At 39.4% G+C, this 139,760-nt stretch overlaps 1 protein-coding gene across 1 annotated transcript; it reads left to right on the top strand.

The window, feature by feature from the left end:
* The first annotated feature begins 49,815 nt into the window (after nt 1-49,815).
* On the top strand, nt 49,816-122,437 carry LPAR1 (lysophosphatidic acid receptor 1). The gene is made up of 4 exons (XM_032212511.1): nt 49,816-50,190; nt 81,543-81,717; nt 89,210-89,957; nt 119,805-122,437. The coding sequence occupies exons 2-4, from the start codon at nt 81,658-81,660 to the stop codon at nt 120,104-120,106; spliced, it is 1,110 nt and encodes a 369-aa protein (XP_032068402.1). The 5' UTR covers nt 49,816-50,190; nt 81,543-81,657; the 3' UTR covers nt 120,107-122,437.
* Nucleotides 122,438-139,760: the final 17,323 nt, after the last annotated feature.

The raw sequence follows: 139,760 nt of genomic DNA, 5'->3' as shown, positions 1-139,760 counted from the left end.
CAGCTGAGGCAAAAGGCGTTTGGTTGTGCTCCAAGACACTATGGACGTTGCGGAACCGGTGTCGAGCTCCATCTCGCAGGGCTTCCCTTCTAACGTAACCGTCAGTGGATCTTCTTTTGAAGATGGTGGCAAGAGAGACCGTGGTTAGAGTTGCGGAGAATGGCATGGCAGTCCATTTGGCTTTCTTGGGGCCCTCTGTCCGGGTTCGATATTGCCGAGACCGCTTGGCTTGGGACTCGGAAGAGGATATGGGCTGCGCTGCTCGGCACACCTGAGCGATGTGGCCCTTCCTGCCACACCGCTGGCAGAGGGCTTGCCTGAATCTGCACTCAGCTCTTTCGTGGTTGCCTCCGCACCCACTACATGCAGATTTAGGTTTGCCCTTCTGCCGTTGCCAGCTCTTTCTGTTCGCCTCCTCAAGGCGGTTAATGTCCTCATCAAGGGTTTCAGCATCGGAATCTTCACTTTCCGAGTCTGGCGGACCGGTCACTGTGTTAAAGGCATTGGAAGCCTGCGAGGTATTGGCGGACCGGGCCTTCGGCGATGGTGGGATGCAGCAGCCATCTCGGAAGCCCGAACTTCGTCAAATGCGGTTTGGAACGACAGATCTGTTTTTGTTAGTAGCCACTTCTGTAGCTTGAGATCTCGGAGGCCACACACAAGGCGGTCGAGGAGAGCTTCATCCAAATCCCGGAACTCGCAGTGGAGGGCGGCCGATCGTAGGGCAGCAACGTATGTGCTAACGGACTCCCCCTCAGCTTGGCTGCGCTGCTGGAATGCGTGCCGGCGGGCTATTTTGGACGGGGACGGAGCATAATGGCTCGTCAGCTTTGCCATCAGCACGGGCCACGGAACGGCCTTGAGGGGCTCAGGAGCTGTGAGAGCCCTGGTCTGTGTGGAAAAACGTCTGTGCCACAAACGGACAAGAAAAACGCGCATTTCCGCTCGTCCGTCAGCTCGGTGAGGTCGTGTGCGACCAAAAAACATTCAAACCGAGCCGTTGTAAGACTCCCATGTCTCAGAGCCATAGTTGAATGGCGCGAAATTTAACGTGGCCATTCCTGTCAGAGCCAGCGACGTCTCAGCGCGGTAGAATTAAGCGCGGTTCTAGTGACTCAGCGAGTGACTTCAGCAGTAAGTGACTTCAGCTTCTCGCACCTCAGTTTGGCGATCCCACCCTCGTCGCCAGTGGTGTGTACCAAGGACCTGTGGGTAGCCAGAAGAACTGAGGCGGAGACAGGAATAAAAGGCTAACAAGTTTATTCCCTTAAAGTACAAGCTAACAGTTCAGAACCGGCTTAGATAGGAACGCGCGCTGCTCGTTTGGACAGCTCCCTATTTATACAGGAGCTGTCAAACGATCAGCCAATCAGCTGTCGAGTGCTTCCCGCTTAAACTCTTAGTCAGCGCATGCTCAGAATACAACAACCTCAGTGCTTCCATATTGTAGAAATATCTTCCAAGGAGCAAATTGCCCTAGAACAATTCTCAACCTCAGCAACTTAAAGATCTATGAACTTCAGCCTCCCTATATCTTCCTGTTAGCATGTGAGTTCAGTCCTATCTTGTGCACTCACAGCACTAAAATCAAAGAATAAATACTCTTGCTTTCTCGAGAAACAAACAAGCAAACAAAGGAAAATAAAATGAAACACTTACAATTTGTCCATCCATACCCCTACTTCCTATTGTCTATATTGGGGAGGGGGGACAAGAGGGAGGGAGGAGAATGAGAGTAATTTCTATCAATGAAAATTCACCCTTGTCACTGAAAGTCACAATAGGCAACTGGAGTTGAGAAGCTGAGGAGACAAGAGACAAGGGTGAGGCAAGAATTCCTGTAATTGAGGGAGCTGACCTGCTTACAAGTTTTAAAACAGTTTATTTTTCCCAAGAACTCACATGTTCTGCAGTAGAGAGATGCCTCAGATTTGAACACTGATGCCATCATGGAATGGTGAGGTCAAGCATTGGTTTTGAACTGGGACTGAGGTCTTATGTGGAAGTACCCAAAGATTGCAACCATATGCACTTTTAGAGCAAGACTTCCTGGAATTTACTTTATTCCAAAGTTCATAAATTAATAGACCTCACTGCTTTGGAGAAATGTGAACTGGGAGCCTGAAAGCGCCATCTGTTCTTGGGAAGTCTTGAATTCATAATGTGGCTTTAATAGTAACGCCTCTTTGATCTTCAGGCCCTCTTTCCACAATATACAAATAATATTGCTATATGTTCAAGTGCTTTTCTCTGGCTTTCTGTAATAAAGAAAGCTCCTTGGACCTGCTAAATACTATATGTGTACAGACTGTATTGACTAATTCCATGCCTTTTTAAAAATGCCGAGTAGCTAAACCTGGCTGATACCAGTTCAGTGATATCACTATTAATTATGGTGATGTCAGCACCGGGGGGGGGGGGTAGGAAATAAGTTTAGCAAAAACTGCAGAAAATAATTTTACAGAAATCTATCTCTAAACCTTAGATCCATCTATGGAATGTTTTCTCCGGTGTCCTCTGTCCTTTTCAAAGATTATTTAATTGAAAAACAATACATTGGGAAGCTGTCATGCTGCCAACGAAAGAATGAGCATCCGTCACCATTTGCATTTCCAAGAATCTGCATGCTGCCTCACAGTAAAAGTACTTTTTCTCTAAACAATGGAGTTGGGGGTTTCCTTTCTTGGATTTTGAAGGAGGCACGTCTGACCCTGGTCATTCTGAAGCATGCTTAAACAATACGTGCTTGTGTTACAATCCAATATTTTCTTTAGAAATGTGGCTGCAAATGTGAATTGGAGACCATCTTTTCCAGTTTGTCTTCACCAAACTCTTTTGTGACTAAGTAAGCCTCTCCAGTAGATATTGGAAAAGAATGCTCTCAAATATGTACTCCAATGTTTCCAGCCAATTCCAAAAGATTGTGGAGAAACAAAACAATCTGTACCAGGATGAGATAGATGATAGCTAGATAGCTAGATAGCTAGATAGATAGATAGATAGCTAGATAGCTAGATAGCTAGATAGCTAGATAGCTAGCTAGCTAGATAGCTAGCTAGCTAGATAGCTAGATAGCTAGATAGCTAGATAGCTAGATAGATAGATAGATAGATAGATAGATAGATAGATAGATAGATAGATAGATGATAGATAGATAGATCTAAATTAGATTAGAAATCAATTCTTCGTTGAGAGCATATAAGTGACTGACTGTTTCTCTACTTTATAGTTCCTTCCCCCCTGCCCAAGGGTAGTCCTTGTCTTACAACCCCAATTGAGCCCAAAATTTCTTTTACCCATTTTACAACTTTTCTTGCGACAGTTGCTATGTGAATCAGTGCAGTTGTTAAGCTGGTAACACAGCTGTTAAGGGGATCTGGCTTCTCCATTGACTTTACGTGTCAGAAGGTCACAAAAGATGTTCACATGACCCCGGGACACTGCAATCTTCATACATGCATGCCTGTTGCCAAAGGTCCAAATTTGGATCACGTGACCATGGGGATGCTCTAACGGTCGTGTCACTTTTTTCCATGCCATTGTAACTTTGAAAGGTGACTAAACAAATTGGTCTAAGTCAGGGACTACCTGCACATGGTGGTACCAGGAGAGTTCAGCTTTATTGCTTTCAGAATAATCCCTCCATTGTGAAAATATTTTGACCTGCAGTAGCCAAATTTCAGAGCCTATGATACGTTGTTGTTCTTGTTTTGGCATTTTGCTGATAGAAGGTTTTGTCTTGCTAGGTCAGAGATTCCCTGCCAATGCCAATTAAAAAAGGAAATTAATGCAAGAGCTCTGTCAGTTGGTTCAGATGTGCTCATCAACCACAGAGATGACAGCACATTTTTCTATTTAAAGAAATGCAGGTCAGCTCTGTTAAGATCTGCTGAAGGGAGGAATGAGGAGGCTGCCTATCAAAACTGTTCAAAATGTCTATCTTTGATGCTTTAAAGCTGAAAACCTCCTACATTTTCTATAAAGAAGTCTTCCTTCAGGAAGATGCCCTCTGAAGGACCATCTGCCGATTACCTCCCTCCGACCGATAAGATCGCACAGACTGGGCCTCCTCCGAATTCCATCCGCCAATCAATATCGACTGGCAACTACACGGAGGAGAGCCTTTTCTGTTGCGCTCCGACCCTGTGGAACGATCTCCCCGTCGAGATACGCACCCTCACCACCGTCCAGGCCTTCCGCGCAGCCCTCAAGACCTGGCTCTCCCACAGGCCTGGGGATAAGTCTCTAATTTGCCCCACCCGAGTGTTGAATGTTGAATGCAAGTTGTGTTTTTATTACTTATTTTGTTTGTATATTGTTTATTTTGATTTGCACCCCCTCCCTGGTGATTGTAAGCCGCCCTGAGTCCCCTCAGGGAAAAGGGCGGCCTATAAACCCTAATAAAATGAAAATGAAATGAAATGAAATGAAATCTATTGAGGATCATTTTTAATAAGAAATACATACTGTATTTTCGGAGTATAAGATGCACCTTTTTCTCCCCTAAAAGAGGGTGAAAATTTGGGTGCATCTAATATACCAAATGTAGCCCTGCCCACCCACCATTTGGCCTCTGCCTCACACCAGTTACCTCCTTGCAGCAAACAGAGAAAATGGGGCTTGCGGAGGCAGCAATAGACTATGGCCATGATGGCGAATCTATGGCATGCGTGCCACAGGTGGCACATGGAGTCATTTGTCAGGGCACACGAGGGTTGCTCTGTCAGCTGTCCAGCGCGCATGTGCACGCTGGTCAGCTGACTTCATCCTTCTTTTGAGGCCATTTTTTGCCCTCCGGAGGCTTCAGGAGCTTCCCTGAAGTCTCCGGAGCACAAAAAAACTGGCTCTATGGGCAAACTGGAAGTTCGGGAATAGACTTCTGAGTTGCTCGTAGGGCTGATTTTAGCCCTCCGGAGCATTCAGGAGCTCTCAGGAGGCTTCCCTGAAGGCTCCAGAGGGCAAAAAATGACACTACGAGCACACCAGAAGTCATTTTTCACGCTCCGGAGGCTTCAAGGAAGCTCCTGAAGCCTCTGGAGGGCCTCCGGGGGGGCTATTTTTGCCCTCCCCAGGCTCCTATAAAGCTTCTGGAGCCTGGGGAGGGTGAAAAAAGCACTCCAAAAATGGGGGGAGAGCTGGTTGTGCACACATGCACGCATAGCATTATGGGTGTGGCGTGCCAAAAGCGGGGGGACGCTTTTGGCACGCGAAACAAAAAGGTTCGCCATCACTGGGCTATGGCAAACCCTGGCAGCCTGAAACAGCTGATGATTGAAGCCCCCCTCCCCCCCCCCCGGGTAAACTGAAATTGAAGTGAAACTTGCTGTTTGCTGTAAGGAGGCAAATGCTGGGAGGCAGATTTTTTTCTTCTTCTAATCAGGCTAAACTGAAACAGGCTGTTTGCTGCAAGGGGGTAAGTCAATATTATAAATGTCTATAGAATGTTGAAATTATTACACTTATTTTTTAAAGACTGCTTTATTATTGTTCTAGACTACTTAACAAAATGAAGATGATTTTTTTTAAAAAATGCTTGATCTGAAGAGGCCCAATGCTATTGTATCTCTTTTAAATAGCAGAGAATAATATATACTTCAGAAAGCCACATCAATTTTAACAGCATCTGTACAAGTATAGTCTGAAATGTAACACACAAACAGTGTCTATCTTCTGTACTGTTTGCTGTTTGGGGCAAGGAGGCAAATTGCTGGGAGGCAGAGACAGATTTTTTTTCTCTTGTTTTCCTCCCCAAAATCTAGGTGCGTCTTATACTTTAGAGCATCTTATACTCTGAAAAATATGGTACATCATAGAGCGGTGGCTCTGCAGTTAAGACACTGGGCTTGTTGGCTGGAAGGCCAGCAGATCAAGTTCAAGACCCGAGAGCCACTTGAAGGGTTGAACTCCCCATCCTCGCCCACCAGCTCCTGCCCAACCTAGCAGTCCGAAAGCATGCAAATGCAAGTAGATTAATAAATACTACTTCGGTGGAAAGGTAACAGCACTCTGTGACATCATGCTGGCCACATGACCATGGAAATGTCTTCTGACAGCACTGTCTCAGTGGCCTTAAAATGGAAATAAGCACTGCCCCCTATAGTCAGCAATGGCCAGCGGAGTAAAATCCACAGGACTCCTTTACCTTTTGTTATATATCATAGAATCCCTAATAAACTCTGTAGTTAGTATAGTTACATATTGTTCTGATCCAGCTCTCTAAACACAACAAACACTCTGAAGTGAACTCATAAGATCCTTTAGTAGGAATGCCGGCAGCCCCGGCAAAACGTTTCTCTTGCAGGCTAACAAGTCTATCCAGCCGGAAGATGAATAGTTGTCTGCTACACCTATTCATCTCCACCCCCTGCCTTTTAAACCCAGAGTTAGGGTGGGCTTCCCCAGGATGGCCCATGGCTTTTCCACTGCTCTTCTCTGCCTTCTGCGTATCTGCTCGTCTGGCACTGGATCCAGCTGTTGTTTCTCTTCTTCATCAATATCCTCCAGACCTGGGGGCTGACTCTCCATCTGAGGGGCGATGGATGACCCAGGCTCTGCCTCGCTCTGCCTCTCTCTCTCTCCTCTCTCTCTCTCTCTCTCTCCCTCCCTCCCTTCCCTCCCTCCCTCCCTCTCTCTCTCACAACACATATTATGAAAACTTACACTGCAGGGATACCTGGACCAAACTCTTGGGGTTATGCCACTGGGGGACAAAGTAGTTACAATGGATACCTCAGGGCACTTCCAGAAACTGGATTTTCCTTCTTCGGTCTTGTTTTAACTATTTTCAAATCTTGATATTGGGATGCTTTAAGGGCAGAAATTTTTAGATGGTTGGATATCCTACAGAGAACTGCTAGCCCAACCAGTGTCCTCTTGCCAGTCAGTGCCCTATCCCAGTGTTATGTAAAAAGTGCTGAAACTTACTTGCGCCTCTCGCCTGCTGCTTCTCGCGATCTAACACCCAGGGCTGAGTATTAATTTCATCTAGCCACAAAATAAAAGATAATAAATTACCAACTTTTCCTATCGTTTCTGTCCTGGCTATGGTGGCAAAGCTCCATTGCCTTCAGTGGCAGTTTTGGATGGCAGAGTGAGCTAAGAATCCTTTAACAAGAGCACCAAAACACCCCTTTCAGCATAAGACAATGTTTTATTTTATTCCGAGTGGCAATTCGCTGTCTTGGAAACATTTCACCATGCAAAAGATACAACACTGCTGGCCTACAGATATGTAAACCTTGTTCACAACGCAATGACATCACACAATCAATGAGGACTCATCTTAGGATACTGTCTTATTGTCCAGGCTCCTTGTTCCTGCCTCCATTCTTTATTACTTTCTTTTACAATTACCGAATTATCTTTGCTTTTGGTTTTTACTCCCTGAAGACCTTCTGAAGAAATAAATCTATATCCTAAATGAATTGATAATTTAGATATTTTTCAGATTTCCCAGTATTGGTTCAGAAATGCAACAGTGCTCTATAACCCTCACTCAGGCTATTCTGAATTCAGGTCTAATGCTCTTTTGAATGAATGCTAAACCCATGTTCAGTAATAGCCTGATTATCGCAGCTATGTGAAGAGAACTTGATGAAGCAGGAGAAAAGCTCCAATTCTTCTCACAATCCTTCCACCATGCTGGGACCTTGGACCTTTGTTTATGCAGGAGCTTTACATACATGGGAATAGCGCTGCCAGAAGAACCCACTCTTTTCATTTTTAAACTACCCATCTGAGGATCTGCTAAACCTGTATTTAAGCGATCAATTCAGCACTTTTTCTAAAGGACTTGTCAGATATTAGGTGAAGAGATAAACCTAAGGGAAAGGATACTATGTGTTTGGTCTCTCCTGCAGCTCAGGACAAAATGACTATGGAGCAGCATACGTCCTTGTCTCTTTCGATGCCTCTGCGAGCCTCCGCGATGCTCCAGTTGCTCGGTGGAGTGTCGCGCAGGCGCCGTGCACTCCATGCACGGAAGCATCAAAGAGCTCAAATACAGGTGAGCTCAGGTAGGCGGGTGGGCCCTCCGGAGCACCATACCGGACTGGTACCGGGGCGTACCGCCTGCAACCCACCACTGGTGCTTCATCACTGGGTGTGTTTAAGAAGAGACTCGACTGTCACCTATCTGAAATGCTATAGGGCCATGATGGCAAACCTATGGCACGCGTGCCACAGATGGCATGCAGAGCCCTCTCTGCGGGCATGCGAGCCATCGCCCCAGCTCATCTCCATCATGCATGCGTGTGTGCCTCCCACTGGCCAGCTGGTTTTTAGCTCTCTGCCACGCATGAAAGGGGGTGGGGCACATGTGGGAGATGTGTGTTCATGCATGGGGGCGTAGGGAGCATGGAGGGTCCTAGGCCCAAAACAGGGTGCAAGAGGGTGCACACACACATGTGCGGGGAGGTAGGGACACAGCAGAGGTGTCATGTATGTATTGCATTATGGGTGGAGGCCACACACACACCACAAGTGTGCATGCATGCACCTGTTTTCGGCACGTGGTAACAAAAGGTTAGCCATCACTAGTATATAGGTTTTCTTGCTGAGCCAGAGGGTTGGACCTAAAAGACCCTCCAAGCTCCCTTCCAGCTCTATTCTGATTAATTAAGGAGCTCTAGATTGCTTGGGTGCAACTCAGAGCTATAGTGGCTGGTTTACATAGGGTGGCACTAACTACTCTAGCTATCAGCTAGGACTCTTTGGAAACAGAGGCTAAAATTCTCTTTGGCCATCAGTATGCATGGCATGATCCTCTCAGATCATTCGCTCTCCTTCTCTCTACTTGGCAGTGCTTGGCCCTTCTCAGCGTTTCTCACTGCTGTTGAGGTCCTGTTGAAGTAACGTTGACATAAGAGTAGATAATCACTGTGACACCAGCCTTTGAGGTCGCCAGAGGACAAAGCTGCCATTTGTTGGGTTTCACACATTGTGTGTCTTTATTCCTCAGCTCAGTGGTGGCTTGTAAAACCCACACATAATTGCACAGCCGGAGCCTGAACAACAAGCAAATGAAAGCATTTTTTTTGTTTTCTTGTGTTGGTAAACTGATAATATGGGTAGCAATTTGTGGCTTAGAGACCAAAATGATCTAAATTAGCTTATAAAATCAATGCAGCTTTGATGGCTCTGAAGCAAAAGAAAACAAGAGTTTCTGGGTGTAGTGCTAATAAATCAGGCAGGAGACATATATTTCACCATGTAGTAGAGTTACAACTCCTGGTACATGGCATATAATTAGATGATAAATATTATTTTTATTATACTAGAAAATCATTCTATAATACAAATGATAAATGATAGACAGATAGATAATAGACAGACAGACAGACATGAGAGGAGAGAGAGCCAGAGAGAGAACATGTTTTGTTTGCATTATAATTATCTACCCTGGTGGCACCAGTGGTTAGAATGCAGTATTGCAGGCAACCTCTGCCCACAATCTGGAATTACTTCATCTGTATATATAAGGCAGTGAAATATTATAGGAAGTACAAAATTTATCCTTGGGATTGGGCGGCTATAAATTTTATAAATAATAAATAGATAGATAAATAGATAAATAAATACATAAATATCTATTGGGGTCAAGAGAGTCATATATCAGAAAGATCCACTTCAGCTATACTAAAATAATGACTAACAATATATATTCTTCCCCTGAATTAATATTTCTTCTTCCATTTACTGAGTTATTGTTGTCAACACAGTGTTTCTCAATCCTGGTGTCTTTAAGATACATGGACTTCAACTCCCAGAGTTCCCCTAATCCATATGGCTGGCTGGGAAATTCTGGGGGTTGAAATCTACATATCTTAAAGTTGCCAGGACTTGAGAAAACTAGCTAACACAGGACTCTTATTCAGATCTTATCACATCCAACTGTGATTAGGAAGCAAAATCTGAGATAATAGTATTCATTCATTCATTCATTCATTCATCTCCATATTCATCTTTTTATTTTTTTAATGCAGCTTTCCAACTGACTCTGGAAAAAAACAAAATAATAATACTATTAAACTTATCCTATTTTCTCTGTGAGAAAACTAATAATGTAGTTCTAATTACTACATTCTAAGAAAAGTTACTCAGAATCTAAAGCACCATACAGCAGTATATAAGTCTAAGTACAATTGCTGCTGCTATGATATCCATTCATCCATCCACCCACCCACCAACCACTCCATCCATCCATCTTTCATGTTATTTTAGCTATCTTCAACTTGGGTCCTAAACCTCATGCATGAACTATTTCCAATTTCCAACAAGCCCTATAGTGACTACTTGATAGAGAAATAATGCAAACTAATGCAAGTAAAGAGGGCAAGAGGATGGCACAAGATTTACTGACAAGGGGGTGGCTCATTTTTTTCAAAATTGTACTCAAATTATCTAATATTTTCCTAAGTGGAACAAGATGTTGATAGACTGGATGGATGGATGGATGGATGGATGGATGGATGGATTTAAAGCAATATAAATTAACGATTCATCAGTCCAGACTGAGAACTTTGAAACCTGACTTTCAGCCAGAAACATCTGAGCTTGAATTTTGATGTAAGTTTGTGCCAGGTTTGTGTTGTGAACTGGAAGCTGTCATGTCTTCTTTCAGACAGGCAGTTCATATTTAATTTCTTTCAAGATATTAGACAAGAAACATACAGTCTTCTCTGTGTTAGAAATAACTGCTGAAGATAGATGGTGCCGATGAAGTCTAGTAACGTCCCTTCTGAATCTAATCATTATAAATAGGCATTTAAATATCTAACACTAGATTTTTTTGTTTATTTACTTTTGTTTCTCTGACATAGTAGAACTTGGAGCATCAGAACTTAGGACAATTTAATAAATAAATATTTTTAGAAGGGTTCTCATGGCTATCACAGTTTAGATTGTTCTGGGTAATCCACTTACTACTGTTTGGTCACTGGGAAATGGGCATTTTGATTGGCTGGCTGGCTGGACCTAAAGGGATTTCAATTTGTTTCCAGATACAGTTCAAAGTGCTGGTAGCAGTCTTTAAAAACTGTTTAGACCTGGATCACTTTTGAAGGATCACATTGTACCATCCCATCTACCTGTTGAAATTGTCCTTGAAGGCCTCTTTGTATTTTAATAGTCTCTGTGGTACTATTTTCAATAGCTGGCCCTTGCTTTAAAATTCAGAGTTACTTCAGAGTAACTAACACCTAACTTCCTCACTAGGTACCTTCTAGAAATTATGAGGAACATTATTGTTATAAAGGATTTTTTGTTGTAGTTCTTGTTAAATTGCAGTTTCAATATTTTTTGATATTTTTATTCCTGCTGTGTTTGTCTGTTGCAGTTTTTTTATTTTTTCCATCTTTTTTCTGAGTCTCCCAGAAATCTGTGAGTGAAATCTTAAATGTTTAAATAGAATAATAAATGAATTCAATAAAAATCACATTATAGCTGCATATATAGATATATCTATTGTTATATATGTTCAACATATAATATACTCACTGACTGTAAAGTTGACCCAGTAATACTTTGATTTTTCATTTGGATCTTTGTAGACCTCAAACCAGAAAGAAAACATATCATTTTAATCGCATAATGCTGTCTCTTAAGCATTGTTATTGAATGTCTACAGGTAGTTCTCAATTTGCAACCATAATTAAGCCCAAAGTTTATGTTGCTAAGTGAGACAGTTGTTAAGGTTTGACCCATTTTATGGCCCTTCTTGCCACAGTTGTAAAGTGAAACCACTGCTGTATTAAGTAGTAGCATGGTTGTAAATGTATCAGACTTCCTGTGTTTGTCGAAGGTCACAAAAGGTGATCACATGACCCTTGGGCACTGCAACTCTCATAAATATGAGTCAGTTGCCAAATGCCTGAATTTTGATCAAGTAACCATGGGGATGCTGCAAGGTGTTAGTGGGGGGAATGGTCATAAGTCACTGTATTCGGTTGCCATTGTAACTATGAACAGTCACTAAATGAACAGTTGTAAGTTGAAGACTTCTTGTACAGGATATCTATGGGTACTCAAAAATCAGTTACCAGAGTTAATTACATAATCTTGCATTAAAACCAGTGGTGGGTTCCGGATCCCATTGCAACTGGTACAATGCAACGGGGCCAGGCACCCCACCACGTGCACGCACGTAGCATGCGTGCAGCACACGCATGCATACCCACTGCCCGCTCCAGCTGCTCAGCAGAGCATTGCACAGGCGCCATACGCTCCATGCATGTGCACAAATGCCCTGATCGGCTCAAATAGCGGTAAGGAGAGCGGGCGGACAGATGGGCCCTCTGGAGCACCGTACTGAAACGGTACCTGGTGCTCCCAGCAGGCACCGGTATGACCATATTGGGGCGTACCAGTCATATCCCACCACTGATTAAACACATCTTACATTGGTTTTATCTCCTAAGAGTACCTAGCTGTTCTCTTGAACAAATGTATCCTGCTATAAAGCTACTAGAAAGATCAACTAACTGGTCAAATTTTAGGTTTGTTTGTTTATTAATTTTTAATACATTTTCATGGCTGTAATATTTGACAATACAAAGTGCAGACATCCTTTAGCACTTTCACTGCCTAGCCTTTGTAGCTCACATGAATAATTGCATTAGAAAAAAGAGGCATATAATCAAAGTGTGAGTCTAATGTCACACCTGGCATTATCCCGATAGCAATCAATTAGTCTGGAAGCTCTTATCACAGAAAGCTTGACCATCGATGGCTATTAGTGTTACATATTGAAATGAGTAGCTGAAGTTAGTGCCTGAAGTTCTCACTCAGGTCCACTGTTGAAGAGGGAAAATACTTAGTTCTGATTGGTTGAATGGCTGACAACTTCCTATAAAAGGAGCGCTGTCAGCCAGGTTATTGTTGTTGTTCATATGAGCTGAAATAAAGAGTTTTGCTGTCATTTCCATCAAAATATGGAAATGTTTATGCCAGAAATGTCGCACTATGTCCATTGTTTTTAATGTTTATTTAATTAAAAAACTTTTTAAATAAAAAAAAGAGTTTTTGCTGAAGATCACTCTGGTTTTGATTCCATTCTCACCCCAATTTAACAATTAGTAATGATGGCTATGTGTTATCACCTCTGTCAGATGTTCTTTCCTTTCAGTTTTGCGGTAATGCAAGTCATTCGGTGCTGTTGCCTTTGGTCTCCTTTCAAAGTTGTTGTTACTGCCCTTTGTTCTCACCTCTCAAGTGTCAAGCAGAGTTCTCTGGCACTGCGTGTGAGGGAACATATGCATCATTTGTAGATGGTTGCATAGCTGCTGCATTCAGAATATTTGTGAATTTTCTGGCTAGGGGCACTCAAACAGCAAAGCACAGAGCAGCAAGTCAGATCAACCAATCAGCAATGCAGGATGTGCATCTCCACTCAATGCACAGTCGGAATTTGGGAGGTGTTTCCATCAACCTATACTTGCACATCAACCCCTTTGCAACTTAGGTATGCAGTGATGGCTACGGGTGGTTGTGGGCAACTCTATATGTGCCTTTTTGTCTTCCCTAGAATATCCAATTAGCCACACCTGGAGTGGAGTGGTAATTTAGATAGGCCTGAAGGCTGATTCAGCCTGGCTCCTGCGCTCTTATTGTATGTGAGCATTAATAGAAATGAAGACCTTATTTAGGCTATTAGCATATGACTCTATGTACACATCCAGACATCAATCACCTGAATGCCTGGCGTTTGCTCATTCTAATCCCTTTGAACCTGTCCTTCAGGGAACCGGGATCCTGATTTCTTTATTTTCATTTATATCAAGTATGTAAACTGAAGAGATGTCACTTGATATATAAATGCAAAATATTTCTTCTTGACATTTGTATTTTGTAGATAACATTTGTTCTAGAAGCTCAAGCATACAGGCTAGATCTAAATAAGCCTCGGTGCCAAATGACAGGTTTAAGAAGTTCAGAATGAATTTATTTATAATAAAGTTGTCCCTTGGCAAGCCCAGATCATATAAGATCCTGTTTGCTTGAACATATTCATTTTCAAAATACTCAACATTTTTTTAAAAGTACATCCTGTCTTTTACAATCATTTTTCCCTCCTGGCTCATAAAACTCTTGGCAGATTACAATACGATTAAAAATAAAGAAATCAATCCATAAAGCCAAAGTCAATGATATGTGGCAACCTACCCATTTGGTACCTCCTGAGTTTCTCTTTCTACTTCTCTTTCAACAGTACTGCTGTTTGTTACTACATATGAAAGCGGGAGCATTAATGGTTTTTTAAATAAATGAAATATTAGGGTTGTGCAAAATGTTTCGGCTTGCAACATTCTAAGTATGAAATGGTGCTTTGAGTGTTTTAAGCTCCAAAGAAACATCAACTAGGATTAAGCAGCTTTTCGTAATCCTAAGAAGCTAATTTATTAGGATAAGCAAAAGCCAGTTCTGTTCTCAATGTCTTAACCTCATAAAGCAGGTGTGGGGAAGTAGGGCCCTTTTATGACTTGTGGACTTATCTCTAAGAATACCTGAGCCAGCATGGATTCTGGGAGTTGAAGTCCACAAGTCATAAAAGGCCCCTAGTTCTCCACTTCTAGCATAAAGCAATGCAAGTTAAAATCTAGTAATTACAAAATGATTTTTTTTCTTCAAAGTTTATTTCCACCTGAGATTTCATACCAATATATTTTGAAGGATTAATTTATTAAGCAGTGAATTATGAATATTATCTTCTATGCCAGACTATATATTTCTGCTCTACATGGTAAGTTTTGAAGATATTTGACATGGGCAGACATACATTGAGAAAGGAAGAGGGAAACAGGCAAAAGTCTGGGGCAATGACCGCCTTCTATTTCACTGACCTTGTATCGGGTCTTAAGAGAAAACTGGGAGCTTCTGTCCATGATCAAAATGCAAAGATTGTAATGATAAGCTAAATGTGTCTTTTTCATGCAAGTCCCACGAGGGTCAAAAGGTGATAGTTCAATTTTGCCAAACAGAACTCCAAAGCAGTAAGACTGAATTGATGGAGGACAGGACACTCCAAAGGAATTTTAGCTGCTAAGATATTTGGAAAAAGCTAAGAAGAGGAAGTTTCTTCCTGCTTTGTGCCCATGTCTAAATTCCATCAAATATTCTGGTTTATCTGGAACATGTAATTTCAAGGGCAAAAATAAAAATACACTTCTAATTGAACTTTTTCGTGTGCTCATAATCAGAACTGTCTCTGTATTGTGTATAGCCCAGTCTCCACTACTAGATGTTAACTTTCAAAATCACACATAAGCATTGGACAATGTTGCTTCGAAACAAACAGCCCACAATAGCTAGCATTTTATGTCCACTTGCCTGCAAAGGTTTTGAAATCTCACATGTTGGGCACGAAAGTGATGTATTCCCCTCAATGTAATATTCAGAGATTCACTGCCTTGATATGTTTAGCTATCATGTCTAAAATCCATTGACAATAAATTTCACTAAACAGTAAATTTCTTTAAACTTTTCAAAAAGTTTAAACTTTTGCTTCAGAACAGGAATTTTAATCATTGATTGACAGAGCAAGAGGAAAGGAATATAGAAGTAGTTTTTGGGGGGAGTTAAGAATTATACAAATATAATCATATTATAGTACATATAATATGTAGACCAAGCACAGCTGTTTGTTGTAAGTTGAATGTGCCGAGGTGAAAAAACTCTAATTTGAGGGGCTGTTTTGATAATTCTATTACAAATTAACAGAATTGAAAGGGACCTTGTAGGTCATCTAGTCCAACCCCCCCCGCCCAAGCAGGAGATCCTACACCATTTCTTTTTTTTAATAATTTTTTTAAATTTTCAGACAAACAGAGACACACAACACATATAACATAAAAGTCTCTTCAATTACACACAGTGTGTTGATTGGTTACAAAGTTTTTCTGAAACCCTACACTATTTCTGACAAATGGGAGTCCAATCCCTTCTTGAAAGTTTCAAGTGATGAAGCTCCCACAACTTCCGAAGGCAAGCTGTTCCATTGGTTGATTGTTCTCACTGTCAGGAAGTTCCTCCTTATTTCTAGGTTGAATCTCTCCTTGGTCAGTTTCCATCCATTATTCCTTGCCTGGCCTTCAGGTGCTTAGAAAATAGCTTGACCCCTTCCTCTCTGTGGCAGTCCCTCAAATATTGAACACTGCTATCATGTCTCCCCTGGCCCTTCTCTTCACTAGACTAGTCATGCCTAGTTCTTGTGTAAGTATAAGTATAATCTTTATTGTCATTGTACTTAAATACAACGAAATTGGTTTTAACCTCACTGGTGCAAATTATAACAGAAACGAAAAAAGAAAAAAAAAGAAAAAAACTAACGTGTGCTAATCATTGAAGTCATTCAAGCTTTTTATGGCTGCTTTCTTCGGAACTGGGATAATTGTGGCTGCTTCCAAGTATGATGGGACTTACATCAAGCATGATGTAACCATTCTTCATATGTTTTAGTCTCCGTCTAATCATCCTGGTTGCACTTTTTCTAGAGTCTCAACATCTTTTTTACAGTGTGATGACCAAAACTGGGTGCAGTACTCTAGGTGTGGTCTTACTGAGGCTTTATAGAATTATATAAAGTTATATAAAGTTATATTGTTAGAGCTCCTAATGTTCCAATAACTATAGAGAAAACTTTTGCAGGTTTATTCAATAATCTCTGTATTTCAGTTAAATTCTTATATTTTCCAGTCTTTTCCAATTTCTTTTCAGCTAGTCTTCTGTTATATTGCCATATCTAGTAGTAAAACTTAATTTTACTAAGAAAACAAAAGGAAGATTGGTCTAGCGGTTAAGATACTAGAAGCCATGAGATATGAGTTCTAGTCCTGCCTTAGCCCTGAAAGCCAGCTAGTTATCAAGTTACTCTCTCTCAGCCAACTTACCTCATAGGTTTGTTGTTGTGGGGAAACTAGGAAGAGGTTTGAAGGCAGAATTAAAATAAATAAATATTTTTTTCAAGTACATAAATTACAGTGCTATTGCATTCTACATGTTGGTTGATAGTTATAACTGTCTATCACTTGTCACACAATGGATAGAATGCAATATTGCAGGAAAACTCTGCCCACGGCCTGAAGTTCAATCCTGACAGGGCCTCAAGATTGACTCAGCCTTCCGTCCTTCCGAGGTCAGTAAAATGAGGATCCATATTCTTGGAGACAATATGCTGAATTTGTAAACCGCTTAGAGAGGGCTGTAAGCATTATGAGGCAATATATGTCTAAGTCCTATGGCTACTTTTACGTAACTGCCTTAGCAACAAAATCTTGCAATTCTGAATGTGCTTTCCCCTACCTCAATTTATATTAATGTCTAAACAGTGGCCAAAGGGCATTGTCCATTATCATGAAAGTGGCCAGCAACTAGAAGCATGATAGTGGTGTTGGCCACAACCTGCCAAAAACCACATTGTGGTCTGAGATTTCTTTGACTCTATGTAGTATTCCTGCTTCCTTCACCCTTTACAAGCAACTTATTCTTCCAGAGCAGACCTTTCCTGATACAGACCAGAAATTTGTTTTCAAACATTGTGTAACATTCCAGAGCAGGGCTTTGCTAGTAAGGAAGAGGATTTGTTTTCCAGAATTGTATACACTCCAGAGAAAAGCTTTTCTGAACACAGCAAAGTCAGTATTATTAAAACCTCATTGGTGCTCTCTTGCTAAATAACATCCCAGCCAAATATTATGAGACTGTGTTGAGTTCTCCATATTCTGCCGACTGCAGGGGGTTTAATAAAGCCTTGCAGAAAAATAAATGTGTGTGATTTTGACGAAACCTACTATGTGCCTATAACTTTTCAATGAGAAGAGATCATGGTCTAAAGCGACATAAAGAACAGGGTAGTGCAAATGTTTAACCATTACCTCTCCCCAAGTGGACCAATTCACACAAAGTAGTAATAGGAAAACCAAATGTAGAAATAGATTTTCAGTTTTTAGTGCAGCACAATCTGTCCTTCATAATGAATGAAAGTTTTATTACGAATGGCAGTATACATTAACTCATGCTTATTATTTTAGATGTATTTCTTGGTTTGGCCTTAGGGGAGTTCTGCTGCCACCATAGCTAACACTGCTTAGTCACAGTAATGCTTCACTCAGTTGGATTTTTCCCTTTAGGACTTGAGACACAATATGTATGCTAGAGGGGAAGGGGGGGGGATAAATAATAATTAAATAGTCCATGCCAAGCACTAGTCTAAATCACTCTGATTTATATATGATATGTTCTTATTTTGTCATGATGACAAGTATGGAAATGGCCAAAGAGTAGACAGCAACATTGGATCAAACTTCTTCACTTTTTTTGTAATCTTCTTCAATGAGAATTTTCCTCTCTTTTTCTTTTGATCACAAATGAGCATGGGGCCTAGAATGACAAACTAGTTCTGAAATTTGAGAAGGCATGCCAACCTGAAAGCAAAGGTGTCATTGCCATAGGAAAGCATACCAATTCTCTAGAGCTTTGGGACAAAAATGGAACAGTTTTTCCAATGCAGAATGGGACAAGGAAAGAGACAATGTCAAAGTTGCATTAATTCTCAGCCTGGTCCATCCAAGTGTTGCATAAAAGTTGACACGTTTATGTATTGGTTTCCTATAGAGTTTGCTTGATATTGGGGTGAATGCCCAGAGCCTTGCAGTTTAGCACCCTATAGCAAACTGTCAAATTATCTAAAATTAATCTCAAAGATCACCAGAACAAACTCTGGCAATAAGCAAAGTACTATGCCATGTTTTATTATGGTATAGTACTTTGGTACTAATAGATAAAGTAGATAATCCATTCTTTAGAAATTGTTGGAAAGATAGTAGACAGGTTAGATCGTTTTTTCTCCATGGCAATGCTTTAAAGCCAACAATCCTGAAAAACTATTTATAACATAATTAAACAATTTGATGACATTTTTCTATTAAATATTATCAATCTCATATTCCATAAAGTATAACAAACTGGCTTTGAATATTGTAACAACTGCTAGGATTGTGTTTCTTATTATAATATATACTTCTGTCTGTAGAAGAAGGGCAAATTAATTTGTTGGAATATACATCAATGTCAAAAATATTGTAATTGAAAACAAATCAGGTACAAAATTCAGTTCAACATGGAAACCATTCTTGGATGACAATTCTACATATGTTCTGTAGTATATCTGAAGCTTAGATTTTCTTCTAGTGTATTGTGTTAAATTTCGTTGATTTGCTAAAAAGAATTTACATTAAGCAAAAATAATTATAGTCTCTCACACTGATTTATATTTATACCACACTGCCTATTGCTATTAATTATTGCATGTTGTCTTGATCTCAGTAACCATCTGAAAATTTAAATCAAATTAAATACTTTAATATTTAGAATTAGATTAATGTCATTTCACATTTTATTTTATTCTGTAATCTTTGTAAATCTCACATATTTATTTTTTGTTTTTCCTGTTTTTCTTCTTAATTTTCAGGTTTTTTTTTCTTTTTGGGCTACAAATAATTAATAAAATGTTCTCATTTGTTATTTTCTGTGATTTAGAATTCAATACATCTCGATTATTCTGTTTTGATTATAAGTTCTATATTGTATCAAAATTTTTAGTGATGAAGCCACTGACATCAATCAGTGCAGCTGGTGTTATAGAATGAAATATAAATTTTAAATTGTCATTTAAAGCTGTCACAATGTTTGCAATCCAGCTTTGAGACAGAAAATAAAGAAATAAGTTTGGCTGACACTGAATGCTGCTGCAGTGGAGAACTTTTGTGAGACATGCTGAAATGTGAACAGGTCCAGCAAAATAACAAGAGCAGACAGAGGAAAGTAATATTAAGCACCCATACACTTCACTCTCATCTACTTATGACATCCAGCCTCTGATAGATTATTCCTCTGCCAGAGACAAGTATCTTTTAAAAGAAAAAGAAAAAAAACTCCACCCCTTTTTAAAGTTTGAAGTAGAGTTATACTACTAAAATAATCACATTATCTGTCTCTTTCTGGTATTTTAAAACTACCGTCTTTTAAAGAATACTAAGGTGATGCCGGTTAATAAAGTAGGGTGTAGGGGTGACAATGTGAGATCTCTGGAGGAGTTTTTGTTCCTCCAGAAGCTACTGCATGTAATGTTTAATGTGACCACAGGAAGAACAGCTATAGGCCCCTTTTATTATTTTACATTAGCAGAATTTGGCCACAGGAATGAAGGAAGAAATTCCTGAAGCCAAGAAATAGGATCAATGGAGGCCTTGAAACTCCTGAGGTAAAATGTTTTCCGTGTCCCTTCCTCAGCCCTATGGCCTATGAGGAAAGCCACGTAGATTACATTATTTATTGATATAATTTTAAATATAAATTAAATTAAACCCAATATAATTCCATTTGTTTGTCCTGATCCTGCCTTTATGTACTTGTGTGTGGTGAAGTATAACTCTCAAGCTGTCACTTCAAAGTTTAAGACAGGAATGTCTACAGAGTCTGCCGAGATTTTCAGTCATCCACGTCATGATTGTCCCAAAGTGGGTTTTTCAGGAGTGAACTCAGTGGTGGGATTCAAACAGTTCGCACCTAATTTGGGAGAACCGGTTCTTAACTTTCTAAGAGTTTCAGAGAACCGGTTGTTGGAAGAAAATCTTCTTTTGTTTTTTTTTCCGCTTTACAGGGCTAATCCTGTAAGGAAGGCAGGAAGGAAACATTCTGGGGTTGTTCTAGCTTAATCTTTATTGCCCTACTTACAGAAACTGCCCTCTCCGGTTAACACTTATTACATTGTAACAGCTAAGGCAAAGTGCCCATCGACCTGAGTAATGTTGAGTTGGGCCACGCCCACATGGTCACATGGCCACTAAGCCCCGCCTACCCACCTGATCATTAGGACAGAGAACCGGTTGTTAAATTATTTGAATCCCACCACTGAGGCAACTGGACTTTCTTGTTTTTCCTTTGAAGACATTTTGCTTCTCATCCAAGAAGCTTCTTCAGCTCTGAAAGGATTCCATCCCCACCATCTGTCAGTGCTGAAGAAGCTTCTTGGATGAGAAGCAAAACATCTTCAAAGAAAAACAAGAAAGTCCAGTTGCCTCCTGAAAAAGCACCTTTGAATGATACAGAATGTGGTCAAAAGGTCAAGAGGGCAGCTACAAAAGTGGAATCAAGGTTCTGCCCTTTTTAATATGTATTGAACACACAACATGCATAAAAAACAGGTGGAGTTTTGATTACTACTGTCATGTCACCATCTTGAGGTTTTTTTAATCACACTCTGCAGATGGTCCTAGACATAGAGACACCTTTCTTCCATCAAGCTTCCAAGATCAACTTGAGATGCTTCCCAGAGTTCAGGATGACAATCCAGCCATCCAGACAAATTATCATAGAAGAAGGTCATTGTACCCATGATACAACAGGAGTTGACAAAGCTTGATCAATTTCAAAAGAGACGTGGATGAAGGGGAGAGAGCAAAGACGATGCTGCTTCATTGAAAGAGAAGCAATTTGAAGAGCCTGCAACACAAAGTGAAAACCAACTGAGGTTATAGTAAGTGTGCTGACCTCATGGAAGAGAATAACATCTCTCCAGTGAAGATAAGACTGGGAGGGCTGAACTGAACATCACAGAGAAACAAGGCATTCTTAAGAACTCTAAAGAATAGATGTTACTTGAAGAATATTGCTTTGGAGGAAAAAGCTGAGGTAAGACGCAACATAGCAAAGCCTTAAAAAGTCAGAAAGGACAGTTTCAATGAGCTCTGCCTACAGATTGAAAGGCCAAGAGGTAGAACATTGCACATTCAATTCCTATAAAAGCTGATGTCTGTACCTACCAAATACTTCTGCACAAACACAAAAAGTAAAAAACACTCCGTCCCCTCCAAAAAAAAAACCCACAACAATGATGTGAGCTGTTCTGGGGAGGAAATAGTTGAAGGACAGCAGAACAATTAAACCAAATAAAGGAAAAGATAAAAGCCCCAGTTTCCTTGACTGGAGCAAATGTATGTCAGGGCAGAAATTATCAGAAAACATCTGTTCTAATGATAGCTTATTCATCCTGGATGCTGCCCTTATGAAAGGTATTATGGGTTGTTACTGAGGACAGGGTTTTTGTTGTTGTTTTATTTGTATTTTTTTCTTTGGTTTGTTACAGAATTTCTACCCCTGCCTTTTGGTTCAATTCTAAGGGAATTTTCATTCCAAGAGAATTTACAGTACTAAATAGAAAATATCATAAAATTAATACAATGAAAATCATAATTAAAAACTGTGGTAAAAATGCTGTACAGCAACTTGGATTATATAATATTTTAATGTTGTGGTATTAACCAAAATGATAACATTGGATCTCAGGGACACTGCTTAAGATGCCACCCCCTAAATGGTGCTTTCCATTACACCCATCATTCCAGGCCATTGGGGATGATAGGCGTTGTAGTCTGATATTTCTAAATGATAAAGCTGCTTAAGAGTCAAAAATCTGCTTTGTTTATTGATTGTTATCAGGAAATAAACCATAAGAGAAAAAAATCAGAAAAAAAACCAGTAAAACAAATCAGGATTACACTATCATGCCATTACTAAACAGATGGGATCACTAGGAATTTCATCCCATAAAGGAGAATATTTGTAGCTCAGGGTTGAAATGGGGGATCCTTGTTTTCTGAGCTTGCTTGTTTTCTTGCAGATGTTTCATTACCCAAACTAGGTAACATCATCAGTGCTGGGTAATGAAATGTCTGCAAGAAAACAAGCAAGCTTGGGGAATATCAATGACCCCTCATTTGTATCTCCATATATTTTCAGGGATGAGTGGCTGCTTGGTGCCCACGGTGACTATTATCCTATAAGTATGCAAAAGTGAATATAATTTAGTTTCTGAGTGCCTTATCTCCAGGCTTTACTTGCAAGTTTTCCTGCAGGATGATTGATTAGATCCCAGTTTCCCAAGTAGTCAACTCCCAAAGATGGATGGCATTATTCAAGAGGTCAATATTGTTAAATTATTTGTAGTACCTGTTAGTTAAAGTAGCATATATTAAATCATGTTCATAATAATTGTTTGGAGGTTGATGAACAATCTGAAACTTTATGAAGGAATCAATAAACCAAGGAGTTTGGGATCTTTAATCCTACATGGAACTTTTGATGTGATTTTATCTTAGAAACATGAGTTTATAAAATGACAAATCTAGGGTTTTGCCTATATACCTTAATGCTCCAATTATCCAATGAATGGACATTTATTTATTATTTATTTACTCATTCATTCATTCATTCATTCATTTACTTTCTGCAGCTGCCCATCTCATCAATGTTTTGGATGGCTTATTTCTTTATTACTACAATCAACTATTTTGATACAGGCTGCCTAATTATTGTGAAGTTCTACCCACAACTGTAACACATGACAATCATGTATTGTTATGCAACATAAGAATTATATAATACATAATACATGATTTTCTAGAATACACTTCTTCAAGAATTATCTCTCCATAGTCCCCTGCTTGAAAAGTGGGAGAGAAATATTGGCATGCAGTGCTCACTGTTAGTACAGCTGAGTTAAAGCAGCTGTGAGCTGCATGAGAATTAAACCAGCCCACAGCCTAGAGCTGGCAAAGCGCAATACAGAGCAGAATAAACAGCAGGGCTGAGATACGTAAATAGCTCCTGATGTTCAATCCAGCCCAGCCCCAAAGGCCATTAAACAAGCCTTTGGCTTGTTCATTTTATTTGTTTTTAGAGGAATAATGAATTTTCCATCTGTATTCGGTGCATTGTTTTCTAGCAACTCCAGAACTAACAGTTTTGATCTGGTCACCTTTCAAAGTTGGTTAAAGGGTTAACCTGGGGAGGGGAACAGTAGGAAGAGGAATCCTTCTTCAGGGAATCAAAAGAAAATCTACATTTCCAGTCAAAATTTAACATAAAGGAGACCTTTCTCAAGCCTGGTAGAGCCATTCGCTCTTCTTACACTGCCTCTAAAGATTTCAGCAAAGCCAAAAGAGATTTAGAAAGGAGATCAGTAGCGAAAGCAATACTAATTACTATTTTAATTTGAGTTTTAACCTCTGGCCAGAGTTACCAGATGGTTTATTATAAAACAAAACGTAAAAAAAATAATGAACCACATGGTACAGAATTCTCTGTGTTTGAGAACCAGGAGAGGTGACCTAACAGGTATGGGGTTACTTTAATATTTGCCTGTTCTTTTAAATTATAATTATTCTCAAGATGAGACAACTGTTCCTTAATGCTGAAATTTTGGCAATCTGAATCTCCACTTTCAAAACAGCCATTTTATTTCAATTCTGTTGAGTCACAGGAGGGTAACCTGACCTGGACCAGACCAATAATTAAATTACTTAATTATCCCACTATTTTTCAAACCATGAAAGGTCACATGAGGGCTTCTAGAACTTCAGCAATCTTATCCACACTTCCTAATCTACAATGGCACCCAACGAATCATGGAACGCTGTGTATCTGATTAGTACTGTACCTAGATAGGAAATTGTGGGAAATCCAGTCTACAGTCTATAGTGGAAAGGGAAATGAAAAGAGATTCAGAAAAGAACAATGGCAAGGCATTTTGAGGTGCTGCTAAGAAAAGTCACTAGGTAACAAGTACTCTCACTCTATGAAAATGTGCATCCCTACACAAAAAGTTCTTTGGAATCAATAGGTTTTCTGTGACCTCCAGATGCAATTACTGTACTGAATCACCAGGTTCTAGAGGGTATAGGGAATGGCCTTTTGAAGGATGGAAGGCACAGCCACTTCCAAGGCAATCATCAGATAAGTGGGATTTGAGCCTGAGCCAAGAAAACAACTTGAAAAAAGTCTCACACAAAGATAAAGGGAGGGAGGAGGAAAGCACATTCAGACTTGCAAGATTCTGTTACTAATAGACATGGCAATAAAAGTAGTCCCAACCTATATAAAACTCCCTTTTATGACCCTGTAATCCCTTAATTTGGAGTAGGGTCAGGGAGACTGAATGGAGCTGAGTGCTTACCGGCCGGATGCCATTCCTGACACCACATAGAGTTCAGAGCAGATACTTTTTCTTTGCTAGGAGAGATACATCTGCCACTACCTAGGATTGAACCCTCAACCTTCCGAGTGGGAGACGAGCATCTTCACCACTAGCCCACCCCACTGCTCTTAGTCCTGACCTACAATATATGGCATAGGTTTATTAGTCTGGCCTACCTTATAGGACTGACACATGGGGGGAAAAGAGATTGGTTGAAAAATTCAAATAATTCAAACATTGCATTATAGTAAGTAATGTAAAAAGTGACTGAGAACATTCAATATTTAGGTAAAATATTAAGGCTTCTAGTGATCTCCTCCATACATATTAGTAACCCATATGCCTGTGAATATAGCAGCATTTGATGCATTAGCTACTTATAGCATTGTGACCTAGTAGAATTATTCAAACTCTGGAGATAAATTAATCGTCTGCCTGTCTGCTTGAGGTCTAATCTAAAGGTATGTGCATAAAAATTCAGGATTAAGCTGGCACTATTGTTATTGCTACAAATTTTAGGCGCTTTTGAATGCCTGTGAGATATATCTTGTTTTAAATAGCATGCTGTACCTATCAGAAATTTAAAAACACCCAGCTACAACCTTTTACTGCCTACATATCTTGATCATTCCTCAAATCAAGAAACACTTTGTTCTTTTGTTACAGGCCCGATCTGGTTTTCTTGGAGTTGTGGATTACTTCATTCCTGAAAATCACCAAGGGATCTTCTTTTAAAATTGCTCTAGAAAAATATTTTCCAGGTAACAGAAACAATTCTAGGGGACAAAAACAACACAAGAACCCACTGTTCTTCCAAATTATTCAAGCAGGGTTGTTGGTTTTTTTGAACTTCATTTTAACTTCTTATTTTTATTCTCTACGTAATAGCATGGTGGATTCTTTAAAGGGACATGTCTTTGTAAGCATGTTGATTAGCCTACAAGAGAAGTTTTTCAATCAGCAAAAACCAAGTGACAAAGCAGTTCCAGGCTTGCTCTTGGAACATCTTAACTCTCCAGGCAGCAAACTTATGTTTTAGAGGTAGAATTTGGCATCATTCTTGCAAATCCCCAATATGAAATAAAGTTAATACACTCTAATTTCTTATTTACCCTAATCTGTTGTGCTGCAAGTAAGTGTGTAGTATAGAATTAGAAGCCTGTATGTTAGAAGCAGCAATCATGTGCTCCCTCCCCAGGGGTGGGTTCCAGCAGTCACTACTGCCAGTTTGCTTGTGGGTGTGCTGCGGGTGTGTTTGATCTATGTGCGCATGCACAGTGCAATAAAAATTGTTCTGCACTTGTGCAGAAGGAAAAAACAAGATAGTGGCGCCTATGGTGCTGCTCAGAAAACTGGTTTGGGGGCCTGGCAGGCAGCGACCCAGGCCGCCAAACCACTACCAGCCGAATCGTTCCGAACCAGTAGGAATCCACCACAGATTCCCCCACCCCCACCCAATAAACGCAGTTGTAATGTAATTGTAATGGCATTGCAGAAATTGAACTGTCCTTGGTGCTCTCTGGGCTTGGTTGTTTTCTTGCTATTATCATTACTAGTACTGATGATGTTACCTAGTTTGGGTAATGAAACATCTGCAAGAAAACACCAAGCTCAGAGAACTGAGTAGTACAGGTGACTTTGAGGACACAGATAAACCTCCAAATGGCCTCAACTACTCTCTAAAACAATGCAAATGACCAGCTGTCTACAAGGAATATAAATTCTTCCATTCTCCACCATCCAGTCAGAGCTGGAGAATAGTACATATCTGAAATTGACTGTTTCCATTTCCAGTCCTTGCTCTGTATTGGTTGTCCCTGTTCCCAGTCAGTGCTATTACTTGGTTTCTCTCCAAGGTTATGATAGACTAATATAATTTGCCTGCCTAGAGGCTGTCCTTGGGATGTTTTCAAAATAACAAGAAAAGCATTACTTGAAAAGTAATGGTATAGCTAAAGATGACTTAGAACTGCCTCATTCATGGACTGGGAATGAGATGAAGGCAAAATTTTGGTGACCTGCCAGAAAAAAAGATATTGGCATGGCAAGCTGATGCTGGGGTTAGCTGCATATGGAAAAAAAAGTTGAAAGAGAGAGATAGGGAGAGGGAGGAGAAAGAAGGGAGGGGAGAAGAGAGATTTTCTGTTTTCAAGTTCATTTATAACTGCATATTATAAGTAAATATAATTTCCTAATCCAACATTTCCCAGATAATTCTATTGGAGGATAATACTGTGAATCCCTCCATTATAGCTGTTGGGAACTGCATTTTCAGAGATCAAGCATGAGGTCGGTTCCACCACAAAACCGCGGACAACAAAATCGCGGTCGACGAAAGCGCGCATTTGACGTCATCACAGCGCGACGAAAACATCGCGCTGTGATCGAAAAATGTAAAAATAAAGCGAAAACCTTACCCTAACCCCCCAAACCTAACCCTAAACCTAACCCTAAACCTAACCCTTAACCTAACCCTAAATCTAACCCTAAACCTAACCCTTAACCTAACGCTAAACCTAACGCTAACCCTTAACCTAACACTAAACGTAACCCTAACGCTCAAACCTAACCCTAACCCTTAACCTAACCCTAACCCTAAACCTAACCCTTACCTTTATGTGAATCGGCTTGCTTTAATTTTATTTTTATTTCAATTTTTAATTTTTTTCGTCGCACTGTGATGACGTCAAATGTGCGCTTTCGTCGATCGCGCTTTTGTGGACCGCGGTTTTGGCGGGTCACGGATGGGTTGATTATAGTACATATCTGAAAATTGACTGTCTCCATATACAGTCCTTGCTCTGTCTTGGTTGCCCCTGTTCCCTGTCATAGGGGAGGAATGAAACTAAATGCTATTCACTAGAGAGGGAAATGGCAACTAATTCCTATATTTTTAAGAATACCCAATGGACATTCAAACCAAGATCTGTATTAATATGACATTGAAAAGACACTTTTCTACTGATTCATTTAATTCTTACTAATTTTACCTGTTTTGATATGTATCCTGGAAGCTTTCAGATTCGGGTTTTCCCAGATGTGCCAACATGACATCGCTAATAAAGTGGAACTTTGAGGAAACACAAATGTCGGAGTTTTCTTTTGTTGTGGGTGTTTTTTTGGAACCTTGATAGCCCTTATAAGTAAAAAATTCAGCAACAGAAAGATTTGAGTTTTCTATTCCCCATACTCTCCCTTCTTTCAAAATTATTCTCCTTATATATTGGAACCATTCTAAAATATTCAGATGTAATGGCAACTTCAACCATGAAGGTAGGTTTTATAGAATAATGAGGGAACAGAAACACAATTCACTGACAGATTTGGATTTTGTATCACAACTGCATTATTTTGTCCTAAAAGTTGCCATGTAGTTAATATATTGTGCATTAGTAGAAATATTATTTGGAACATCAGTCTTAAAGGAGAAGAATAGAAAACTTAATACACTCGACTAGAGAGAAGTTCCCTGAGGATGGGCTCCAGCACGATTCCGAAAGCTCGAAAGATTAAACCTCTGATCTTAGTGACTGACCCAGATTGGATCCTACAAAACTTAACAATGCTGTGATATTTGCTGATTCAGAAGAGAGCTACAGAAGGGCATTTACAATAATCACATGCCAACCACAGGTGGCTATTAGGCCAAGCATGGAAAAATGAGTTCATGGAAATGGTTTTGGGGATCATTTAGGATCATCCAAAGCAAGTTAGGATGCCACTAGAGATTGCAAGAATTTTAATCCAAAGGTAAAAAGCAGTTTCAGATAAGACTCAAGAAGTTTACATGCTGTCCTGATTTCAAGTACAGTCTGGCCAATGCTTCTCCAAGCATACTGTAGGAGGCCACACTAACAGTATCTTCTAGCACTTTGAAAGATCAGGAAGACAAATGTTTAGAGATAAATCAATGTAAATGCATTCTATATTATTTGCTTTGCTTTGTATCCAAACTGCATGTACCTTGAGTTTAAACTAAATCTGATCTCACAAATCTCTCTCTGCCTCTAAACCTATAAAGAAATAATAATGCAAATACCTCTTACTGCAGATGCACATTTCAAATCCAGTGTGGACATTTCACTAGGGCAAAGTATAAACAGGGCGATGCTCTTTAGTTAAACAACTACGATGGAATTATGAAAGTGTGTGAGACAAATTGACTGACATTTATATCTTCCTAATGTTATTGCTGGCTCTTCCCCTGAGTCTGAGTTCCTATAAAGAGCAGTCATCCTTCCTTTAGGACAGGAAGTGTTTGTAGGGGATTTACATATCCCTTTGGTAAGGGGACTGTTCACCCAGATGGCATACTGTTTATTTCCTTTAAACAACAATTGAGGAAGCAAAGTGAATTGGCTGGACAAGATGGGAAATGATTATATTCTGCCCTTAACCTAATGGATAAGCACTGTTTTGCTGAGATAAGTATCCCTTACTAAGAAAATTTTAAGAAAATTTAGTTTTTATGCGGAAACTTTCTTTAAAAAGGAAAGTTTATAAGTATATAAATAGGTTTTAAACATTTATTAAAAAAAACACATTCTAGTGAGAGAGAAGTTCCCTGAGGATGGACTCCAGCACGAATGCCAACACTCAGAAGACTAAATCTCTGGTCTCAGTGACCGACCCAGATTGGATCCTTTCCAATGATATTAAACAATACAATTCATGCTGCTGATCCATGTTTCTAGGCTCAATTATGAAAATGTGTTTTATAATTAATGAAAGATATGCTTTGAATGATAAATCTGACCATGTATATTATTGGTCTAAAACAGGAGTTCCCAATCACTGAACTAAAGACTGCAACTGAAATCTTGATAGTATGTTATCGACATTATCATAAAATGATTGCATCACTGGGAGCAGCCATTCTTAAAATCTTCATATACCAGAGGATAAACAGACACCGGGGGGGGGGGGTTGGAATGCAGAAGAGCATATGTTTTTTCTATTAAATATTTCAAAAAAGTATCTGGAAATTGTTCAATCTATACATTAGTACTGATTTTGCAATCACACATATACATCAAATAAATTGAAAAAATGAAAACTGTAGTAAGTTGTAAACATTTGTACTCCAAAATCCAGGGACAGAATAGAGAAACTCCAAGTCATTATTGAACACATCAGCAAGACACAATACCCTTTCTTAATTAACAGGAAAGCAAATACTTCTTTACAAAGCAACATTCAGCCTTTCTGGAAATACCCTAAGTCTTCAAGAGGTCCTTGCAACTTACAGTAATTGCTCTCTTTAGAATATTTTGTTTGCTTTGTACAGATGCCCGAAAGAGAGAGAGAAACATGAATTCAAAAATGCAAGTGTTCTCTATCTTTAGGGTTCAGAATGTATACAAATTCACAATGTTAAGAAGCTACATGCTAGTTTTATTTGGCTTTTTGTACATCAACAACTATCACCTAAAATGATAAGTTTTAAATTTTAAAATGTTTTGTTTATCTGGCTATCTAATATCTTTAAAGCAAAAAGGGTGGCATTCATGATGGAATATGCCAGCATATGGCTTATTCAAATAATCCTTGCATTAGAGCAATATATTGAGTCATATGTTCCCAGGCCTGGACTAAGAAATAAATAGCACCATCAAATATATGAAGCCCATTTACTAAATAAATAAGAATGACTTCTTTGTTTGAAAATGAAACAAAAAGGGCACTTAGTCCTGTTTCATTACAGTACTCTTATCTTAGCAAAACATGTTAATAGCTAGCAGGGGAAATGGCATACTCATTTGTTCACTTGCTAGTCAGTTTGTTACCTGCTAAGAAGCACTTTTCTTCATCACAATGATCTCTAATATATAATTTTTATTTCAGTTATATGTAAAAGTTTGTCAATCTGGATTGAAAACAGAAAATAATATGCTTTCCTGTTAAGTAGGAGATCAGTTGGCAATCATTTTTAGAATAGAATAGAATAGAATAGAACAGAATAGAACAGAACAGAACAGAACAGAACAAATAGAATAGAATTCTTTGTTGGCCAAGTGTGATGGACACACAAAATTTTTCTTTGGTGCATATGCTCTCAGTGTACATAAAAAGAATAAAAATGCATTCATCGAGAATTATAAGATACAACACTTAGTGATAGTCATAGATTACTAATAAGCAATCAAATCATGCTAGGAAACAAATAAAATAATATAAATTGTAAAGATACAAGAAACATGGTTATAGTCATAAGTGGGAAGAGATAGATACTAGGAAGGATAAGAAGAATAATAGTAATACAGTCCTGAGCCTGTTTGTTGTTAATGGCCAGATTTTAGTACATCGGAGGTTTTAAAATAGCAAACTTAATATTTGGGCAGGAAAACCAATAAGAATATGCTATAATTTTTGCAGGATAAACCATATACCTACTTCTTCATGTATAGGATTGCACTTTTAATCCACAGCAATTAGCCAATTTAACAGCAGTCTTTCCTTATGTCTGTGTAATATTTTGAACTGAATTTCTCTCGTCCAATCTCCATTTAATTCCTCCATGATGCTGTCTCAAATAAATATACATTTTTATTTATAAGAAAAAACAACTATTGCTATTTTTTTCCTGAAAACTCACAGTAACTTCGTCAGACTGCAATTGTATTATTTCAAGCAGACCTCTGAAAAGCAACAAATAAGTAGAATTCTTCATCCTTTAAATTTTTCAGTATTAAAATTTCACAATCAATCCATTTTTCTCATGGTTTGCTTTTGTGTAATAGAAATGTTTAACATGCTTCATAAGGTTGAACATGCATTTGAATGTGGATTGAAGTGAGTCATATAAGCATAGCCATTCAGACTTTGAGTGAGTTTAGACTAAAATTATATATTGAATAATTCGATAAAACAGTCAATCCTTGCCCAGTCACAACTAGGAAGTTTGCTTATTCATTCTGTTAAACTGTTTAATTTAGGATGAGAATTAAATCCAACTCTTTTAATTGTTTACTAACAGTTTCCAGTGCCTTCATTTATTTCGTATAAATTGATATCATTTTCTAAACTTTGGAAGAAGAAGTGCAACATTTTAAAGAAAATCAAGGTAGAATTTTGAGCAAGTTTACTAACTTTTTTTTTTTGCATTAGAGGAAGATTTCGTGTAATAATTTGTCTTCTCAATATAAAAAGTTTGAAAACAAGATGTCCACAATATGCCCTTGCAGTCTGAAATCCAGTCCTTTTAATTGTTTACTAACAGTTTGCAGTACCTCCATTTATTTTCATATAAATTGATACCACTTTCTAAGGTCAAAATATGCTTATTGTCACTGTTCTTGTTTTTACAAATAATAGCAGCCTGAATCAGTGTCAGGCTCTACAAAAAGCCAGCTGAGAAACAAAATCCCTTGTTGCATCATAGCTTTTCTGTATGAATTGCAGCCAAGTGCGGGGAAAACAATTGGACCCTGCAACTAAGTGAGACAAATGCTAGCAACAACTATGATATACTATAACAAATACAATTCTATTTCTAGAAAAAGGAATGGAAAATTCTCCAGTAAATGTAGGCTTAGTCTACAATATTCTTCATTTCTTTTTCCAAAAATTAAAAACTACTTACTACAAAATTCAACTCATCATCTATCTCATGGCCCCCAGCCGAATTTTAAGTTCCCTGCAAGCAATCAGATCGGACCACCAGAATGAACGAAATTGTATATGTGATTTCTATATTTCTATATAATCACCGAGATCTTTATATTATTGTTACAACATATAAATACAATGAGCTAATAATTAATAACTCCCTGTTCCGGGTGAAGGAAAATATATGAGAAGCTTAAAATAGCTCTAATTCACCCATTGTTAGCTTGGGTCTCATTCACTGCTGTCATGCAACATTTGACAAATCATTACTTGGGCAATGCAACCCTTGAAAGCAAATTGTTGCCCATCTCTGCCTTTATGTCATTGTCCTGCTTATTTGTCAAGCAATTATTTTGGTTAACTTATACATTTCAAATATTTAAAAAATGATAGTTCTGTGATCTATTTTCATCTTTTATTTTTATCTCAAGATGGCCAAACATTTGGATCCACTAATTTTGAGAACTGCCAGCAGAAACTAAACTTTGGAAGAAGAAGTTTAAAAAAGTGCAACATTTTAAAGACAAAGTAGAATTTTGAGCTAGGTTTATTAAAAAAAAAATTGCATTAGAGGAAGATTTCATGTAATAATTTGTCTTCTCAATATAAAATGTTTGAAAACAAGATGTCCACAAATATGCCCTTGCAGTCTGAATTCCTTTAATTTTAAAATATTTAGTCATTTTCAGTGTCAGGTTCAACATGCTCATGTCCACTTCTTTCATAATAGATTTGTGGCTGAGTACCACAAAATTGCCATTTATACAGTATGTATTACCCATGACATGTGAGACCATGTACAACAAAGAGACAAGGGCTGCTACCTTTCATTAAAAATAAATAGTGGAAAATAAATAATATCAGCATTATTATTATGGATTGTAATAAGAAATTGTGGAAAGAGGGGTAGCTAATTTTTTATTATAAATAAATAATCATAATCTGAATTTTTTTCCTGCATCCTCTTGAAAATTTTGAGGAAATTGAAGAAATTGAGAAAATTTTGAGGAAATTGAGAGTATTCTAATGAGGAACAAGTACTATTTCTTGTCCATTAATAAGAAAACTCTTGAAGTTCATCAGATTTGATCTAATATTTTACATGTGCCAATGGCAGTCCCATGGTGGGTCTGAAATAGATATGGACTGGTCTGATTCCCAAACTGATTTTTAAAAAAACAGTCATTAATGAAGTCAGAACTTTAACCTGGCCTTTTATAGCCATGGAATATTCCTCAAAATTAATTAATGGTCTAACAATACCCTTCATGACCACTAAATATGTAATCAGTGAGTGGATCTGACATTTCTACAATCAATGAGAAGTTTAATTTCACAGTTTAGATTCCAATGTTGTATAGGTTGTGATTTCCTGAGATCCTTAATCCAAAATGAAACACCTTCTCTATTTTAATTTTAACTTTACTTTAAATACTGATATTTAATAATTAAAACAGAACACTCAAGCTTAAAATGGGCTGTTTGTTTCCTATATTTGCATGGTTAGATGAAAAATAATGACTTTGGTGTTATAAGTCACTAAGTGCACAAGCAATCAGAACAACTCATAAGTAGCTAAAGAACCATATTTTTTGGAGTATAAGACTCACCGGAGTATAAGACAAACCAAGGTTTTGAAGAGGCAAATAAAAAAAAGTATTTTCACTCTGCAGACTCCCAAAAATGGTCAGTTTTTGGGAAAACGGGGCAGGTTTTTTTTTAAAAAGGGCATGAATAGCCTTCAGGAGGCTTGTGAAGTGCTCCTGGGGGGGGGTGGGTCAAAAATGAGAAAATATGGCCTGTTTTCACGAAAACGGGCCCATTTTTTGTCAAAAAAAAGGGGGCATGCATGCATAGCCTTTAGGAGGCTTATAGAGTGTTCTGGGACTGGGGGGAGAAAAATTGAGCAAAAATGGCCTGTTTTCCTCATTTCTGCCCTCCCCAGCCCCCAGGATCACTCTGCAAGGCTCCTAAAGGCTATGCACGGCCATTTTGGTGGAGAGGCAGGGTTTCAGGAGGCAAAAAATGCTATAGCAATAGCAGTAGCAATAGCAATAGCAGTAGACTTATATACCGCTTCATAGGCCTTTCAGGCCTCTCTAAGCGGTTTACAGAGAGTCAGCATATTGCCCCCAACAATCTGGGTCCTCATTTTACCCACCTCGGAAGGATGGAAGGCTGAGTCAACCCTGAGCCGGTGAGATTTGAACCGCTGACCTGCTGATCTAGCAGTAGCCTGCAGTGCTGCATTTAACCACTGCGCCACCTTGGCTCTATATTCAGTGTATAAGATGCACCCAGATTTTCAGCCTCTTTTTTGAGGGAAAAAGGTGCATCTTATAATCCAAAAAATACGGTAATTAACTTGCTTGCCACCCAAATTACAAGAATGTCTTCAGACAGTCACCTTCCCCTGTGAACAACCAGATAAGTATTCATAGATCTTGGAGGCAGTAGAGTGTAAGCACAAGGACTCCAACCTAAGTCCATACTTGACCCCTCCTTCCTAGCCTGGTTGGCAGTTTCCCCATACTAAGGGGTAAGGTTAGGGTTTCTAATGTGCTAAAAACCCTTATGAATTTTTAGCATCTGCTTTTTTAAAATTTGATTTACTATGAGAAAAGATTGTGTTGCTATGTTCATGAAATGAAAATTTGTCATGAATATTTGTCAATGCACTCCAAGCAACATGTCTTGATTTAATTTCCGACTGCTGGACAAGTCCCCCCAACTGAAATTCACCATCTACTGAAAGTTTTCATGCCAATGACCCAATGTAGAGCTGAGTAATGTGCATCACTGCTGAAATAATGTAAAGACAGTGAAGCTAGAGCTGGCTTATCTGGACAAGAACGCAGTGGAAGGCTTGTGACAACAACTGAGGAGATTCACATGAGAAAAGTTGATGAAATTATTAAGGACATTTGGCAGAACACTCAAAGGGAAATTGCTGTCAAGTTTGGAATTTCACAGGAACATGTGGATTGCTTTATTGATGTTCATCAATATTGGAATGTTTGTGCTGACAACAAAGCTGAAAGTTTCAAGAGCTTCAATTGGCCAGTAGTAGGCTTTGAGAATGAAAGTGAGGAATGTCTTCACAGCTTTGTGACAGCCAAAGAAACCTGGGTCACCAGAAGTGAAAATCAATTCATGGAATATGATCATAAACTTCATCTGATGAAGTTAGCGGGAAGTTTGAATCCGTCTTGCACTGCATCCAAAAAAGAGATTGTTGGTGGGGGGGGGGGGGGAGATAAAACAATTGGAATCCGTATAAAGGTATACCTTTAAAAGAAAAACTAGCAATATGGAAAACATTTTTTTCCACTTCTTTCGTTGGGAATATAATATCAAATAATTGCATTGATATTAAATGGGGTTTGCTGAAAGTTGGAAATACATCATGTAAAATAGAGAATGGAAGGAAGATAAAGAGAGGGAAACGGGAGGAAAAGGAGACAGGAGAAAGGGAAGTAGGAAGGGAAAGAGTAGAAGGGAGGGAAGGTAGGGCGGAGGGAAAGGTGTGGAAGGAAGGAGAGGAAGAGGAGGGGGAGAGAAGCAAGGGAAAGTAGAGAAGAGAGAGAGGGTGAGGGTAGAGGGAAGAAGAAGATAGGAGGAGAAGAGAAGGAGGGGAGGAGAGCTGAAGACAAAATAGACTATAATATGGTGTATGGAAAGCAGAAGAGCAAATAAAAATTGAAGAGGCTTAATGGCAAAAAGAATTGATATACTGTTGAATACTCAAAAATGTTAAGATGTATAGGTATGCTTTGGATTATATTATAGTATGTTAATAAAAAATTAAAATGCACAAAACTTTGAAACAATGTATACATGGGAGTTGAAGATACAGGGATATTTTTCTGTATGTCCTCCTTTTTTTCTTCTGCCCATGAGGCATAGTCTTAAAATCAAATATTGTCTGGCTTTTTTGAGGGTTGTGTCTCACAACCCTTATTTTTCTGAGCTCTTTTTTCTATGGCACAGCCCTTCCTTAATGAGTGCTAACTACATGTTAACAATCTCTGCCTTTGACCTTAATTGCTGTATGCTAATTCTGTGGTTCACAGATCCCGGGAAGACCATGATCTCATCACAGGGGGTCCACGGAGGCTTTTATGAAATGTGATGATTAAACCTTGAGTTAAGTCTTGGGATCCATGGCCATGTTCATTGGCCACAAGAGGTATTTAAAGAGGATCCGTGATGAAGAAAAAGTTGAGAACCATTGTTCTCTGCTCTATCCAGATCATTGTTTTGTTTTTTCAAATGACCAGATTGTTCATCTATTTCCACCAGACTTTCTATTTTCTCCACACCTTTTGAAATTCATCCAAGATTGGTTCACACTATTTTAACCTATTTGCAGCTCATGAAGGTGGTCTGAGTATGATCATACCATATGTTGGCAAACCTATTGCTTCCAGAGATGATAATGATGTTATCCATTCAGCCATGTCCAATTCTTGGTGATTATGGGCCAGGTCTCGTAGGAACCCACCTCTGATTTCCCCCTCTTGACATGATCATGAGCTGCTTTTGTGATTTGTCCTTCTAGTAACATGTCTGGTGTTCCAGCACTTGCTTATTGGTTGCCGGCTTGTTCCTCCCAGAGAATTCTCAGCCAATTGAGATAGTTGATCTTTTCCATTGCTTGTCCTTTCAAACTGGCTAATAGCCATATTGTCCCATTCCCCCACATTCCTTCAGGACTGTGACTAAACAACAACCTTTCTCCCCTTCAAAAAGAAAAACATCCCAGTCTTTTTCTGATTTGTTTTGGTTTGTAATGTCTGAAAATAAATGTACATCTAACTTCATTCTCAGAAAACATAGCAAAATGTCTGAATTTTATGTTCTGAATATCAAAAGTTACTTTAATATTTAGCAACAGCTGTAAGCATATTTTAGATATACTTTTTCACAGCTATTCATATTTTTCTGGGAAACAACTTATAATGAGTTTTTTGGGATATCTGAAGGCACCTAACTTAAGTTGATATTTTTACTGATCTAGATTTTGGTTTTCTAACCATAAGTAAAACAGATTGTATCTAAATAAAATCTGAGAGCTTTTTTTCATGAATTTTTTGTGCCTAAAGATATTAAGTTGAAATATAACTAAAAGCACAATTAAAAAGCACTTTGTAATATTACAGACATCAGCTGAGTGGGCAGAAAACATACTTTAATTTAATGTTGAATTTTCTGTTTTTTTAACATAGATTAAACACTTACATAGAATCAGGTAACTAATCTTTATGGGAAAGGTATGGATTTTCTGAGTTTAAAAGAATACCATGTTTTGTTTTAAATGTGCTTATTTGTTTAAAATAAGCTTTTGATTTCAAACCTTCCATAAAGTTTTGCCTTTTCTGAGTTTAAGATGCCAATAATGTCTTCCATAATTAAATGACATCTGTGCACAATTATACATATAATCTTTCATTTCTTTGAGTTCCATAGTTTAACAGCTGTTAAATTCTTTCGTAGTCTTAAAATTTGATTAGTTCCTTTTTTCTCTCTGTTGTTTTCACTGGACCAATCACCAGACTACATATGACAGACTTTAGTATTCGTTATAGAAGCCTGAAGTTTATTTATTTAATTAGTTTATTGAAATATAAAATACAAAGAAAATGGAAATAATGGAATAGTAGGAAAGAAAAAAGAGAAGAGGAAAAAGTATAGGGTACAATAGCAAAAAAAACCCAAAAAGATTGAGTTCCAATTCTTTTTAGTGCAATACAATACAACCTCAATGTTTTACTTTTACATAGTAATATGTATGAGCCATTCTATAACAACAAACCTATCTAATCAGCAAACCTAAAATTAAAGTTTCATTTTTTTTCCACCTCAAGCACAAAGTCCAGAAGTGGTTTCCAAGTAGAAAAAAATTAATTGTATTCTTTTTTTATCAAAGCAGTCAATTTAGCTGTCTCTGCTAACTCCATTGGCTTTTGCAACCAGCCATCCATTGTGGGAATTAAAGTATCTTTCCAATTTTTTTGCATAGAACTTTTTTGCTGCTGTTAGCATATATAACATCAAAGTTCCAGGTTTTTTCAAGTTCTTTGTCCATTAGGCCTGAAAGAAAAGTCTTTGGTTTTATCTTTATATTCCCTTTAAAAATCTAGAGACCAGAAGTTAATAGATCAGTTAAAACAAGGCAAAGCTCTTCATAACAAGCTTATTCCAGCAGGATGAATAAAAGGCGAAAGTATGGATGGATCCTCTTTTGGCATCTTTGTTCTCCTTATACAGTAGTAACATGCAGTCATGCTGGATAGCTGTCCAATTCCATTTCAGTGGTCAAGAGAATCTAGTAAGGATGCATTTGGGCTCATTCCCCCCCCCTCAAGTAATTGTTTTATTTCATTATAAGATCTGAATACTCCATTATGAAATACAGACATTAGCTGGATACAATGCTGTTTATACAATATGAACTAGAAATTGTTCACACTATACTAGTTTAGAGAAGTTGAACTTTTAAAGGTAAGAAGAAAAAATGTATATAATGTTGAATACAATTTCTAAAATGGTAAGACAATGTAAACTGAATATATGCCAATTTATTGACAAATGCATTGAATTGTTTTATAATAAAAAAAAATCTGTCTTGAGCTTAATGCTTAATACTAAGATCCCCAAAATTATTATTTGTTATTGTACATAAATATTAAGAGAAAGAGAGAAGGGAGGGAAGGATTGAAAAAGTAGATATCTGATTTCTAACTTCCCCTTTCTTTATATTCCAACTGAATGGAAGAACTTGTAATATTTAGAACCTTTTAAAAACCATACTGTGATTGTAATTGCCTTGCTTTGTGATGTATTGTATTTATGGAAAGCATTCTTGTTAAACTTTTGTAATGGATATATGCTATTAATTTTTCTGTAACTCTGTATTCTCCAAGTTCAATTTTCCAGTCTGATATTGTCACTGTTGCTTGGCAAAGCTTATTCTCATGTGAACATATAACTCAGTAAATTGTGATGTTTCTTGTTAATATATTCTGGAACTATATCTATTTTAAAAAATTATTTCACTTTAAATTTCATTTTTTAATTATCTGGATAAATACTCTGTATTTTGCCTTTAATATTTTAGCATGTGAAAAAATGTTCCTTCTGTGTCCTAGTATCCTAGTATTTTCAATATTTGTTAATGTAGGATTTGTTTATTTTTGAAATTATTGACAAAATTGTGTACCAACAGTAAAACAATTTATATCAATGCTCTTTTAGGTTAAAGGGTGTCAAACTCAAGGCCTGAAGGCTGGATCCAGCCCATGAGGTGATTAGATCTGGCCCGCGGGGGTCACCCTGGAAACAGCGGACCAGCCCGCGGTGCCTCTACCAGTAAAACAGAGCATGGGAGAGCCACACGGAGCTCCATTTTCTATGGCAGAGGGCTGCGGGAGGCTGTCGTGGCAGAAAACAGGACACAGGGGACACACACTGCCAGCTCTGTTTTCGTGGGCAAAGGCTACAGGAGGCGGTGTGGCTGAAAATGGAGAACAGGAGCCCATTTTCAGTGGTAGAGTACTTGGGCCATGACAGGTGGCCCTGACATGAGTAATGTCAAGCTGGCCTGCCCACCCTGGCCACACCCACTCCACCACCCCCCAGATCAAACACAACCCTGATGTGGCCCTCAATGAAATTGAGTTTAATTGTCTTAGGTTATAATTTGGACTTAATTCTATGAATTTGGTCCAGAGTTCTTCCCATTGTTCTATTGTAATTGTTTCTTTATAGTTTTTCATCCGTTTTATCCTGCACTAACTTTGTTCTGTTTCTGTATTATATCTGAGTAGATGATTAAATATATGTCTTAACATCGGTATTGATTTTGTATAAGTGTTTAAAATTCTGTCATACATTCCTTTATGAAATACCTGTAGGGCAAACTTCTTCCTCCTTCACTTTATGATGATGATGCTCATTTGGTTGCATAGTCTTTAAGAGAATCAGGATTTTTTTCAATGTTACCAAGATAAATAATTAGTTATTAATTTTTTAAACAAAAGTCACTCAGCTAGAAAGATGGTATATGGATAATTATGACATTAAAAAATTCAAATACTTTACATCATTTAGAGTGCTTTTTTCTCAAGCTTCCTGAAAGAAAATTCCTCAAGTTTACCACAGCTTCTTAATGGCTGAAAAAAATGTATCCAAGCAATAATAAATGTCCAAGTAAATCAAAGTGTAACTACTAAACTCTATGCTGACAAATCATGTAATTATATGGGACATAATTAGAATCAGGTTTTAATTATGTTCCATATAACAATTACATGATTTGTATTTAACCTGCTTTTAAAAAGTTCATTCAAGTTTCTTAAATTTTCTTTTTCAACTTCACAGATGTTCTTCCAATGTAGTTGGAATGATCGCCTACCTAGTACAATGGTAAGGTAATTAGAAGCTGTGTTGCCCAAAATTGAAGCCAAAATAGTTACCCTGCCAATCTAGCTAAGACTCATCCTGAAATCAAAACTGTGGTCATTAGTACCATCTGACATTTTTAGATATACCGCACATAAAGCATGAGACAAATATATTCCTACTGTCCAAGCATTTATTATCTTTAAGACTACATAAGATGAAGAGCTTTTAAAACAGTAGATTTAGGATACAGAATTACAGGGTTGACATATATCAACCCCACAGAGATTTCCCAATTAGGCAGCTTTTCTGCATATCCAACCCAAATACTCTAGAGCTAAATTTAATATTCTGCCTTTGATTCTTTTCAAAAGCAGGTTTCATAAACCCTCATTTTCTCAGAAGTTTTATCCATGTGAATTTGGTAAATTGAGACAAATACACTGCTACTACTATTACTTACTACTACTACTATTACCACTACTACTACTGTACCATTACCACCACCATTAATATTAATTCAACTTTTATTTTCATAAAATCCAAGACATTCAGATGAATTTTATGTTCAATTACTTAGCCGATAGCAATTCTGAGGTCATACTTAAGAGTTGGCAAATTTTACTCCTTAGCAACAAAAACACACAAAAGACTCCAAGTGCTGACTCAAAGACATTTGGAGGAAAGGCAATAACATTTATATTAATTCTATAATTACTATTACTATACTATATATATATATACACTATATTATACTGAATATTTTTAATTTGGCAACCAGTACTTTGACTATATTCTTGTTTAAAACCAAATCATAAGGTTTTCTCTTTTTTTTCTTCACTTCCTTACTTCCACATTTTGACATAGTTAATCTAAACAACATAGTTCATATGAAAGTCGTGGTAAATTTGGCTTCTTAAGGTCACGTTCTATTTTTTCCAGGGAGATGTCCTTCCTTTTACACAAATTAGAATAGTATTGATGAAAAGTTTTTGGCATAGTGAAATTTTCTCCTGTTTTTAAAAATTGTACAATTTGTATATATTCTAAATTGCTCTTAATAACCAATTTCTGTCCCAAACTATTCTTGTCGATGTCTTCATTTAAATCTTTCTAAAAAAACTTATTACAATCTTTGACTATCCAATCTTCCTGTAAGATTTTCTATTTTTTCCATTTGCAAAGGATTGTTATTTTGTACAAAATCAGAAACTGTTCTCTTTCTTTCATCTGAAGGCTTCAAAAATATTCAGCTAATCTGTGCCAAGGTACTATGCTGCATACCTGAAACAATTACTTGGTTCAATAAAACATATGTTGCTTATAAATCCTGGAGTTAAAATTCCAAGATCTCTTATTATTTCTAGCTTTCATCTGCCCACCTGTAAACTGTAAATTAACTAATGTTTCTATGACATCAAACAGCTGAAGTCAATGGTATCCAGAACAGTACTGCCTGTAAAATCCAACTGTGTAACAAACCTTGAGAAATAAATTGCAACTATATGTTAGAAGACTCCAAAGAAGAAATAATGTCAGATAATTAGAAATTCATTAATCCAGGCAAAAACTTAAATGAGAACATATTCAAAATTGTTTTTAATTTTATCAATTTGAGTGCTACTGTGAGGCATTAACAACCAGACCCACGTGCAAAGAGTTCAAATTAGCTACTTTATATCCCAATTCTATTTCATAGCAATCTTCCCAGATTAGCAGTTTGCACCTGGGCCAGACTAGATAAAATTCAACAGAATTCAAGGGGGTGGAAGTTGGATATTGACCTCGTGTCTATTAATGATTCCAGACTAATTCCCTACTTGACTCTTTACCTGGCTCAGCCAATCTCTCTCTCTGACAGTTGCCATTACTTTTCAAATTTGTATTCCACTTTTAAAGGCTACAACACATATTTTGATATTATTAATTTTAAAACAAATAATAATCTCAGAATTTAAATTGAAACAGTACGTCTTGTTGTCTTTTCAAAAGTGAAGAGATTAGGATTAATCACAGTTCCTGAGTTTTAAAGTTACACAAGGAAAGAACTTACTGCCTGCCTTAGTAGAGGAGCTTTTATAATAGGTCCTCTCCTATAGATCTCACATGTTAACAGGTTTTTTTAATTTCTTTATTTCTGAATGTCTTTGGGGAAGCCTGAAAAACATACCAGAAGTCTGCAACCTTAATATTCTTGTTCCCATGAAGTTCAGTTATACTTTCTGTGCATACTCAAGGCTACAAATATATACATGATAAAAACTAAATAAATTGTGGGGGAATCTATTGGCCTTATTTCTGAAATAAATTACACTACACAATGTTGGTAAGCATTTCATTGGTTTGGAATTATAAAAATAAGTTTAGTGAAATCTTGTTTTGCACATTTCTCTTCCAATGAAATCAGCCATAATTATGTTTATGTGTTGGATGCAGTGACGTGCGGTGAGGTTTATGGCTGGTGAGGCACTGACACAGTGGTGGGTTTCAAATGTTTTTAGACTTGTGGACTTCAACTCCCAGAATTCCTCAGCCAGGCATGCTCAGTTCCGATTTAAAGCGACAGCATGTTTTTTCTCTTTGCGAAAAAGTTTCCTTCATTCTTTTTCTTCTCTCTCCCGCTCCTTCCTCCCCTCTCTCTCCCTCCCTCCCTCCCCCCTCTCTCAAATAGACACACGCACAGAGAAGTTGGATCGGACTATCTCTCCTACCCACTTCCCTCTCTCACTCACTCTTTCTCAAACAAACACCAACACAGAAGTTGGATTGGATATATTTTCCAATGGCTTGAAAGCAGCCCCTCTGCCATACCCCACCATTCCCCTGCTGCCTTCCCCAAACACCTCCACCATTGCAAATGCAGCCTGCTGTCTGGGTGGGAAATGCCTGAAATGCAATAAAGCCCACCCACCCCCTCACCTCCTGCTTGCAGGCTGGGGTGAGAGAAGAGGCAGAGAAGCCGGAGGGAGCTGATCCGAGCCTTTGATTGCAGGTGGAGCCACGTTGCCTTTTCAAACTTGTAAGCAGTGAAGCTGGGCTTATATAGTTTTATCCAGGTGTGTGTGGTGTGTGTGTGTTTGAAAGGGCAATGTGGCTCTGCCTGCAATCAAACTACAGTTGGGGAGGGATCTACACTTGAGGATAAAGTTGAATTCCTCCCCTCCCTCTGACCCACACGTATCTTTTCTAGCTGTTTCAGAAAGGATTTCACTCTGCTCTTGCCTGTCATCATGAAAATAAAAAAAAGGAAAAAGGAAAAAGGCAAGACTGAGGTCAGGCTGAGCTAGTTGCTGCCAAAGTCACCGTGGATGACTCTGCTTAACTGTTTAAAAAGCCTCTAAAAAGTGCCCTCTACAGGAGGAGGCAGGAGAACGACGTGCCTCACCTATGTCAGGAATTTTTAGGCTCTTAACCCTTGCTTAACTCTGCTCGAGTGATCATAACGCCTAAAGTCAGACTAGATGAGCACGTCGTTCTCCTGCCTTCTCCTGCCAGTTAAGCAAAGTCATCCACGGTGACTCTGGTAGCAAGTTGCTCAGCCTGACCTCAGCTCTTGCCTTTTTCCTTTTACATTTTTTTCTTTTCATGATGACAGTAGTGAGGCTCTGCCTCCCCTGACTGCACGTCCCTGGTTGGATGTTATACTAAACTGAAATGAAAAGTGATTTTTTAACAATTCTATCACCAGAAAAAGGGAATATAGGAGAGTCCAAAAATCCACTGTGCTTGAAAACACCTCTATAGATCTTAGCATAAGTTGCGTTTTACAGAAGACAAACAACAGGAAAGACAAAAAAGTTAATTACCAGGAATTATTAGAGGATCGCCATGAGGAATGTAAAATGAGATAAAGAGAACAGTTAATGGCGTCTGTATTTGTCAATGGTTTTCCTATTTGGGATTGAATATGATTTGTTTTTGGTTTTCTGATTTCAATACCCAGTTTTTCTATAACCACCATTGTTGTATTGTAGGCAAGTTGTTTAATCTGTTCCATAGAAGTTATTTAATCCTTGCAAGTGCCTTATTCACACCCTTCATTAAGATGCCAGGGGATTCTTGAACACTGCTTTCAATTCCAACAGTCTTTGTATTATAATACTGCTTAAGCTAGAATTTTCTCTTTTAATTCTTCTTGTCGGGGAATCAGTTCATGGATTGTTTCAACACTGTCCTGTACTGATTTTCTTGTTGTTACTTCTTCTAAGCTCTCATTTCTGTAGTTCAATTCGCTGTTCTATTTACATTTGCAATTGTCGTTATCGGAGTTTCTTCTACTATTCTACTATTAGTTTTGGGCCTCCCATTTTTGCAATTTCTCTTAATCTATTCCAGTCCTGCATTTCTAAATATTTTATTTCTGGTACTGAATATCCTTTGATCTGATAATCTTGATTAATTGAATTCTTTTCCTATACTCAAATATTCTCTTTATATCCCGACTTTATTGTATCATTAAATAATAGCCGGCCACAGTAGTGCAATTTCAACACGGTAATTTTGTCTTGTCTGTGATTGTTGTACTTCCAGTAACCCTATAGGGCAGTGATGACAAACTCGGCACTTGGTGCCGAAAAGGTCGTGGGGAAATATCATGGCAGCACTCACTGGGGCCATGCTCCGGAAAAGCTGAACTTCCGGATTCTAGTTCGCATGCATGCCTGACGATCAGCTGGCCCGCATGCATGCACAGGCCGGTTTTCAGCACTCGTGCGCATGAAGGATCATGCTCTAGAAAAGCCGAACTTTCAGGTTCTAGCATGTATGCATGCCTGATAATCAGCTGGCTGGCGTACATGCACACACAGTTTCAGCACTGCCACATGTGCAAAGGACAGCTGATCGTCGGGCAGCATGGCGCCAGAAACCCAGAAGACAAACAGGCAAGGCTGTGCGTGCCAGCCGACATGGCTTCGTGTGCCATTTTGGGCATGTATGCCATAGGTTTGCCATCACAGGTATAGGGACAGGCCTTGGTTGTCCAGCCATAGCTCCTGAGTCCTGTTGCCCACTTGTCAAAATGCTCATTTGACATGGTCCTTGTTGACCTTGGTGGTGACCAATACAATATGGGTTTCTTTTTCTATTTTCTCACCATATTAAATGAGTTGATGGATACTTTGTATGGTTCTTCCACTAAGATTTGCCTGGCACAGGTGACCCTTCTGGTAGAATACACTACTACCAGAGAAGCTCTCAACCTCACCAGTAACATAAGCCCCTTCCTTATTATTAATACCATTTGCTGTAGAAAACAGGATGTTGTGCTAAAGTTATGAAGCAAATGTTTGTGTATTTGCATTTGTCCAAGATGTGCATTCCTATATATATAATATATTATATATATATATATATATTATATAATATATATATATATTTTATATATATATATATATATGTTATATATATATATAATATATATATATTATATTATATATATATATTATATATATATATTATATATAATATATATATATATTATATATATGTTATATTTGTGCTGATAAATAATGGAAGTGTGATCTTCCTGCCATATTTGGGCATACCAGGGGTTGTGACTTTAAATATATATGTATGTGTGAATATATATGTGTGTGTGTGTGTGTGTGTCACAACCCCTGGTATGCCCCAATTATGGGAGGAAGCTAACTGCTTCCATTCTCTGTCCATCGGCTCGTCACAAGAGACCATCCAGACAGAAAGCCCAATATTTTACTGTTGCCTGTAACATATATACATATACATATACATATACATATACATACATACATACATACATACATACATATGTTTTTTATTTGTGCTGATAAATAAATAAAGGGAGACTAGCATAGATCTATTTCAAGCTATTCGAACCTGTGCTGTATTGCATCTTAGGCAAACGTCTTATGAAAGAATTTTCATAAGCAGTTAGCTTCCTCCCATAATTGGGGCATACCAAATAAATATATATATATAGTGTCACAACCCCCGGTAAGCCCCAATTATGGGAGGAAGCTAACTGCTTCCATCATCTGTCAATCGGCTCGTCACAAGAGTCCATCACGACAGGAACCCAATATTTTACTGTTGCCTTTGTTTTATTCGTGTTTTTTTTTATTTGTGCTGATAAATAAATAAAGGGAGACTAGTATAGATCTATTTCAAGCTATTTAGCTCTCATCAGCTAGCCATACCCTTACTGGGATTCAAACCTGTGCTGTATTGCATCTTAGGCAAACATCTTATATATATATAGTAACTGATAGCCTTACCAGCTCATTTTATTCTTGTTTCCTACTGACGTGAAACTGTGCCAATGTCAATAGACACATTGGCCAAATTATCCTTCAAAAAGATGTCTCAGGTATGCTTCAGTTTTCTTACAAAAAGACATATTTGGCTTTAAACAGTGTTAATCCTGGGAATACAACAAGAAATACTGAAATAACTAAATAGGAACTGTTACAAGTAACCTGGTTCACCTATAAGCCAAATCTAGGAGTTACAAACCAGAGTAGTTCAACTCATATACTGTAACAAGAACATTAACTTGCCACAATGTCCGAGTCCAGCTAAAGGATTCCCCCCACCTCTGAGTTAAAAGTGCTATTCACCCATTCTTGAGTCAATTAAAAACCATATTGTCCCCACTCTCAATTCCTAGCAGGCATTTGTTTCAAGTCACTGATAGTGTTGTGCTGATTTGCAACCGTGCCACTTGTTTTAGCCAGGGCATTCAAGCTTTCTCTTTGGGCTTTGCTGCCATCCCTTTTCAGAATGTTTGCTTGTGTGTGTGTGTGTGTGTGTTGGGTGTGTGTGTGGTGAGAGAGAGAGAGAGAGAGAGGGGGGGGGGGCGGAGAGAGACTTTGCAACTCAATTGGGCTTCTCTTAGCTTCTTGATTTGCTTTTCCTTCCACATTACAAGTAGGCATTTCCATATTTTTTTAAGTGAAATAATGAAAAAAATCAGGAAAGACATCAGGGCAGAAATAGCTCCAGAAAAGAGTGAATGCCATGACTGTACAATTGATTTTATAGCTAGATAAATTAAAATTAAGTAACTTTTAAGCATCCAAGAACTTTCTGATGAGCAGTTTTGGGTATGGAAGGGGAAAAGTTTGGGAAACAGATATAAAAATTTACTGATTTACCCATCTCAAAGCTGTGGCGAAATAATTCCAGTTTAAGTTTTAAAAAGTAGATTTTTATGACTTTAAAATCACTATACCAAATGATTACAATGAAAGCCAGTCTGGTCTAGCAGTTCAAATTCCAAACTAGGAGTGGGGAAAACTGAGTTCTATTTTAGGCATAAAAGCCAACTAAATTGACCTTGGGCCAGGCACTCCCTCCACCCTAGGAAGAATCAAAATAGAACTGAAAGGGACCTTGGAGGTCTTCTAGTCCAGTCCCCTGCTCAAGCAGGAGATCCTGACCTATACGATATCGACAAGTGACTGTCCAGTCTCTTCTTTAAAAAACATCCAGTGATAAAACACACAATGTCTGAAGGCAAGCTGATCCATTGGTTAATTGTCCTCACTGTTAGGAAGTTTCTCCTCAATTCTAGGTTGCTTCTCTCCTTGATTAGTTTCCATCCATTGTTTCTTGCCCTGCCCTCTGGTGTTTTGGAAAATAAATTTCTAATAATGGTGGCTAGCAAAATGCATGGACTTGTAATCAAGTCTCTGTGACATGCCAAGAAACACACAAATCAAAAGGTTTCAACGTGAAGTTGTGCCATGGGGCCAAATGGGTGCAGTGGGACTGTATGACTGTACTATGTTACAGTGCAAGTGAGGTCAAGGCCATCTGGACAAAAACCATGTGGAAAAGTGGCTCTTGAGAAATATCACAACTGAATCGATGAAGACACTTCTTAAAAATGTTCTTCAGAAGACAAGAGAGGAGTCTGTCATGCTCCTCCCACATATTTCCTGCTAATGTGTAGCTTATAGGGAAGTGTTATAGTTTATACTTCCCCAACCCTCCAGGCATCCTCATTCTCCAAAATGATGGGAAGAGCGGTGGCAGAATGAACCAACCTTTATGCTTATCCTGTGAGGTTATTCATTTTCTTATATGTCTACTCTAACCCTAAGCATTTAGATTGGTTCAACCAAACTGGCTGAATCACAATTAGTGAGAAATTCAAAAAACAAATAAATAAACACATGGTAATAATCCAAAGATATCCGCCGGACACCTGGTTGAGGAAGGCGAGCTACACCGTTTGGCTTTTAACTACCATCGGTCGCCGGAGTTTAAAGTTCAACTCCGGCACGTCTTGAATCTTTGCTTACCAAGCAATGAAAGCTGCCCGGGCCAACTTTCACCCCTCCCGAACTAGTTTTTCTGGTTTCGTAACCACCTCTCTTGGTTCAGTTGGGGTGGCCCAAGGAACCGGGTCAAGAGGAGAAAAGAATCAACTGGACTTGCTCGGAGGAGAAGGGAACGTGGAAGGAAAGAGAGAGAAACACCGTGGCGAAGGGGTCGCAACTGAGAGACCCCCTTGGCGCTAAGCGGAAAGACTTGCGCGCCAGCGCCCAGCAAGGCGGAGCCCTACCTCGAGGCAGGTGAGAAAAGGCGGGAAAAGAAAAAAGAAAAGAAAAGAAGAAGCCGGCTCGCAGAATTGCTTCTAGCCGGGCCAGGAGCCAAGCGGAGGGACGCAAGGCAAACCACCCCACCCACCGGACTGCACACAGACACACCGCCCCGTGGCGGCTGCAGGCGCGGGCGGCGCCTCGCAACTTTTCCCCTTCGCCCTTTTCTCCCCCCCCCCCCCGTGTCGGATGAGCAGGGTTGCCGCGCCAGAGGCTACCCCAGCCTCCCCTTCGCTGCTTCTTTTCTCTCGGCCGAGCAGCGAGCGCTCCCTTCTCGCTTTCGCCCCCTGCCAGAAGCGGCGCCGGGGCAAAGGATGGTGTTCCATACGCCGCCGCTGCTGCCACTGCCGCCGCCTCCCCGCTGCAGCCACCCCGCAGCCAAGTGAACGCGAAGACTCCGCCGACTTGGAAAGAGGCACGCTAAGCAGGCGGCTGGCTGGAAGAGGCGGCGAGGGCGGGAAGACCCCCCTCTGGCTCGGTCTGGAAGCTCGGTGGGACGAGAAAGTCTGCGGGTAAAAAAGAAACGGCAGCCCCCGGGGTGGGGGGAAGAGACTTCGCCTGGCCCAGGTAATCGTCTTGGGAGTTTAAGGGGGAGTTTCTGGAAAGGCAACGGGTGTCCTTCCTTTCTCTCTCTCTCTCTCTCTCTCTCTCTCTCTTTGCTCGGGTAGGGCTGCTTTTGGTGTCTCCGCCACCATTCTTGGCCGGTTGATTCGGTAAGAAAGCAGCCCAGGTTTGCTTCCCCCCCCCTCTCTGCCCCCCAGGAAAAAAGTCGTCGCGAAAACCTCAACTTTCTTCTCTCACCTTTCCTTCTTGCCTCGGGCGACTTTTTGAGTTTTCCTCCGCTTCTTTTTCTATACTTAAAACTTACACTGCTCCTGTGCTGTGTGTGTGTGTCCCTTCTGCCCCGCTGCTTGTGCATTTGAGAAAGATAATTGGAGAGTTTAGGAATGATACTTTCTTGTTTGGAAGTCTTCCTCCCCCCTTTTTTTTCCAGGGCTCTCCCCCCCCCCTTGCTGACACGTCTCCGGCTTTTTCAATTAGTGGAACTGAATCTTTTTTTCTCCCGCTGCCTTCTTCTAGGGATGTTAATGGAAACAAGAAGCAGTCTATTCTGCATAGGCTGCCTTCGTCTTCAAGTGTACTTTAGCTTTTGTTTTAGGAAAACTCTCCATATAATAAACAGGGATTCCTTCAGCATCTGTGGTTGGGGAATTATAGTTCTACTCAAGGGGGGGGGGACTGCCTTTTTAAGTTCTTATCTTCCAAATGGATTAAATGTGAATTTATGCCTCTCATTTGAAGCCATGTGGTATTTTAATGTTTAAAGAGAGAAGACACCCCTAGAGTTATTGCTTCCATCCTGGGTTGAAGTGCTGGGATACTTGAAAGGCTCTATTAGAGCATTAACTCCTTTAGCTTTCTTCTCCCCAACGCAGAATATTTATTTAGAGAGTGCCTGTAATGTCATTTAATGGGGATTATGTATTCCATCCCACTGATGTATTCATATTCACACTGGCAACGTTGCAAAATGGTTGATGGACTGTTATGCAATCTATGCCGGTGATTGGATTCTCTTCTGTGTTCTGTATAGCATAGCAATAATACTGTACTAACATGGATTACAAAAACATTTTGGTTTTAAATCGGTTTTGCATCACCATCCAAATCTTGTTTAGGAACATTGAAATGGGTCAATCGGGATTCAACTTAATTAATTAAATATTTGCATTTCACTTTTTGTAGAGTTGGTCTTCCACATTTGGTTGAATGTAAGGCTAGATGTACTGCATAGATGCTAGGTATTTGTTACTTTCTTCAATGGACAATACTGACATTTCCAAAATAATAAGATTCCCACGAATTTTGTGGTGTGGAATTGTCACAAATTCTAGACTGACTTAAGGCCTTTCAGAGGTCCTTTATTCATCTACTTCATCATATCCACAGGTTCCCTCAGCAAAGAGAAAAGAAAGTGTATTGGTATAATTTTGTGAAACTATCAATTAAGGGATCAAGGTAGAGAAGCTTTAATACCAATGTACAGAACTTTGAATATTCTATCCAATGAAATGTACAAAAGATTTGAGTAAGCTAAGCAAGCCTAACCAAACAAAGTATGAAAAACAAACAAAAAGAAAATAAATGAATGCTAAAATCAAATGGACCATGGACTATTTTCATTGCTTGTTCTTTGACTCAAAAAACAAAGTGAAATGGAAATTCTTTTCATAAGACTATTATTACATATATTATCTTGCCTTGCTGGCTTCCGCTCCATGTTGCATGAGTCTGTCCTTTTTTGGAATTTGCCCAAGTCCATTTCTGATTCTGAAGAAATTGCTACCTAGTGTTACAATGGATCAGAAAACCCAAACATATTGGCACCCCCTTCTCAGTGGAAGATGCCATATTAATTTTATAGATATTCATATTTGTCACTGAACTTTAAAAGCAGTCAAAATGGTAACATGTTATCACTATAAGAAGCACCCAAATATTAGAAGTATTTTGTCATTAGTAGACAGGTTATATAAAACTATGACTCTTGCATCCATTGCCCAAGCAGTAGATGTTCTGAATGGGTTTTAATTATATGATGATGGAGGGCAAACAAAGCAAAACCATTATCCTGAAAAAATAGAGAAGCTGTTTAGCTAAAAGCTAAACTAGCCAATTAGAAAACTATAGGTTGTACATAATTTGCATGTCATAAAGAATCAGTGTTCTAACTGGGGATTAAATGGTTGGAACAAATTAAATTAATTTGGAACTAATTAAACTGTCTTGCTCCCAGGAACAATATTGGCATTGGCCTTCAAACCCTTAAACAGTTTGGGGCCAAACAATTAAGAATGCTTATAAGCCTTTGTTTTAACAGTGGTAACTAAGACTATCTGCCTTTGATAGGAAAAATTAGGTTGGTATGCATGAGGAATAAGACCTTGCTGGACATGCATTATGGAATTACATCTTTGAAATAAATATATATGATTTATAGAGATGGACAAGAACTATCATTCCAGGAATCAAATGTTTTATTGGATCCTAAATCAGTCAAGTTGTCTTCCAAACCATATTAGTTTGGGTGCTTTTCTAGAAGTTAATCTTTTGAGCCAGAATCTATTTCTCATTGGACCCAAGAAACCAGACTATAGGAACCAGTCTAGAAGTCATGTTTGAAGCCATTATAGACTTCCAGTTGGGAATATAAAACTGCCCAACCATTCCTGGTTGTGTGATCCAGTGTGATCCAAAGAACCAAATGGAACATCCAAGAGTTCTCCAGAATATTTGATTCCTGTGGTAGGTTGTATATATACACAGTAACTTTCTACCTTGAGGAAATGTTAAATGTTTCAATACTATAATTATACACTACTATGCATGATTAATTGTACTAGATTTGAAGGCAATATTATATGTCATTAGTTAATTTTTATTCTGATTGTTTTTATCATTTTATCATTTACCTCCCGAAGAAGTTAGAATTGTAAAACTAGATACAATTAATAAAAATATTTAGGAATTATAACAAGGAAAATAGATCATAGTCAATTAGAAGAAACACAAATCAACTCAACAGGACAGAGATCTGGCAGAACAAAAAGACTTTTATTGATCAAAGGAATACTATTCAGAATAGGGTAGGATAGACTTTTCTAAGAACAACATTCCAGACACCAACTTGAAGTGGGGGGGTGTGTGAAAGACACAATTATACATTAAACAAATCTGGCTTGCTAGTAGTACATGTGAAAAGGATGTTCCAGAAGATCATAAGCTAAAAATGCCTAAACAATGTGATGGCAACTGTTAAGTAACCCAGAGCCACAGATATAGGACTTTACATTTCTCCCTGTTAAATTTCAGCTTATTAATTTCAGCCCACAGGTCATATATATATGCATTTAAAAAAATCTCTTTCCATTCTAAAAGGTTGACCACTTCTTATAGTTTTATATATCTGCAGATCTGGTAATCCCTCATCCAAATCATTCATAACAATGTTACATAGCATGAAAACCAAGACAAAAATCCAAAATCCATACTGCTCATCAAGCTGATAGGAACTGTTTATGAGTTCTGTCTGGGATGGTCATTCAGTTAATTGTGAATCTGTCTATCAGATGTATGATCTAAGCTCATATAGTTTTAACATTTTCTTAATGAGGAAAAAAAAGTTTCACCTAATGCTTTTCTGAGATCACAGCACACTGCCCATAACATTCCCCTTATCTAATGTTAGTAACTCTGTCTAAAGGAAGATAAGGTTAGTTTATAACCTCTTGGGACAAACTCATGCTGGCTTGTGATTTTTTGCCACTCCTATTGAAGTGTTCACAAGTATGCTCTCAAACACCTTGCCCACTACAGGTATGAAGCTATACAGACAGATCTGTAAATTCATAAGTTTTCCTTTCTTCTATTTAGCTTTCCTCTGATCTTCTAACACTTTACTAGTTTTCATCAAAGAATACACCTTCAGTACCCTAGAGCAAGATTACTTCACAGAATTCATTGAAATTGGATTTTTTAAAGATTGTCTCACCTGCCCAGTGTTACTGGACATGATAGCAAATGCTTCATTTCCACAAAAAGCTTAATAAATTTGTTAGTCAGAAAGACCTCTCTTCTCTTACAACATTGTATTTTTAGAAACAGTCATTCACTGATACCGGATACAGGCAGTCCTCAACTTACAACAGTTCCTTTAGTTACAACAGCACTGAAAAAAGTGATTTATGACTTTTTCATACTCACAATCAGCCTGGTGGTCATTGTGATCAAAATTCAGGATGTTGGCCAAAACTGGTTCATATTTATGATGATTGCAGTGTCCCGTGGTCATGTGATCACCTCTTGCAATCTTCTGATGAGCAAAATCAATGGGGAAGCCAGATTCAGTTAACAACTGTGTTACTAACTTAACAACTGCAATGATTCTGTTAACACCCTGGCCAGAAAGATCGTAAAATGTGGCAAAACTCCACCTTAACAACTTATTTATCAACAGAAATTTGGGGTTCAATTGGAGTTGTAAGCCATACTACATTATGTTTTTTTCTCCTCGAGTATCTTTTTCCCTAAGTTTGGGAAACATTTAATTTCTGTTCATATGTAAAAATTGCTAGTTCTTCAATCTGCCTTGCACTGTCATAGAGCAAAATTCTCATACTTACTATAAGGCAGGAAACACACACAGCAGTTTTTAGCATTTCAAACTTTAGGTTGTGGAAATTTGTGTCATAGCGATTGTTACACAGTTAATTTTTGGCTCACCAGGTTTCTGCTCTGTCATTTGTAAAAGCAGTGTGTTTATATGGAAAAAAAAAAACCTTAACATTTACTGAGAAGAAGGTCCTGTTATATCTACAGAATCTAATCACAGGAAAGTCTGCATAGAAGCCTTAAACCCTATCTTTCCTTGCAAAATCTGAACTGTGTTGCAATTGAACTTCAATTTTATAATAGTAATTTGTTGTGTTCAATATAAAAATGATAAACAATTTATCATTAAATTTGTTAATTAAAATATCTGTACTAATAAGTATTGTGAATAAACTGCCTGTTTTTTGTTCCAAATGTTTTATAGTATGAAAAGATTACTGTTAAGTTTATTGTTAAATGCAATAAAATATAATTCTGTGTATCTGGGCTATCAAAATGCTTTAAATAATCTAATCTTTATGACTTTGAGGATTCAGAATCTCTGTTCAAATTCTAGCAGGATCAAAGCCTAGGCTTAAGTTCCCTTCAGTTTAATAAAAACAATAATGCTATAGTATATAGCCAATAAACTCTAATCATTGCTAGAGGGCTCTGATCTTTTACAGAGAGCATTGCAAAGCTTTTCACATGGGAGACTAAAATCAAATGCAATAGACGTTAAATATTAAAGGAATAATATTTATTTTGATAATGCTTGCATTACAGTATCTTTAGAGTAAGATCCTAAGAGCAATAGTCATTCAAAGATGTGTGGCTTTATCTCATTCCATGGGTTCAAGTGAAGATAGGCTGATATGTCTGGGATGCTTTAATCGGGATTCCACTATGGAGCTGTAGGATTGAGTCTAATGCCTAACAGCCCCTTTCAGCTCTATGTGGAAATAATTTCTATCAGGAGTATTTGGCTAACGAACATTGGAGATATGTATTCATCTTGAACATCCACTGTCTTGCTATGGGTTACTTATAATTTTTAGTAGTTGTTTTTTTTTTTTTTTACTTTGTGCCATCCTCTAAACCACATACTTAGTGCTGAGATGCTAAAATGGTTAGGAGAAAGTTCCATCCAAATGTCCCAGAATAAAGGTTCATAACCTCAGCCAATGGGACCTCTTATCACAGTTTATAGAAATTGTAGTGCAGAGTATCTAAAGAGGCTTCTTATAGTCTAGTCTTGGTTAAGAATCTTCCCTAAATAAGGGTTTAAAACTTGTTTCAGGAATTATGACTCAGTGAACCATTTTCTGCATCTTGAAGAAACTTTATCAAGAACAAATTGACTGTAGTTGTGAAGAAAACAGTATTGGTGGGGGGAACCCTGCTCTTTCTGTTTATATTGCTCAGGATTTTGATTTGTTTTTCTGGTTTATATCTATGGTATAACTATGTTTAAAAATGGAAGACCTGCCAGTTCATTCAATAGTTTCAGCATTATGTAAAGAAACATGTGAAAATAGGTCATAGCTTTTGACTACCAAAAAGTACACAAAGTATGTAAAATAGATGTTCTGGTGTTTTAGTCTCATTATAATTGGATGGATGGATGGATGGATGGATGGATGGATGGATGGAGTTTAACGATAGATAGATAGATAGATAGATAGATAGATAGATAGATAGATAGATAGATAGATAGATAGATAGATAGATGATAGATGGATGGATAGATTTGACATTTGTTGGATTAAAACTTGCACTAAATTATCATAGATTTATATTGATTTTCTTTCAAGCTGAGAATGAAATGAAAAGTTGTATGTTAATTAACACCTAATACAAAAGGAAAATAGAACAGCTCTAGAAATATTAAGTTATGGACCATTCAATATAAATTTCCTCCTTGGATAGAGAGTGAGCCAGAAAATCAATTTATGTTTGCCTCTTTTACTAACCAGATGGATAGTAACCATTTGGCTAGGTTTACAGAATTGTGTACATCGAAACTAACATACTTCATGCTTAGGCAACATTTGATTACTCTGTAATGTGTAATCTATGGTTCATGTGTAATGTACTTTGTGAATTCATCAGCTGTGACATACTTAACAAACCCTGCCTTAATTAGATGCCAGAATCAAGTTACTAATATTTGTTGTGCTTTGTAATACTGGGAAAGTATTGTATAATACCTATAGGCAATAGCACTTAGACTTATATATCACTTCACAATGCTTTCCAGCCATCTCTAAGTGGTTTACAGAGTCAGCATATTGCTCCCAACAATCGGGTCCTCAGTTTACCGACCTCGGAAGAATGGGAGGCTGACGTCAACCTTGAGCCAGAGGACTCGAAATGCTGAATTGCTGGCAGTTGGCAGTCAGCAGAAGTAGCCTGCAGTACTGCATTCTAACCACTGTGTTACCACAGCTCTATATTTCCATTTATGTCCATTATGTGCATCTCAGTGGGCTTTCCAAGAAGGATATTGGAAATATGATTATGATTAAAGTTTTACTATGATGGGATACCATAGAATATATGTCTTGCTTCTAATCACCCAAGTTTGGTTAATCAATATTAAGTTTGTATTTGCCCACCATATATAAAGGTAACGGTTTCTCCTATCCAGTCATGTCTGAATCTAGGGAGTGGCGCTCATGCCCATTTCTTAGCTTAGGGAGCCAGCGTTGTCCAGAGACATTTCAGCGGTCATGTGCTATGTGCCAAAGTGCATGGAAGGCTATACCTTTGCACTGAAGTAGTATACATTTATTTATTTGCATTTGCATGCTTTTCCAATTGTTAGATGGGCAGGAGCTGTGGCAAGTAACGAGAGCTCACCCCATTGCATGGTGCTCGGGTCTCGAACCCAGGCTGTCAGTTTTCCAACTGACACTTAGCATCTTTAACCACTAGCCATCGCACCCCCTCCCACGGTATATAGAACCTCATATTTTTATGCTATATACATTGCTATGCAGAAGACCATCTTGCTGTTGATAACTCTTGCAGATAATGGAGAAAGTTAGAGGTTTATATTCTTTCCTGGATTTTTTGCTGCCTGTGAAAGCACAGGGTATCTTGACAATGAATCAGGAATACCTTTACCAAGTTGGATTTCTATATCTGCTCAATCCTTCTCAGGAAAATATATATAGTACCTGCCTTCTTTAAACGCATGCTCTATGTGAGGGCTTCCCACTAAAAGCAAGTCAGAAATTTTAAGATGGTTTTTTTTAATTTTTCACTGGCTTTTTGATTATCTGTTAACAGTTTTATGAAGGATTAGAAAATAATTATTTTATTTTCTCATTAAAATGGGAAAACGAATAAGTAATATGGGCTGAATTGTCTCTTGATGTCTAGAAAGGAGAAAGTCAGGTTAAGAAAGCCATTTCTTAAATTCTAAAATGAGAAAGGAAGGAAAAGAAATGAAACAAGTAAGCAGTATGACGAACAGAAGACTCATCCCCGTGGCTGTTTTGAGGTTACAATGCATTATTATCCCAAATTCCAAAACAATTTCCATGTCAGTCTATGTCTTGCAAGTGCCGCGGGGCAGGTGTATTTTTAGTGATTGAATGGTTTGGGAGACTGTTTGACACTTGTGTGTTCTGTTGTGAGGGTAAAATGCTTTGAAAGAAAGAATGTTTCTTTGATGTGGTAATGAAGCATTAATGCAGGATGCAAATACCAGTTTGACTCCTTTACCTGAGGTAATGTTTTACTGCATTAACCTTTGTAGCTGAGTGACTCCTGCTTTATTCCATAGCATTCCATTTAATTTTCAAACAGTTAGGTTGAAAAGCTGGGAAGAAATTATGGGGAAAATATTTCTTTAGACTGAAAAACAAAACATTATGTCAATATCGCAATTCCACTGAAAGTCATTTAAGACACACTGGGGACTTCAGATTAGCCTTCCAGAATTCTAGTTATATCACTGCTTTTGTACATCTTCCATATAATATAATGAATACCAGGGTCAATTGTATTGTATTGTATTGTATTGTAAATTGACAATCATGCGGTATACTTGAGAAGTATTACTAGGTTGGATTTAGATTAAATTTATTGAATTTAATTCCTTTGAAATGAATGGGAGAAATTATATCTGAGCAAAGGGGGAGACTGATTAATCCAGGGTTTTCCAATCTTGGCAACCTTAAGACAGGTGGACTTTAACTCCCAGAATTCTCCAGTCTGGCTGTGGAATTCTGGGAGTAGAAGTCCACTGCCTTAAAGTTGTCAAGGATGGGGCAACCTGGTTTAATAACTGTGAATCTGGAATTTCTTTGCTTTCACTGTGATTCAGAATTTCATAAAAGAAATATAAATCTTATTAATAATATTTGAATGTCCTTAGTTGGAGTCATTACACTAAAATGAATAAGATACATTTTAAGGCCAGAAACAGAAATCTGATATTCTCTCATCTTAGAAGATGATTTGAAATAGGGAAGTAATTTGGTTTGGAGTTCACCTTTTCTTGCCTTAATCAACAGTAACTAACAGTCCATCACTGGAATAGAAAACCACTTGTGGATGGCAGAAATAGATAATATCAGAGGTGGTGTTCAGCCGGTTCAACCTGGTTCTGGTTGCAGAAATCGGCTCTATGCCGTCCTATTTAGGCACGTTTTTGAGTCTAGGCGCATGTGCGGAAGGTGGACATGTGAGCAAAGACCATGCACGGAAGGCTGGGCACATGTGTGGAAGGTGCGCATGCATGGCGAACCAGTGGCAACGAAATGTGAAACCCACTGCTGGACAATAATGCTTTTTATTGATCGCCTATTCACTGTCAAGACAATTTCTGGGCACACTTTTTGTTGCTGTCCACTTCTAAAGAACGTTGTTCTGTGTTATTTCTTGAGTTCTGTTGTGCACTTCAGTTTATTTCAAACTAATGCCAGCAATTCAATATCTACAATGCAGAGACAGGAATGCCCATGCAATTGAGTTACTGTAATTGTTATCATGGTCCCTAATGTTATTCTGAGCATTTTTTTTGTCAAGAATGCTGCATTTTTTTGTCAAGAATACAGTGGTTACAACATTTGCATTGCAAATAGAAATTTGCTAGTTTGAAATCCTGCCCAAACCCTTTTCAATTACTTTTTTATGTTTCCTGGGCAACCTATTTTTCCTACATTTTTAAAAAGTCCAGCGTTGTATCTTTTCATCAAATTTAAGTCATCTAAGGTTTAAAAAATGTCATCTCCAACTCCAGCAAGTCCACATTACACTGATGACAATAAAATATATTAACCTAATAATGGGTTTATTTCTAATGAAGCTATTCCAGTTGAATAAATGATTTTTAGACTTTTTTAAAAAAAAACTGAAGTGCACTTAAAGGGGAAGGAAGCAATGTATTTTGCAGACATTACTATATATTTTGTTAGAATTATTGTGGATGTTGCATAAAGATACTTGAATAGTTTATTCGTGTCCAACATTCTGTCAAATGTTCATTAGTAATTTATTTAAGAAAATTGCTATTAAGATAAAGATGGCTACAAGGACAGTTTTATGGGGTCACAATTTATGAAATTGCATTGAACCCCAGAAAAGAGATGAGGGTTTAAACAAGATGGACGCTACAAGAGTGCATCTAAGGGCATAGCAGGCTCAATTTATTTTCTATTCTATTTATTATCCTATGGGAATTCAAATCAGCAAATCCACCCATAGACTAATGCATCTCCCTCTTACCCAATGGGTACATTGGGCTGATGTCATTTTCTAATTAACCTTTCTACGCTATTAATTGGTTAATGGAACAGGGTGATCCTAAGCAAATTATTCTGTTTCCGGACCGTTTTATCAATGCCAAGGCAATTTCCTCTAGAGCAAATTGCCTCCTCCTTCTCTCCCTCTCTTTCATTTTGCAAGAATCCATCTTCATGTTAATTTAGGGCTGTATCTAAAGGGGCCCTCACATCTTTTCTTATTCACATCTATGGTCCCATGATCACAATATATTATCTTTTTGCTGATTTCTGTGTGCATGTTCAGTTAAAATATGCATTTTTTTTTACAAAAATATGATCTGGAGAGCTAAATCATAACATTTCATAAAAGATAATTGTATTTCGGTTTTCATTTTCTTCAAAGGCTCAAATATTAAGTAAATATTGGCATTGCCAAATGCCAATTTATTGGCATTGCCAACAGGTATATATGAGAATTACAGTGTTATGCAACTAGAAGGGATACTACAGTATATTTGCTTACTTCTGAAAGAAAATATTTGTAAGTGAATAAGTTAATTTTTGTTGAATTTATTACTTGTGACTTAAACATTTCACAGACATTGAATGCTGATTTATATTCTCTTTCCCAATAATTCTAGGGAAAAGAATGGTCAAGGGGTTAAGCATAAGAGTTTTTTGCCCCAGTTAAGAATCTGCTCCAAATTTCAGTGTTATCCACTTTTTCCTGGTTTTATATCAGCTTATCTGACACTAAAGCAAAGCTGTGTTTTCTTCCAAGAGTTAATGGCTCTTGACTCATACTGGCTCTAAACATCAGCATTCTGTTCCTCATGTCTGTCTATATGCAATGTAGCAACATGCAACCACCATTGAAACTATTGATAAGGGCATCATTGCAGAAAATCATGCACTTTTGCTCCATATCTATCTTTTCATCTTCACAGATTACAAAATATCTTTTTTTAAAACAGAGGGGGGGGGACTTTGAAGCTGGAAAGTTTTTTTTTCCATATAGCATTTATTCAGATCTGTAGTAATACCCACAACATGAACTAAAACTGTGAAATGAGAAAGGCTACTAGAAGTGTGAGAAAGATTTTTTGTGTGCATTCTGTAGCAGTTTATAATTCTGGATTGCTCTGCAAGCTGCATTCAAGCAAACTGAGATATAGGTCTCCTTCTGATGGGAAAGGGAAGGGGCAGGTAGGATCTAAGTTTCTGTTCTTTCCATGCATTTTTACAACAATGCATGGGAGCTTAGTAGAAGCTGCAAAGGAATAAACTCTAGTGTCCAGCTACTCAGCTATGCCTTAGAGCCGTGATGGCAAACCTATGGCATGCGTGGGCACGCCAGCCATCACCAGCTGCTCTCTTCCAGGTTCTGATGTGCACATGCATGCCAGCCAGCTGATTTTCACACGAAGACCAGCTGGCTGGTGTACATGCACACAACGGAACCTGGAAGAGAGCAGCTGGCCAGTGCGCCTGCACGCAATGGAGCCTGGAAGAGGAGCTGGCCGCCACGCTCATGCACATCGGCCAGCTGCTCTCTTTAGGGTTCTGGTGTGCGCTCACACTCCAGCTTCAGCACTCGGTGCTGAAAAAGTTAACCATCATGGCTTGAGATGTCCATATATTTTCTTTTCATGTTCCAGTTGCATGTTGTTTTCCTTCCTCAATTGTTGCATATTTTTATATTCTATAAACTCTGGTTTATTTACATGCTTCTTTTTGTGATACAGGTAATGGAACTAATCTCTGAACATTAGACTGCCAATCTAGAGATCATAAAATATAGGCCTTATGCTTCAATTATCACTTAAGAGCACATTAAATAAAAATATGAAATGCTATAATAAGTATTTCAATCAGTATTTTGTGAAAGTCTTTTGCTTAACTGCATTCCAGTGAACAATGCCCTTTTTCTGATTGAGCAATAAAGCATCTATTTAGGAGTCATTGAAGCTATATTTAGAGCTAAGGTTGCTCTATGAATGCAAATCATAGTAAAGTTGTAAAAAGTGCTTAATAAATTTAAAGAAATACAAGAGTGCTTGTTGACTTTAAAAATGAGTTATTTGAAACTTTTCGGCATGCTATTATATTTGAATGGAAGGGTGTAATGGTGTAATCTTGGTGCCTGACCAGAGAAATGTCATTACAGGTAGCCTTTCACTGACAACCACAATAGGAACCAAAATTTTGGTCATAAATCATTGTAGTCGTAAGTCAAGTCAGCCCCAATTTTAAGACAATTTTTATGGTGCTTGTTAAGTGTTGTTAGGATCATGAAGCAAATCCAGATTCCCCAATGGGCACTTTTTACCTTAATTCAGCAAATCATGATCAGGTAAACTACAAGGTGTCAAATGTGGACAGGCACCAATTATTCAGAAAATGAGAACTATCAGAATCTAAACAATCCGATAACAAACCATCTTACACGATTGATGTTTAGAAAGCTGGTCTAAGGCCTTCTTTGAACAGAAGTGAATGGTTTAACATGAACCTGGATTTTTTTAATGGCCAAATGCCAGCACAGAACAATAGAATATATTAAAAGAATATAATATGATGAAAAGGGGCAGACATCTGGGTAGGGGATGGTTTTATATTTCCCACCAAGAAAATACCAGAATAAAAGATTTTTATGCCCTGAATAGACTAATTTGTGTAGTGTTTGAAGAAGTACTTTATATGTTGGTCCACTGGCAATTTGAGACTCTGCCTGTATCACTTTGCACTGCGCATCCCTCATGTACTGTTTAATGAGTAATATTGCATGATCATGGCCCCAGCTTGTCATGAAGCTGTTTCCCCAGTTTCAAGTGGTCATTCTATCAAATCCTCAACCACAGCAAAATCAAGCAGTGGCCCTGTGTTTCTAGAAGAAGGACAAACCCAACAATTCGATATTAAATGCCAAAAAGGGCAGAGATCTTAATCCTAATAGTATGGAAAAGATAAAACTGGCCTCCTTTCAAGTTCTCACTCTTTTCTTGTCACACGAGTTGTTTATACTGAGCTTTTTGCCTGAAGAGCTCCTGGGCCTAAAAGATTCTGGACTGGATCAATAAATCATACAGTGAACAGTAACATTATTTGTGTGTGTCCTGCAAATGAATTGCTGAAAGGTATTCAGAAAACTTCATGATCAGGTGGGGTTACTCCAGTCTCCTTTTTTATTCTAATGAATGTGTTTTAGGATTTTATTTAATCAAAATATGTGCACTGATGACAAAACTTTAAGAATAATTCCCTGGGGTATTTCATTGATTAATCAAAATCAATTCCAGATGCCATCAAAATGGTCCTGATTTCTAGCAACCACAGAGATTTCTTTATATTTCATATTTCTAAACCACCCATCTCCCTTAAAGATGGGCTCCATTATGTTTCTAATCTGGTCTTTTAGTTCTTCCAATGGTGGACTCATTGTTACCCTGAGTCCATTCATCTTGCTGCTGATTATCCTCTTCTTTTCTTTCCTTCCCTTCCATCTTTCCCAACATTAGAGGCTACTATAGAGAACTAGATCTTATAATGTATCTGAATTATAGCTAATTTGAGCTTGATGATTTCTGAGGCTGTCGGCCTGATCATTTGTTATCTCCAATGAAAATTCGACATTGATTTGTTTCATGAGCCATTTGCTTGTTTTCTTGGCTGTCTTTTAGAAGTCTTTTCCAACATATTGAAAGTTTCAGTATGTTTCCTATCATGCCTCATGAAAATCCAATCTGGTGCATTACTTACTATATATTTTATAAATTGAAGATAATTCATTAACAGAATATTTTATATGGCTGTTAAGCAATGTTCCCTCTAAGCTGCACGACTGCACGGCGGCGCACATGACAAGAAAACACCGTGCAGCAGTTTCCAACTGCCGCGCAGTGATTTTTAATGTCACAACGTGCTAAGATCGTGCGTGTGGCACCACCTCACTCAGGGCAGGGGGCCACCGTGGGTCCGTCCTTCCTTCCTTCTTTCCTCCCTTCCTTCTTTCCTCCCTCCCTTCCTTCTTTCCTCTCTCCCTTCCTTCCTTCTTTCCTCTCTCCCTTCCTTCCTTCTTTCCTTCCTTCCTTCCTTCAGGATGGGAGTGGCTTTCCGAGTTTCACCCCCTCCCCTCTCCTCCTGATCACCGCCCACCATCCCTTGGTGAAAGCCTCATCTTCACTCAGCGGAGCTGGCTGGCCAGCCCGAGTGCGCAAGGCAGGCACCCACAGACACGCCCAGCCTGGACAGTTACCCCCCCCCCATTCCTTGAGTGGGTGTGGAAAGTGCAGCCCCCTCCCCAGCGAAAGCCATGCAATATTTAGCATGTTGAGATCTCTCCAAGCCACCGGGGGTCTTTCTCTCCCCTTCCCCTCTACCCAGCGAAAAAATGCAGGTGTTCAGGCATGAAAATGTGCCGCTCAAACACTATACTTTTCCACGCACACTGAAAAAAAAATTAGAGGGAACATTGCTGTTACCTGGATTTTAAATGCGATTTGGAGGACATACAAATGTGTGTGTAGCTCCTTTCAGGAATATTTTAAACCAAAAAGATTTTTCCAGAATAACTGCGTTAATATAATCCTAGTAGATTTTGTATGTGCACCTGTTCAAAATCCAAATCACATTTTGCCTTTCAAATCAAGATCACTGCATAGTGCAGTGCATAGCCTTCAATTTTATAGTTAAATTCAATTCTTAGAATTTATCAGTTGACTTACTCCCAGATAGCTAAGAATAAGAATGGCAAACTACTTTCAAAATCTTCCCCAGAAAACTGCATGGACTAGTCCAGGAAATTGCCATGAGTCAACAACGACTCAAAGGTACAGACACAAAAATAAATAGAGTGTTAGTTGGCATAGTTATTATCTTAATTTAAGGTATTAGTTTAGCCCAGTACTTTTTTATTTGCCATAGCTTTCTGCAACTCAGAGCCTTCTAGATTTAATGAAGCTAAACATCTAAGAATTCTCACCTGTGCCATGAGATGTGTTTACTTTAATAACAAAGAAATAGTGTGCAAATTTTTGGGAGGAAACATATCTAACTAGGCAACGGAGCTATTCCTCTTGAAATATGATATCCTGGAATAAAGTATATTGAAAGTTATACTGTAGATTTTTTCCCCTTACATTATTTTAAGATACAGGTAGTCCTTAACTTATGACCACAATGAGTCCAAAATTTCTGTTGCTAAGTGAGACAGTTGTTAAGTGAATTTTGCCCCATTTGAAAACCTTTCTTGACACAGCTGTTAAGTGAATCACTGCAGTTGTTAAGTTAGTAACATGACTGTTAAGTGAATCTGACTTCCCCATTGACCTTGCTTGTCAGAAGGTTGCAAAAAATAATCACATGACCCTGAGACGCTGCAACTGTCATAAATATTGCCGAGTGTTGAATGTCTGAATTTTGATCATGTGACCATGGGAATACTGTAACAGTAAGTGTAAAAAATAGTCATTAGTCACTTTTTTCAGTGCTGTTGTAACTTTGAACGGTGACTAAATGAACTACTGTAAGCCGAGGACGACCTGTACAAAGGGTGGATTCCTATGTAAAAGTTAACTCCACCTGAGTTGGTCCCAGATCTGTGTATATATGTGACTGGAGTCTCACTTTTGCAATTGGAAGACTTTTGAATTTGGGCATTTGAATACTGAAATTGAAGATGTGAGAAATTGTCTCAAAAATGTTAATTATGATGATCATTCATCATTTTTTCAACTTCTTAGTAAAAAGTTACAAGTTCCAATTTAATATACATAGTAGTCATCATTTGAAAGATTAATAAAAGTAAGCAAAACACTTCAAATTATTATAAATGGTGAAAGCAAAATGTTAAAGGATTTTAAATATTTAAATCTGACTAAACCATAAAAGTATTTTGAAGTAAATTATTGAAATACCAACATACTGAGCAAAATACTGAGTATACATTTGTGTTTGTGTATGTATGTATGTGTGTGTGTATGTATGTATGTATGTATGTATGTATTATGTATGTACATATGTATATACGTACATACATACATTGGTTCGATTCCCAGTAAGGGTATGGCTAGCTGATGAGAGCTAAATAGCTTGAAATAGATCTATACTAGTCTCCCTTTATTTATTTTATTTATTTATCAGCACAAATACAACATATATATATATAAGCACAAATACAACAAAATGTAACAAAAAGGCAACAGTAAAAATATTGGGTTTCTGCCTGGATGGTCTCTTGTGACGAGCCGAAGGACAGAGAATGGAAGTAGTGATCTTCCTCCCATATTTGGGCATACCGGGGGTTGTAAAAATCTATTAAATATATATATATATATAGATAGTTAGAGAGTTAGAGAGATAGAGATAGAGATAGAGATAGAGATAGATAGATATAGATAGATATAGATATATAGATAGATATATATGTATGTCAGCCTCTGTTTTGGTTATTTGCTTACGGCTGCTTTGCTACGCTTGCTTACTATCGGCTGCCATAGGAACGGGGAGGCATGGTATTGGGGAAGGGGATAATATTGTACTGGAGGAGTCTTGTTCTCACCATCTTCTGTGCATGCTGGTGGCTGATGTTTGGAATTGGTCAAGGACAACCATCTCACATACCAACTGGATGAGGCTGTTTGAAGATGCACCTCACATGACATCTTAGGGAGTTGCAGACTGGACAATGGGTTGGGGAATTGGGGGGAGGTGCTAGGTAAATGTTTGATCTGAGCCTTTCTGGCTCAGATCTTGCTTTCCTTTTAGCTGCTTTCACTTCATATCTAGTAAAAGTACTTTATCTCTATTAACATGGAGTTGAGGTTTTTCTTTCTTGTATATTGAAGGAGGCATGCCTGACAATATAGATGTTATGATGACCACCAAGAGACCTAACAGGAAACATAAAACCATGTAGAAAGCATAGAAGGTTTTGTATATCTGTGCAGGGGAGTTAAATTAGAGTATTTCCCTGGGTAGAATAATAGCAACTAGGAAAAATTAATTGCAACCCTCTAGGAAATTTTAGAGTTCCGCCTGGCAATAAAAAAAGCAAATGTGATTGTCTTCAGAACAGGTGGAGCTTCTATTAGCAAATAGAATTATGAGACTATGAGGCACAAGATGCTGTATAAAGGAGTTTCATATTCTTCCAGAACTCAGAGATATGATCACTCTACAAAAAGGATGTTGTTTATACCCTGCATCCAGTTTGACTGAAGGCAAGAATTAAAGCTAGCTAAAGAGAAGTCCATAAAATGCATTGGGCAGGTAATATTGATTTTTTTTTAAATTACAAGTGTAAAGGATTTCCTGTTCGTGTTTTGCCAGTACTCATTTACCAAATTAGTTTATATCCAAACTAGAAAAAGTTTTTTTTAATTTCTTATTTTATCTCAAGAGCTATATTTGGTTTGCAATCACTGTAGCATTATTTTCATTTTCAATCTTTATTGATAACTTTAAAAAAAGGAAACCTCAAAATGCCAAGATAAGGGGAAATTTTGGTTTGGTCTTAAAATATTGTAACTTATTCCGAAAAAGTTACTAAACCAAAAACCTCTTCAGTGTTTTGGTCTGCTTTGTTTTCTGACACTTACAGAGTCTGAAAAGATCTCTTGGCTTTTTTTCTTTCTTTCAAATAAAATAGAAAGAGGTAAGATGATACTGAAGAAGTTACTGTAAAGAACTCTAAACATTTCTGGAAATTGCAGTAGTAATAGCTGTCAATCAGTTAATTGTTTTTTGAAAATCATTTACGGTCCAGGTCTGATTATTAAATGTCAAGTTTGTATAAAAGCTCCCCCCCCCCCCCAGGGGTTAGCATAATGTCTTTTTGTAGCGAACAACACTCAAAGCAGACTCTCCCACTCATTTCCCAGCATTATTTTCCAGAATTTAACTGAAGATTAAGGTTAAATGCTCTTCTAGTCATAGGGAGCGGGGAAAAAGAAATATCAACAAGAATCATTCTTAAATGTTAACAGGTGCTATGCCAAAATAATTATACTTAATTGAAGCTTTTTTAAAGTGGTATAATCATACTTCCTATAGTATTTGATTTATGGTACCTATCATAAATTATATTCAGGATTTCATCTGACATCCTCAATTCCAAGTTTCCAATAATGTATAATTTGTGTTTTTAGTTTAAGCATATACTCCAGATTAAACTACAAAAACTCACACACACACCTTTTTTTAAGAAAATTGCATACCAATTGTCCATGTTTTACATCATTTTTAAATTTTATTTTATTAGAGCTGTTTTTTCATCCGTGGGCCAAGGCCACATAAATTGATATCATTCCCACTTGAAGAAAACCTGACCTCAATTTGCACCTCTGTATACAAAAATCTAGTGTTGTATGAATGAAACAGATTCATTTTTGATCCGTAATGTGAGAGACAAATTATTTTATTCTTTCAAACAATTGCACTTACCTCCTGCTAGTGTTTGGTTCTCTGCTTGTGGCATACTGTATCACATTGTGGATTTCATAAAATAAAACCTATGAAATAAATATGACCTATATATTACAATTATTACACAAGAAGTGCTTAGGCTTTGCTTTTGATTTCATTATTCTGTATTGACATGGATTTTCATAAAATGTGTGAATTCGGAACAGCCATTTTTAATAGGGAAGAAACCCCTAAATTTCACCATAAGAAAGATTTCAACCATATGTGAACTACTACTGGATAATATGGGCAACCTTAATGTTGCTCTCCTTTATATGAACCTGCCTTTAAGCTGGATGGTTTTGCAGGGGAAAAATATTGTGCCATAAAAAGATTCAAGACCAGCCCTCCCCAAATAATGTTACATGCTTGATATGCATTCAAAAATGTTACATATGTGCATGCACAGCATATGCCCTCATATGTTGGTATGGATACATTAAAAACAGTTGCATTAGTACAAATTAAAAACAGCTGCATTAGTACAAATACTAAAGTGGATTCCAGTACGTTTGTGTATGTAAATAAAAACAGCAGTGATATGCACTATTTTTTATTTTTTTATTAATCAAATTTATATGGTTGCGCTTCTGATGGAAAGTGATTCTGTGCTCTCTGTTCTGGGTTTCTTAATTTCAAAAATATAATTTCATTGTTTCAAATGATTTAATGGACTTATTCCCAAGTAAAGATATGCTTTAATCCTTTATATGAGGTTATCTAGTGAGAACATTCATTGCAAGGACTTTATATGCAGTTATTTAGTGAGAACATTCATTGCAGGGAGCTGCTTACATAGAATGCAGTTTTTCTTGTCTTCTTCCTTCCTTCCTTCCTTCCTTCCTTCCTTCCTTCCTTCCTTTCTGTGTTTTTTTTAAAGGTACTTCCTTATCCAACTCTCTTTTGCTGCCTGGGTAGAATTATAAAGTACAGTAAATCAATAAACATCAGTAAAGGATTGGCAGAAAACCATAGCCACTTCAAAGTTCTTTATAACTATGTACATAAATGTTGACAGTTGGATCTCAGTGAACTCTGCGGAGAAATATTTTTATCAATGTAAAAGCATAGTGGGCATATCTTTGAATGTCAAGGTATCTGGCATGACAGTATTTAAGAAATAGAAATATTAATGATATAAATATCAATACTATTGGGCTTAGATCACTTGTGGCTACGTAGGGATTCTAGGCTGATCTCACTTTTAACTTTTAACTAGGAGAAGGAGTGGCAGGACCTGGCGGCAGAGTTAAAAGAGGGATCAGTCTAAAATCTCTTACACTGCCACAACCAGACAAAGCCCAACCCCCTCTTGAATTCTATTGACCCTTATCTAACTCCAAGCAGGTGCTAACTGTTAGTTGAGAAGATTCCTGTGCATAGGCTATGTAGCAATAAATAAATTTTATTTAATTGGACTTTCACATGTGGATCTGATCTTTTGTGCCTAGCGTGCCCTTTTGTGTCATTTCAAAACTCCTCCATGCATAAGAAAGCAATCTTCCGTTTAGGTCGAATATGGCCCATCAGTTCTTGCCATTTGCTTCACTGAGAACAATCCTCAGGTCTATAGCCATCTTAAAAGTACAGAGGTAGTTATAGAATAGCCTTTATTGTCATTGTGCATCATATATACAACAAAATTGGTTGGTTATCTTTTAAAAATAATTTGTAAAAGCTACTCTACATTGTAAAAAAAAAAGTCTGGGCTAGCGTGGGGAATCTTAGGGGAACGGGCCACTTTGCTTTCCAGTTCCAGTCCTGGCCCTCTCACTCTGTCTGTCTGTCTATCCTATCTACCTAGCTATCTTTCTTTTCCTCTTTGAAATTGTCCATCTCCTTCATAGATTGACTCTGGGCCGTATGCTAGTAAACAATATTTGAAATTTATAATTTAAAAAGGCAAGGATGGATTAAAATTAATATTATAGGTGTTTTTAACACCTTTCCGAAAGGCCAGAAGACTGGAGTCCATATTTATCTATCTTGTACCTTGTAATAATAAAATAATTCAGCCTCAAAATGTATTGTTAAAAATTTTTAAATTGCAAGCTGTCATAGGCAGGTCACTTCTTTTTGCCAAGTGCAGGAACTAGAAAATGCTGTGATAGTCAGATGACATGTTCTGCCTTATACTGTCAATTACAAAAAAGTATTAGTATTAGCATGGAAGAAATTATTTTTTTCCAGGTTCACAATTCTTTCAAGCCCTAGGATAAAACTTCGTCTTTGTAACTTCCATAATTGCATTTCAAGTGAAAAACAAATATTAACATCCAAACACTCAATAAGTTCATTTAGAAATGCCTTTAATGGTCAGGCTAGAAGCTTCATAAAGCTTCTCTTGACCACAAGTTGGCTTCATTGTGATATTTTGTAAGAGGAGAATTAAAACAAATGAATTATCAGTCTTTCCATTATTTCAGTGCTTCCATTAGTGTTTTGTTTTCCTGAAGTTGTCTTTTCAAATTGTAAAAGTAATTTAAAACTTCAGGAAAACAAAACATAAAAAATGTATTGATTCATTAGTCCTGGAACATACAGTACTAATTGTACATTAATTGCTCCCCTGTGTCCATATTTGCAGAACTGCACTATCCATACCATAGATTGAGCCTGGTAGATTCCCAGATGAGTCTATTAACTCTGAAAAGGGTTATTGCTTTACTGCTGACATATATTGTAGATTGTCAACTTTATATATGTTAAGTCTATATCATACAGGCTTGACATAAACTTATTTTTTAAACTGATTTTTAGATCTAAAAGTTCAAAATCTTAATTCCTTTGAGATGTAGACTTGTAATTCCTTTGATTCTTTTGTACACTTAGATCTAGCACAGGAGATTATACACACACACACACACACACACACACACACACACATATATATATATATATATATATATATGCATACACATATACATATACATACATACACATATACATACACACACACAGTATATATATATATGTGTGTGTGTGTGTGTATGTATATGTGTATGTATGTATATATACATACATACATATATATATATATATATATATATATATATATATATATATATATATACTGTGTATATATATATGTGTGTGTGTATGTATGTATGTACGTATGTATGTATGTGTGTATATATGAATGATGACTTTATTCAAAGGAAAACAAATCCTAATAATACATATAGTCCAAACGCTAGAACTAACCTAAAATAGCTGTTCTGCTCCTCAATTACAAGTTGGTTTGTTTATCTACGTCACTAGAAATTTTTAGTGCACATGTGGGCTACACTTCCATTTTGGGAAGAGGAAGGACCAGGACAGTTTCCAGAAAGACAGGAATCCTGTATCATTTGACTGGAAGTGAAATTGCTGACTTGGCATCTATTATTGAGTGAGTCGAGTCGTATAGAATTGGCTCAACTGTGCTGACCTCGGTTCTTGCAAATAATAGTTTGCCTTATTTACCACTCTTAACTAGTTGCTAAAACTTATTTCCTTTCTCTCAGATGAACCGCAGTGACATTTTGACCTTCTCAATGATCTCTCTTGTGTTAAAAGGAAGTGAGTCATCAGTAAAAAGCAATTGGGAATCAATGGTTTCTTTTTGAAATATTTGGTTTAATTACCTATTTAATTTAATTACCTATATCTTAACTGATGCTCTTTTCTGAAAATGGGGAAAAGGACCCATTTAGGTGATCCTTATGGGATCTGATAAGTTTTTGAATGCTGTAAGGAAATTTTTCCTGAATCACTGATGAGAATTAGGGGCAGTGCACAAACTATTATTGAATCACTTATGGATGGATGCCTATGATGTGAGGTGCCAAGAGCCCCTGTTTTGTCCCAATGCTATCTAAAATTCATAATATTTATAATGAAACAATCAGATGTGATTGTTAGGAATTTTGGGGCTGCAGGTAAACAATATGCAGATGACACAGCTCCATTTCTCTACCTTATCTAAATCAGAAGAAATGGTGCATGTCATGAACAAATGCCTGGAAACATTGATGGGCTGGATAAGGGCCAATAAACCCCAATATAGGTAGTCCTCAACTTACGACCATAATTGAGCCCCAGGTTTCTGTTGCTAAGCAAGATTATTAAGTGAGCTGTGTCCCATTTTACGACCTTTCTTGTTACTGTTGTTAAGTGAATCTGTGCAGTAGTTGTTAGTAGCACAGTTGTTGAATCTGCCTTCCCCATTGACTTTGCTTGTCAGAAACTCGCAAAAGGTGATCACATGACTCTGGGATACAACAACTGTCATAAATATGAGTCAGTTACCAAGTGCCTGAATTTTAATTGACCATGCTACAATAGTCATAAGTGTGAAAAATGGTCATGTAACTTTTTTTCAGTGCTGTTATAAGTTCAAACAGTCACTAAATGAATTGTTATAAATCAAGGACTTCAAGGGTTTGTAATTCCTGGGTCTGAAAATTCTAAATAGAGCTACATTCTTCAAGAAGTAGTTAGTCTGAGGGCGCTCCTTTGCGTCAGCATTGTCAGGCTGGCTAGAAATATTTACTTTCAAGTTATTTGTGCCCAAAAAGGGAATAGTCAACATGCAATCTGCCTAGCTAAATCTATTCATCTCTTATTTAGACTACTGCAGTGCATTTTATGTGGATTGTCGTTGAGTTTCATCCAGAAGCTGCAAAAAGTTTACAGGCGAAGCAGCCCAACTATGCCTGTGTTGGCAGAAAGCTGGCTAGGTATGGGAACCCGATGCGAAAAAGCCAATATCCACGCAGGATTGAGGAAAGGCAAAACTCTTTCATTTCTGTACAGTTTCACATCCAAGAAGCATGTCAGAAATCAGGCACAGTTATTTTTATACAATTTACTACAGCATGGGTGTCAAACTTGCAACGTCACGTTGCCGTCATGTGACATATCGCAATGTTTTTCCTTTCAAGGAGCTGGGGTGGGTGTGGCCTGCATATGACGCATCCAGCTTGCGGACCACCAGTTTGACACCCCTGTACTACAGGAAACAAAAGTAAGAGAATTAGTGACTGGTTACCAAGTTACATGATGGTCGCACATGCGTACAAAGCAGAGCCATTCTATAATTCTCCATTAATTATATATTATCATATACTGTAAGTTAATTATTTCTGGCTGTATTCTTTACTACAGGTAGTCCTTGACGTATGACCACAATTGAGCCCAACATTTCTGTTGCTAAGCGAATTTTCTTAACGTTGTTAGCATCGACTTTGCTTGTCGAAAAGTCACAGGAGGTGATCAAGTGACCCTGGGGGGACACTGCAGCCATCATAAATATGAACCAATTGCCAATCAGTATACAAATTTAGGTCACAGGATCAAGGGAATGCTGCAATGGTCTTAACTGTGAAAAATGTCAAGTGTAGTAAGAACTCATAACTCACTTTTTTCCAATGCAGTTGTAACTTTGAACCATCACTAAATGAACTGTTGTAAGTCGAAGACGACCTATACACACAATGAACTTTGCTTACCTCCAGACCTTGGTTTGGGCATTCCTAACCACTGCTTAAGCTAAATATAAAGTCACCTTCCTTAGTAATGGATTCATTTGCAAGGTTGTCTTACAATAGCTGAGTGTCAAAACCACAACCTGTTAGTTAGCCTATGTAGAAGACATTTGTGGTCAGCCCTACAATGTGTTTCTGGTTGACTTCTCTAGCTCTTGTCAAAAGAATGCTACAGAAATTGTACTTCTTGCAAGAAAAAGCATAACTAACAACTCTGCTGAAGTTAACTCATAATTTACCAAAGCCTCTAATTACTTATTGAGAAGTTAAGACCCTCAAACCAAAGGGGTATCATACCTATAAGTAAAAACTAGGTGAATTTCTATTCTTCCTATACATGTTATATTTGTGGAAATAACTCCAATTAGCTACAGAGCCGGAGTCAAGGTTTTGGTTATGATGCTGGATAACTTGTAACCAGACTACCTGCCAACTTGCTTTTTTTGTTTGTTACAGTCCTAGTTAGTTACTGAGCTAATCAGGGTTCTGTCACGTGTAGTAAGAATCACTGACTACCCCAGTAGCTGCTTATAAGTTGTCTCTGTGGTGGTATCCATGATTTGTTCTCTGAAATTCAGGAGCTGCCAGATATATTTCCTCTTGGATACCTTTTACATCCTGGCCTTCCATGTATGAATAGTGGAAGATTGGTTCCATTTTCCCTAATTATTTTAAATGCATTTCTTTGATTATGGTTGATATTGTTTAACACTGCTTTATGAATTGTATTATTGAATTATATATTTTATTGGTGTTTTTACCGTAAGCTGTTTTAAGATGTTGCTTGAGATTGCAAGCAGTATATACTAGATGGTGATGATATTGATGATGGGTGATATGATGGACAGGTGGAATTGGGGAGACTGATCATGGCAGGATTTTCCATTTTCTTCTGTTTTAGTTGTGTTTTGTCCCCCCTCCCCCCCTCTCTTTCTCTCGTTTTTTCATTCTCATTCTTTTGAGGTAATTTTAAATTTTACATTATAATTTTAATATGTGAAATCACAAAAATATTTAAGCTACAGCAGGGGTCCCTAACCCCCGGTCTGTGGACCAGCACTAGTCTGCAGCATGCCAGAAACTGGTCCACACAAAGAAGTGAAGCCTCATCTACAGAATGCAGGCAGCACACAAAACCATGTCCCTTCCAGTCCGCGAAATAAACCTCTCTCCACAGAACTGGTCTCTGGTGCCTCAAAGGTTGGTGGCCACTCGGCTACAGGAAACAGGACTTAGAGGGTGGCCTTAAGACTTCATATTCTCTTTCTTTGGTCTAAAGCAGGAGTGTCAAACTCAAGGCCCATGGCCGGATCTGGCCCATGGGATGCTTAGATCTGGCCCACTAGACCAGTGTTTTTCAACCACTGTGCCGCGGCACACTAGTGTGCCGTGACATAGTGTAAGGTGTGCCGTGGGAAAATTACTTTATATATAGTCAATATAGGCACAGAGTTAAAATTTTTTAACATTTTCTAATGGTGGTGTGCCTCGTGATTTTTTTCATGAAAAAAGTGTGCCTTTGCACAAAAAAGGTTGAAAAACACTGCACTAGACCACTCTGGAAACAGCGAAGGACCGGCCTGCAGTGCCTCTGCCAGCAAAAATGGAGCTCGAGAGGGCCATGTGCAGCTCCCCCTGAGCTCCATTTTCACTGGCAGAGGGTTGCAGGAGGCCATTACATCTGAAAACAGAGCTTGTGACAGTCATGTGTGCCCCTCCCCAAGCTCTGTTTTAGCTGATAGAAGGTTTCAAGAGGCTGTTGCAGCTGAAAATGGAGCTCGGGTGCCTGTTTTCGCTAGCAGAGCGCTCGGTCCACCATAGGCACCCTGACACAAGTGATGTCAAACTGACCATGCTCACCTTGACCCCTGAAGGTCAAATACAACCCTGATGCGGCCCTCCATGAAATCAAGTTTGACACCCCTGCTCTAGAGGAAAATAGGTTTGGTATCCAAATTCAGAAGGGATTACAAATTTGAGTAGAAAATATAAACTATATATTTGTCTTAAAAATTAAGATATGATATCCGTAAAGTTTATTCCAGGAAAATGTAAATGAAGTAAACAAAATATATCTAAAATTCTTACTTGCCTTGTCAGGATCCCATAGAGTAATTCTGTCCATAGAACCCAGTTTTCATTTGGAGTCACTTTCCATTTCTTTAGTTTATGGCACATGCAGAGTATTTGAAAAAAGAGGGATTGTTCTCTGCCTCTGGCATAAGTAAGAATACCTATTATGGCTTTAACTCAGAACATTTCCTGCACAGAAAATATTTATTCACTTTGCAGTATACTTTGAAAGCAATCGGAAATACCTGCCCTATGTGCAAATATATCTGCAATGTGATAGACAGAGTCCTCTTTCTGCAGGGCATCTTGTGCATAACCAAGGACTTGGGAAAGTTTTTCCAGACATAAAAGTCTGGCCTTCTTTGACTTTTGTGCAACATGAAGGACAGAATGAAGGGATTTCTCCCATCCTGCTGGGACTGGCCATATAATCAGTGTTTTATTGATAATCTGCCAAGTGTGCTGTTCAATGTACAGGAACTCTTCACAAAATTGTACAAGTAATCCATCACTTACAATAGCTCGTTTAGTGACTCTTCAAAGTTGCAACATCACTGGAAAAAGTGATTTATCACCATTTTTCACACTCATGACCATTGAAGCAACCCCTTGGTCACATCAGTAGTGGGTTCCTACCGGATCGCACCGGTTCGGTAGAACCGGTTCATCAAATCTACCGAACTGGTTAGAAGAGGTTCCACCAGTGGACCCGGAAGTAAGTTCTGGAACGCCTGCCCTGGCCCTGTCGCTCGCTCGCTTGCCCCCGCCTGTCCGAAAGCTGCTCCATTGCTCACTCTCCCTGCCTGTCTTTACTATCCTAGCCCCACCCACCACTCACTGATTGGCTGGCTCACCAATGGCCCCACCCGCCACTAAGAACCTTATCTAAACCCACTTACCTTTTTTCCTGCTTGGCTCTCTATTGCTGCCTGCCGACTCTGAGGAGGTAAGTAAGCTGCAACTAAGCGCGGGGCAGGAGGGCAGTGGCAGGCCATCTGGAGTGGCCTGCCACAGCCCTGAACTATAAGCGAGTCCAGTGACCTTTTGCAACCTTGCAAGGATCCCAGGCTCGCTTATACTGCAGGGCCACATGGCCACCAGAAAGCAGGGGGCGGGGGCGGCAGGGGGAGCTTATGCGGCACGGCTGGTGTCTTTGACAAGTTCAGGGACCTTACAAGGCCTTTGCAAGGTCACTGGACTTGTCTAAGATGCCTGGCCGCCAGAAAGCATGGGGGTGGGGTCGGAAGCTTACGCGACACGGCCAGTCTCCTAGGACCTTCTAGGATGACCGTCCGTCTTCCTGTACTCAGAAAAGCAACTCCGGGAAGATCCTTTGGTGGCGACAGGCATCCTGGAACCTGCCTGCTAGCAAAGGACTTAGCCGGGCTTCCTTTTCTGAGCAAGGGGAGACGGACGGTATTTTGTGCCATCTGTCTCCCCATGCTCAGGAAAGCAACTCCGAGAAGGTTCTTTAATGGTGGCATGCGTCCTAGAACCTGCCTGCTAGCAAAGGACTTAGCCGGGCTTCTTTTTCTGAGCAGGGTGAGACGGACAGTATTTTGTGCCATCTGTCTCCCCGTGCTCAGAAAAGCAACTCCGGAAAGGCACTTTGGTGGCGGCAGGCGTCCTAGAACCTGCCTGCTAGCAAAGGATTTAGCTGGGTTTCCTTTTCTGAGCACGGGGAGACAGATGGTATTTTGTGCCATCTGTCTCCCCGTGCTCAGAAAAGCAACTCCAGGAAGATCCTTTGGTGGCGGCAGGCATCCTAGAACCTGCCTGCTAGCAAAGGACTTATCCGGGCTTCCTTTTCTGAGCACAGGGAGACGGACGGTATTTTGCGCCGGCCGCACCGCATCCTCAAGCCCTCCCGTGCCGCGTTCTGCTGGAGCCAGATGGCAGCGGCAACAACAGAAGGTGCCTCGGCTGGGACTCGGTCTACCCCGGTCTCGCGGGTTGCTCTAAGGTTTGGTAGCAATGTCTCTATAGTAATGCCGCAGCTGCGGGGCTCTTTGAATGGGAAGCAACACGTCGGCAGCAACAGCTCCCAAGCAGCCGCCTGGTCCCTCTTGTTGCTCGTGTCTCTCTGCGCTATTCGAATTCCTCTTTTGTAGTCTACCTTTTTTCGCCCCCTTTTTCCCTCCAGCTTTCTGTTCAAGGAGCAGTTTCCTGCCAAGCGGGAGCCCCCAGATAACAAAATGTGATGAACGCTGCCAGGGAAACCTCTTAAATGTGTGTGTGCGCAACAGAGAGACAGAGAGAGACGGAGTGTGAGAGAGTGAGAGATGTTCCCATAGCCAACTAGGGAAATATTACATCTTATCCACTCGAAAAGGGGAAAAAGAAGGTGTCTTAGACTACCGTACTTTGAATGGGCGGTTATCAAACAACGTCTAGAAACCAGCAACGTATAGTAGTAGTAGTACAGTACTGAGGATGAGAAAGGGAGAGAGAAAAGCATGCAAGTGAGCGGATGAGATCAATGTGAATTTTTTTTAAAGGCAACAGACCTGAAAGTCCTATTTATAATTTGATTCGGAGATTTGCGAGCCGCTTTTATGGATGGTTAAGAGGCTTTCTGGCTTCTTGCCTCTGATGATATATAAATCCCGGCACTTTTTTTTAGTTTTCTTGTCTCCTGGTGCTTTCTGAAACAAGTCAGGGAGGCGGTGAACTGTACAAACATTTCATTGTGGTTATTGTCAGAATGCTCACAGTGTATCTATTTATGTTGTTAAAAACATTTTTTTCAAATTGCATGTAACAAAATTTAAAAGGAATTGGGTCATCTTCTGGTTTAAAAAAAAAGATTTTGGAGGAAAACTGTTGTCCTAAAATGCTCTACAAACTCTTTGTCTTTTGCATTTCTGATGTAAGTTCTATTTGGTGTAAGTACTACTATTTTAGATCTGTCAAATACATGATAAGTATTTGAAGCCTTCTTGATTTTAATTGTCAATTTATTCATTCCTGCACATTCTAATATTTATTTATTTTCATATCTTTGTTTTTTCCACTGTTGTGCAAACACTATTCCACATGTGTAAAATTAAATATGTATTTATTTCCTTTGAAATACTAGTAAGTAGTAAGCTACTTACCTTCTGTAAATAGCTCTTTTATTGTTTTGTGTACTTATTTTAATCTTATTTAAGTAGTAAGTGCACAAAATAATAAATTTCCTTTTTATATCTTCTTTTTGTAGATCATCCATAGGGGCAAAGAATTCAGTAACATCGTCTTGGCCACTCCCATCCGGTCACATGACCAGCAAGCCACTCCCACCCAGTCACATGGTCGACAACCACTCCCACCCGGTCACATGGCCGGCAAGCCACTCCCACCTGGTCACATGGCTGGCAAGCCACTCCCACAAAGCAGGCCACACCCAGAGTAGGTTCCAAAAAGTTTTGAAACCGATCACTGGGTCACATGATCAAAATTCAGACAATGTGCTGTTCAGATAGATATGGAACTTTTAAAGTTTATTTTAAAATGTATCAATAAAACATATATTTTAAAAAAGTTAATTCAGATACTTGGCAACTGACTCATATTTAGGACGGTTGCAGTGTCCTGGGTCATGTGATCACCTTTTGCTAACTTCTGTCAAGCAAAGTAAATGGGGAATTCAGATTCACTTTACAACCATGTTAGTAACTTATCAACTGCAGTGATTCACAATTGTGGCAAGAAAGGTCATAAAATGAGGCAAAAACAGTTCCACTTAGCAACATAAATTTTGGGCTCATTTGTGGTCATAACTCAAGGACTACTTGCATAACCTTCTGGTGCTTTTTTAAATAAAGATGCAGACCCCTTCCACACATAAGACCTATCCTAAAGCCAGCTGAATACAAATATAGGCATTTGCACAGAAGTTGGAAGTATTGGAATTCTCCAGTCCTTCTCCCTATAAGATCCCTGATCAGCTCCCAAATCTTCACCGATACCTAGAGGACTTTGTTGAATGAAATAAAGTAAGATACAAGGAAGTTTTAGGGATGCCTAACAGTTTTGATCATGAAAGATGCCTACAATGAGTTTGGGAAAGTTCCACTCTAAACCACCCCACTACATTAAAAGCCAGGACTTGGATTCAGGAGGACCTAGTATATAATGTGAAAGTATGTGGCACATCTAGATAGATAACACTTCAAATCATGAAATAAGTGGCATCTGATGGGCATTAGGATCATATTCCCTCCTTCTCTTCATCTGAACTTGGAAATAAAAGTTTAAAAGCTGCTGCTTCTAATTAGTGGCAAACTATAGGTTCCTATTACATATAAATGCAGCAAACTATGCTTCCCCAACTAACGTTTGTTGCATTTAAAGACAATAGGAAAATATGTATTGCTAATGAGGAACAGAAACAGTCTAATCTCTTCCCCCATTGAGGAAGGAAGGAAGGAAGGAAGGAAGGAAGGAAGGAAGGAAGGAAGGAAAGAAAGAAGGAAGGAGTGAGTGAGTATGCAAGATCAGGGCTACAATGTTTCTTCCCACTCTTCTAGTCTGTGGTTTGGGATAAGAACATTTAGCAACTCTACATTTTTCAGTAGGCAAAAGGACAAATATATATTTAACCTGCACAAAAGTTTCTAAACATTTTTAGGATTCTGGAGGCAGTGCTACCATTAAGGCTAACCTACAGCTTAGAAACTTTTGCTTGAATGCGCTTCCTAATTCTGCAGAAATTCAAATCAATGAATTTTTTTAAAATGGTTTTTGAAACGTTATTCTAGTTTGCGACTTGTGATATATAATTTATAAACAAAAGAATATATTGTCAATGTAAAAACTGTTGAAAGCTGTATGTGTTTTTCTATATTAACATTTTGTATTATGCACTGAAAGATGTGTATGTTCTTATGCTTTTTGTTAAATGATTATTCATCTAAAAAGGTTGTTTTATTGAGAATTGTGTTTAATGTCTCCTAAGGTTTTAAAGTCTAATTCTGTCTTATAGGGATAAAAAGCAGCATGACTAAGAACTGATCAAGAATCTCAAGAATTTATTCATAACACTGAAGCATAAAAGGCAGAAGGTTCTTTTAAAAAGTAATTAATTTTGCTGTGTAAATATGGCAGATCCTTCAGCGGAAGTACCTTTTTTTATGATGACGCAGCCAGAAATAATTGAAGTAAGTTGAAAAAGTTCTAAACTTAACTGTGCCCTTTCATATACAACTTTAATGCCTACAAACTGTCAGACTTCAGATATCTCAGATTTTATGTTATAAGAACATGTGATTTCCTTATGGCCTGAATGGCCAGTAAATTAGTAAGGATCTATTAATAGCAATCGCATTTAGACTTATATATTGCTTCATAGTGCTTTGAAACCCTCTCTAAGCGGTTTATAGAGTCAGCATATTGCCTCCCACAATCTGGATCCTGATTTTACCAACCTCAGAAGGATGGAAAGCTGAGTCAACCTTGAGCCAGTCACAATAAAACTGCTGGCAGTGCAGTATGTTAGCCTGCAATACTTTATTCTAACCACTGCACCCCCATTGCTCTTTCACTCAAATGATTGTGCTGAATTTCTATTTTAAAAAAAAATTAAGAGATTTTGCTATGAGGGAGCAATAGAGGTCAGAAGATATAATTGTGACTGCTGTGGATGAGATGCAAATCCTTTTGAAAGCAAACAAAAACACAACTAGAGAAACTTCTGAGATGGTAGAATTTGAAACATCTTTTATTTTCTTCTCATTTCAACACATGGAGTAAGTGGTGGTTCAAGACATAAGTTATATCCAATAGGATGCTTGAATTGTTTTCATACCTTTGCCTAGCCTGTCCTCGGTAATGTGTCATTAAAGAGATCGTTGTTTGCATTGTCACAGCATTCTATTTACACAATGGTTTTATATGTGAATATGATCAAGGAAAACCTAGCCAGCAAGGAAAACCTTAGGGCAGGGCTGTCAAACTCCCGGCCTGATACATCATGTAACACCGCCATGACAATGTGAGTTTAACACCCCTGCCTTAGGGCAAATCTACACAACCTCCTTGTTCTGGAGTGAGAAGAGACTACTGTCTTTTTCTCAAAAACATGTCTGCAGGACTCTGCCTATATCTCAGTGTTGTCCCCCAGCTAAAGCAGATCAAAGATGGTTTAAGATGCAATATTCTAAAAGTGTTTATTGAATATATTACCTGAGGAATCTGCATGTAGGCAATGAAGATTGTATTGATGTGCTTTGGGGAAGCAACCAGGGGTGGGATTGAAAAATGTTAACAACTGGTTCTCTGGGTGGGTGTGGCCATGGTGGGTGTGGCTTACTCGGCCTCCTGCATCACAGTGGGAGAGTGTTTTCATTCTTCATTCTTTTCCCTGACTACGTTCCCTGTCCCATCAGGCTCTCCTTACGTTAAAGTGTAAAATACACATAAAATGTATGTGTATTTCATATCTGACATATTCCAAAACAATAAAAGTAGCTCGTACATTATATGTAAGAACACTAACTCTACAACATGAAGATTGTTTGTGACAAAAACAAATGGAAAAACTAATTCAATTTATTGAATAGCAGAAAATATGCATTAGAACCAAATGATGTATTTCTTAGTCCCTAGATTTCTAATAAAGACACATTATCCACATACAGTAATGCAGTTGAAGCATGTGAGAGTTGGCATGTGCCTTAGAGATCGTCTAATCCAAACTCTTACTCAGACTAACTGAAGCACCCAGGACTGGTAGCCTTTGTTTACACACCTGTACAAAGAAGACTCTGTTGCATTGTAGAACAGTTTTATTATCAGAGAATTATTCATCATGTCCAATGAAATCTATTCCATTGTAATTTAAACTCGTTGCTTTTTGTCTTGTCTTCTCAACACTCTGTGGTTTCACTGTGTTGCAGTGGTTAAAGAGTGAGACTGGCACTGGAGAGACCCAGATTTTAATACACTGAAATTAGCTGAGTGGCTATGGGCCAGTCACCTCTCTCAAACAAACCTACTTCACAAAGTTGTTATGTGGTGGGGAGGGGAATGGAGGAGGGAATGCAATGTTCAACGCTCTGAACTCCTGAATGAAAGACGGGATACAGTTATACAAATAAATAAAGAACTCTGACACAATTTGTCCCATCCTCTATATTAGAACCCTTCAGATATTAGAAGACAACTGTCATATCACCCCACAGTCTTCTCTTCTCCAGACTTGAAATGCACAGTATTTCCAGCAGTCTCTTATAAATTTTCTTTCCAAGCCCCTTCTTGATTGCTTTCCTATAAAGGTAAAAGTTTCCCTCACACATATGTGCTAGTCCTTCCCAACTCCAGGGGGAGCTACTCATTTCCGTTTCAAAGCTGAAGAGCCAGTGCTGTCTGAAGACATCTCTGTGGTCATGTGGTCGGCATGACTAAATGCCAAAGGCTCACGGAACACTGTTGCCTTCCCACCAAAGGTGGTCCCTATTTTTCTACTTGCATTTTTACATACTTTCAAACTGCTAGGTTGGCAGAAGCTGGGACGAGTAATGGGAGCTCACTCCCTTATGTGGCCCTAGGGATTCAAGCGCTGATCTGCTGACCTTTCTGATTGACAAGCTCAGCATCTTAGCCACTGAGCCACTGCATACCTTTCCTATAGACATCCTCAAATTTGTCAGCGTCCTTTCTAAAATGAAGTCAGTAGGAATAACATACTTTATAACCATTTTTGGGAACTTGAGCTTTTGGATAAGATTTTTGCAATAAATATTTTGGTATTTAAAGTATTGCATTATTATTTTTGACAGCCAGTTTGGAGTAGTGGTTAAGGAATCAGGCTAGAAACAAGGAGACTGTGTGTGCACAAATCCATCTAGGAGACTTTGGGCCAGTCTCTCTCTCTCAGCCCTAGCAAAGAGGCAATAACAAACCATTTTCTGGGACTTGTCCACTTGCAGGAAGTCACTAAGGGTCAAGACTGAATTGAAGGTGCATGCATATGCATACACATACAAACACATACATAGATAGATACATGCATATAATTTCTCTTCCTTGAAAGCTCTCTATTATGGGTCAGGAGGATGTTATCATATTTTCTGCCTGGTTTTGTCTGCAGCACAAAATAATATTTTTATGGATACTGTATTCTTACACACATGATCTCAAGTGGATCCTCAGGCTGACATTCCTGAATCTTAGAGCATGTTTGCACATTCTTCACACATGTTGCCATTCTTCTGCCCCCCCCCCCCCTTTTGTGTCCTTTTGTATAAGTCATACTTTTCAGTCTTGGAATTTCATTTATAAACTTTGTCCCAGCAGCTTTCAGTAATACCTACTCAGTCATAATTTGCCTTTCAACAGTAAGACTTCTAATTCTTCCTGTTTATTCCTGATAAGTTATGCATTTGTGCCAAGGAACTGGACTCCCTGGGATACGTCATTTGATTTATTCCTGATAGTAGTCACATGCTTGTGGCTCTGTTCCTCCATAATCTGCATATTCCTCCCAATCCCATTCTTAGTACTCAGCAATCATAGGTGCTCCAACAATGGAGATTTTTAAGAATAGATTGGACAATCATTTGTCTGAAATGAATAGATTTTGCTGCTTGAGCAGAGGATTGATTAGAAGACCTCCAAGGCTCCTTCCAACTCTGTTATTCTGTTCTGTTATTCTGTCTGCTCTGTTCTGTTTTCTGTTCCTTACACAATTGATTTTAAAGCCCTATGGATTCAGTTTCCAAGGTACTTTCCAGACTGGTAGAATTCTTCCCAGTCTGGTGAGGTATAACTTAACTTTTGCTAGGAATCCCTCAGTGTGGAAATATATCCCAGCATCAAATATCCAAACGATTCCTGTCTACATAGCTGCTAGACGTCTCTCTTCTTGGGTCATGCTCTTTGTCCTGAAATTATAAAGAAAAAACATCTGGGTGTCCAGCTTCTTCGTCCTGTTGCCAATAATTTTGTTTGCTCTTGGAATGTCTTCATGGCTATAACTGGCCACGTCATTATTCCCACATGAATCAATAAGTCAGACAGAACTTTGAAAATAAAAGATGATCACAAGTGATTTCTTGTTCTTAACACTTTCATTGGCACACACAATAAATACTTCTGCTTTTTAATCTTCGTTGAATGTTAATATTGAAGGTTTCTCCTCCGTACTTTTGCACTACAAAGACTAAAACATCAAACATAAGATCTTAACATCCCATATCAATCAACGACCTTGCCTAAAAACCCTCTTATCTCAAGGATTAAAAAAAGTATTCCATTTCCTCTGGGACCATAGTTTTAACGCTAAGTTAATAGCTAGTTTTTGTTTTGTTTCCCAAATAAATTTATTAACTATTCTTTGTCAATCTCACAAAAGTTTGTCTGGGACTAAAAGTAGCTCCATTTGAATTTTTTTTTAAATACCTTGGGTAATCATTTTAATAAGCATAACTGATATTAACCCAAGACAGTTTTAAATTTTTCTGCCTTTCAAAATATTGAATTTCTCTCTACAATTTGGTGTTACTATTTTCAAATGAATCTTTAATTGTCTGTCAAATATAGTCCCAAATGTTTTGTTGAATCCTTTATTTAGTGACAACCTGACTCTTTCTGCACAAAGCTTTCTTTTTCTTGGAATAAGTGTCTTATCTTTATATTTACACACTCATATCTTCAGAATTTACTGAAAGTTTTGTTTTAGTTAGCTGTTTATTGCATTTTGAAGCAACATCATGATGAATAATGCATTGTCTACATAGCATTTTGATAAGAGAATGAATTTGGTTCTATAAATATACTAAACTAATTGATGGATTTTACATTTTATAATTGTGAACTTTTATTTGTTGATTTTTTTTTCTTTATCCAGTGCTCTTTCCCCTCTGTTCTCTATTGCAGTCGCTATTTATTCTGATCCTTAAATGGTTTAACAAAGAGATTATTAAACATTAAAAAGTCAGGCTATTGGTCTATTTAGTTCACTATATGGATGATGACTGATATTCCAGACAGAAGTTTTTCCAACTGTTCCTGGGGTTGCTGGCATTGAACCAGAAAGCTTCTACATAGCACATTCACTTTACTATTGTACTGTATCTCTTGGATAAAAAAAATAAGTAAATAAGCAAACTTGTGTAAGGTTTATGCACAAGCCACCAGACGGTTCAGTTGATTAACACAACCCCAACAAGCAAGTATGCTATAACATCTCTATAATCTATAGGAATAAAAGGTTTGAAGTATCCCTTTCAGAATGTTTGCATTATACTTTGCGTTATAAGTTATATCCATCTGTCTTTTCTTAACTCTGCCTAAAAAATATTCTGTTTTTCCCCTTTCTTAAAACGTATCTTTTTTTAACTCTGTGTGTGTGTGTGTGTGTGTGTGTGTGTGTGTGTGTGTGTGTGTGTAGTAATTTCCGAATGCATAAATAGTAAGAAAGGTCAGCATTTTCTTCCATTTTTTTTAATGAGTGGTTTGTGGAGGATTTAATCATAGTTTCCAACAGGGACAGTGGCTGTTTGTAATCATAGCTTCCAATGAAATCTGTGACCTTTTGCATAAGTTGTATCACTCCCCCCCCCTTTTTTTTTTTTACAGTAACACACATTCCCTTTGCTCTATGGATTGTCCAGTCTGGGAGTTGAAATACAGACATCTTACAGTTGCTGAAGTTGAGAAATATTGCTCTAGACAAAAAATTACACAATAGTAGGCATTATTAGAAAGGTTACAAAAAGAAACAGAATTGTAATATGGTATAATACTCTCATAGTTTTGCTCATTTATTTCTTATTGAAATAATAAATGAACATCTAAATTGTACATTTATGCCAAGGGCTGAAGTTTTAGGAAGGTAGTGCAAAGTCTGGATGGACATGAAGATATAATGCAGGAAGCAGAATGGATATCAGAAACTGTGGTATTCATCTTGCCCCAAAATACAGTCTATAGCTCTCTAATTTCTGGTGGGCAGCAGTAGGAGAAACACACATTTCCAAAAAGAATAAGAAAAATATTTTAAGCCTAAAAGTTTAGCACATTAACAGTCTCTAACACACAAATAACAGCTGTCTTTTTTTTCTTATTGCATTTATGATAAAGCTTCAATCTGTATTATTAATAATTTTACAGAGTTTTAAAAACATAGAAAATAATGAGTGGTTTGCAAAAGAGACACTTATATAAAATGAGGTAAAAAGTAAAAAGCACAAGTTAACAGGAATGTAAAAAATACAAGCGAACATTATTTTAAAACAGAAGAAAAGACCTCGGTGTAGAGAAGAGGAGATGGAGATATATAAATTTTACAGTTCCCAAATGAGGCTGAATGGCAGCAAGGGTCATTGTAATGATAACAGATATTTGCTCCTGACTCTCTCACAACCACCACCCATCTCCAACATAATTTATCTTGTAAGTTACATACCTCCATACTGCTTTAACAAAAGACAACTCTGAATTTTGTCCCTTCTACTACACATTCACTGCAAACCGGAGCACTGTTTAATTTTTCAGCCGTTGACCTTCTAACACGAAGAAAAGAAAGAAAAATTAGCTGATTGTATATGAAGAAAGATCAGCACTTGCAAAGTTAATCTGGATATTCCCTGCCATCAGCACTAATTTTGACCAAGATGTTGTTTTCTATAGTTTTCAGACTGATCATTCTTCATAAATACAATTATGAAAAGGTTCAGCAAGAGAGAGACGCCCTCTTCATGGGTTCTTTTGTGAAGGCACCAAATACGAGCAGGTACATTGGGAATAGATACATTTAGTACTCTGCCTCTCCTAGGCCATTCTCAGTCCATTGTACATATAGAAGGGATTGTGTGAAAAGGAGACCCTATCTGTTAATTTATATAAACTTATGTCCATAAAGATTCTTTCTGAGATCTACTCATAAGAACATTAAAATACTGATTTTTAAAAGGATTCCAACATTCTTGCTAGAGCTTTCATGGTTCGAGCTAATACTCTCTGCAAAAAATCCCATGGCTATCACAAGGTTGAACAAAATTGCGAGCAGAAGAATTAATCTGCTTCCTACCTGCAGAGCTTTCATGAAAAGAAGACATTGGAAGAGGAGTGCGGTGAAGATAGTATCATTGTAAAAGTTCATTTCCTGAATATTCTGTTTTTATACCATGTAAGAAATGGGTACATACAGCAGAAAATTATATCAGCTTTAAAGGATTTTAGCAAATAATTTGTTATTTTTACATGACAGTATGAAAGTGGCAGTAGGTAGTTTTCTCCAGCATCCATGTCCATTAGTCGAAGTATCTTAATAATAAAGAATGAAAATTTCAAATGTGATGACAATAAAGTACTTTATTTAACTTCTGTTAATTTATATAACTTACTTCCACCAATGTGACCTTCACAGAAACATTTCATTGTCATTTTCAAAACATTTTACAGCCCCAATTTCAGACTTGAAATGTAATCACAATCTCCTTTGCTTATAAAACTGCTTCAACATTCTAGAGCAGCCTAGGTAAATTTAAGACATTCCCCAATGTTGACTGAGGAATTCTGGGAGCTGTAGTCCAACACCTCTTAATCTCGCTAAGGTTGGCAAACATTGCTCTAGAGCAGCTTGTTTTTCTCTGACGCGTCAGTATTTTCTCATTCTAACTTCAGATTCTGCTTTCTCTTCTTTTCCAGTCTGCAGGCATGAATGAACCTCAGTGCTACTACAATGAAACCATTGCCTTCTTTTATAACCAAAGTGGGAAAACACTAGCAACTGAATGGAACACTGTGAGCAAGCTTGTAATGGGACTTGGGATTACAGTTTGTGTTTTTATCATGCTAGCCAACCTCTTGGTGATGGTGGCCATTTACGTCAATCGGCGTTTTCATTTTCCTATTTATTACCTAATGGCTAACTTAGCAGCTGCTGACTTCTTTGCAGGGCTGGCATATTTTTACCTGATGTTCAACACAGGACCCAACACTAGAAGATTGACTGTCAGCACGTGGCTCCTTCGTCAAGGACTCATTGACACCAGCCTGACTGCTTCTGTTGCCAATTTATTGGCCATTGCCATTGAGAGGCACATCACCGTGTTCCGTATGCAGCTCCATACGCGGATGAGTAATCGGCGAGTGGTGGTGGTAATTGTGGTCATCTGGACTGTGGCCATTGTCATGGGCGCTATACCAAGCGTTGGTTGGAATTGTATCTGTGATCTCGCTCACTGTTCTAACATGGCACCACTTTATAGCGACTCTTACTTGGTCTTCTGGGCTGTTTTCAACTTGGTCACCTTTGTAGTCATGGTGGTCTTGTATGCTCATATCTTTGGATACGTGCGCCAGAGGACTATGAGAATGTCAAGACATAGTTCAGGGCCTCGCAGGAACCGGGATACCATGATGAGTCTTCTAAAGACTGTTGTCATTGTGCTTGGTAAGTATCTTCAGATGTGATTTCTTCTATTCCCTCCTCAAAATAGACAGCCTGCATTTCATGGAAATGCTATGTGTTGCTTCTAATGTTCATTTTATACTGTCAGGATACAGATCAGTGAAAAGCATCATCCACATTATACAGTCTATTTTCATGATGTATAAAAATGTTTAGACTCTGTATCAGTAAAATAAAGTGGCTTTGGGTCCAGTAGCTCTCCAGTTCTGCAAATATTCCGTCTTTGGTTCTGAAGGTGGGCTTGTTTCCTTGTGTGCGGCTGATTTCTACTCTGGGAGTTCTGTAAGACATAAGACCCCATTGTGAAATTGTGGAAGTTGAAAATAGTTCTACTTGTTGTTACGAAAGGCTTTGCACAAATTCATCAATTGCAATCTTTCATGGAGAGAAGATTTTGTTCAGTGTTACTGATGACCTCCATTGTGGATTATTACATTGTGTTCCCCATGGGATTGCTCCTGAAGACTACCTGGAAACTTGAGCTTTCTGTCAAAGTGACACAAGCAGTTGTAGGTTATACAGTTATACAATAGCAGAATTGGAAGGGACCTTGGAGGTCTTCTAGTCCAACCCCCTGCCTAGGCAGGAAACCCTATACCGTTTCAGACAAATGGCTATCCAACATCTTCTTAAAGACTTCCAGTGTTGGGGAATTCACAGCTTCTGGAGGCAAGCTGTTCCACTGATTAATTGTTCTAACTGTCAGGAAATTTATCCTCAGTTCTAAGTTGCTTCTCTCCTTGATTAGTTTCCACCCATTGTTTCTTGTTCTACCCCCAGGTGCCTTGGAAAAGGTGTTAATCAACCAACCCATGTCTCACCTCTGCTCTGCAAACTGTACTGATTGCCAGTTTGTTTCTGGGTGCAACTCAAGGTGCCCATTGTCACTTTGAAAGTCCTTTACTGTTCGGGACCTTTATGGTTTAGGGCCTGGATATTTGCAGGTCCATTTTCTCTTTGTTGTGTCTACCTGTCTTTAAGAATTGGAAGAGAAGGCTTCCATGGTGGCACAGTGGTTAGAATCCAGTACTGCAGGCTATTTCTGCTGACTGCCGGGGGGTTGGCAGTTCAATTCTCACTGGCTCAAGGTTGACTCAGCCTTCCATTCTTCCGAGGTGGCTAAAATTAGGACCCAGATTGTTGGGGACAATAGGCTGACTCTGTAAACTGCTTAGAGACGGCTGTAAAGCACTATAAAGTGGTATATAAGCCTTAGTGCGATTGCTTGCTCTGGGCCCCAACTCTTAGGAAATGAAATTGGTAGGTCCCCATGAGTTATTTATTACACTTATTGTCACTCCCTCTATGTAGACCAGACCAGAAAAACATCTCCACAAAAAGGCTAAAACTACTTTTATACCAATTGGCTACAATAACAGAATCGTGCAAGTCTGATTATGCTGTTCCTCCCCCTCCTTATACTTCAGTGAATTAGGGAGGCACCTGTCTAAGCTGAAGGTTATTTGGCTTTTCTGGATCTAAAAATGCTTCAGCTCCTTGTTATCTTGCAATGGAGCTTGCATATCTCTGCCAAGGTCATCCTCCATACTCACTACAGTTGTATTATTTAGTAATGATTAGTTTTTAATCTTAACTACCGTTCTAGTTCTAGGATCCGTAAGCCATGCAGAGTCAGGCAGATTTATTTATTGCATAAGAACATAGGCCTTGTAAAAAAAAATTAATAATTTAATTCAAATTTCTAATACTACTGGGATAGCATGGAAAGGGGATTCCCTTCAGTGGCATCTTTGCCAATAACATCACTCCTGTATGTTGTTTAGTAGTAGTCATATCTAACATATCTGTGAGCTTTCCTAACCTTGTGACTACCTGCCTCCTCGGGTTGAGGTAGAGGATGAATGAATGCTGGTAGAGGAGAATATTTGTGGCTTAAGGTTGAAATGAGGGTCCTTAATGCTCTCTGAGCTTGGTTGTTTCCTTGCAGATGCTTCATTTATTCATCAGTGCTAGCACTGATGATGTTATCTGGTTGGGTAATGAAACATTTGCAGCTAAGTTCAGAGAGCACCAAGGACCCCTTGGAGAGTGAATGGCTTAAGGTCACCGAGTGGCATTTTGTCCAAAACATCCCGCCGGCCAGCTGATTTTTGGGTCTTTGCGGGACACACACACACATGTGGGAGAGATGGGGGATTATGTGCGCATGTGCAGGGGAGTCACGGGGGGTGCGGCCTGTCCCCCTCTCCAGCGGCCCATTTTTGGTCCCAGGAGGCTGCAGGGATGCCTACTAGGCCCAAAAGAGGACATAGAGGACTCATGTGTATATGCCTGGGGGGGGGGGAGAACATTGGGGTGTCATGCACATATTGCATTATGGGTGTGAGCACGTGAACACACGCTCTTTCTCACACTTTCTGTATGCGACGACAAAAAGGTTAGCCATCATTGTTAGATAACATGAGGTTTTTTTAAAAAAAATAAGAGTCCGTTGGAGTTGGGCTGTTAATACATTTGAATAAATGAAGGAAGTAAGGAATTCATCTTGTAGTATTATGGTATTATCATGCAAGAGATTAAGGTGTAATATTTACATAAATAATAGAATATTAGCTGAAATGTATTATTCACAATATAGTAGATCACTATACAGTGAATTTTGCCCCATTTTACGACCTTTCTTGCCACAGGCATTAAGTGAATCACTACAGTCAATAGGCTAGTAACAAGGTTGTTAAGTGAATCTGGCTTCCCCATTGATTTTGCTTGTCAAAAGGTTGCAAAAACTTGACCTTGGGGCACAGTAACGGTCATAAATATGAACCCGTTGCCAAGCATCTGAATTTTGATCATGTGAATAGGGCTGCTACAAAGGTCGTAAATGTGAAAAATTGTCATAAATTACTTTTTTCAGTGCCATTGAACAGTCACTAAATGAACTGTTGTAAATCAAGGACTACCTGTATTATGAGATACCTCTGCAGCCGATGAGCCTCCCCATTTAGTGGACTCCCTTTTCCTAAACCTTTTCTAATTACAAACCATAGCAATGCACAATTTAATACTGTACTAACGTTTACCCAGTGGTGGATTTCAATTTATTTTACTGCCGGTTCACTCATGTGTGTGCGCGCATGCGCAGAAGCCTCCGGGCGGGTGGGCAGACCCTTCCGCCAACACCACTACTAGTTCACCCAATCTGGGGCGAACCGACAGAAACCCACCTCTGACTTTACCAGATTACAAGACACCTGAGAAGAGCCTCCATTGGTATCAACCAGTAGACGTTTACACAAAGAAACACTATGACCTAGTGGGCGGTTTCAAAGAAAGGAAGTTTGTGCTGGAGAAGGTAAAAATCAATCATTTTAAACCGTACCCAACCTTCAATGTGAACATATCACCCACTGTTTGCTATAAGCCCAATTAATTAAAAGTCTAATTAAAATATGTACCAGCACATAAGAAGAGAAAGCAATTTATATAACTATGTAGAATGTGTTTATACATGATTGAATGGATTTTATGTAGAAAAAATTGTTGGAAAATATATGCCTTGCGTGTCCTGTCCCTGCTCACTGCTGTCATGTAGACCTCTGACAAGCTTATTCAGAGTGAATTTGGTTTGCCAAAAATAAGTTCAGCAGCCCCAACATACAGGAAGTAAATCTGCCCTATCATTTCTGCAGAGAAGCATACAATAGAAATCACTGCAGCATAATATATATTCTGTCATTTGGTGACAGAATGGTTTTATACAGCTGCTTTCAATGTTCTGCCTTAAGAATTGTACAAAGGAACACAGTGAAACAATTGGATTGCCTTGTTTATTGATTTATCTAGATCCATGATGGCGAATCGGTGGCACATGGAGGCCTCTCTGCCGGCACGCGAGTCGTCGCCCCAGCTGAGCTCCACCGCGCATGCGCACACGCCTCCTGCTGGCAAGCTGATTTTCGGGTCTGCAGCACGTGTTGCTTAATCAAAAGGCAGTTAAAACACTATACAAGCCATCAAAAATATAACTATACACATCCAACAGGAATAGGAAGTGCCTCACAGGAGTAGATAGAGGTAAATCCTAGAGAGGCAGGAAATGCATCACTGAACAATGGAAATGTATGCTAGAGAGGAATGAAGCTGCATACAAGGCAGACATAACACATGTAACAGCATAGGCATGCGCGTTTTTAGAGGTCTTCATTACTAAATTACAAATAACTGAAGTTGACTAGAATCAGGTTAACACATATAATCATACTTATGCTATCATAATGAACCTAAAATCTGTAGTTTTTGTTTCTTGCCATGTTAGCTTATTTGAATCATGCTACCTATGGATATTTTGCTTCAATTGCTTCAAAGGGTTGTTGCTGTTTAGTATTGAAAGCTTTATTTTTAGAATTCCACTATTTTAAAAGTCTGGGACTAAAGTACTTTTATTTAGACTTTTCCAATTTAGATCAGATGAAACTTAGAGTGAGGGTTCTTCTAAAGTAAAATATTTGTTATGTTTGAACAAATAGAAGTTTAACCTGCTGATTACCCTTCATATTTAGGAGCTGCTGTCATTAAAAGACCAGATAAATGGAAAATTCATTGTTCTACATCAGGGCTTCCCCCCCCCCCCCCCAAGCAGTATGAATGGCAATGATAGCAACCTATTTCAGCCGACTTGGATGTACTTCCATGATTTGGGGGGGGAGGGGGAATCTTCCTATGCTGTGAGATGTATGTGTGGAAAATACTACTAAAAGTTTATTTCATGGATTTTTCCAAAGAACATATGGTTTAGGTATCAGGAAGCCTTGTCTACAATACAGTTTTGAGAAATTATACACAGGCGTTTGTAGTTGTTGCATCAGTATTTGTACTACCATGTTTCCCCGGAAATAGGGCAGGGTCTTATTTTCTTTTGGCCCCCAAAATAAGCACTTGGCCTTATTTTTCGAGAGTCTTATTATTTTTGAGGTACAGGAGGTGGCGAGTGTGGACACCTCATGGCGGCTGCTGTGATGCAATATTTTTGGGGAGGGCTTATTTTGGGGGGGATGGCTTATTTGAGCACATGCACTCAAAAGCCCGATTGGGTTTATTATCCGGGGAGGTCTTATTTTCAGGGGAACAGGGTAGTTGTTGCACCAGTATTTCAGACAAAATACAGGGAGGCAGGGAGGGAGGAAACATTTGTATTTTTTGAATGAGGAAAATCTTTGGCAAATGGATCAGGTTTCATAGGAATTAGGTAACAATGGCACAACTAAGGGCTAGATAAAGAACTGAAGCAGTGGTGGGTTACAACTGGTACGACCCGATATGAGCGTACCAGTGCCTGCCGGGAGCACCAGGTACCGTTCTGGTATGGGCCCAGCCAGCCTGCGTGGGCCCGCCCGCCCGCGCATCTTACCGGTATTTGAGGTGGGCCCGCCCGCCCGTGCTTCTTACCGGTATTTGAGGTTTTCAGGGCTTCCATGCATGTGCACATGGTGCGTGCGTTCATGTGGTGGATGCACAGCCCCGTTGCACCGTACCAGTTGTAACCCACCACTGAAGTGAAGATATGTATATAAAAAGCTTCTTTCCTTGATTCATTAGATAATTCATGGCCAAAAAATTTCTAATGACAGCTACCCACCTGCCTATACTTGCAGAATGCAAACTGGTTCTAATAGTCATACGCATAGAGCTCTTAAAAATAATTTAAGCACTTATAGAAGTAAGCCCCATTTCAGTCTTTGTACTAGATTGTAAAATCAGACATTTATTATAGCGCCTTTTAATTAACCTCCTCCCAAGCAATTCAAACAACTTCCTTCCGCCCTCCTTCTCTCTTTGAAGTCAATCCTTTATGAAGGGAGGGGTGGGGGAAGATGAATAATTATTTCCAACGAACAAAAATGTATTTTTCATACACCCTTCTGCAATATGTACAAAGGCCAAACAAGAGAATCTTGTATATCCGTCTCAGAAAATGCCTGACATTGTGTCTGCCATTTCCTTCCAGCCAATGCAAGAGGCTAGCTCCCCTTTCTCTTAAAAGGGGGGGGGGTCTCTTGATGGCATGAGTGATGTAGAGTCCAGTCGAATTTCACAAGAGGGTTCATTGTTTTTCCTTATGACTGAGATGACTTGAACCTCTGGCTGGAGCATTCAAGAGCTGGCAAACGGCATCATCCCATAGAATTGCTGAAATATTGAATCTTGGGACAGAGTCAAAACAGAAGAGATTTCCCGTCCTCTTTATGCTCTTTTCTTCCCTCTGAGTAAAATATTTCAAACAGAAGGAAATGATTTCATAGTTTGATCACTTTTCTCATTTTAACAAGGCTGCTTTTGAAATATCCAAGGCAATAGAAAATATAAAAATTCTTTTTTCACAACATGTCTCTTTTCTCTGGGGATTATATAGGAGTGATTTATATAGCTTACATAGGCAAGAAAATGGACCTTGGGCAGACAGAGATTCAAATTATAAAAGGAACGTTTTATATTTGAAAAGAAACCGTGCAGAACTATAGCCTGGTGCAATTTCCAACAGACTGCAATCTTCCTCATACTTTACTGAACTCAAATTCCTTAGAAATCCTACTGAGAAAATTTGTTCAGAACTGAAATACTAAAGCAAAAATTTGCCAGTTTATTGTGTGAAATTTCTTAATTTACAATTCAAATGTCATTTATCCAGCTGCAAAGCTCAAGATATTTACACTTAACTTTGTCCCATGGCATAAATAGTGTGAGAAATAGCCTTGGCCCCACAATTGGAACTATCAAGAATACAAAGCCAAGGCTACTGGCAGAGGTGGGCTTCACATAATTTTACCACCAGTTCACCACACACAGAAACTGTGAGAGCACACTCGCTTCTTGAGTGCATGTGCCTTCCACACATGTACATGGCCTTCCACGCATGCACTTTGCTTGTGCACGCGGCTTAGAAAACATGGCTAAATAGGACGACATAGAGCCTGGGCGAATGGGCAGGCCCACCCGCAGGTCGCCACTACTGGTTCGCCTGAACCGGTCCGAACCGGCTGAATGCCACCACTGAGTACAGGGATTTATCATGTACTATCAACTTCATCCTGAAGGTCAAGAGCTTAGGCCACTTGTGTGGTGGGGAAATAAATTGCTGTAGGGAGGATATTTTCTATAACTAATGTTATTGCTGTCTTCAACAATTATATTAAGCGAGAATATAAGCAAAAGTCTTACAGTTGACTTTATACGCTGTCCTGGCTTGCCTAAAATCTTTCACCTTTGTAAACTATGGTAGGATGAAACTGGAAATTATAGTTAACTAAAGAGATGCTGGTTTGTTTATTTTTACAGCAAAGAGAGAAACGAAGGGATTGAGTGCACATCTACACGATTCATTCATTAAGCTGAGATTATCACTTGAACCTGTCTAAGGCTCCATTATGTAAAGGGAAAATTATAACAACAACATACATTACTTGGGGACATAAATGGATACTGATTGACTTGAAACCCACAAAAAACCATGTGGTTAAACCTAATTAGTAATACACATTTAATGCAACCTGTATTGCTGCGTTAATTTTTAAAAAGGCATTCATTCTCTTGAATTCAGCCCTTGCGGGTACTCTGGCACATCAAAAGCAGTGAATTGAGTGAGAGATCTTGGAGGATAAGTGTTTAAAAATGCAACAGAGTAGAACATTGTTTGCACAGCTGCAGCAAAAGATGCTTCTTAGTATATAGTTAAGGACTTTCTAGTAGGTGTAAGTTTAAAAGTGATGATGGGAATAGCTCTTCTGGGCTCCTTTCACATTTTGTATTTTATTGTTTGTTTTGGCCTTTTTACCACTGTTACTAGCAATTCACCTTGATGTGATATAAGGGCTTATATTCCTGATAACAACAATGATACAGTATAAAACAGGAAGGAATGTAGAAGCTTGTGGTATACATAAGGTCATATGAAGCAACATAATTTATGTTTCTACATTGATACTCAAACTAATACTTGATATGTACTTCTCTCTGGACAAATATGCATAAGTTATAGAGATCTAAACATGAACAATTAATGTATGCGAGAAAATTGTAAGAGAAGGCATATATTAAAAATATGTGCTTCCAAAACCTAATAAGAGAAATTGCATACAAAAATGTATATAGTTTGAAAGCGTAAGAATTTTCATGTGGACCTTAAAGGAACATTTTGAACACAATGTGGGAAAAATGGAGAATGAAACAGTGCTTGTAGAAACGCAAAGACCATCAAAGAAAGAAATGTTCATATTTAGAACAGGTAGGGGATGTTGTCATTTGCTAAATGAATCACTCTAACAAGGCAATTAAAACATATTTCAATAGAGAAGTGTTTATCTGGAGATCCTGCTAACTTTGATTCCTACCAATCTCGATGGTTTCTGACGCTATTCATCCAGAAATATATTCAGAAATAAATTACAGATTTTGCATACTCTGTAGAACTTGGAGGAGGAAAGTAAGTTTACATTTTCATAACTTCATTGCGATTGGTGGCCCAAGAGGAAGAGAACAATTGAGGGGACCTTGGTACCCACTAAGCTTTGTTATTTTGTTGCAGACATTTCATTACCCAAACTAAGTAACAGCATCAGTGTTCTGAGAACAATTGTTGTTTAAAATGTTCAAACAAGAAAATTGGTATCTGAGATCATGTAAGCATATTCAGCAAATTGTTCTGAGAATTCAAGGAAATCAGTGCTGAGACACACTACCACAACTTTTCAGTTTGGAAGCCAGCCTCTATTTTGCCAAACCAAACTAACCTCTAACTTCAATTCCATGGGGGGGGGGGGGGTAAAGTAGTAAACTCAAGAACTGCGTTCTCTGCTGAAATAAAAGCAGAAAATCATTGCTACAGTTTTCCTTTTCTATATAAATAAGTATATTGTTAAATTCAATCATAAATTTCACTGATATACAAATAAAGGATAGTTGTTGCCCCTGATCTCAAGCTTCCCTAAATTTGTCATCGTTAGTCAGTATTAATGGGAAATAACTGAAAATGATTCAGGAGGACATCAGAGAGTGCCAATTGGGAAAAGCTAATGTTTTCCACTTAAGACAGTGAAAATGGAATCTGCCAGTAATTATTGTTGTTGTGAGCTGCCCAAAGGTGCTTAAGATCGGCGGCCATATAAATCCTTTAAATACACGGGAATGCAAAATAAATCCTTAAAGATGGATTGAGTTGAAATAACAAATGTTAGTGAAAATGAAATGGAATGCTTTGGAACAAACTTGATGTTTTTGCCAGCTGTTATTTAAAGAAAACTTGTAATCCTTATGGATAGTAAGTACAAAAATAAGAAACATTGGAGGTATTAGGAACCCTTGAATTAATTATTGCACACCTAAAAGTAGTTTTTATCCTTAAACACATTCTCAAGTATAACAAGACTCTAGACTTCACATTGCCAATATTTATAAAATAATATGGAAGTCAGTATTGAGATACCCTGAAAAATATAAAAGAGCCTTGTCTCTGCCAGTTTTTTAATGCCATTATTAACAAGATTTAGAAAATATTTGTGGTATAATATGAAAAATGCATTATTTAAAATTTATTACAATCCAAGCTGTGTTCATGTGGAAAGGCTGTATAATTTTCTGAATGTTTATATTGAAAATATATTTATATATTTCTAAAAATACCTCTATTTATCCATGTGTTGAATGGGCAAGAATCACAACCCCCTCCTTTTTTATTGTCAGTGATTTAATTTTTTAAAAGAAAATGACAATTTATCAAAGTGTCGTGCAGAATTTTTATTATTCCAGGATAATTCAAATATCTTGCTGGTTAATTTACCATATTTTTTGGAGTATAAGACACATCTTTTTCCCTCAAAAAAGAGGCTGAAAATCTGGGTGCATCTTATACACTGAATACAGCATTTTTGCCTCCCTAAATCCCGCCCTCTTCACCAAAATGGCCATGCACAGTCTTTAGGAGCCTTACAGAGTCTCCTGGGGGTGGGGAGGGCAGAAATGAGTGAAAAACAGGCCTTTTTTTTGCTCAATTCCCCCCCTCCAGCCCCCAGGAGCACTCTATAAGCCTCCTAAAGGCTATGTGTGCCCTCTTTTTTGACAAAAAATGGGCCTGTTTTTGTGAAAAATGGGCCATTTTTTGCTTGTTCCCCCCCCAGGAGCACTCAAAATGCCTCCTAAAGTAAGGTGACCAGACGTCCCGCATTTGGCGGGACAGGCACGCTTCTTCATAATTTTTCCCACGCCCCGGGCCGTTGTCAAAATATCCCACTTTAATTTTGGCGCCTTCTTTGATCGCTCGCTCCCCCACCCATCCGCTGCTACTCGCATGGGCGGGGTAGTGTAGCGAGTGAGTGGGCGGATGGGCGGGGGAGCGGCTCGCCTTTCCAGCCCCACTTTCACCCGGACAAGCCATGGGAAAGCCTCCGCCTCTTCAGGGGCCAGCGGGCGAGGCGAGCGCAGTGGCCGGAGACTCCCCCGCAGGACCACTGTTCCCTCTAAGGCAAGAAAACACCGCACAGCACTTTTCAACTCCCACGCAGCCGCAGTGATTTGTTTTTATTATTATTATTATTATTATTATTATTATTATTATTATTATTATTATTATTTATTGAAGGTTATAAAAAAAGGCAAGATTTACAAAATACAAAAAAAAAAAGAAATAAAACTCTTTACATATTTACAGCGCAGACGGCACTGTTCATCTCACATAGTTCATCTCACCTTGCCTAGTATAAGACTAGGTTACTAATTCCATGCAGGTATTTATAATGGATTTTTCCTATCAGATCATCAAAGTTTTTCCAACACTGTGATTTGTTTTGATGAGCACGGGGCGACTGGACTGACGGTAAGCCCTCGCCACCACCGGACTAACTGCTACTGCCTCCTCCTCCTCTAACAGCACCGCCGGATTTGCTGCCTGGCACTGCGGCTGAGGTGAAGCCGGCAAAGCTCCCGCTGTGCTTTGGAGGAGCCTTGAGGCCACGTGAGCCAGTAGGAAGGCGGCGGAGGGGCGGGAGCAGGAAAAAAGGCCCAATGGCTCCTCAAAAGCACGGCAGTGGGCCAGGGGGCAGGGCAGGGGTAACGCGATGCCCAGCTCAGGTGCTCCGAGCAGAGGGGGAGCCGCCCCCTCTGCCAGCGCTGGGCAGCAAAGCTTAACATCTCAGCTGAGATGTTAAGCTTTGCTGCCCAGCCCTGGCAGAGGGGGCAGCTCCCCCTTTGCTCGGAGCACCTGAGCTGGGCACCGCGTTACCCCTGCCCTGCCTACTCAGACCATCTGAGCCTCCCTGGACGTCACAGCAGCAGCAGCCCCAAGTGCGCCGATCTCGGCGTTTTTCGCATCGGGGCGTGCTGCAAGAAGAGGGAGTGAGTGAAGACCTTTTCTAGCCAGCGCAAAGGACTTCCCAAGACTTGCTTTGCAGCAATCCAGACTCCCTCCCTCCCTCTTGCAGCCCACCCAATTTGCGCTGGCTAGAAAAGGTCTTCACTCACTCCCTCTTCTTGCAGCACGCCCTGATGCGAAAAACGCCGAGATCGGCGCACTTGGGGCTTCTGCTGCTGCGACGTCCAGGGAGGCTCAGCTGGTCTGAGTAGGCAGGGCAGGGGTAACGCGGTGCCCAGCTCAGGTGCTCCGAGCAGAGGGGGAGCCGCCCCCTCTGCCAGCGCTGGGCAGCAAAGCTTAACATCTCAGCTTTGCTGCCCAGCACTGGCAGAGGGGGCGGCTCCCCCTCTGCTCGGAGCACCTGAGCTGGGCACTGTGTTACCCCTCTCCTCCCTCGGTCCTTCCCGCGGCCGCCTTGCCAAAACCTGCGCTCGCTCTCCCTCCACCTGCTTCGGCTGCTGCTGGCCATCGCCCAGCTGGGGCTGCTTGGGAATGGAGAGGACCCGGGCGCAGAGGGAAAGAGCAGTGCACGCCACACCCAGCCCCGCCGCGTCTCTTCCCTGCAGTGGCGCGCCAGGCTTGTCGGACAGCCTCCCCTTCCTCCCTCCCTCCCCCTCTGACTCCTCTTCCCGCCCCCGCCGCCTCGGCTTGGAAGGGCCGGGAGAGCGAGAGAGAGAACAGGGGAATCTCTCGGGGCTCACCGGAGCGCTGCTCCTTTCCCAGAGCGAGGGCGGCGCGGGGAAGACGATCCGCCGGAGGAACCTTCTGAAGTGGCCCTTATTTCGCGCTATTCCACGCCCGGCGTTTGGGCACTGAGACAAAGTGTCCGAGGAGAGAGAAGGAAAGAAGGGGGGAGAGAAAAGGGGGTGCCTGAACCCCTTCCCCACATCCCTATGCAGTGGGGAAAGAGAGGTCGCTCCCGGTGAAGCGTTGCCCCCGCACTCGCTGCTTCTGCCACAGCCACACCGAGGCCGAGACGGGATTTGGGGTTTTGACTGATGCCCATTCCCCCCCCCCACGGCTCCCTCCGGCCGGAGAGCCATGTAGATCCCTTGTAGGGGGAGGGGAGGGGAGGAAAATGGGGGACGCTGCGGAGGTCAAGGAGATGAAGAAGACCTTCATTGTGCCAGCCATCAAACCCTTTGATCATTACGATTTCGCCGCCGCCTTCTCCTCTTCTTCCCTGTCTACGGTTCCGATTGCAGTTGCAAGGAGTGGGAAGGAGAGGAAGGAAGGAGGGAGGGGGGAAGGAAAGGAAGAAGGGAGGGGGGAGAAGATGGAAGGAGAAAAGATGGATGGAAGGTGAAAGAATGGAAGGAGATGGAGGAAGATGGAAGAAGAAAGGAAGAAAAAGAAGAAGGGAGGGAGAAAAGAGGGAAGGAGGTAGGAAGAAAAGGGGTAGCAATAGCAATAGCAGTAGACTTATATACCGCTTCATAGGCCTTTCAGGCCTCTCTAAGCGGTTTACAGAGAGTCAGCATATTGCCCCCAACAATCTGGGTCCTCATTTTACCCACCTCGGAAGGATGGAAGGCTGAGTCAACCCTGAGCCGGTGAGATTTGAACCGCTGACCTGCTGATCTAGCAGTAGCCTGCAGTGCTGCATTTAACCACTGCGCCACCTTAGAGAGGGAAGAGAGGGAAAGAGCAGAAAGACAAAAAGGATGAAGTTGATAGGCAAGAGAAAGGAGGAAGGAGGAAGGAAGGAAGGAAGGAAGGAAGGAAGGAAGGAAGAAAAAGGGAGGGAGAGAGGAAAGAAGAAAAGATGGAACTAGAAAGGAAAGAAGGGAAGGAGAGAGGAAAGGGGAAGACAGGGAAAGAGCAGAAGGACAGAGAAGGTGAAGGTAGATAGGCAGAAGGAAGGAAGAAGGAAGAAATAGGAAGGAGGGAAGGTGAAAGGATGGAAGGAGGAAGGAACAGAAGCGAAGAGGAAGAGAGAAATGGAAAGAGCAGAAAGACAGAGAAGGTAGATAGGCAAAAGAAATGAAGCTGAAAGAATGGAAGGAGGAAGGAAGAGAAAAGGAGGAAGGGAGTGAGTGAGGAAAGAAGAGAGGATGGAAGGAGAAAGGAAGGAAGAGAGGGAAAGAGCAGAAGACGGATAAGGTGAAGGTAGATAAGCAAGAGGAACGAAGGAAGAAGTGAGGTGTCTCGAGGAGGGGGAAAACATTTAGTGACCAAAGTTACAATGGCATTGAAAAAAGTGACTGATGACCATTTTTCACACTTAGCGACCATTGCGACCATTTTTCACACTTAGCGACCGTTGCAGCATCCTCATGGTCACGTGATCAAAATTTTGTTTGGCAACAGATTTGTATTTATGCTGGTTTCAGTGTCCTGGGGTGACTTTTTGACAAAATATAAAATTTTTAATCAAGCCCCCCCCCCCCCCCCCCCCCCCCCCCCCGTTCAATGGTGTCCCTCTTTACCAATCTGAAAATCTGGTCACCTTATCCTAAAGGCTATTCATGCCCTTTAAAAAAAACGGGCCGTTTTTGGGAGGTTTGCAGAGTGCAAAAACTTTATTTTTTTAATTTGCCTCTTCAAAACCTTGCTGCGTCTTATTCTCTGAAAAATACGGTATATTTTATTTATTTATTAGTTATATTTAAATGACCACACATCTCACAAACAATTCTGTGTGGCATACAAAAATCAATAAAACAACAGGTATATAAAATATATACAGTATATAAACAATCATTATAACAATAGAACAAACATTAAAAATGAAAACCACTATACATAAAATGAGAAAATGAGGTGGGCACTACTACAAAGAAGGGCCGCTTCCTGCAACCCATCAAATGTAGGTCCAGCATGCCTTTTCTGCCAAATTTTAGTTGTGTGCTCATAATCAAATTTTATTTAGTGCTAGATTGGACTAGAAGGGATACTAAAACACAGAAAACAAGCTGCTCTCAGGATAATTTCTGAAAGTGGAAGAATAATAATTTATATACAATACAATGTTACTTTCAATTTCAATCCATTAAAACATCTTATGAATTAATAGAGGTACTGCTAATAGACTTTGTTGCAGTCACTGACAGAATCCTGATATCAACTGGGAGACAAACAGCATCAAGTGGGAGATCAAACAGGTTCCTAATAACTTATAACTTTGTCAAGAGGGAACTAGTGGGACAGCTATACTGGACTTAATTCTTACTAACAAAGAATAAATGATAGAGAGGGTTGAAGCTGCAGGAACTATGTCATACTGGAATTCAATATAATGCAGGCACAAGTACTAGAATATAATCAAACCAGTGTCTTAGGATTGATTTTAATAAACTTAGTGCTTGTGGAGGATTCCATGGATGAAAATCTTAAAGGTGAAAACAACTAAAGAAGCTTGAAAAACTCTGAAAAATATGATTATAAAAGCCCAGCCCAACTCAATACCACTGAAAAAGAAAAAAACAAGAAATCCATGAAGAAACAAGCATGGTTGCACAAAGAACTCTCTGATAAACAGAGAGAGAAAAAGGATAAGTACCATATATACTCGAGTATAGGCCGACCCGAATATAAGCCGAGGCACCTAATTTTATCACAAAAACCTGGAAAAGTTATTGACTCGAGTATAAGCCTAGGATGGGAAATGCAGCAGCTACCGGTAAATTTCAAAAATAAAAATAGATACCAATAATGTTTTTGAATATTTATTTCCTCCCCTGGAGTGGGGAGGAATTGGGGATTTCATAGTATCCTTCCCCTGGAGTGGGGAGGAATTGGGGATTTTGCAGTATCCTACCCCTGGAGTGGGGAGGGAATGTGGCTTTCATAGTATCCTATCCCTGGAGTGGGGAGGATTTGGGGGATTTCATACTATCCTTCCCCTGGAGTGGGGAGGAAATGTGGATTTCATAGTATCCTTCCCCTGGAGTGGGGAGGATTTGGGGGATTTCATAGTATCCTACCCCTGTAGTGGGGAGGGAATGTGGATTTCATAGTATCCTACCCCTGGAGTGGGGAGGATTTGGGGGATTTCATAGTATCCTTCCCCTGGAGTGGGGAGGAAATGTGGATTTCATAGTATCCTTCCCCTGGAGTGGGGAGGATTTGGGGGATTTCATAGTATCCTACCCCTGTAGTGGGGAGGGAATGTGGATTTCATAGTATCCTACCCCTGGAGTGGGGAGGATTTGGGGGATTTCATAGTATCCTACCCCTGTAGTGGGGAGGAAATGTGGATTTCATAGTATCCTACCCCTGGAGTGGGGAGGATTTGGGGGATTTCATAGTATCCTTCCCCTGGAGTGGGGAGGAAATGTGGATTTCATAGTATCCTTCCCCTGGAGTGGGGAGGATTTGGGGGATTTCATAGTATCCTACCCCTGTAGTGGGGAGGGAATGTGGATTTCATAGTATCCTACCCCTGGAGTGGGGAGGATTTGGGGGATTTCATAGTATCCTTCCCCTGGAGTGGGGAGGAAATGTAGATTTCATAGTATCCTTCCCCTGGAGTGGGGAGGATTTGGGGGATTTCATAGTATCCTTCCCCTGGAGTGGGGAGGAAATGTAGATTTAATAGTATCCTTCCCCTGGAGTGGGGAGGATTTGGGGGATTTCATAGTATCCTTCCCCTGGAGTGGGGAGGAAATGTAGATTTCATAGTATCCTTCCCCTGGAGTGGGGAGGATTTGGGGGATTTCATAGTATCCTTCCCCTGGAGTGGGGAGGAAATGTAGATTTCATAGTATCCTTCCCCTGGAGTGGGGAGGATTTGGGGGATTTCATAGTATCCTTCCCCTGGAGTGGGGAGGAAATGTAGATTTCATAGTATCCTTCCCCTGGAGTGGGGAGGAAATGTAGATTTCATAGTATCCTTCCCCTGGAGTGGGGAGGATTTGGGGGATTTCATAGTATCCTTCCCCTGGAGTGGGGAGGAAATGTAGATTTCATAGTATCCTTCCCCTGGAGTGGGGAGGATTTGGGGGATTTCATAGTATCCTTCCCCTGGAGTGGGGAGGATTTGGGGGATTTCATAGTATACTAAGTCAGAAATAACATTGCTGCGTAGCCAGGAGTGTGTCTCAGTCACTTAAACTTCATACATAAATCATTGTACGAGGCGCTCGACGGCGCCTCTTACCTGCCGCGGGTCCCACCAGGACCGGCCAGAGGCACAGCAAGCTCCGGAACCAGAGCGGGAGCCTCCACCGCATGGCTCAGCTCCGCCAGGGACGCATCCGGCAAGGGGAAAGCGGGGTCCCCTCTCGCGCAGCGGGTGGAGGGTGCGGGGCGGCGGCAGGGCTGGGCTGCCTCCGGGTCCTGCCTCCCGGAGCCCTGGGGCGGCCGCGGGAGTCCGTGGGCGGCGGGGCTTGCTCGGCTTCCAGCAGGGAGGAGAAGGGGGGCTTCCCGGAGCCGCGCGCTCGGCAAGCTCGCCGCTCAACTCAGCGCCAGCGCGCCTTCATCTCCGAGCGCCCAGCGGAAGGGCCAAGCCGCTCACCTCGGAGCCGCTGGAGCTGGGACGCCGCCTCCGCCGCAGAATTTGCTCCAACTCAGCCGCTCCGGCCCATTGTCAGCCGGCTGGTCCCTGCCTTCCCTCCCCTCCTCTCTCTAGCTTAAAGAGACACCGACTTGCCTCGGCTGGAGGCCGGGCACGGGGAGGAGTTGGCGCCAGCCCGGGGAGGGGGCTGCGAGCGGGCGGGCGGGGGGACGGGAGGTAAAAGGCTGGATGGGTTTGGTTGCCAAACCGAGGCGGCTCGCTCGGGGCTCTTCCCTCTCTCCCCACGGGTGGGCAGCGGCCAGAGTTCCCACTGAGGAACTTCGCCGGGCAACTCTCGGTTCGGACGCCAGGGGCAACTGGAACCCGGCATCCTCGGGTTCCGATTCTAACCCCGAAGGAGAGCAAAGCCGGGAAGGGCGTCAAACTCTTCCACCCAAGCTGGGAGCCTGTCACGTTTGGGAGGCTTGCAGCGGCTCACCTGCGTGGAAGTCAGCGGACTACACGCGCATACACAGACACATCCAGACAAACAGACAGACAGACCTCTGGCCCATCAGGAGGTCCAGCAGCCACCGGCCGTCCTTTGACTCGGACGTGGAATGGAAGGGAGTTAACAGAGGAGAGGGAATGGCTGGCGCAGACTGCCCAGCAAGACAAGAGATCCTGGGGCTTTCATAGTATCCTATCCCTGGAGTGGGGAGGATTTGGGGGATTTCATAGTATCCTTCCCCTGGCAGGCTAGGAAATGGAATGAACGAGGGGGCAGGCAGGGGAGGGAAACGAAACGAATAAGTGGCCAGGCAGGCTAGGAAACGGAATGAATGAGCGGGTGGGCGGGCAGGCGAGGAAACAGTCCAGCGGATGGAGCAGAAGCAGCCCCGGGGCTCCGCTGCCGCTCCCCGCATTTTTCTGGACGGGGTCTCGCAGGAAGGAATCCCCTCCTCCTCCAACAGGCAACAGCACTGCCGGATCCAGTTGTAGACTCGAGTATAAGCCGAGCCGGCTTTTTTCAGCCCAAAAAGTGGGCTGAAAAACTCGGCTTATACTCGAGTATATACGGTAAAAAAATGTAAAGAGGGACACATAACTAAGGTAGAATACCAGCAAATAGCCCAAACCTGCAAAGATAAAGTCAAGAAACCCAAGGCTCAAAATGAAGAAAAACTTGCAACAAATGTCAAAATTCTGCAATTGCGCAAAATAATGAGATCATTTCTATCTCAAATAATTGCATAGGTTATGTTTGCCATTTAGCAACCAGCCTAGTGATATTAATTTCACGATATTCCAAAATCAATTTACATTTTCAAATTGAAAGAAATTCCAGATGTTTATGCTTTTCAGTCAGTTTCCATCATCTTGTGCTCATTCCATCATGCCTTCATCCAGTTAGATTAAAACTAAACCAAAATTAGTATTATACCCATATACTCCTCACAAAGAAGTATGCTTTACTACCCGAGGCTCTCCGTTTATTTCTTTTCTGCAGTGGAACTCATCCATTAAAATGTATTAACTGGGTTCAAGATCTGGGATTTTCTTTACATAAACTCATCATGTATTAAGGCAGGCAAAAAGAAGAATGTATAGGAAATTGCTGAAGGTTTTTCCCTCTATTTCGTTGAGCAGCAAGTTCCCAAACTATTGATTTTTTTAAAGTATATTCACACATATGGGGCATATTCCAGACAGATTGTTAAGTGACAGGAGTTATGAATAAGCATCCGTGTTATCTGGCAGCATGAAGTTGCTTGGTCAGCTTTAAAAACAGTGATAATACCAAGGGTTAATCTCAGCACAGAAAGGAAATTGTCCCACTGTGGAGGTGATGGGACTATATGTAGTCAATCTGTCTGTCTCTCACTCCCTCTAAATATGCTTATATGCAAACAAGCTCTAACATAAGCCCTCCATCCATAAAATAACCCAGTTTTCATTAGTTGTCTACACCAACTCATTTTCACACTAACAGTCATTGAAAATGGTGCAAGGAGCAGAAAGCTGTTCCTGAGGAACATCCCTGTTTTATTTCAAATCCCTTGCTAAGTAAATGTGTCACATTCCATTGTGTTTTTGGCTACCATGCTTCTCCTCGTCCTCAATGATAAGACTCTTTGTTTTTTCTCTTCCCATTTTTCAACCCCCTGAGTGCATTTTTTTAGACAAAGTCACAGATTGTTTTTATTTCTTGTATAAGTATATTTTCCATAAACTGTGGCATCCCTGGTACAAACTTTATGTTCTTTTCTGAAAGTGTTAAACTCAGAGACTTGTTGGCACATCTGTTTAAAGGAGCTGTGATGCTGAGACATGTTAGGAAAATTCAGCATTTCATTAGGGAAAATTAGTCCCAGAAATTGAAGCCCATCTAAAAATGCCAATGAGTGCTAAAGGAGAAGCTGGGAATCCTGGGAGACCAACACACCTGGAAGATACCAGTTAGGGAAGACTAATGAAATGCGAAGAGCAGTGTGGTGACCTAGAAGTGAAGACACTCTCCTCCCACTCGGAAGGTTGAGAGTTCAACAGATGTTTCTCTATCAGGATGCAAAGAGAAAATTATCTGTTGTGAACTCCACGTAGATGTCAGGAAGGGCATCCAGTCAGTAAATGCTCAGCTCCATTCAATTGTCCTGACTCCACTCTGATAAAAAGGGATTTAATGATTGTAAAAAAAAAGTAATAAAATATAATAAAATGAATGGAGCCTTGTCTTTTCTGACTCTCATGTTCTTAATGTATTCATCTATATTGGTCAGGTCTTCATTTCAAAACATATTACATAATCAGGCCTATAAGGTGCAAGTTTGAAGAAAACAACCAATAGCAGATATTCCAGTTAGGTTATTGGCTGTGAAATGTTGCACATGGAATAACAGTTTCTTGTTCTTAGCATAGTGGAGGGATACATAAAATTGGGCAATACGTCTTCTCTCTTTTTGATCAATGAAATATCTAAACTAAGTATGAAATGCTGTGTTAAAATAGGAAGAAATCAAAGTATGCCTGAAATCAGGGAGGTCTGACCAAATACGTTTGGTGCTGGTTGGTACTGCTGGGCTGAAATTTGATGTAAGAGACCACTCAGTGACTGAGCACATGTTTTGCATGCATAAGTTCTCAGTTCAATTCCTGACATCATTAGTTAAAACATAAATGTTGTGAAGACTTACTTCTATAAATATTCTTAATATGCTGGAGAGTCTCTAGCAGCTAGGACAAATCCTAGTCTATGTAAAGAAATAGGTTGCTCTGACATGAAATGCTTCTTGTGTTTCCCCAAGTGTATTTTCTACTTCTAAATTGGGCAGCACTGAACTATAGTCATGTGGTCAAAACTTGTCTTCTGGTCTAATGAGATAGTTGCTAGAAAACTGAAAATCAAAGGAGATGATTAAAGAATCAAACATTTCCAAACTAGCAATTGATGTAAGAAGAGGTAATTGTATGGTATTAATATTCTTATAGTAGTAGTGGTAATAATACTTTTCATTATGCTATCTTCAGTGAAGCAGGGCAGCATAAATTCATTATATTCTACTGGACTTGGAGATGATAGCCAATGGTTTACTTCAATCCTCAGTGAATTTAAAGCATAGAGGTAGCTTCATTAGGATTTCAACAAAGATGATACCTATCCATTTTAGGCTGTAAAGCTATAGAGCAGGGGTGTCAAACTTGATTTCATTGAGGGCCGCATCAGGGTTGGGTTGACTTCAGGGGGCCCGGGTGGGCATGGCCAGGGTGGCCGTGGCCAGTTTGACGTGACTCATGTCGGAGGTGCCTATGGTGGCCTGAGTGCTCTGCCAGTGAAAATAGGCTCCCAAGCTCTGTTTTTGCCTGGGACATCCTCCTGCAACCCTCTGCCAGCGAAAAGGGAGCAAGCGGCCCTCCCGAGCTCCATTTTTGTTTGCAGAGGCACTGCAGGCCGGTCCCTCGCTGTTTCCAGGGTGGCCCCGCGGGCCAGATCTAAGCACCCTGTGGACTGGATCTGGACTCCAAGTCTTGAGTTTTATATGCAAGACTATAGAGTATTCAGCTCAAAACACAGTAGAATTTATTTTGAGATAAGCATGTGAGAATTGTGTCAGCTGCTGTTGACTGCCACACTGTTTAAGTGTTGTTCAAATATGAAAGCTGGGTAATGACTAGAATAAATGGAAACATCAGGCCCATCAGCCCAGAAATAATGGAAAAGGAAAAGGAGGATCTTCCCACCTTTTATATATTTTATGAATTGTAGAAAGCCTCTTCTGGGAGACTTAGGCATGTTGTCAAAACCCTAAATGTGCTCACCAGTACAAAATAGAATTGGGCCCTCTCATATGCTGGTATTTGACAGTGAAGGTGTGGTTTCATTATGTTTAAAGCTTTGTCCTTCCTCTCATAGTTAGCTAGTGTTGGAAGAAATGTCCATCTGGGTTCAGTTCCAAGTGAGGAGAAAGACACTGGAAACATGGAAGCTGCTTGGAAAGATGGTTTAATGGTGGACAGGACCATATGGTTTGAGATGCTGGGCAAAAGAAAAAGCAAATGGGTGAAAGAGGGAGATAGATTTATACCCTCTCTTGGAGCTTCCTGTTCCTGTGTAAGAAATGTATCCTGATTGGTTGTCAGACTCCCATGGAGCCAAACAGAGGTAACTTTGTAGGTTTGCTGGGTGATGTAATCTTCCCAGGTGCCATGTGAGATGGGTAGAGGGCTAATGCTATCATGTCCCGAGGGCCATGTCTTAATCCCATCACCCTGGAGCTGAAGGGGGTGGGTAGGGAGCTGCAGGAAGCTGCTTTGTCTTTAAAACATGTTTCTCCTTTTCTTATCCAGGGAAACATAATATTCTGCCTTTGTAATATTTCCTAAAATATTTCATTCTTATAGGTGGAGGTGGATGCTAACTTTCTTCAACAGGAAAAGTATACCAGAGCTATTACCAGCTTTTGCAGATGCATATCCGTTGTCCACTTTATGCTTCTTGTGACCCCTTGTGGTGAGCCAAAGAGGGTGCAGTAACAGAGTTGCTTTGAAACTTCATGGTTTGCAGGAAACGGAGGGAGGCTTTGTTGCCAAAGGAATGCTTTAGAATGTGTCCTGGTTTCATAAGATCTCAAGTCACCCTTAGTGACACTTAGCGATCATTTTCTTCTGAAATAATTTTGGCAAGTGTTTGGGGTCTGGATATATTGGAAATATGTCTAAACAGTTCAGCCTCATATTTCATAATCTTATCTGGGGAAGTGTTTACAAAGAATTGTCATTTAGTATTTTCATAATGTGATGTGAGAAAACTCCAGCTCTTTCCATGAGTCAAGGAGCAGCTTTGAATTTTGAAGGTTTTAGATGTTCTTCTCCTGCAGAATCGTGCTGCTTCCCAGAACAATGCACATAATATGGGAATAATAAAAAATGCATCTGGTTAGTTAATGACCCTAATTTAATATTAATGGTTTGAACTGGAAGGAAGGAATGCTGTCTAAATGATTTCTTCTTCCATTTGTATTGCTTTTATATGAAACTTTTAATTGCCCTGTCTGATATATTAGTCTGATGTAGGGCTTAAGGCATTGTTGTTGGACTGGAGAGATGCAGAATCCGATTTGCATTCTGGGTGACCTCTGGACAATTATAATTTCTTAGCCAAACCTAGTTGCAACCTAGTGCTGGAAGAAAATGAAGCCTGCATATACATGATCTTCATTTACTGTGAAGTAAATAGTATATTGCTAGCTCTCAAAAGTTAAGTGATGTTAATACCTGCTTAAATGTGTTTTTCATGTAGGCTAACATTTCAGAAAGACAGATTATTAAATGAAAACGCTGGCATGTAAGCAAGATCTATTATTCAGTAGAACCTCCTGTTTATGCAGAATGTGACATGAAATTCATGCATTTTGTATGCGTGCGTGCGTGTATGTGTGTCTATCTGTCTGTCTTTAAATCAGTTTTGACTTTGGTGATCTGCACTTTTTCTGGCAAGATTTTTAGAAGTTGTTTGTCACTGCCATCTTGGTTTGGTTTGGTTTGGTTTGGTTTTATTAGTTTTTGTATGCCGAAGGACTCCGAAGGACTCCGGGCGGCTTACAATAAAGAAGGGAAAGGGGATAAATAAGACAATACAACAATTTAAAATACAACATTCATAATTGAAGTGGGGCTGGATACTTCAACAGCCCCCAGCCTGCCGGAACAGCCAGGACTTAGTAGCTTTACGGAAGGCCAGGAGGGTAGTAAGGGTCCAGATCTCCACGGGGAGTTCGTTCCAGAGGGCCGGAGCAGCAACAGAGAAGGCTCTCCCCCAGGGGGTCGCCAGCCGACACTGGGTGGCAGATGGAATCCGGAGAAGGCCAAGTCTGTGCGATCGAATCGGTCTTTGGGAGGTAATTGGCAGGAGGCGGTCTCTCAGGTGCCCAGGTCCAATGCCATGCAGGGCTTTATAAGTAACGACTAGCACCTTGAAGCGTGTCCGGAGACCAATGGGCAGCCAGTGCAGCTCATGGAGGATAGGTGTAACGTGGGTGTACCTAGGTGCACCCACAATCGCTCGCACGGCTGCATTCTGGACTAACTGAAGTCTTCGAACACTCTTCAAGGGCAGCCCCATGTAGAGCGCGTTACAGTAATCCAGTCTTGAGGTGACGATGGCGTGAGTGACTATCTTCTTCCTAGGGCTGAGAGTGACAGGCCCAAAGATGACTTCAGTGCCTAAAGAAGGATTCGAACTCATGGTCTACTTCTTCTAGTTAAGTGCTTTTAACTACCACACCAAACTGGGTCTCCATCACTTCCCTAGTTGAATATTAATAAATAATAACGTGAATGAAATCTAATATTTAGAATAACCCCGGGAACATTGATGAAAACATATCAATGGATTCTGCCATCATGTCCCAGTTTTGGGGTAGCTTCTGCCGTTCACTATTTTCTACTTGTATTAGAATTGAATTCTCATAATTTCCTAGCCATTCTGGCTTTGGAATGATTATTTAAGTCTAACAAGTGAAGGTTATCAAATTTGGGAAATTTCATTTAAATAATGCAGACACAACCCTGACACAAGAGAGAAACAATAATCCAGTACTCATCCTGCAAAAAAAGGATTAAAACTCATAGTTTTAATGTAAAGTTTGTTTTAACCATAGTTAAAATAATGTTTTTTTAGTTCTAGTCTTTTCAGCCAAATGTTTCCTGCCATATCTTTTTATGAACTGTATGTTTCCTAGCACAGAGCTATTGGGTCATTGATAAAAGAAGAGAAAAATACAAATACTTCCTGTTTATTTTTGGCCTTCAGCAATGATAAGATCCATAGGGGCAGTTTTGTGTTTCACAACAATAAATATTTCAAATTGTTTTGACAACCAGCTGGGCTTCATCCGTTCCACTAACTTCACATATCTTTCTGGCTGTAACTATCTCTGAAAGGCCTTCCCATCCTCTTTTAAAACTTCTGGTCAGCTTGAAAGTTCTGTGCATAAGCAAATCCTGTTTGTTAACCAAAAATAAAGTAATTTAAGTCATGTAAAATATTCTAGACACTAAATGTGAGGTGAATAAAATTTTATATTGGCCAAAATTGAAAGAGAAATTGTTGTTCTGGAGCAGAGTCTTTAACTGTGTCATGTTGTTGTTTTGTTTTGTATTGTATTACACTAATGTTGCTTCTTCCACCCACCAGATAGATATTGATCCTGTTTGATTGATAAGAATTTTGCAAAGAACCTATTACTTACCACAAGCATGTGTGGGAAACTCTCTCCCTCCTAGAGAATGAAATATTTTGTGGGAAGAGGCAAAATATTATATTTCCCAAAAGGAGAAATGGAGAAACATATTCTTAAAGGCAAAAAGTAAACCCAGTCTTTCTGCTACAGGAAACCGCCTCCAGCAGATGCTTAATGTCTTTAGAGATAGATATTTTGCATCCATTAAGAAATCCAGGCCAGCCTCTTCATAAACAAAATGCCTTCAGCCCAGCTCCTCCAAAAGGGATTAAAAGTAGAAAACAAATACTCCTAATATCTACATTCCCCAACCAGCTTCAAGGACAGGAAGTGACCTTTTAGACATAATAAGATTTGCCCACCACCATTAAAGTAGCAAAAGACACAAGGCATTAACACCAGCAAGGTTTAAATGCCTTAACCTTAGATGCTCACGAATGGGAGATGCAATAACACCCCTTAGGAACAATAGTTCTGCAGCTAGTACAGTAGGTCATATTTTATTTCATTGCCCTCTATAGCTATTGGCACACCCAACTCAGAACCTCACTTTTTACTCATGGTATGAATTGATCTGAAACCAGAGTTGCTTTTTTCCCCTTCATGTCTTTTCTACAATGAAATTTCCAGAAATGTGACAAAGTTTTATTCAGTTGCAAATGCAATTAGAAAATTATTTCATTCTTATGCTGGCTAAAAGCAGTGAATTGTCAGATAGATGGATAGATGTCAGTATATAACAGCAATATATTCTTTTTTAATATAAATCTGTTATCAAATTAAGAATGTACAGTCAACAAAATAAGAAGTAGGGACAACGCAATATATTTAAATGTAATAAAAAAACAAAAGAAAACTAGTGGATTTATCCACCATATGAGAATATGCAATGTAAAAACATCAAGGATTTCTATTTTTATGTTATGGCAATATTCTGTTTCTGAATATATAGTAGCTACCCTTCCTGAAGTTAAAGTCTATCGTGTGGAATGCAGTATGAATATATTACTGGATTTCTTAAACATAAAGTAACTACTTTTTAAACAGATCCTGAGAATATGCCCTAATGTAATTTTCTGGTTTTTTTTTTATAAATAAGGAATATGAAAAGTGTTATCTGAGGTTAAGAATTTTAAAATCCAGTTCTTGAAATCCCTATATATAACTCTGCTATTTTAATGCAACCACTACTGTGAAGAAGATAAACTGTCATTTAAAATTATAATAAGTTGAGGCCTACTTGGAAAATTCTCTTGACAAACAGCGTAATCATCTCCCAAGCATTACACATTTTAATTTGGGTGTTGCAAATTAAATCTACTGTTCTAAAGCATTTCACATTCCCAAATACTTCCTTTCCTCCTTCTGACCATGAAAGCAGGAAAAATCAATACTTTTAATGAATTAAAACACTAACAACAACAACAAAAATGTCTTTGTAGGAGACGACCAGGCTGAGCCCGAGGAAAGGGTCACGAGTGATGAGTCCCTGCATGCCCATAAGAGATTTAAGTCCAGCCTATCTTGAATGCCTCTCTTTCCCTTAATGGCCAGTTAGTCAAATTCTTGTAGAGAGCTTAAACTTATACTCATTTGAACTGTCTGAATTTACTGATTTCCCCTGTGCTTGACAGACTTGATTTGAACAAGGAATCAATAAGCAGCACATCTAAAGAGACTGGACAGACAACTTACATGCTATGCATAGCAGAAGGAAAATAAAGTTATTTCAAACTTTCAAAAATTTCATTGATGAAAAGAGAAACATTTAAAACAACGCATCTAGTTATTCAGTGCTTGGATCTCTTTGCTGATAGACCTGTAATAACTTTGAAGTTATGGGAGATAATCTTGCTTTCTTCATTCTCATTATTTTCAAATACCTAAATAAGGAATAGATTTTGTCCCTATAAAATTGTTCAAATAGAGTTTGTTAAGTTGTAGCTTAAGCCCTTGGCTCTAAATCCATATGACTAAAGAGGATTTTATATTAGCTCTGACTAATTGGGCATCCATAAGGGATGGCTTATGGGAGGGCAAATGATGAAAACTGCATTATGACATGACATGTGGACTTGACTCCTTTTATATGTACGTTATGATTTGCCAGAAAAGAAGCAATGGAGCCTGTGCTTCAGTGTCACAATGCAAAATTTTGATACTTTTATACTTGTGTTTTAACACTGTATTAACATATGTAAAGGGTGGTGATTGCATTATAATGTTACGATTCACATTTTGGCTAGCTGAAGGCATCTCTGGCCAGGATGTATGCTTTTAGTTTTATACACAGTGGAATATTCATTTACTTTAAAAAAAATAGCTAGACAATAACATTATTATTATTACCAGTTATTTAAATATAAATTACACTTTCGGTTATAAAACATGGTCCAAATTATTAAGATTACTATTAAAACAATGCAGACTTGTAGATAGGAAGATGAACTGAAGGAAAGATAAAAATGGGTAAAAGATGAATCCAGCATTGAAAAGAAGAGGAAGAAAAGTAGGAAAGGAAAACACTGGGGGATCTGGGTGTGTAGCAGAGCTAGTACAACACTTGTGCTGATTTGTTGTTGTTGTGGAGTTTAATTTTTTTTTAACCTCAGCTGCCGATTACATGTGTGTTCCTGTTTGTATACTGTTAGTCACTCAGAGTCATGAATTTGATTTGGGCAGCCATATAAATTGATATAATAAATGAACAAACTGGATGGTGGTGAGGGGAGACAAAGCAACAACTGGATAGGAAGGAAAGAAGAGACATTTAAATGTTACAAAAAGGATAAAATATACCAGGTAAACAAACCTCTTACAAACTAAGATTATTCTCCAAAGGTATCTATAGTTTTCAAGCGTCAAGAGTGAAGAGGATTTGAAGGAGAAAAGGTGATTTAAAATATGTCTGGGTGCAAACATCACAGTTGTTGATAATTCCTCAAATGAACTGGAGCTATTCAAGGAAAGTTATATTAGATTTAAGAAGCTGACAACAGGATCATTTCTGCTTCTCAACAGATGCACAAGTGGCCAATCTCTGCCCTCAATGCGCAGATTATTGGTTACAGACAATCTTGGTTTTTCTGTTTGGGAGGTAGGATACAATTGAGGTATGTAGTTAGCAGGAACAAAGTACAGTATAGAAACGTTACGTCGTGTTTCCCCGAAAATACAACATGTCCTGATAATAAAGCCATGCCACATTTTTCTGGTGGGCAAAAATATAAGTCCTCCCCTGCAAATAAGCCCCCTAGACAACCCTCCCCACCTCCCGCCAGGCAGAGCGCCGCTCACCATCCTAGCGGTGTCGTGAAGGTGCCAAGCCGCAGGAACCAGAGGGGAGGGAAAAATGATCATGTTGTTTGACGCCTTTGGGATACCGCTAGGTTGGTGAGCAACGCTGTTCCCCGCTGAAGAGGGGGGTTGCTGTGCACCTGCTCTCTTATGAGCGGGCTCCCAAAGAAGCGGGCACAGCCTCATGGGCAAATGGCTGTGTTGCGCTGTCGCAGCAGCGCAACACAACAGCCATGAAGTGACCATGCTCATGAGCAGCCACCCGGAAAATCCCCTGCTCTGCTGGCAGCTGGCCCACAACCATAGAGTGTACGCCCAGAGCAGCCACTGCTGGAAGACTTGGTTTGGAAGCTGCCGAAAAAGCCATGCTGGGATGGAGGTGGCGGCGGCAGCGGAGGTGTCCTGGCTCTGCATGGAGAGCTGGGCCAGGGCATCGTGATGCTTGGAGGCGCATGAGCGAGAGTGGAACAGCCGCTCACGCAAACCCCCCTCTCCAGCCATGCATAGCACCATTCACTGGCATTTTGAAGGCGCAAAGCCGCGGGAGCCAGGCGGTGGCGAACAGGCGCTCACGCGGCTTGGCGATACCCCTAGGTCAGTGAATGGCATTGTGCCCAGCTGGAAAGGGGGTTGGCCAGGTGGCTGCTCATGACCGTGGTCGCTTCATGGCTGTTGTGTTGTGCTGCTGCAACAGCACAACACAACCATTCGCCCATGAGGCTTTGCCTGGCTCTTTGGGAGCCCGCTCGCAAGAGAGCAGCCACCCGGCAACCCCAAAACAATAAACCCTCCCCTCACAATAAGGCCCAAGCCATATTTTCTGAGTAAAAAGAAAAAAGGACCCTGTCTTGTTTTTGGGGAAACACGGTAATCAGTTACAGAATCAATTGCTTCAAAACATATATCCAATCTATTCGTTGTATTAGTTACTTTTTAAAACTTTGGAAAGTGATAAATTAATCTGCTAAAGTTAATCCAAATTCAGATTCACAAATAAGTATGTGATTGTATGTCTTATTTTCTGAAAATAAGGATCCCTGGCTGAATATTTATTTAGAAAACAAATCAAAACATTGAGAATCACTATAATATATAGAGGAATACACTCTCAGACTTCATTGCCAGCAAATTCTTTCTGACTCCTAGCAACCTCATAGATTAGACTAATCAAGCCTAGTCCAGTTCACAGAGGCTTTCAATGGATAAATGAAAATAAAATTTGCACATGCCACAAAGCTCCTTCAAAAATGTGTATGATAGAATATATAATATCTAGGCAATATTATATAGCATCTTGAGCCCTGGTGGTGCAATGGTTGAGTCAGCCTTCCATTCTTCTGAGGCCAGTAAAATGAGGACCCAGATTATTGGGCCAATATGCTGATTCTGTAAACTGCTTAGAGAAGCTGTAAAACACTATGAAGAAGTATATAAGTGTAAGTGCTATTGTTATTGGCTATCGTACATCATCATCATCATCATTGTATACTTTATTCATAAATATGAAACTCAGTCAACTGAACATTCAAAAATACCATTGACAAATGCCAATGGTTGATACGGGTTGCTGCCAGCGTCCTAGGTATCAACCAAGTACCTTCATAAGATGTACGACGCTCTGAGTAGCACAGTTTTCTGCAGTTCCGCTGGTGTTATTGCAGGAAGCCACAATTTCTTGATGTGTTTAATAAAATTCTTGGACATGGTACCAAGTGTCCCGATGACAATGGGTATCACTGTTTTTATTATTATTATTTACTTTATTCATTAAACATGAAATTCAGTCAACTGAACATTCAAAAATGCATCACAAATACCATTGACTGGTGCTAATGGTTGATATTATTATTATTATTATTATTATTATTATTAGTAGTAGTAGTAGTAGTAGTAGTATATACTAGTTATATAAAATATAACTATTATTATATAACAGTTATATAATATAATAATTAAATAATATCTAGAAGACCAAATGTGTTTTTATTTGTCTTTTCCAGGTGCTTTTATAATCTGCTGGACTCCAGGATTAGTTCTGCTTCTTCTTGATGTTTGCTGCCCACAGTGCGATGTTCTAGCATATGAAAAGTTCTTCTTGCTGCTCGCGGAATTCAACTCTGCCATGAACCCCATCATCTACTCTTACCGAGACAAAGAAATGAGTGCCACCTTCAAGCAGATTCTTTGCTGTCAGCGCAGTGAGAGCGCCAACGGACCCACCGAAGGCTCTGACCGCTCGGCCTCCTCACTGAATCACACCATTTTGGCTGGTGTGCACAGCAGTGATCACTCAGTGGTCTGAACAAAATCCCACTAAGATAAATTTCGTGCTAGGTGAATGCCTAGTTGTGAAGCTATTGACAACATTGTTGACAGCCTTTGAAGCAAGGAGAATAACACGTTTTACAAGTTCTTCATATTCACTAAAGGGTTATAGTGCTTATTCACCAGTGCCCAGCCCACAAAAATTCTCTAGGCTAGCATTTTTTTCCCTTTTTCCTTTTTAAAAAAAAAAAAAAAAAGTATAAGCAGCTCACGTTGGAAGTTGAAAAAAAATATTTGGACAAGTCATTTAGGTCACCCAATTAGCCATTCATCAACTGATGCTTTTATGACATCCTAACACAAATCATTTCCACTTCTTTAAGCTTCATAAGTGCTCCATTGCCTTTTCATTTAGGGCCTAAAGCTTTGTCTTTTCTCCTCACCTCAAATACATTTCAGTTTAATGATCCATTCCCCCATCACTTCACTTTGGGACACACATTTTCTGAGCAAAGAATGAAACAGTTTTAACTTACATTGCAATGCCAATAACAATGAGAACTATATCAAAATAACAGAAAGAAATAACTGTTTATACCTTGTGTTTTATTAGTGTTTGGAACATGTTGTGTATATGCAGATGCATTTAATCCTCACACTGAAATCAGTGAGATATAAAAGTGTTGTTGTCTGACTATTTCATCCCTGAAATTTTAATTGTCATTAATAAAGAGCAGAAGGAAGATTGTAAGTTGCAACAAAAGTCCAATTTTCTTGTGGCCAAATACCTTAATGTGAAATGGAAAGAACCTAAAAGATCAGATCAAAAAGGCATTTCTTTGTGGTTTTGTATCAAGGAGAAGGTTTTTTTTTTTAATAATGAGAGCTGAGACTTATTTGCCAGATTTTAGGATCTGTCCCAGATTTTAGGGAAGATTGATATCACCGTCCCAAAAATGAATGACTGAGAAGCAAGTCTATTTTCTGGTGATCAAATGCATTGTTTGGGGGTGGGGGTTATCTTTTTCGTGCTAAAGGGTTCTGTATGTGAGAATGGGTACAACAAGCTCTTTCCCCCCAATTTTTATTGATGTTTCAAACAAAAGCTATGTCATGATACTCAGTCTGTCCAAATGCTAGCGTATAAGTGGAGAAAAAGAGATTGACAGCTGCCCAGAGACATCCTAGGAGGACTTGCTACCTAATTAGGTAGCAGCAGGACTAAGACTTGCCTCTTGAGGTGGAAGATAAACCAGGACTCTCTCCATCATTCTCTTCTGCGTGGCTTCTGCCACTCATTCATTACCCAGATGGTCTGTAAAAAAATATCTGAGGATTTCTCAGAGCTGTGTAAACTGAGGTGATTACTGCAGCTGTCCGTACAAGATAGTTTCCGTAGACATGATCTCACAATGCATTTCTCCACAGTTGCCTTTAGAGCAATGTCTATGGCCCTCTGTGCCTTAGTTATAATGAAAGATATGGTCTGGATAGCAGGTCTGTGGGTATTGGGTGGACTACTGCAAATACTAATCTACCACCCAGAGTGAAAATAATTTATAATTTGGTAGAACTAGTCTTGTAGCACCTCTTACAGGCAGCTGTAAGATATTGTAGAAAGCAAAGGAATGTTGGACCTGAAACTGAATTGTTATTTTTATAGTACCCTTTAGTAATTGAAATAGCACTCCAATTTTACTCTTTAAGAATGAGAAATTGGGAGCACTGTCTCTTATGTAATTTTGCTCACAACCAACTGTTTCCTGACTCAAAGTGCAAATTCTATTCAGTTTTTACACAGAACGCCATGAAATAAATATTTGACAGTAGTCAAATCCAACAAATAAGTCTTAAGAATGAAAAAGTGATTCTTAAATATAACATTTCTCTTTGTAACTGTAAATTCTTAAGATCAAATCTAAAAATGTTTACACTGAAGGCTGAGGATATTTTAGAAGAATTTGGGACCATTATAAATAATAGCATAGTGATGGCAATTTGCAGAAGAAAATTTGATGAAACTCTTGTTTCATCAAATCAGTCAAATGCTTTCAAATGAAGGATAATAGGTTTGAGCTAGTGTCATGTTTATTTGGATAGAGTAGATAGATTTCTAAAAACAAAATATAGCAATGTCAAAAAGATAGATTATTTAGCAATGTACAAAGTGACTAGGTTAAAATTAAAGGGAACTACGGCTGATCCTACCAGAGGAAATACAGGAATCATAAAAAGTTCATCTAACGAAAAATACTATATTAATTTCATAATGAAATTAAGATCAATGAGCCCATTTGTCTTTACTTATGTAACTTGTATAATAAAACAGATCCGGCTGTTAGAAAGTTTTAAAATACACTACATGCTAAGCCACTAATAAAGTTTTTTCAATAAGTGTATAATATATGCTATATGTATCTTTTTATCATTATTCAGATTTGAAGTATTGTAATGAAAATAGTCTTGCAGTAGCTGGAATTCCTATTTGTTTAGCTTCTTGAAATTCTGCCTTGAGAACATATACTGGGGTTTCTAGAACTTGCCTCACTTTTTTTTTTTTTGCTAGTAAATATTGTTTTATTTTATTGTATGTGTAGCAAATGTTAGATTTGGTACATTTGGACATCAGGTATCACCAAATCATGGCAGAGATCACATTGGCAAGGGGCTACGGATAAGTAGAAGGTGACATGTATGAGTCATACTTGTGATGGGGGAACCTGGCAATGCATATGCATGATAAATCACACTTTTTGGAAACACATCCTGATACATTAGGAAGTTCCTTACAAACTGGATGGTCATTGGCTGCAGAAGTTCAATTATTCATACTGTACTTGATTAAACAATGACAGTGAAGACTTGGTGATGCATGTACAGTAAGCATGGGCCCGGAAGAACAAGTGAAAATTGAGATCTGAAATCTGAAGTGCTTTCTTACCATGTCCAGAATTATATTCATTTCAGGATTATATCTTACATTTCAGAACAGACAGCTTGTACTATGAAGCTAACCTCTGACAAATAAAGGCATTTAAATTCTGAGAAGGGTTTTAAATTACATGCAAATAATACTGTTATAGTTTTATTTGGTCATATTGTTTCACAATTTTTCAGTAGTAGAAGAAGAAGCGGCAGCCAAACAGGATTGTTTCCAGTTTTAAAATAGGCCTAGTTTCCATCCAGGTATCTAGGCAAAGGAGGCAGAGAAGAAATTGGAAAAACTCAACTTCAGCTGTGGAAATATCATTTGCGTACAAGTGAAGGAATCTCCTAATATCTATAGAGCTACTGTGACTTTCTTTCCTTTGGGGGAGGGGGGCATATGAACAGCAATGAGGAAAGTTGCAAAAGAAAAATAACGACATTTGGACTAATACCCCTCTCAAAAAAAATTGCAAATGAGACAGAGCAGTGGACAACAAAGACCATGCCTGGCCCCATCCTTTTGCTTTAGACATTTTTTTTTTCTAAATATACTGCATGAGTTCATTCATATAATATACCAAGATGAAAACCAAAGAAACCTCATGGACATCTTGAACCCCTAAATAAAAGGTAAAGTCTCCTTCAAGACAAATTTGACTCAGATGATTTCCATGGCCACTTCCGTGCAATTTTCTTGTCAGGAATGGAAGTTGTTTGTCCTCTTCTGGGATATTTGTTTTGACTTCCTGTCCAGTCAACAGTTCTGGAATTCCAAGGTAGTCTTTCACCCAAGTGCTAATCTAGACCAATCCTGCTTGGATATTCCACTGAGACACAGTACGAAGTAGTAGTTGAACCTAGCTCAGGTTTCATCTGGTCCATTGGATTAACTCAGGAAATCCATTATGCACATACTGTCAAAGTACTCAATACTTCTGCTCTTTTCAGTTTCTTGAAAGTACCAGTTTAATTCGGAAACCTTTAAACCAAAGGAGAGCTATTTTGGAAATGTTCTCCTTTTTATTTATATGATCTTTTGCAATTCTCAAAGGCATTGCATAAATTTTATCTTTTGTCTAGCGTAATGCAAGTGTTCTGCTATATTAGGCCCTTCCACTTTCATAACAACTGCAGTATTTCCTTTACAGTTTAGACAGCTGTCCGAAGACACATTTGCTTATCCTCTCACTGATCACATACAAAATGTCATCATTCTCTCACACAGAAAATTACAAAGAATTTGACATGCCCTTAAAAAAAATACACTCTTGCTTTTTTTACTCTTTGGGTCTGTATTGAGGAATTGTTTACTTTTTAGCATTAATGGCCTGGAATTTCTTCATGCTTGATTGATTTACAGTCTACCCCAACTTACCATTCAGGTGCTCAAGTCAGTTTCTTTCCCAAATTCAGCTCAATCCTGTTGCATTGTATTCCAATAAAAGAACATGGTAGCCATCGCAGAGAAGATCTACTCAAGGGTTGTTACTTACTTAGATAGCATTGCTCCATTACTTGGTAGCAAAAGCCATTTTCAAAGCTGCCTTTTTTCCCCTTTAACCATACATGTCCTCTGAACAACCACATTGGGTGGAGGAAAGCCGAAAGGCCAGTTGTTGCAGGACTTTCAACAAGATGGTCAAGGTTTCTTTCTTTAAAGTCATGGTTAAGTTCACATCCAAGAATTCATCCCACTACATCTTGCCCTTTTATATGATCTTGCATGTTATATTTTAGAAATGAAATCCATTTATTTATTTATTTATTTAGTTAGTTAGTTAGTTAGTTAGTTAGTTAGTTAGTTAGTTATTGCTAAGCAAAGCAGTGGTTAAGTGAGTCATGGGAAGTTTTTTAAAGTTGTTAAGGGAATCACATGGTCGTTAAGCAAATCCATCTTCTCCCATTGACTTTGCTTGTCAGAAGGCAGCAGGTAAGGTCGCTGATGGCGATCACGTGACCACGGGATGCTGAAACTGTTGTAAATACATGGCAGTTGCCAAGCATCATAATTTTGATCACACGACCATGGGGATGCTGCAATAGTTGTAATTGCAAGGACTGGCCGTTACTTTTTCCAATGCCGTTGAAACTTTGATGGATGAAATGATTTTAAAACAAGGGCTACCTGTAAAGGACATTTTCAAAATGTTAAGTGGCTTATTTCTGTCAGCTCTAGTTAAAATGGACTTTCCCTGTGTAGTCGACTTCAAATATGCATATCTGCAAATATGCACATATCCCTATCAGAGATGGAAAATTGTGCTAATTCTAAAACAGGGTTGATAAATTCATGTCTCTTTAAATACAGTCACATCAATCTTAGGGATTTTGGATGCTGAGAGCTGTATTTCAGCCATAAGTAGAGGATAAAATATCCCCATTTCTGGTTTAAAGGTGTGTTTTTTTCCTGAACCACAATTACTGGAAAGCTCTTTTGACCATTCCAGTTAATATACTTTCCTTCTTCAGAGAATACCACGTGTATTTAAGCTCAGTTTTATAGTTATGGATACAAGTTATGGTTTGGTTTTACAAAATTCTTTAAAGGTTCAGCTTAAATATACCTGCCACAAAAATATCCTGAGAATGCATGTTATTTTAATCCATGCAGCATTCTTGGGATTTGAACTATTCCACTGTATATCATAAGACTCTTTAACTTGGTAGTTTCCCACATGCCTCTGTCAAAACCCAATTTCTTAGCAGCAAAAATAAAGGCTAAGGTTATCCATAGTATGGATGCATTGACTGTGTTCTTTACATAAAGAGCCGGGGTGGCTCAGTGGTTAGAGTGCAGTACTGCAGGCTACTTCTGCAGATCACCGGCTGCCAGCAGTTTGGCAGATCGAATCTCACCAGGCTCAAGGTTGACTCAGCCTTCCATCCTTCCGAGGTGGGTAAAATGAGGACCCAGATTGTTGGGGGCAATATGCTGACTCTGAAAACTGCTTACAAAGGGCTGTAAAAGCACTATGAAGCGGTATATAAGTCTAAGTGCTATTGCTATTGCTATGGTAACATTTATGCAACTTTCTAAGGTCAGTGTTCCTACAAAATATTCCAACAAAAATGCCAAATCTTGCCATTCATATTCCATATTCCTTCATATCTTGGGATTCTTGCCCTCCTCTCCACAACCTCTGCAGATGGGGAGAATTAAAGACAAGGACCTTTTCAGGAGGGGCCAAAAGAATCAAGAAAGTGAGTTAGACTGAATATTTGAAACCATGGCTCTTTCTGACGTGTGTAATTTACCTTAAAACAGGCGAGTTTGATTATGAGGGTGCACCCACTGCCTTGACTTTTTTGACAACTTCAGTGAATTTCCTTTGACTAAAGGGGAAACAAACAGTTGAACAAAATACAGTTGTTGGGTTGCCTTACTGCAACATTTCATACAGTGATAAAAAATACATCACTCATCGATGCAGGAATAAGATCCCATTAACCACTTCTGGAAATAGTTTTCGAGTATGGCTAGTTCTTGATTTAAAATGGAAATTATGTTAGACCAGTGTTTCTCAAACTTGGCGACTTTATATCCTCTGGACTTCAACTCTCAGAATCCCCCAGCCAGCACAGCTGGCTGGGGAATTCTGGGAGTTGAAGTCCACAGGACTTAAAGTTGCCAAGGTTGAGAAACACTGTGTTAGATACTTATAACCAGGGGTGGGTTCCTGCCAGTTCTAACCTCTTCTATAGAAGAGGTTCCACAAATCTACAGTGCCATTTAGAACCGGTTCCAGCTCCCTCCCCACGCCTGTCTGCACATCATCAAGATGAAGAGCGAGAGGAGGAATTCTGGGAGTCCACAAGTCTTAAAGCTGTCAAGTTTGAACACCCCTGGGGTTTTTTTCTAAAGGGTTAGGGGTGCAAGGGTCTTGTAACTTGACAGCTTTAAGACTTGTGTGCTTCAAATGCCAGAGTTTCTGAGCCAACATTTTGGTTGCTAAGCAAGAGTGTTGTTAAGTGAGTTTCATCACATTTTGCAAGTTGGCCATGCCCACCCAGTCATATGGCTGGCAAGCCACTCCCACCTGGTCATATGGCTGACAAGCCACTCCCACCCAGTCACATGGCCAGCAAGCCACTCCCACAAAGCAGGCCACACCCACAGAAGAGGTTCTTAAAAAATTTGAAACCCACCACTGCTTATAACCCAGTTTCAAAGGTACAACTGGTACATTGTCTCTCCCTCACTGCAACTGCCCTTGTACTGGTCACTTCTGCTGACTAGCTTTAGGTTCCCTTGCCAATTGAATAGCAGGTTTGGGAGCCAGCCACGCGTGCACACATTTCCGACGAACAGGTTGTTATCGTTTTTTTAGCCCACCTCGGCACAGAGGATACAGGACACACTGAAGAAAAGGGCTGGGGGAAACAGAAAACTCCCCCTCCAGACCCAGGGCAACCAATCACAGCCCAGATTGCCTCAGACAGAAACCAGCATTCTCCAACCAGGAAAGTATAATTGTGTCTTCTGGCTCATTGCACAAACCCACTGCTCCAGCTACTAAATATAAACACCTTAACCAGTGGTGGGATTCAATTTTTTTTACTACTGGTTCTATGGCTGTGGCTTGGTGGGCGTGGCAGGGGAAGGATACTGTAAAATCTCCATTCCCTCCTAATCAGCTGGGACTAGGGAGGCGGAGAATAGATGGGGTGGGGACAGCCAGAGGTGTTATTTATTGGTTCTTCGAACTCCTCAAAATTTCCACTACTGGTTCTCCAGAACTGGTCAGAACCTGCTGAAGACCACCTCTGGCCCACCTCTGCACAGAGGATATAGGACACACAGAAGGAAAAAGACAGGGGGGAAAGGACACCCCCCCTCCAGACCCATGGCAACCAATCACAGTGCACTTTGCCTTATACAGAAACCAACACTCTCCAACCAGTAAACTATAATTGTGTGTTCTGGCTCATTGTACAATCCCATTGCTCCAGCTACTAAATATAAATACCTTAACAGACTATGTCTCTGTTACGGCTCCATTACAGTCATAAGCCGAGGACTATCTATAGCTGCACAGGGTTGTCCTATTAACTACACTTGGCCTCATTTTCTATCTTAAACTGCTGCTCTTAGGTTACAAAGAAAGGTGACTGGCATAGTATATTCCACATTAATTCTCCTTTAAATTTCTGCTTATTATTGGGCTGGCTAAAAGAGAGTAAAATCTCAAAACGAACATCGGTTTTAATTTTACAATCAAAATTGTTATGGGAAATCTGCCTGTTGCCCAAAAGGGGGGGAGGGAATGTGTGGTCTTGGAAGGTCATACAAAATTGTGGAAAATGTTTTTCTCAACAGTGGTCTTTTGAATTCAGGACCACATTAAAATGGACTTTCTTTAAAACCTTTTGGAAACGTTACAAAATTAAATAATATGAATAGATAAGCTGTGTGGAATGCTCCTTTTAAACAGAACAACACGATAGATTATTGTATTTCTCTTGGAAACAAGAAGCAATATGAGGTCAACTCACCTTATGATGCCAAAGAACAGTTTTTTTGTAATTTATCCTAATACAATAAAATAATAGAAGTTTAACCCATTGGAAAGCTTCAGCTTGTTCAATTGCACTAACTCACCAAAAGAAAAATGATCAGTTGTGGGCAGTGGTGGGATTCAAATAATTTAACAACCGGTTCTCTGCTCTAATGACCAGCTGTGTAGGTGGGGCTTGGTGGTCATGTGACTGGGTGGGTGTGGCCAACCCAACATCACTAACGTCGATAGGCACTTCTCCTTAGCTGTTACAATGTAATAAGGATTAACTGGAGAGGCAGTTTCTCTAAGAAGGGCAAAGATTAAGCTAGAAACAACACCAGAATGTTTCCTTCCTGCCTTCCTTACAGGATTAGCCCTGTAAAGTGGAGAAAAAAACAAAATGAAATTTCTTCCAACAACTAGTTCTCCGAACTGCTTAGAAAGTTAACAACCGGTTCTCCCGAATAGGTGCGACTGGCTGAATTCCACCACTGGTTGTGGGGATACTGGAAGATGATAGCACTAGGACATGGATCACACTTGTGTAACCAGCATTCAATTTATCTGCATGTGATGAAAATATATACAGGTTGTCTTCAACTTACAGCTGCAATTGGTACCAGTAAGTGATAGGATCATGAAGTGTGACCATCCCATTTAGTGACAGCAATCCCTGCAGACCCAATTGCCGTCGTTAGATAAATCCCATGGATCACCCTTCTGGCTTCTCACAATCACGTCAGTGCAGAATCTGGCAGGAAATGGCAAGTTCCAGGTTGCTCACTAGCAGAACAACAGACAGGTTAATGGCTGCTGCAGGGTAGGCGAAGGGGCATGAGATTGCGAGGGAGACATGGTGAGGCTTGGGAAAAGAAGACAGGAATGAAATGTGTACAGGTAGTCCTCGACTTATGAACACAATGCAGCCCAGAATTTATGTTGCTAAGTGAGAAATTTGGTAAGTGAGTTTTGTCCCATTTTATTACTTTTCTTGCCATGTTTGTTAAGTGAATCACTGCAGTTGTTAAGTTAGTAACATGGTTAAGGTAAAGGTAAAGGTTCCCCTCGCACATATGTGCTAGTCGTTCCCGACTCTAGGGCACGATGCTCATCTCCGTTTCAAAGCCAGCGCTGTCTCTGGAGTCATGTGGCTGGCATGACTAAATGGCAAAGGCGCATAGGATGCTGTTACCTTCCCACCAAAGGTGGTTCCTATTTTTTCTACTTGCATTTTTACATGCTTTCGAACTGCTAGGTTGGCAGAAGCTGGGACAAATAACGGGAGCTCACTCCATTACACAGCCCTAGGGATTTAAACCATCAAACTTCCCACCTTTCTGATCAACAAGCTCAGCGTCTTAGCCACTGAGCCATTGTGTCCCCTAGTTACATAGTTACTTATATTAAATGAATCTGGCTTCCCCATTGATTTTGTTCGTCAGAAGGTCACAAAAGGGATCACATGACACCAGGACACTACAACTGTCATAAATACGAACCAGTTGTCAAGCATCAGAATGTAAATCATGTGACCATGGAGATGTTGCAATGATAAGTGTGAAAAACCATCATAAGTCACTTTTTTCGGCAGCGTTGTAACTTTGAACAGTCACTAAATGAAATGCTGTAAATCGAGGACTACCAATAGTTCCTTAAAGTAGAAACTGAATTTCAAAATAGGCTAAAAAAATTTCTTTTTAAGTTATTAATGCAGATTGATTTCTATCATTCTTTCTGATTGCCTTATGCCCTCCTTTCCCTTTCTTTGCTCCTCAACTCTGCTGTGCAACATACACATCCCAAAAATGAATTTGAACTCAAGAAATAGTTGAACATCTGGATTTTGGAAATTATAATCCCAATGTATCTGGAGGATATCAAGTTGGGAAGAGGCTGATTAAACAAGCTTTTCTCAGTGGAAAAAAAATATTTTGTTAGCTTTCGTGGAATCATCAGTTTGATTCCATTATGTACACACTCTGTGTTGTTGTTTTTACACAGCCTTATCTTTCCAAATCCTCTAAAACATTTTAAACACTACTGCCAAATTAGGAAACTCTTGGGTCTATTCGAGTTTGTTCTTTAGGACGGGGATGGGGGAGGGGGTTAGTAACATTGTTTCAAAATGGGTGCTTAATTACACAGTAAATTAGCCGAGAAAATTTTTTGTGCAACATCGTGCTGAGTCAACATATGGTTTGGAATAAACAACAGCCTCATTAGTTTGGCATGATGATTTCCATCATGGAAGTCACTAATAAAACTAGACTGCAACTGAAACATTGCAGCCTGCATTAGAAGAGTCTGTGCCAATCTCTAAAAGGTTTTTTTTTTTTTTTTTGTCAGCTATTCAAGGAAATACAGTTTCCAGCAAATACCATGAGTTGTGCTTCTGACCAAAAGAATGCTGTGCTGATTTGCTCGATTGGGTAACTGTAGCTTCTGCCCATCAGAAGATTAGAGATAGGTCAGTGCTTTTTTGAGCAAGAATGATATACTTGCAGGGATGAGCAATGCATCTCAGCTGGACCAAGGGCTTTATGGAGAAGATTCAGTTCTAGCCACTCAGTCCAAGAAAATGTATGCTCATCTTTAAAAGCACTCTGTGAAAAGGCAACACACTCCATCCAAAGATGTGCCCTTGATGTCTATTTTTATTTATAACTGGCCACCATATTTCCAGAATCATTGGGCTTTCCAGCATACAAAACGAGATCTTGGATTATGTAATTCCCTGATCTGATCCCATAAAAACGTTTGGTAAAATAATACAATTCTATTGCAAAGTGGTTTAAATGATAGGCCTGAAACAGCAGCTCATTATTTTTTTCTGCCTTCTGAAACCCTGTCCCTGATGTTGGCTCAAGATATATGGCACCTTTAGGGCATGTTGCTTGACATCATCTGCTGTCTGTTGTGGCCAGCCAACGGCCAGTGGATCTGGCAGCAGATTCGGACAGTGAGAAGGTTGGGGAGGAACGTGGGCCAGTCCTGGAGTCTGGAGAAGGCTCTGATGAGGGCTCTGTGTTGGAGGCAGAGATGGGGATAGGACTGTCTGACAGTTATCAGCTGCCTTTGGAGTCAGACGTCAGTGAGGCAAAAGAACAGCTGGAGCCTGTTCCCAGTGTGTGCATGCACAGAGCTGCCAGGAGAAGGGAACAGCTAAGGAACAAGAGTCGACTCAGGAGTAAAGGCACAGGTGGACAGTGAATGGCCCCTCCCATAGGGAATAAAGAAGAGCAAAAGGGGAGTGGAGTTTGCAGGAGACAATTAGTTCAATTCATCAGAGTGAAGATCTGTTCCTGACTTCTTGCCAAGTATTGTCTGCTACAGAGTGGCGTTTGGAAGATATCGGCCTGGCAGCTCTCCAAGCCTGATAAAGATCTTGTGAAAGACTGTTGGCTGGGACTTTGCTGGAGAGGAATTCACTTTAAACTAAATAAAAGGGGTTTTATTGGCTTCATGCTTTTGGAAAGCCTAGGTCAGAAGACCGTCAATTGAAGATTTACATGTTTAAAATGATTCTCAAAGAGGGTTACTGCAGGATCCTCTAAGCCAGGGTCCCCAATTCCCGGGCTATGGACAAATATAGGTCTGTGACTTGTTAGGAACTGGCCCACACAGCCGCAGATGCGCAGCAAGTGCGCGAGCAAATCATCTGCATTTACAGCTGTTCTTCAGCATAGCGCAAACCCTACTGTAAACTGCACATGGGAAGGATCTAGATTGCATACTCCTCTTCCCCCAACTCCAGTCCATGGAAAAATTGTCTTGCATGAAACCTGTCCCTCATGCCAAAAAAAGGTTGGGGGCCGCTGCTCTAAGCTTTGGCAGCCTAGGCTAGTGCCTACTCAGCCTTAGCCTAAGTCCAACCTTGCATGTCTCAAGGCACAAATATTCAATTATTCAAATGATAGGTGTCGTGAGATTATATATGAGCACTCCTTTTGCAGACGAAACTCATCCTTTCCGTGATTGCATCAGAAAAATGAAGTCTTTTTGATCGCTTTATTAGGAATTGTCTAGGGCAGTGATGGTGAACTTTTTTGTTGTTGGGTGCCAAAAATGCGAGGGTGTGCATGATATTGCATGCGCGTGCCAACACCCATAATGCAAAGTGCACCCACACATTCACATGTGCACATAAACACCCCCATGCCCCTCCCCCATGCACACCGCACTGCTTGCCTTCAAGCTGAGCTTGGTATTTCCTCCAGGGGGCAGGGGAGGCTGTTTTTGCCCTTCCTGGGCTCCATGAAAGCCTCGGTGCATGGGGAGGGCGAAAACAGCCTCTCCTAGGTCCCCGGAGGCCTTCTGGAAGGCCAAAAATCAGTTTGAGCGCCGTGCACATGCGCGCTGGAGTTGACAGCTCATGTACTGGCAGATATGGCTCTACATGCCATCAGTTCGCCATCACAGGTCTAGGGCCTTACAAGTCCATTGTTGCAATTTATACCCTATTTCTCGGATCAACTCCCGTGGGATTCTTGTAAGTGGATATGAAAGGATTTCCAGCCATTCCATAATTCTGCAGACTTTTCACCAGGGGTGAAGTGCACTTGGTGTTTTCTTCAACAGACTGTCCCATGTCTGGACCTTAAGAACTTCCTGTTCTTGTTCCTGGGCGGGACCTGCTGATGGAAGCAGCTTAACATAGCTGCTCCCGAGTTCCTGGTCGTGTTATCTGTTTAGATGATCGTCTATCAGACATCTGATAGGTACCTTATCCTTCAGGCAAGAAGGGAAGGAGAGAGGTCCAGCTGGGCAAAGTGCCCTTTTGATCTTTGCAGCTTTTATGTCTGCGAAGAGAGGGGGGCCAGCCAAAGGCAGAACCGTCTCCGTGCGGGAAACTCCAGCTGCTTTTTGCAGCACGAAGTAAGAATCCTCCCACTTAGAACAACATTTGAACTATTTGATTTTAATACAAGCAGAGCTTGTATGCGAGAACTTCATTTGTTTATTTAAATCCTAGCTTCATTTTTACAAGATCTTCCTTCGTTAATTTGGCTATTTAAAAAAGCTTTTAAAATGGCAACGATGAATTCTCCGTAACAATGTTTACCTTCTTAATCTTCTTGTAAAGAACAGCTGTAAAACCTCAAAGGAAAGGAGTGATTCATCACTTTGCCTCATAGCCGGCCAGCAGATTTTTACTAATTAGTTTCACTTTTACAAGACTCTCTTTTATCAATCTTGCTAATATATATTTCTAATACAGAGACGCTTAAAATGGCGATGAATATGCTGAGCTGTTTCATTACAATGCTTTTTTTCTGAAACCTTTTGCAAAGTCCTACGGAGTTAATAAAGGGGTGATTTAATACCTCTTTCCATAGCTGCATAGCGGGCCAGTAGAGTTTGATTAATTGCTTGAAGATAAAACTTGGAATGGCCTCAAAACTAAATCCTAACCTGAAACCCCCTCCAGCCCCCAGAAGCACATCGCCAATACCTGGTACAAAGTCGCAGCCTCCACCCTCTATGCCCCCTACTGGAGACTTTCTAACGAAAGAATTCTTGGAAACTTTTAACAGCTTGACTATCAAAGTCGAAGATAAACTTAAAGATTTTAAAGAGGAGATAAAAGAGGAGATAAAAGAACTTAAGCAGGGCTTGTATGATAAAATTGATGCCAGGGTTGCTAAAATTAAAGATGATATGCTGGGGCTTGTAACTGTGCTGACAGAACATGTTTCTGGAATTGAAGATAGTCTAGAGGATCTTAACGAAGCTAATACCAACTTGACATCGAAAACAGAGGTGGTGGAACAAAAAGTTGAAAATGCTGAAAAAGAAATTATTATGATACAGTACAGACAAATGGAGCTGGCATTAAGAGTAAGGGGGCTGCGTGAGGATAAACAGGAGAACCTGAAACAGATTCTTTCAGAAGCTTTGGATTCTCTGGCGGGAAGACCGGGGTCTAAGTTTGACTGGCAAATCGATAAAGTTTATTGCGTTAACTCTTGGGTGGCAAAGCAGAAACAGCTTCCTCGAGATATAGTTATATATTTCACTACAAGAGAGCTAAGAAACACGATGTTACAAGAGTCTTATAACACTAAGCTCCAAATTGGGGGTCAGGATTTGACTGTTTTGAAAGAGATACCACCTCAAATGCTAAGTGCCAGGAGAGACTATGCTTTTTTAGTGGAAGAACTCAGAAACCGTCAGATACAGTACAGATGGGACGCACCATTTGGTATTATACTTACATTTGACAGGCAAAGTTATCGTCTCAACTCCGTATGGAAGGCACGAGATTTTTATTACAATATTTTGAAGGCTGGACACCATGCATCATTTGGGCCTGCAGAAAGACCACAAGAAGGACAAGACAGACAGCAAACCACACAACTACCAGATAAGATGGACCATATCTCCCCCCTAGAAGTGCAAGGTGTCATGAAACAAAGACCTAGTCGTATGACTACTAGACGAATGGAAAAACAAGCTAAAAGGCAACAACCTCAACAATCACCGGCCATTGATCAAGGAGTTACAGTAACAAGTCCAGAAGCCATGGGAGGAGCTAAGCCAAAGGTTAAACAGGCTATGCAGGAGGCTCTAAAAAAGCTTCAGGTAACCAAAGATGACAACTAAGATTTTAACATGGAATGTCAATGGACTGAATTCTCCACAGAAGAGAAAGAAAATATTTCACTATCTTAAACAGTTTAAGAACGACATAATTTGTTTGCAAGAAACTCATATTAAATCAACCGATCAAAAATATCTGATCAACCCAAAACTTGGTCAACATTTTGTAACTTCTGCTATGGAAAAGAAAAATGGTATAGTTGTATACCTAAGAAAAGATATGAAAGTTGAATTAATTGAAGCAGATCCCGATGGAAGATACATCGCGTTAGATTTAATCCTAGAAGGCAAAAAGACATTGCTTCTGGGAATTTATGCTCCTAATCAACAGCAAGATGGATTCTATAGAAATCTTCATGCTAAATTAGTACAGTGGGATTATAGGTCTTGTATACTACTGGGTGACTGGAATGGCATTATAGATACCAAGAGAGACAAGAAGATTTCTCGTCCAAACATCAAGATGCGAGCAAAGCTACCTAAATCCTTTTTTGATATGATGGACGACTTTGAACTGAGAGATATCTGGCGAGAAAGAAATGCAGAGGAATATGATTTTACCTTTTTTTCTGATAGGCATCAATCCTTCTCTAGGATTGATTTCATATTAACCACTAATGATTTGCTTTCTAGGGTGAAGAAGACCAAGATTGCTAGGGTTCTTTCGGATCATAACCCAGTCTGGATGGAATTGGGAGGGGTGGTACAGACAAGAAGGTCTTAGAGATTGAATGAAAACTTATTTAGATATGAAAAGTATATCAATGATTGTAAAAAAATTGCTAACTGAATACTTTGTTTTTAACATGAATAAGGGTACACCTATGGAATTTGTATGGAATGCAAGCAAAGTGTATATGAGAGGAGTATTGATAAATATAAATAAATCACATAGACATAAACAAGGGGCAAAACGAACAGAGTTGGAGGAGGAAATTAAGAGGAAAGAGCTGGAGTTAACAATGAATCCAGGCGACACAAAGGTCAAGGAAGCAATCACCATATTAAAATCCCAATTTGATATGTTGATCTCTGACCAAGTAGCCACCAGTTTGCTATACGCAAAACATAATACTTTTTGTAATGCAAATAAACCTGGCAGGTGGTTAGCTTATCAGATTAGGAAAAAAAAGAAAACTCGAAATATATCTAAATTGACCTACAAAGGGAAGGAGGTATTTCAACAGGATGAGATTCAAAAGGCATTTCGGGAATTTTTTACAGAGTTGTACAAGGGGGATAATATTAATGGTTTAGATATAGACAAATACTTAGATAAAGAAAAAATACCCTTAGTTAAAGAAGAACACAGGCAAAAATTGAATCAACCAATAACCTCGAGGGAAATTTTACAGGTAATTAAACAGTTAAAGTCAGGGAAGGCACCAGGCACAGATGGCTTGACAGCGGCTTACTATAAAAACTTACAATTGGAAATGGTAGAACCTCTTAGAGAATTATTTAATAAGATTCAAATGGAAGGTAAGGTACCTCCTTCATGGAAGACAGCCTTTATATCTTTGATACCCAAAGAAGACCAAAAAACTACATACCTATTTCATTACTTAATGTAGACTACAAATTTTTTTCTAAAATACTAGCAAATAGGTTAATGCTGGTTATTCCAACAATTGATACACGCTGATCAAACAGGTTTTATACAAGGGAGACAGATGAAAAGTAATGTTAGATTAATTATTAATGCATTAGAATACTTGGGAAAGAACAACCAAATCCCTGCTGCGTTCATATTTCTGGATGCTGACAAAGCCTTTGATCGAGTTAATTGGCAATTTTTGCTGAAGATACAAGCAATCAAAGCAATATATCAACAGCAAACAGCTCAAATTATAGTCAATGGAAGTTTAACAGAATCCTTTCAAATTGGAAAGGGTACAAGACAGGGCTGTCCTTTGTCCCCACTATTGTTTATTATAACTTTGGAAGTATTATTGAATAAAATACGGGGCTTGGAGGGCCTAAAAGGAATTAAGGTTAGGTAGCAAGAACACAGAGTGCGGGCTTTTGCGGATGATTTGGTCATAATATTGGAACAACCGCAGGAATCCAGTATGGTTTTAATGAATACAATTAATCAATATGGTCAAGTGTCTGGTTTTAAAATAAACGTAGGGAAAACGAAAATATTAGCCATAAATATGAATACTAAACAAAAGGAGGAGTTAGGAGGAATGTTAGGATGTGAGGTAGTCAAAAAGGTTAAATATCTTGGAGTTAATATTTCAATCTCAAATGGGAAATTATACAAGTATAATTATGAACCACTCTGGCATAGTATACAGATAGAGATGAAAAAATGGGAGAAGTTACACTTATCTTTGCTGGGAAGAATCGCGGCAGTGAAAATGAATATCTTACCAAAATTTTTATTTCTTTTCCAAATGTTACCTATACTTAAGAAAGATGCGAATCTTTTAGAATGGCAGAAGGGTATCAATAAATTTGCATGGGCAGGAAAGAAGCCGAGAGTAAAGCTGAAAATAATGCAAGATATACGCAAGAGGGGAGGCTTGAAACTACCCAATTTAAAACTATATTATGATGCAGTGGTGTTGTCCGTAATTAGTGATTGGATCAATTTAACTAATGATAGGATACTGAACCTTGAGGGATATGATCTGGTATATGGTTGGCATGCTTACTTGTTATTTAACAAAAAACTGGACAAAAACTTCAAAAGTCATATTTTAAGAAATGCTTTACTGCGGGTTTGGAAAAAATATCAACATAAATTAAATGATAAGATACCTATGTGGGCAATTCCTAGACATGCAACTGAGAATATAAATATAGCACAAAAACAGGATAGAATTACTTATAGACAGCTTCTTATTTTGGAAGGAGGGGCACTACAATTAAAATCCTTAGATGTATTAAAAGAGGAGAAGGCAGTTCAAACATGGTTCCAGTATGGGCAATTACAGGCCAGGTGGAAAATAGATCAAAAAATTGGTTTTGTCCAAATTGAGGACAACTTATTTAAACAAATAAGAGATCAAAGTTTAATGCATATAAAGAGGATATATAATGTATTAATACAGATAGATTCGGAAACAGAGTTAGTTAAAGATTGTATGGTAAAGTGGGCTCAAAATATTGAAGAACCAATAATGTTGGATACATGGGAAAAAATTTGTGTAAGAAATGTGAAATTTACACAAGCTCAAAACCTGAGAGAAAATTTTTACAAGATGTTCTATAGATGGCATTTAGATCCTAAAAAGCTGGCTTCTATGTATCCGAATTTACAACCCAAATGTTGGAGATGTGGTTCTCTTGATGCTACCTATTTCCATATATGGTGGACTTGCCAAAAGGTTAAGGCATTTTGGATAAAAATATGGTGGATTATGCAAACTATCTTAATAGAAGGATAAAGTTTACTCCTCAGTTATTTTTGCTAGGTATAAGTACTGACTTTACAGCGGTAGAGACTAACTTGATCCTGCACTTAATAACGGCAGCAAGACTGTTGGTGGCACAATACTGGAAGAAGGAAGACCTGCCTACAACTCAAGAATGGACATTGAAAGTTACAAATTTAGCCAAGATGGCTAAAATATCGGCATATCTTAAAGATCACTCAAATGAGAGATATAAACGAGACTGGAAAAAATGGATTGACTATATACAAAATAAATACGGGACCAAGAAATTCCAGTTAGCCTATGCTTAAGATCAGGAATGATTTAAATTGTTTAAAGTTAGCTTAGCAAGAAGAAGCTAAGATCAATGTAGAGATGTTATTAATTTCTTTATTTCTTTTTTCTCAATAGATTTTAGACTGTGTTTGTTAAAAACCTATACCGTGTACGGGTTCTGGGAAGTCGGGGGGGGGAGGTAGGGGGTCGGGGGGTCGGGTGGGGGGAGGGAGGGATATATCTTAGGCTAGACACGATGTGTTAGATCTCAATGCAATGTGACTTCACATGTATAATGTTTTTCTTTAATTTTTCTTTAAAAATAGGAGAAGCCAAGTACATTAACATATGGTGGAAATACACCAAGGGGAGGAGGAGTAGGGAAGAAGAAAGATGGGTAGAGAGGGATGGGAGAAAGGGTGGGGGGGATGGTGAAAAGGAAGGGGGGAGCAGATCTGGAGAGAGGAGTGGTAGAGGACGGGGGGAAGTAGGGTAGAGGGGGATGATGGAGGGAAGATAGAAAGTTGGAGGGTGGTCGAAGAAAGAGGTGTATGGAGAATGGAAGAGGTATATTGGGCTTTTATTTTCTGGGGCAGTGTTGACAAGAGGAATTGATGCAATTATTTTTAATACTGTATGGTGTATACATGTGAGTCTATGAAAATGAAAATAAAATATACTAAATAAAAAAAAGAACTTCCTGTTCTTTTCTTGGAGACATGCTGTATCATTCTGCTCGCTGGGCTCAAGATCCCCACCCTCCTCCTCTGTAATCCAACCCTGCCCGTCTCATTTCTTGGCATCTCAGAACATGAACTAAATCCAGCTCCAAATTACAACTAGTAAATTTAGAAGTCAGTGATATCACTGCCAAGGAGAATGAATGATACTCTTTTCATTCACTAACCCTACTGGATCAGCTCTTCACCAAGCTATTTGTTTACACAGGATGTTGATCCTCCAGCTAAAGTCACAAAAATTCAAAGTCCTCTATGACTGAAGC

Source organism: Thamnophis elegans, chromosome 3 (genome assembly GCF_009769535.1).
Source record: "Thamnophis elegans isolate rThaEle1 chromosome 3, rThaEle1.pri, whole genome shotgun sequence".
NCBI classification, from domain to species: domain Eukaryota; kingdom Metazoa; phylum Chordata; class Lepidosauria; order Squamata; family Colubridae; genus Thamnophis; species Thamnophis elegans.
This window is presented reverse-complemented; position numbering and strand designations above follow the sequence as displayed.

Bases quoted from the DNA above. Each gene is read 5' to 3' on its own strand.
- LPAR1 (XM_032212511.1), top strand. From the start codon at position 81,658: ATGGCAGATCCTTCAGCGGAAGTACCTTTTTTTATGATGACGCAGCCA. The intron at 81,718-89,209 runs GTAAGTTGAAAA...CTTCTTTTCCAG, and splicing joins CGCAGCCAGAAATAATTGAA to TCTGCAGGCATGAATGAACC. The intron at 89,958-119,804 runs GTAAGTATCTTC...TGTCTTTTCCAG, and splicing joins GACTGTTGTCATTGTGCTTG to GTGCTTTTATAATCTGCTGG.